General features: G+C 40.1%; 2 protein-coding genes and 1 long non-coding RNA gene across 3 annotated transcripts; 2 read left to right on the top strand and 1 right to left on the bottom strand.

Moving 5' to 3' along the window:
* Positions 1-11,597: 11,597 nt before the first annotated feature.
* Positions 11,598-69,898, top strand: sema3d (sema domain, immunoglobulin domain (Ig), short basic domain, secreted, (semaphorin) 3D). Its single transcript, XM_077515727.1, has 18 exons — positions 11,598-11,862; positions 29,538-29,782; positions 40,049-40,209; positions 43,271-43,333; positions 43,421-43,537; positions 44,011-44,104; positions 45,108-45,236; positions 46,964-47,100; positions 49,332-49,446; positions 50,224-50,293; positions 50,390-50,534; positions 52,644-52,866; positions 53,672-53,760; positions 53,961-54,002; positions 57,380-57,537; positions 62,652-62,716; positions 62,814-62,953; positions 66,536-69,898. Exons 2-18 carry the CDS (start codon positions 29,575-29,577, stop codon positions 66,953-66,955), a joined length of 2,376 nt encoding a protein of 791 aa, XP_077371853.1. The 5' UTR covers positions 11,598-11,862; positions 29,538-29,574; the 3' UTR covers positions 66,956-69,898.
* LOC144015597 (uncharacterized) lies at positions 33,620-35,368 on the bottom strand. The gene is made up of 3 exons (XR_013282762.1): positions 35,113-35,368; positions 34,547-34,600; positions 33,620-33,642 (listed from the first exon to the last, which is right to left on the bottom strand). It is a non-coding gene; the product is annotated as an uncharacterized LOC144015597 (long non-coding RNA).
* Positions 69,899-107,450: 37,552 nt separating the features above from the next.
* LOC144016666 (uncharacterized) lies at positions 107,451-108,854 on the top strand. The gene is made up of 5 exons (XM_077517996.1): positions 107,451-108,045; positions 108,176-108,222; positions 108,324-108,374; positions 108,443-108,476; positions 108,554-108,854. Exons 1-5 carry the CDS (start codon positions 107,919-107,921, stop codon positions 108,847-108,849), a joined length of 555 nt encoding a protein of 184 aa, XP_077374122.1. The 5' UTR covers positions 107,451-107,918; the 3' UTR covers positions 108,850-108,854.
* The last annotated feature ends 9,887 nt before the right edge of the window (positions 108,855-118,741 follow it).

The raw sequence follows: 118,741 nt of genomic DNA, 5'->3' as shown, positions 1-118,741 counted from the left end.
TTTTCCTCCTGGTTTGGGCATTAAGCATACCAAATCTCTACACCAGTACCTAGCGTGGTGGAGATCTCTGTCCATTGCTGCGCCCTCTTAACCACATCCTGGTATACTACTTCTTATGTCCCGAAGCTTGGCACAATGTGACTCCACGTTTATTACAAGTACTACTTCCACCATTTTCTCCATAATGTTTACGCTGCACATCCGGCAAAATTTGTTGCTGTTAGCGTTCTATAATCTCACTCCGCCAACCTCTCTCCTATTGGATTATGTCACAATAACGCCACTGTTGAACATTATTCGGTTTGAGGTGCATTGCCATAATGGCAACACTGACACTAACTCTAAAGGCCTTTTCTCACTGCACTTAGTGTTTCACTCTACAAAGTGTAGTGTGAAAAGGCCTTTAAGATAACGGTTAGTGTTTGTGGTTCGGGTGCAAAGGTGACAGTCGGAGCTTCTACAGGCCTGGCAATAGACGTGCCAAAGTCACACCAAGATGGATCACAAGGCCTGTTTGTCGTATCACGCACGATAAAGTCTGTTATCTAACTGAAAGTCTCAATAGCAGTTAAAGGAGATTGTTACTGTAGGATTGGAATATTTATTTTACACAGCGAGAACAGCTGGTGGAGGCGGGAGAGGTCGTTGTGATAAAACCACACAGCTGCCCTTCATCACCACACTAACAGACACACACTCATATCCAACTGGACATGGGAGGAGGCTGCTAACTGTGTTCAAAGTTGTCCTGTGGGTCCAATTAATACGTTGTCCTCCTTCAGAAGCGCTGCCGACGTTATCAAGATGGGATCCACGTCGTGTTTATTTCAGCAGAGAGGAATGTGAAGGCCCGTCAGAGTCCCAGACAGACGTCAGCGCAAGTATTTAGACTGCACGTCCTGCCAAAAGAAATGAATGCTGTGGACTGGAGCAGCAGGAAAGTACCTTTATGACAGTGGTGTGTTTTTGGCTGTGAAAATCAAATTCACTCGTTTGCTGAACTTCAAGGTGGATGAAGTGACTCTAGAGTTTTTTTTGGGCGAGGGGGAGGCGGGCCTTTTCCTTAAAATAACATTTATTTTTATAAGTGAGGACAAGATAAGAGAGCAGTCCATTTCCTCAGGCAGACCATGATTGGTTCTTTCCTCCTTGCTCCTGCATGCAGCAGATTAGGAAAAGTGGCCCGTCTTCACTGGTGGGATTACCTGAGCATTTAATAGCATTTTAATCACATTCTCAACTTTGGGGGCTCTTTTTTGGGATGGATGCCGTCGATTTCGGACACAAATATGAAGTTTGGAGGGGATGTCTATCATGTGGACAACTACAAAAGAGTCTCATAAGAAGCCATGCCTTTGAAGTGAAGTGCACATTTTAACCTTTTCAGGGGTCCGGAGATAAAATTTGTGCCTTAAGATACATGTTACCCGATTTACAAATATTTTGAGATACGAGCAGTCATTTGGCCATTCTTTTTGTTTTGACATGTTAACCAACATTTGATATCTAAGCGCTGTAATGGTGGCAACAAACAACTCACTAAGCACCATTTTGAAAGATATTGAACAATTCTTCTGAAAATAGTCTTCAAGCACTTGAAGCACTTCCAGTTGCAGGTTTCTGTCAGACTAAACATAAAACAAAGACAATTACATGTGTATTTAAAACCTCAACATAGCTTTGTATCTGTTTAGGTTAATGCTAACAAATGCTATTGACGGGCTAACAAATAGCATCAGTGCTAAAGTGTTGAAACCCTTTCAGAAACAGATATCTACACACAAATCGTAGAACAACACATGCAGATAATATAACAATACTCACAGGAATATATTTGTCCTCTGCAAAGAATGACTAATATTATTGCCACTTCTTGGGCAGTTGTGACTTGTCTTCTTTGGGCATACACATAAGGAGCCAACAATGTATTAAAGCATAAAAATAATGATACACCAACTGATTAATTCTTTACATTTCTGTTTACTTCCACAGGGAAAGATTGTTTTGAGTTACAGGAGTAGTCACGGAACAAATTAGATTTGTACCGTATTTGTATTTGGGAACCTTCCAACTTGGATTGTATGTGTATTGTGGCGTACATTAATATTAGAAAGCAGCAGTATGCGAGTGTGAGTCGAGCTGTAAATAAATAAATGATCACACGCGTGCGCCGACACTCGGCCATCGCTAACAAAGCCAAAGATGTGATAAATAAACAACGTGTTGAGCTTCTTCCTCGCGCTTGGATGTGTTTACTCCCAAAAGGCCCTTATGTGCATTTAATTGGACAGTGTAGCTTTTGCGGTGGCTGCAGTACCGATGTTTGAAGTTGTTGTCTTGCCAGTGTCAGATTGTTATGCCCGATATAGACAAATGTACTGAATCTTGTTTGTTTTACATCTAGTTAACACTTGGTTGGGAAATAATGATCAGATAATGGGCAGTTTGAGTGAATATGCAAGAGTGGACGCAGTTAAAGTACATGCATGGGGTGGAGTATTGTTATGACAATGCACTAGATGTGGTGATGATGGATGTGGGGATGTTGATAACTCATATATAAAAGTGTTCACCTCAACTGCTGTGTTGTGTCCTACAAGGGGCAAGGCCAAAACCCTGGAACACCACAAGTGAGGATTAAGTGGGTGTTTTCTTTTCTCTAAAGTGCTCTCATTAAAATTTTGGGGTGCCATTTGCATTTGAAACCACTAATGTAACAAATACAAAGACAAGTTCAACTTAAAAAATGGAAAAACAAGAGTAAAGTTGCCAAGTAAAACATCAAAGTAAATTACAAATGAAAATGAAGGACTGAAAATAGGGAAAACAAAAGAAAAGGATGGGAAATGTTATTAGTTAGTTCTGACGATTTGCATATGCCCCAGTAATCTTTGGAAATACATATTTTAAAAAGACATATTTCACTCTTATTGCTGTAACACAATACAATACAGTATTATGATTACCAGTATTATAATTTAAAAGAGAATATTCTTGTTATATTCATCATCCATTCTCTTAAGTTTTGCAATTTTTTTAACTTTCTCAGAATATTACTTGAATACTACCTTTATCTTTTTGCAGTACATTTTTTTCAAAAAATAAAACATACTAGTATCGTTATTGATTTCCTAAAAATATAAATATGTGTTTACTCTTTAATATCGTTTTTTTTTTCTTGGAAAGTTGAAACTTTATTCACCTGATATTCATATCAATTATTTTATATACATTACTTCAAGCAGAATTAAATAATAGAATAGAATTACTACTTTAGTCTTGAAAAACTATTACTTTATTCTTATATACTTTATTTTCAAAAATATATGAATTAATAAAACTTGACAAAAATTTTGGATTATATTTGAGTCAAGCATTTCCCCCCAGGAACTTCTTTTTAATTATAACTTTTAATTAGAATTTTCTTAATATAGTATTAGGATTTTTTTCCCCCTCCTAATACATCTGAACATTAATTATGCCATTATGACAATGGCATACTGTCATTCCTCCTAATATTTCTATTATAATTTCACTATTTCGGATGCCCTATTTGGACATTTTATATAAATGTGAGGTGATGCTGTCATTCCCATTTATGTACCGAACACATTTCTTTGCATTCTGGGCTTACCGGTGTTGTGAACTTGTAAATAGTAGCCACTTGCTTTCACTCCGTTAAGTCTACTTGAGATAAAGTCCATGATCGGACGCCTGACTTTGACAAATAGCAGCTCCAGCTTGTGCCTGATAGGTGGCATTGCATGTAATCAAGATCAACAAATGAGTGCTAAGCTACATTGTGCTTGTGTGGGAGCTGCCTGGGCGAGCAAGCGCGGTCTTTCGCTGGAGATCTTCCTGATTACAGCATGAAATGACTCACAGTTGTACAGCTTGCTCTCACACATGCACACACACGCTGACCTCCTGCTGTATGCAGGTTCGTATGAAAAAAATGTTCTGTAAACAACCAAAAGACAGCCAGGCTTCGAATAAAACATACGCATTTGTGCGCTCGCACCTCATTCTGCAAAGCCTCTCGGCCAAGGGGAGACTATAAATTAACCCTCTGCATTGTAACAACTGCCAACTACTTGGAAAAGAGTGAGCTACGAGCCACTTACACAATCCAAACACATTCATAAGAAGTGAAAGTTTTGCCAATATAATATGCATTAATCCCTCCAACAGGGAAAGAATTTGGCCGACCGCCTGCTCCTTTACCGAACAGATAGCGGAGCTGTTATCCTGAGGTGATAATTGTGATCTCCATGTAGCAATTGGAACACATTCCGCGAGGATAACTATCAAGTGGTACAGCATCCCTACTAATCCTCTACCAAATTAATCAATCATTATTTTTGATACTCAATAAATCTTTTAGACCTTGATTAACATAAAATTGCTCAAAATACTCTGAATTATAGCCTATTAGCAGTAATTATTCTGATTTCTGCTGTTTTTCATGAAAGCAGACTGATTAGCTTTGTGTTTCTTCAAAATAAGTCAATTGCAAACATACTTTACCTTGGAAATTATCACAATTTTTGCTCATATTCTCACATCTTACGGACCAAATAAAGGTATGGCAATTTAAGAGAAAAATTCAACCATCATCATCAACTAATAGAACAACATGGTAAAATCAATCAATCAATCAATAATATATTAGTTATTTTATCTGATTTTGTTAGTGTTTTTTATAGCTCTCTCTTAACAACTGTTTAAGGCGATAAGGCAAAGAGTTGAGGATTTTTCGTAAATCCGCTCCTGCCCTGAGCAGATCTCCACATTCAGAACCAAACCAAGAGTAATTGGTAATAAGCTGAATGTTTACTTGAGGATCTTAAATCATTAATGTGATGTTTTCACAAATCAGACCTTGACGCAGACAGCAGAAAGTGGGGGAAAACATTTTTTTTCTTTAGAAAGCCTCTAAAGCTGAATAATTTCAGCGAGGCTCGAGCAATAAGGTAAAAAATGGACAGTATTTTTTTTCCCAGTGTTTTGTGGAAAATACACACATGCTATTAGAAACACCTGGGAGCTTAAAAGAGAAGAGAAAAAAAGAAAGCATAATGTCTTCTTTATTGCATGCCGGAGCCGGACAAAAACAGACGATCAGCAGTTTTGCCCACGCTTTTTCGTTTTGGATGAAGCCCTCTGAGGCCTAATTGGATGAAAGAACCCCTTGCTGAGCTGTCACAGACCTTCACTCTAGATTTTTAAACAACTTGACAGCTTCTGTGAGAACAACTCTCCCCAAGATCCACAAACATCTCTCAATTAATTTGCAACAGCAACCACAACATTACAACACCTGAAGGATATACATAATGAGACCCGATTCAAGAGCCTCATTATCTTTTTACACAGAGATCCTGCCAAATTAAAAGTACCGTATTTTATACAGTATTTACATTATAAGGCGCACCGCATTATAAGGCGCACCTTCAATGAATGGCATATTTCAAAACTTTTTCCATATATAAGGCGCTACAGTAGAGGCTGGGGTTACGTTATGCAACCATTAGATGGTGCTGCGCTAAAGGGAATGTCAACAAAACAGACAGATAGGTCAGTCAAACTTTATTAATAGATTACAAACCAGCTTTCTGACAACTCCATTCACTCCCAAAATGAATAAACATCTGTTTTATTATTTTCTCTGTGGTAAAGTATTAGTATTAGCTAGCGATCCAAGATGCCGGGATCTTCTGCTCATGCGCGTCACCGATTGTGCAGGGTCACCGATAGCGTCTTGACAGTGAGACCTGTTGCGGCTCAATATTAATCCATATATAAGGTGCACTGGATTACAAGGCGCATGGTCAGCTTTTGAAAAAATTGAAGGCTTTTAGGTGCGCGGTCCGTGTACTTTTTGGCCATTCGTTTTTCCTTCTGAAGCAAGGACACGGAAAACGGGAAACAAACCGATTTCCGTTTTTTTGTTTTGATTTATATGAACAAATAACGGGAAACGAGTCGTCTCCCGTTTTTGTTAAAATAAAAATGAAAATGAAAAACGGGAAATGAGCCTCATCCGATGTTCTATTATGTGTTTATTTAGCACAAATCGGGAAATGAAATGTGGCCATAAATCGTTTTTCGCAAGCTGCTTTCTCCTTGACCGGAAGCCATAAATCTTTTGCGGCACGTCACAAGCTGCTGCTGCTGCAGTGGAAGCTTGCTGCCCACCTAGTGTCTATTTCGAGGCCTCTGACAGACAATGACCTGAGAGCCACCTTCGGACATTTCTCTCCGAAAGTCCTCATATAGTGCTAAATTGGCTATGCAGATGTGTAGCGATTTCACTCGACGTCATGCCGTTATTTTTAATTTCTACTATCAAGTTGTGATAGCCATCGAAAGCCATGTTTGAAAGTCCCGAAGAATAGGGACCTCGAAATAGACACTAGGGGGCAGCAAGCTGCTACTGCACCAGCAGCAGTGACGTGCCGCAAAAGATGAACGGCTTCCGGGTCAAGGAAAAACCAGCTTGCGAAAAACGGTTTACGGCCACATTTCATTTCCCGATTTGTGCTAAATAAACACATAATAGAACATCGGATAAGGCTCGTTTCCCGTTTTTCATTTTCATTTTTATTTCAACAAAAATGGGAGACGACTCGTTTCCCGTTCTTTGTTCATATACATAAAAACAAAAAACGGAAATCGGTTTGTTTCCTGTTTTCCGTGTCCTTGCTTCAGAAGGAAAAACGAATGGCCGAAAAGTACACGGACCGTGCGCCTTATAGTCGTGAAAATACGGTATCTGTGCTTGAACATCTAATTTTGCCTTTTACGCGCAACCCAGCGTACGAGAACAAACTATGTGCCCTTTCACACAATTGGAAGACGGGACAAGTGAGTGTCAGGTGTTACAAGTAACACCTTACACATTCCACTTTTCGTTTTCATGCAGGCGGAGAATGTTCTCAGAATGAACTCTTCTCCGTGACTTGCCAGACAGCAACTTGAAGAAAAAGGACAGGAAAAACAAAAAACAAAACAAAACAAAAAAACATAAAAAAACGGGGCTACTGTCACATACTTATTTTAATTTAACAATCTGTTTATTATTGTGGTTGTACTTTAAGTCTCTTGCCAGTTTTAAATCAGAGCATTATTTTCTTATCTCATACTCATTGTAGCTGTGGGTGTTTATTTGCTGCAGCGAGGATGAGGCATCTACCATTGGTTAAGACCACCACAAGTGATTTTGACGCTAATATTATTTTTGCTTTTGTGACAACTCACACTACAAAACAATAAAAACAAGACTGAAAAAGGGCTTTTGACAGCAAAATAATCACTTATTTAAAAATATACAACACAGCAAGAGCAAGGCTGACTTTTGGGTCGTGCTAAATCTCAGTGGTGTTTTTTCATGGCGTGTTCTCAATTCACACAATGAACTAACTGTGTTATCTTTTCCAGAGGTGGGCATTCTGTCAATATTGGCGGAAGGTTCGTCAAGCCGTCAATGATGGATGCCTGTTTTGGCGACAATTAACGAGAAACACTGACAATTGAGGGATTAAACATTGATGGAAGTGGGTTGTCATCCATCAATGTAATCGTTAATAACCGTGTCGCTACCGAGTCCCGACTAACGGCCTCCCGTTTTGTATTTATTGGTAAACCATATTCCACACACTTTGGCATTTTCACCGTAGAAACAGGAAATAGGGTGGAAAGTGGTCCAGGTTATTATATACGCCTGTAACTACACAAACGGTCTGCATGGAAACACATGGCAGACGAGCAAAAGCTGTTGTAAATAACATTGTTTTGTACTTCCTGATTCTTTGTTTTAATTTAAACATATGTAGACAGTTCGCCCCAAACTGTTCTTGTTGGTAGATTATTGAAAAAAATAAATCATAAAAATGTGTTCTACTTCTATGATGGTGACGTGTTGTTCATATGCTGTAGACCACAGGTCTCAAACTCCAGTCCTCGAGGGCCGCAGTCCTGCATGTTTTAGAGGTTTCTCTCCTCAAACACAGCTGAATCATATAATGAGGATCATTATCAGGTTCCTGCAGAGCTTGCTGATGAATCAGGTGTGTTTGAGGAGAGAAACCTCTAAAATATGCAGGACTGCGGACCTCGAGGACTTGGGTTTGAGACCTGTGCTGTAGACGCTCTTCACTGCGTCTTATAATCTGGGAGAATATTAACTACAACGGAGGCAAACCACGCTTAGATGAAAGACTGCAATCCGCCAGTTAACTCAGGCAATATTTTTGTATTTACAATGGATCAGTTAAATTATAAAGAAAAATTGCGTATCCTATCAGGCTCAGAGATGATAATAATGTACCAATGTCACCACTTGTGTGCTTAAGAGAATTATTTGTGCGCTGCGGTGAACTGTGGCACAAATCCAGGCAACACAGAATGCTGGTCAAAACGACATTTGTTTCCCCGCACATATATGTGTCATTCATGCTGTTCATCACGAGCAGATTTATTGTGTGTTTGCGTGAGTGTGTGTGTTATTCCAGGGGAAGTCCACACCCCGGCAAATCTCCCAGCGGGGAGGGAGGGCTCTGTTTTAACCCATAACCTCTTCCTCGAAGGTAGCACAACCTTAAAATGACCACAACCAACATGGCTTCTTCCCACTTCCAAATGCATTGTCAGGCATCCCAAAAGCAATGAACTCTGAACCTACTGCTCACTATTAACAGCACCCCCGTGTGTACTTTGCTCTTTGAAACTTCCACAACTTGTGCCAAGAGAGAGAGAGAGAGAGAGAGAGAGAGAGAGAGAGAGAGAGAGAGAGAGAGAGAGAGAGAGAGAGAGAGAGAGAGAGAGAGAGAGAGAGAGAACTGTCTATTCAGACGGTGGTTGTGCGCGGATGTGGGCCACAAAAAAAAATCTGAGTTTATTTAGAAATCAACCCGGAGACAAAGGCCGCACACTCCTGTCTGGTGGACGTGAGGCCAAGTCGTCCCACCCTGCAGAAGGCAAAGGACAGTTTCCGAGGGAGATAATGTGGCATCATTAGGATTGTCGGAGAATGTACATGAAAATCATGGGCGTAAACGGAAATGAAGAAGGAATTTATCAAATTGAAGCCCAGCACTTAATGTTGAACTTAAATACAATATAATAAAAAGTAAAGTTTAACATAATCCCTAATTTTCAAAGTGACCTATTTTCCAGGAACATGTCAGAAAAGTATATTCAGTCTCAATTCTCAGTAAGCATCAAAACTGCATGGATGAACAACAAAAAAAGGACAAGTACTTTATGCGCCATCACTAATGAAATGGAATGCAGTGGATCAACTAAGTTAGCTATTTTACATGAATGTTTAAGATAGAAAAAAAAACATATTAGGATAAATGGCATAGAAGATGGATGGATGGATGGCTGGTTGGATGGCTGACTGGCTGGCTGGCTGGCTGGCTGGTTGGATGGATGGATGGATGGATGGATGGATGGATGGATGGATGGATGGATGGATGGATGGATGGATGGATGCTGTGGTAGCCTACCTTTCCATTTAATAACCCTCAACTCATGTCAACTCCTATAAATTTGCCTAATTCCCATAGATAACTTCCTGTCTTATTTGCCTAATGGCGTAATTGCACAAGTCATTTATGAATGTTTTTTGTGGAAAAAGAATCTGTACAGGCTGACTGGTTAGCACGTCCCAGTTCTGAGGCTCCGGCCTTCCTGGGTGGAGTTTGCATGTTCTCCCCATGCCTGTGTGGGTCTTCTCCGGGTACTCTGGTCTCCTCCCACATTCCAAACACATGCATGGCAGGTTAATTGGGCGCTCTGAACTAGGTGTGCTAGGTGTGTGCTAGGTGCTAGCACTAGGTGCTTGGTGTGCTTGTGAGTGTGGATGGCTGTTTGTCTCTGTGTGCCCTGCGATTGGCTGGCAACCAGTCCAGGGTGTACCCCGCCTACTGCCCAGAGCCAGCTGAGATAGGCTCCAGCACCCCCTGCGAACCTTGAGAGAAAAAAGCGGTCAAGAAAATGGATGGATGGTTGGAATCTATACAACCATGTCAAAAAAAATAAGAAGATTCCAGTTCCCTTGATGTAACATTTCCAGATTACTCACTTGGATAATTGAGAACCTTCACAGATATACAAAAAGAGCTTTTAGCAAGCATTTTTATTAAATTTAACTTCCAATGGAAATTTACCAGATATTTTGTATCCCTTTGTAGCCATATCTAAGATGGAGCCGACTACACCAACGTGATTATTGTCAGTAAATCAAACTAACATTTCTAAAAAGGGCTTTAAAGCAAAACATACGTTACTTGCAGTCACCTCCATGGATACATCAGTTGGCCTGGACTGCCACAACTGCTTCATTCTCAAATGGGGCTGTGATCGTTCAGTGAGTAATTCGGAAAATACATTCCACAAGAATCATATCCATTATATTACCGTTTTCCAGTCCCCTTTGAAGTAGAGAACTGGAGATGGGAATAGCGTCATACCCGGCCGGCTTGTGTCTCTATTTGCAGTTTGGAAACGTGGAGACGGCCGCCTCGGGGAGTTTCTTTTTATTGCCATTAACTCACTCAGCTTTTCATGGCACACAAACACTTTGGAGCTGCTTTCACAATGTTGTACCATTTGAAGTTTTACAGAAAAAAATAGGACTAAAATAATAATGATAATAATAATAATAATAATAATAATAATAATAATAATAATAATAATAATAATAATAATAATAATAATAATAGGCTTTTAGGGATCATTAATTAATTATGATGATGCAAAAATCTTATGAGACTTCAGTAAATGTCTTCAAAGACATTTTTGACAATTCATAAAATCTTAAACTAATCTTAGAAAATCATTGATTGCAGCAAATCAGACTAACAAACCTCATGAGACATCAGAGGGTGTTTTTTTTTTTTTAAGAATCCAGCAAATCTTAGCTCATTCATTAGATATCAAAAGATTGCGCAAAATATGGATAATAACTTTTGCAAATACTGTGACTTCAGGGCATTTTTTTTTCAGACTTAATGAAAATCTTGTGTGTGACTTTAAAGAAAGTTGTGAGAATATTTTTTAAAAATCTTGTGAAACCAACAAATCTTGTGAGGCTTCAAAAGATCTTGCGAAATTGCATCAAATCATGTGACTTCAGAAAATCTCATGAGCTTTCAGATAATATTGTGACATTCAAATACATTTCGAGACTTGAACAAATCTCATGAAACTTCAGAAAATAGCAGAGGCTCCAGCAAATCTTGTGAGAATTAAGTAAAATTTGTGAGACTCCAGTATTTTGTGGTAACTTATAAAATCTTGTGAGATTCGAGAAAACTGGTTTGTCTGATTAAAATGTTCAATTTTGTTTTGTGGGGCAAGAACATATGAATGACATTTCCAGTCATTTCAATATGTTAGTCAAGGTACCGCTAAATATCTATCTATCCATCCATCCACAGATGCACAGTTGCCGAGGGGCCCTTCCCACTGAGCTAAGGGCCCCAATTAGAAGTGAGTGGTCTGTCCCTCTAGGGGCAAGCTTGCAGCCCAACACACACACGCAAACACGTGCACACACACCCCAACACACGCTCGGAGTGCAGTGGGAGTTCAAGAGCGCTGGATTCAAGGGGAGTGGACACATTTTGGAGAAAAGTGCTCACCGGATCAGACGGGATCGCTTTCGTGTGTTTAGAGTCGGGAGGAAGGAGCTGTTGCTGCTGCTCTTTCTCTTTCTTTCTTTTTCTTTTTTTTTTTTTTTTCCAATTTTGACTTTTGAGCGTGAGCGCGAAGGGGACGAGGCCAGCGGCGGTACATTCAGGTGCGGCACGGATGGGCATGTGTCGCCTGTGAGAGAGGCAAAGTTGAGCGCAGGTAAGATGCAAGATTGATGATGTAATTTTCCCGGCATTATTGCACAAGCTCACTATACAATCACAACACCAACCTGATTGTTTTAAAGAAACGTCTTCAAACTTTTCTACCAACTTTTAAAGGGTCAAACATGACTTCTTTGATGTCATTAACATTGTTGTAATGACAATGTTGTTTGTGTACACATTTTGTGGGTTGTGTGTCATCACAGCTCAATGAAAAACTACATATATAAGAATGTGTTTTGTGTCTTTCTGGATTTTTTTTAAATCCAGAATTCAAAGAAATATAGTTTGTGCTTGGAGGAAAATGTTAGAAATGTCTTTTATCTTTAAATCCCAAACTCAAAAACTTTTTTTTCTGTTGTTTTGGGATAAAAATGTGTTTTGTGTCAACGCCCCCTTACTCTCCCCCCAAAAACAAACAAAACAAAACAAAACAAAGAACAAAAAAACAAAAACAAAACACTTCTTTGTGTTTGGAACAATTATTTGAGATTTGTTTGCATCTGAACATCGTTAAAAACAGCTTTTGACATCACAAATTGCCCAATTAATCATTTTATAATCAAAAATGTGTTAGCCCAGGAGTCAGAAATCATTCAAATTAAGGAATGTATTTGACATTTCTAATCAACATATAATAATGTGCTTTACTAATGTACTTTTTAACATTTTATTTAGTAAACATTAAATTTGAAAATGTGTTGAAAAGTATTTCTAAATACAAGTCTATGAACCACAACTGAAATATACACAAATATTTTGATAGTTGCCAAAACTGTTTATTTAAGTTGCATAACCTACATATTGGGTGCTAAATTACGGCTCATCAAAATGCATGTTCACTTTGTGCAGGTTCATTAAGAATTCTGCAATTAATCTGTTAGAGATGCCATTTTGTAGCAAAAGTAATGAAAAAGGTGATTAGCATGTTTAACAACAAGCATGATGATGCTGGATCTAGTGTGAGCAACATTTCAAAGCGGTCATGTTCTCTAAAGCTGCTAACCGCCTCAAGGCATGGCAAGCATTTGTATTGATCTCAATGTCTTTACTTAACACTTAACGTCACAAATGATGCAATGTTTTCGAGGTATTGTGTGATGATAAAACACACACAGTGGCATAATGGGGTAGATGACACTGACTTCCGGGTTTCCACACATCAGCGCCGTTTCCGGCCACTGCTGGCCGAGTTCCAACACTTGCACCCCCACCCCTGCGCCCCCCAACCGCGTGCTCCTGCCGATGGTCTCAGTTCTCTGAAGTGCTTCGGACAACTTAGACAGACACACTACACACTCGCACCCGTCAAAGGGAACGCGTAACTGAGGAGCACGAATTCGGAAGCGCAAGTATTGGGACGCGGCCCACACGTCGCTGATGTGTAAAGACCTGGAAGTCAGAAGTCCCGCCTCCTCCGTGCTATATACCCCAATTGGGTTACTGACTGGGATCGGATCTCTTGTGACCGAAATCAGGCCTCTTCTAAATGGGAATGAAAACCCAAAACGTTTCAGACGTCTGCCAATGCGAGTTCAACATAAGCACAAGCTAACTAACAGAGGTGGGGTGGGGAAATCAACAAATATGATGTAAATACTGTAGTCTGCATTAGGGCGACATCGATTATAAAATAATTGCGACCCGTGGCGTAATATGGAGGTCACTCTCATTTAAATTAATAGAGGGAAATGGTGAGCGCAGGCCAACTGAACACTGCGAATGCAACCTTTCATATTTGTATTATTTATGATTGGATGTTATTTATGTATTATTGCATGCGGGTTGTTCCATCTGTGTGCCACATTAAAATCACAAGTCGGCACTTGGATATGCATTGTAAATCCAGTGTGCCGTTTCACATCCCTTTTTCATATAGGAGTTCTGTGAAGAACTACGCGAGTAGTCTGTTTTATTTACCTTTTCTATTTTCGTAAAGAATTTCATTATCTATTTTTTACTATGCACAGGACAATAAATACCTTGAATCTATAAATGACAAGTTACAGCACGTTTACATTTTTTTCTTTTACGAGTGCAGCGCTTCATGATTATTTAGCACGCACGTCCACCTCAAAATACTGCTCACAGTCAGCATGTGTCAAACATTCCACTTTGCGAGGAGCGAATGTTGAATATTCTCTTTTGCAGTGGCGCACAAAAGCAAACGAGAGACAGTTGTGTGGCTTTTGTCTAAAGGCACCACTCTCCACTCGGTTTGGGGCTTTTCTGAAACTCCCCGACAAGGAGCTTGAGGAAGGTGGGGCGGGGTTGAGGTCAGAGACTACACAATACAGAACATGAATTTCTTAAGATACGTTTAAGGTTTTTGACAAGTTGCCAAGAGAAAGGCGACTCCAAAAATGACATCATCGCTGGGGTCGTCTCCTGTATGGCGCCCGGGCAGTCTAAAATGAGGATGTGTTGACAGGTAACAACGTGCTCTGTCCTAATCCACTTTCTATTAGAGTTCTGGAATGGGGAAGAGGAGCTGGCTCTTGTCATAAGCCATTACATTTTCTCCTGTTTGGCCTATAGCAGTGGTAATTATTATTATTATTATTATTATTATTATTATTATTATTATTATTATTATTATTATTATTATTATATAGTCAGGCTGTACGCAAGAACAGTTTTCCAAAAAGTCCAGCCTCGTTGTACGAAAAGCACATGCAAGGCAATTGTGAAGTTTGCAGAGTCCACAGTGACGAGGTGCCAATTGCTCGCAGGCAGACTTTCTGTCTGGCTTTGACTGGCCTGTTGAAATAACAGTACAGGATGCACCTTTTTTCCTTTCAATCAACTAAGGTCAAAACAAGTCTGTCCCGGTGAAAACATGTTCACAGGATGTGCAGCAATGTAACTGTAAATGCTACGTTTCATGTCTCTATCATTACCAGTTCGCAATATTGCTAACTAATTCATGAGGTCATTGAAAATCAGATGTTCTAAAAAAACACACGATGGAAAACAATAGTCTGGAAAATGGTCCCTTTATTCCCAGGCAGTCCCCTTATTACCCCAGATTACAGTACCTTACTATATCTTTTCATAGCCTTCATTTTTGTTAATTTACATTGCCGTATTTTTCGGACCGTAACGCACTATGGAATATAAATCGCACCAGTCAAAATAGGCATCATGAAGAAATAGAAAACATATACCGGTACGTCTCTCTCGAGTACATATCATATTTTGGGGTGAAATGTACAGAACAAAATGCTCTGATCATTCGAAACTCAGTGGCCTATTCACTAAAGGTTTGTGTTGCCTTTGCATTGCACTAACCGGCAAAAATGGAGCAATCTGGGAGCGCCTAATTCACTAAACACGCGCAGATGGGGAAATCTGTCACTAAGTGCTCTGCCAAACTGATTGCGTCACAGTGCGCCAGTGTTATTTGCGCGTATGTAAATTAGGTAATTTTCATACATTTGACTCAAAATATGCCCACCCCAATGCAAAAGAGACTCATTGATATACAGCATCTAATTCACAATTTCTTTTGGCGGTGGGTGGGTACTTTTCGTGAATTACTACCACCTTCTGACCACCAGCAATGATGCACCAAAACCACAACTACAAGAAAATCAACATATTAGGGGAACGGAGGTTTTGAATGACAGTCTGAGCTCTAATTTTAACATACACAAGTTGCACCTGATTACAAGTAGCAGGACCAGGCAAATTATGAAAAAAAAAAAAACCTGTGGAAAAAACATGGCACTACGTTTTTAAACAAAGCGGACACGCTGAATGACCCTCTACATACAAAAAGTTAAAATTTCTGTTTCCAAATAGTCCCAATCCTAAACCCTTAAAATGCATTGTGCAAACCACATATAAAAATATCCATTGTGGGTATGGCCTTGGACCGAAAGAACAATAGAAGCAGACAGTGCTTGTGTAGCTTCCACTGGTGTTACTGTGCTTTCCTCTGGGCTGTGGACAGACAAGTGAGAGCACTTAGAGCTGTCACATTGCGCTTTCATGCCCTGCTGCTCCCATCTGCTCACCTCGGGATGGGATTAGGTTTCGCACATATGCTCGTACATGCGCGCTCATACAAATTCAGTGCGGCGCGGCTGAGGTCACGGCCTCTTCGACGTGTGTAGAGTTACTTGTTTTGTTGTCCCGTATCGACAAAGCCTTTTGGCATTTTCATCCGCGTCTCGATTACGCGGCCATGTCTGTGTTTTCAATACAACTTTGTTTCCACTTTGGGTTGTCCCGTCTCAAGTGGTAAACAGCAGATCCAGTAACATTCCATATTTGTATTCCAGCCTGCAGTCGTTGACCCGACACTGTATCACTTTCATATCGAGCCCGCCTTGCGTGGACAAAGAGTTATGGATTAAACTGCCACATGATACGCAATGAGATCGTTAACAGACATCAGATTTGCCTGAGGTATTCACTGTTTCTGATTTAAGCAGGGTACATACGTACTGACAAGTGACAATCGTGCCAAATTTCAGCATTTTGCCTTCCTTACTAACAAAGTCAACAAAGGCCTCGGATGTCTCTAAATGATCTTGAACAATTATCCTGTGGTGTGAGACTTGCCAAGAGTGATGTTTCCTCAGAGTGCTCGGCAAACTGTAAAGGTCGACAATCGTAATTATTATACCTGTTCAATAATCACGATTAACTGAGGTACACAAATGCCGAGAATCAGGCAGTTAAAGAAATTCCCTCGCTTGAAATCAAAGTTACCAAAGACCCAGCAATCGGACATCTCGGAATAATTATCCTATGTGATTATCCTGTGGTGGCTTCAGTGGTGTTCCACAATCTGCACACAAAACAGTTGGGGAAATGTTCATATTCATGATTGTTAATCATGAAACAGAGGTACGTACATACATCCCGACAACCAGGCCAAATTTCCCCTCTCCAAATGGCGATGAAAATCGACAAACACCCAATTGTTAGATGATTATTGCTGAGCGAATACAGTTTGGGGTGTGTGACATTACCTCCCTAATCTGCTCAGAAAACGGACGGAGACAGCCACCATGTGTTAAACCTGTTAAATCCTTATGTGTGTGGTCAGCCGAGGGTAGGCCAGAGTGCAGGTCTATTCCACTTTAAAACTCACTTTAGATGTTAAATACCTGTGAGAGAGAAACATAGACTGGCCGGAATTTGAAGGTTTGGAATTCTACCCATATTCCTTGCTGCTGCCTAGAGACGTCATTTTCCCTTCCAAAACCGAAGGAATTCTACTGGAACGTCCTCTCATAGGGGCATTCTTTGATTTTGGACACAGATTGTCCTGAGAGGTCTTTTTTTTTTTTTTTTTTTTTTTTTTTTTTTTCAATTCAAAGTGATGTAATGAAATAAGTGATGCAAAACATGCAAGACCGTGACTGCACTTCATAAATCCACTGCCCCCCCCCAAATCAGTCTGTGATCAAAAGTGCCTGCGGAATTATGATTTATAGTTTTTAATAGAATGTAAACAGCTGTGGGAAATTTAAACTTCCCTAATGGCAGTGAGCCCTTTTGCAGTTTCCATGGAAAACTCCTCGATGGCCTTATCTACTACAATGTGTTTCACTACATTACACTCAGTGCTGGTGACTTCAAAGGTTCTCTGACATTGAGATGTCCACACATTGTAATTTGGACGACGTAATTTTCAATCACGCTGATTAGCTGAAACAGATGGATGTCATGTAATCGTAAAGATATGCACGCACACAAGTCGTGTTTGAGGTTAACATCTTAAATAAATCACATCGTGCATGCTGCCTTGAAGTTGATGCCAGAGTGAAACATGAGCAAATGGAGCTGCAAATGCTGCCAAAATGTATTTTTGCATGATTGCGTTTGGTGAAGGTTTTAATTTGTTTTAATTTGTTTGTTTCACATCGCCTGTCAAAAGTGTAGCTATAGTATGATGTTAAATCCTTATCAACCTGCCTTGGCACATTATTTCTCACGTCGCTATCTTGCTGTATGTATGTCACGCCAACTCTGCGTGTTAGCAATAGATTTCATTCACAAAACATCGGCTACAGGACTGTGTAAAATCCTTATCGATCTGCCAAGGTGCCTTGTGTCATCTGGTTGCTATCTTGGCATTTTATCTGTTTTATACACAAATAGAACCTGACTATAAGGGAATGATGTAAAATCATTCTCAATGTGTTTGCACATTTTGTAGTCAAGCTATCTGCCGATACAAACTATTAGCATCTTGTCACATTCTTCCTTATAACCTTTTGCTTTCATGTTGCTATCTTGTAATATGTATTAGCATATCCACTGCTAGCACGTTGGAATGCATTTTAATATTTTTTATTAGGAATTGGGCCTGACTAAAATGCCATCTTGAATTAATCTACTTTAGCAAATTGGATTTTTAATCTTCTTTGTTGTCTCTTTAGCCTTTTGAAATGGGATATGATGTAAAATATTGACTGCTTTCTTCTCTTTCTTTCATATTAGCTTTACTAATCCACTATTTCTCAGGTAATACAAAAGCAGAGAGACCACCTTGAGACACTTTAAAAGTATCCGTTACTTATGGTCAGACTTCAAATTTACAGCAAGAATAAAAGCTAATAAAAAGCATAATGCTTCTCATCTGTAGTTTTATAATAAAAACACAAGTTGTGTGGCCTGGTCGCGGCCCTCTGTTTTCACTGAGACGTGAGCTCACACCAACTCACAGGGGAGTTGTATGCTTGCTTTAAACACAAGGTTACCAAAAAGAAAACAGAAAAAAACGGGTGATTGACCATTGCCAAGAAAAACAAAGAACGTCTCGAGAGTTAGCAACAATTATCCACGTTGTTACGTCTTCTCGGTGGCCGGGACTCGACAAATGGCCCGGCTAATGCACCTTGTCATGGCGAGATGGAGGGATTTGATAATGGTGTCCTCCACGGGGCACCTGGGTTGCTGCTAACTGCCTCATTAGGGGTGGTCTGTGTGTGAGAATTCCCATGGCCACACCACTTCACTGCCATCTGCCGTTTGACAACCTGCACAGGGAAACGTCCTTCAGAAAAGTTTGCCTACTCTTAATTGCCGGACTACATTTTGGGATGGATCTTGCTGATGTCACGTACGGTAACCCAGACTATGTGACACGTAGTAATGGGTGGGCAAATATTTTTGCATTTTCACATGAGAATCTGGAATGTTGTTGTGCAAACCTCACATTTGTTCTGTATTTAATGGCTCTAACAACATTTCATTAAAGCTACTATATGGAGGATTTCCCAAAAAAATATCTTAACAATAGCCTTTTTATTTGACCATTTATGACTGAAACATATTCTAATTAGTAGATCAACATCTTAGCTGTTCACAATGGGTACTCCTACAAGCCTCTGGCCAATATTATTTAGGAAGCGTCTGGTCCGAATCCTTTGAATTTCCCGCCCTCTGTCTGCGGGATGTGACGTCATGCACGTTCTCGTCAGTTGTTTCCTGTGGTTGCGAAGACGGAACTAGTACAGATTTTTGCTGCCCCAGACACTCGCTGTTACTCCGCGGAAGGCTGCTTAAAAAAAATGAAAACAATGTCAAGTGCCACGAAAAAATAAATAAATCTAAACTTGATAGTGACCGATGCCGGGCAAGAACGAGAGTGAACATTGGTTTGACATTTCAGCGGTGGAGAGAGTTGAGATCCGGCTTGGATTAGAAAAGTGATTCACAGCTGGCTTTCTTTCTACTCCAAAAGGTAAGAAGCGAGTATCTTGACATTTAGAAAAAAAAAAGTGTTGTTTTCAAATAGCAGTAACCTCAAGATCGATCACTTCTCGGTCGGAACTATTGGGGTGAAAGTGAGGTGGACGGCAACATTTAGCGTGAAAGGGGCGGCAAAGTTGAATGTAATAGAACAGAATGACTTTATGAAGAACAGACGTTCCATTCCGCGGCGTTTCAATCAGGCTAAATGTTGCCTTATTTTCCTCCGTGAAAACAGCCTATTGTAGCTACATTACGCTAACGGAATGTGAACGGTACTACTGAATGGCGATAACAGTCACGGCCGTATCACACTAAGTAGTGAATGGGTCTATATGTTTTTCACAATCGTCAATTTCCATAAATGACAGCCCACCTTTCGGCTCATGCACAATGACGCTAGCCTGCGACATACACTGACTAGAATCAGGTTGACGTCCGTCGAGCGGGGTGACTACAATACGTAACTGCATATTAACATCGGAATGAGGTCCAATTAATTGACGTAATTTGCACATCGTTTTGGAGTACAGCACAGGACTGAACTTCGACCGACTAAAGCAATATGATCTGCACGTCCCGTCGACATCGATTGTTCAGTGAGGATCGAGAGTCTCATCTCGTGAAGTGGCCAGCTTTGTATAACATTATAAAACTTCTTACCTCTGAAAACATAGTTTAATTGGATATGAAGAGCCCAGTCTTCAGTATTGAGGTCGTGCACGTACGAGTGCGCGCAGCGTGTACGAGCGTGCAGTTTGTTTTCCGCCACAGGTGGCTGTAGCGATTTGAAATTTTAAATCTTCCATATAGCTGCTTTAATTTAATTTATTCACTGCTAAGGATGCTCATATTTGTCAAGTGTATTTTTCAACATTCAGGCGTGGAGTCTCTCCCAGTTTGTCTGTGAAATTCTTGTTTGTAGATCACTGTAGTAACGAACAGCTCCCTGTAGATGGCTTCGTTGCATCACTTTGGATTTGCAGCACAGGTTTTATGTTGAAGATAAAAATTATGGGATGAATCTTGGCTTATTACACTCACACAAACACGCACACGAACTTACAGCGGGGCCGTGACTTCACTGAAGACAGCGCGGTGGCACACACCCATTTCCTTGTTTTAAGCGAGAAGAGTAAGAGGCGTCCGCCGGTCTTCGCCAAAGTCATAAAAAATACAGTATATACAATAATGTTTTGCAACAACACATTTACAATTTAAAAGGTACTTGTGGATGGATTTGTAATGTTTGTGGTTTTAAAAAACATTGCGTGTGCCAACGGTGGCTGTTCGTATGTTCCTATTCACTTGAATCAGAGCTCTCCATTCAGAAAAAGCTTCGCGAGCTGGTTGTGAATCGCAATATTTCATCCATGATGGTCCCTATTAAATTGTAAATAGGGTTCAGTGTTGGCGCGACTTGCCACTCGTGAAATGTTATCTCAAATCCGCACGCTATGCGGGAGTGGACTCTTGGCTCGGACGGTTTAAATGTTAACGCCCCCTTGCTGCCATGTGCCAGTTTTTTTTTTTTGTGTGTGTGTGTTTTTTTTTTTCCACTTTCTCCTCCTTTTTCTTTTTCCCTGGCGGAAAGCCAAAGTGATACCGATTCAGTCCTGAAAAGAATGTCCACCTCCATAGTGTGGAATTGGTTTGGCTTTTCCACAGAGGACAAGGCGCAGACAGTAAATTGCAAAGTTTGCGGAGAGTCCGTTCGGACTTCAGATGGCAACACAACAAACCTGTTTAATCACATGTGGAGACAGCGTCCGAAACTGTACGGCTACAGCCAAAACAAACGGAGTCCGAGACCAGCCACCTAGCAGCTCCAAGCTAACACAATCCACAGTAAAACAGTCATTTACCAAGGGCACTCCATATGCAAAGACAAGCAAGCAAGCGGTGGAAAGAAGTAACTGAGGCTGTTCATTACCATTGTTTACGTTGATTACACTATTTGATAAAAAAAAAAAAAATGCACTATTTCAATTCCAACCTGCTCAGAAAGCTTTGTTGGCTTAAGATGGCTGTTTTTTTTCTTTTCTGTTTTAGCGTTTTATATAAATTTTAAATATGTTTTAATCTTACAAAAATGTTCAGAAATGTGAAGATTAGTCTAAAAATATGTGTAAAAAAGAATCGTGATAAAATCAAGATCATGATTTTATTGGTAAAGAATCGTGATATGAAATGTTTACCATATCGCCCACCCCTAGTATAGAGGTATGTCGTGTTAGCCAGTAGAAAATCGCAATCAAACATGAAGGTCATGGGGTGAACGATGAACACCATCTAAAAAAAGCCACTGAGGTTCAACTCAAGCAATACGGCGAGTTACGTGTAGCTCACGGTGCGTTGGCTATTGTGAACATCATTTTGCAATCAAAAGCCCTCTCCCAATCTACCACAGACTGGAAAAAGCTAAAAACAAACTTGATTCTGGTGGAAGAATCAAATCTACTCTTTCTTGTGGTTGGGTCAGTGGGAATAGTGTCACAGAACACAATTTTCTTTGTGTCTTGATAGATCAGGCAAACCGCAAACGTCTCTAAATCAGTGGCAATATGGGGAACCTAGCTTTGAAATACGTTAACATACACAAAAAAAACAAATAAACATCCATTCCATCCATCCATCCATCCATTTTCTTGACAGCTTATTCCTCACAAGGGTCGCGGGGGGTGCTGGAGCCTATCTCAGCTGGCTTTTGGCAGTAGGCGGGGGACACCCTGGACCGGTTGCCAGCCAGTCGCAATAAACATCCCCCCTACCCCTATTTTAACGTACAGTAAGCTTACACTGACATTTTGAACAGCAACAGCTAAGCTCATATGTTATCCATTCCCAGTGGGGGCTCGCCCAAACGAGGACAGGCCGTACAGAAAACAGACAAATGGACAGTTGTGGCTCCTAAATCATTACAAACGAAACCCACTTTTCCCTCCGCTGTGCAGGAAACGAGAATGTTGCAAAAGCACTGTTGGCATTGGCGCTTTAAAGAAAAAAGAAAAAAAAACAGTAGCTAGAAGGGTTGGAAATGTTGCTAAATATACAGCAGCTCTGGAAAAAATTAAGAGACCAAAAAGACTTTTGTTTTAGTGTTTTGTTTTTCATTTTCTCCAAATAAATCTTCTCAAGAACAATGCATGTACCGGTAAAATGCTAAATTAGAGAGACCAATAACTTTGCAGTGGTCTTGAGTTGGTGTTTTTCCCCACAGCGCTGTAGTTGAAGACAAGCTGCTCGCTTGGTACAGTCACACTTATCAAACATAAAAGCTGCACATATTTATTTTGTTTGATTTTAGATTCATAAAGACTAAGGCCATTCAGAGCCTTTGGACAGATGTGGTTCGCGGGCCATACTTTACCCATGTCAACATTATAAGGTGGCACTATGCCGGCGTCTAGCTTCAAATCTGCCACGGATGTCATCAGGTTTGTTTACTGTCGCCCCCCTCCTCTCCAAAAGCCCATGTGCAAGCCGCTTTGCCAAAGACAACAGGGGGGACTCCAGGCTGGAGCTGCCAGGAAACACTTGAGTTTGTTTAACTCGCATGGCACAGAGCTGTGTGCTTCTCTACCCCTGCTGTCACTCTTCATCTATTTTATTGACTCTCAAACTGGATAGACTTTATCTTTTCCTGCCAAATTACATCAGAGGTTTTTTTTTATGCACCTTTATTTGAAGGCCGGAAACTGCAACAAGGCTGCAAACTTATTTTTCTAGTCCCACTGAAGCAACATGTGTAGACCTTCAAAACGTGATGTCACATAAGTCGGATGACAACAGCTCGCACGATGTATGATTATACCAATTGTAAACAAATCCTTCATGTCATTTAATATGAGTAAAAACGAGGGAAATGGCTTGATTGGTGAATATTAGACCTCCACAGTCCATCCATCCATCCATCCATCCATCCATCCATTTTCTTGACCGCTTATTCCTCACAAGGGTCGCGGGGGGTGTTGGAGCCTATCTCAGCTGGCTATGGGCAGTAGGCGGAGTACACACTGGACTGCCAACCAATCACAGGGCACACCTCCACAGTCTAGCATCATAAATCGGATTGAAGGAGATTTCAACAGATATGCGGAGTGAGAAATAGATGTGGTGGATTACTTTCACTGAGTGATTACCTGACTTTTCAGTCTCTTGGATTAATGGCACAGACATTTTTACACTGTAATGGATAGTGCAGGTATTAGAGAGCAGGCTCCCCATTTTGTTTTCATAAATTACGACAATAAACATTTTTTACATAACTGTGCGTGATAAAATCTTTGGTTCCTAGTCCATCTACTGCGCCTCTACTATAAGCAGTCTTTCGAATCATCTCTGTAAAACTATTTATGACATACTCTCAATTGATCCTCCTCTCCCAAAGGCTCAGGTGGAGTAATTTCTTTTGTTAAAGGAAGGCTCCTTTAATTTTACATGTATGGCTTGATCGGCAGTAAATAGTTAGTTTAGCTACGAAAAATGCATAAGAGCTGAAGAATACACCCTTATATTGATTTATTTAACTTTTCTTCAACATAGAAGTACTTCCGTGTTGCAACGCCCCCGAGTGGTGACGTCACTAGTGTGTATACTCGCTTGGCGAACAGTAGTTCACGCAGACATAACAACGGGGAGGACACAAACTGTCACTTATGCCTTTGTGTATTGCAAAATTTTGCAAGGCGTCGGCAAGGAAAAACCCGCGAGACCCCCTAAAAAAAAAAAAAAAAAAAAAAAAACGACATGAGTAGAAGGACAAGCAGGCGTGCGCGCAGCGAACATTTCAGGCATGAGGACTTACATACAAAATATGTTACAATTTGAGATGGGGTACGCCACACGCCTAATACTAAAGCCCAACGCAGTACCGAGTATCTTTAATAAAGAACCAGACGTGGGAAATAATCAAGCCGATGGAGGATCTCTGGCGGCTACTTCTGCTAGCAACACGGAGCTCACTCTCACAACAGCCGGCACAAATCGAGGTCTCCCTACGGCCACTGAAAGATCTCGGAGAAGCGAAGCAAATGTAAAGCGAAAGGTAGGCATGTTTCGGGGGTGGGGGGGCATTCGTTATTATACTGCACGGACTGTTTTATTTCATAATTCATTTGAAGGTGGCCAACGCAGGGGCACGTCGGCACGTTACCGTAATGCACAGTATTAACAATCGTTGGGGCGGCTGGCTTGACTTCGTCTTTTCGAGTGGCGGCTGGCCTGACCGCAGTGGGACGCTCCGCAAAAAAAGAAAAAAAAAAAACAGCTAGGGGAGGTTGGGTGCTGTAACGACGATACATTTAATTTTACTATTTTTTCTTTTTCCTGAAATATTTCGTCAGTTCCACACGTTTTGCATTGCTCGTACTGTGTGTCACATTACCTGTTGGATATTTGCTCCTCCAAGACTTTTCTTCTTCACATCTTTCATCGCAACCAAAGCTATCCTGAGAATGTCTATTTAGTATTGCCATGTTGAATGTCTGATGTTCCAGGATGCAGTTGAGATTGTCCGCAAGGAACCGATCCTCGAGTTTTTTCATTTCCAGACAGCACACATTCATTTGCGGATTGTCCATTCATGTGCAGCTCCCGCACGAACACCACTCACCCCCCGCCTGATTCACTCGTTCGTCAAAGTTTATTTTGTGCCCGAAAAGACCATCTGGCGCCACAACTTTCACATCCAAGGCAGACTTTCCTTCGGTAGTGTTATTTTGTCGTGTTGGCTCGAAGCGATAAGGTTTAATCCTTCCGGGTTTGACGCTAGATGCACGGCTGCGTTGCATAGTGCTTCCATAGTGTAGCGTTTACACACTAGTGACGTAAACATCCGGGTTATTTAGTCACGTGTAACAAACATGCCGGCGTTCGATTCATTTTAACATCGGTTTAAAAGTTATTAAATGTACATAAAAAAATAATCACGTCACCAAATTAATTATTGAAAAAGTAGCAACTTTTTGCTGCTAAAAATGGATCAATAAGTAAAGTGTTCCTTTAAGTTAAAAAAAATAAAACTGAAACCTGTGGGGAAGTAACCAAAACATAACACGTTTAGCCATTGCTTTCAATTTAGTTCAGCTCATCAGTAATCACTTGCGTTCTGCCACCTGAAATCATGGTGCCTATTTTCATGAACATTATGAAAAGTTCTAAAGAATTTGGGCCTAATGCTCAAATAATGTTCACAACTTTCTGGATATATTGCTCAGTTTCTAAGGAAGATAATCCATCCATCTTTTACCACGTTCCACAGTCATGGATGCATTGGTTGCTAGACAATCACAGGGCAGGCAAACATTGACCCACATTCACAGCCACGGACAATTTAACATGTTTTTTTAAATAAAGTTGAGTTGAGTTGAGTTTTGATTGGCTAAATAGCACTTGACAGCCTGCAGATGTGCTTTTGACAGAAATATTTACAAAACTGAGATTTGTTTTGGTTCTTGAGTGGAGACAAAAAAAAAGTATTTTTAAGTGCAAAGAGGTTCAATTGGATTCACGTTCTCGATCATACTTAGGCAACCACTACTGCGCCTCCATCCATCTTCCACAACTCTGTATCTAAATTTCTAACCCCCGTAGGTGTCTCAATTTGTCGTGACTGTCGACTTAACTAAACATCAGTGTGTTTATCGGGGTCTAATCCTCTCTGGTTTATTACTACAGTGCCTGAATTATAGCCCTCATTCAGTGTAACCAACTCAACTTTCAAACAGCACACGGCAAGGCAGGACATGGAAAATAAACAAAAAGTCAAGTGGGGGAATGGACACTTTTGCCAACATGCCATTGAACATTGTAATCTTTGTGTGTGGGTGTGAATGAATGAATGCACTCAGAATGTCAACTCCTTTGTAATTAGTTTGACACAAGAAGGCCGAGAAGAACATTTCCAATGACTCCAAGCGGAAACGATCTGCTTGCTTATAGCATTGAGACAAGGGCGCTACATCACCGCTATTAGTTTGGCTTGACTTTGTTCACGCGGTCATTGAGAGGCTAATTATGTTACAAGAGACGGAAGGCGGGAAGAAATCAGAGAGATGTAGCGACGAGAAGCTAAGGGGGAGGACAAGAGGGATGCTTAAGGTTCATGAAGCACTTCATTGTTTGTCGAGTTCATTAGTGGCTCAGATGGCTGTGAAATGAGCCGGAACTCAGGTTTGATCAGCCCGGCGGGTGTGTAATTAAACTGGGTAATTCAATACATTCAATATATGCAATCTGCTGCTGGAATATATCACTTCCTCCTTGAAGTGGAAACAATTGCTCTAATGGAGGTTGGCAGTTGAAGTGGTCGATACACAAATTCACAGAGGTAATGAGTGAGCAATAATTTTAAATGTATCGCTTGAAAAACATTTGTTGATCAAGTTTACTCTGGCAATAATAGTTGAGATGAAGGAGGCTGTGATTGTCAAGAGTAAATCGTCCACATTTTAACAATAACATGAGAAGTCAATCTGGATTCCTGCTGTTTATATATTGATCTACACTGCTTCAAACTTTGATTACTGCAGTATTACACTCATTTTTTAGTGCATTACTTGTTCCAAACAGAAAGGAAATAGGGAATGAATAATTGTGAATAACACTACCTACTTTTTTTTTTTTTTTAATGCTCACCATTAGTTGACAAGGCGGCACGGTGATGAGTGGTAAGCATGTCCGCCTCCCAATTCTGAGGATTTGGGTTCGAGTCCAGGCTCCGGCCTTCCTGGGTGGAGTTTGCATGTTCTCCCCGTGCCCGCGTGGGCCTTCTCCGGTTACTCCGGTCTCCTCCCACATTCCAAAGACATGCATGGCAGGTTAATTGGGTGCTCCGAATTGTCCCTAGGTGTGCTTGTGAGTGTGGATGGTTGTTCGTCACTGTGTGCCCTGCGATTGGCTGGCCAGTCCAGGGTGTCCCCCGCCTACTGCCCAAAGCCAGCTGAGATTAGCGCCAGCTCCCCCCCGCGACCCTTGTGAGGAATAAGCGGTCAAGAAGATGGATGGATGGTTGACACTTTCCCCTGAAATTATCAAATACCCATTTTGAAATAAATGGCATCTTTATTAGTCTTTTGGTAAATGTTACTTCATTTATATAGCGCGTTTCCACCTTACAAGGCCCTCTAAGCGCTTTACAGTTTGTCTACCCATTCGCCTACTGATGACACAGCATCAGGAGCAATCAGTATCAGTATCTTGCTCAAGGATACTTCGATGTGGTCACAATGGCAAGGGATCAAACCCACAACCTTTGGGTTGGGAGACGACGACCATACCACTGCGCCACGCCGCCACTTTGACATATCCATCACTTTTTGGACGCCTCAAAAATGCCCCCAGTTTATTGAAGATTGTATTCTGTCCCAAACACAAACCCCCAATTATTTTATCAGTTTACTAAATTTAACCCCAGTAGTTGTCTAGTCCTCTGGAGTTGTGTAAATAAACTCTGACCTGCGACTATATGACGAAAGATATATTTTTTCTTTTTCTCAAAACTTTCTTCAGACTCTGATGATCAATAAAATATTTTTGCTCAGTCTTCAGTGCAGCCCAACAACAAGTGTTCAGTCTTAATTGGGGGAACTTCGAGCAGTAAACAGTCACTTGAATGTGTTGAGTTGTTATGATGAGGCTTGTTTAATCAAGTGCTGATATACGATGCTATGTTGCGTTTTAAGATTTGCAAATAAAGATGGGTCAGTACATATCTCGTTGTACAGATAAACATGCCCAACCCACCTTCTGATATGAAGTGCAGTGATGGGTGGAGCTGAAAGAAAATAAGTGCTGAGTGAAAAACAGTCGATAATGTCACTGTAATCCAACCAATAGAATGACTGCTTCGACCACCCATTCATGCACGCTAGGGGGACATTTGTCTTGTTCTGGCATAATTCCAAAATTCCAATGTGGGTGTATATGAATTTAGAATGTGAGTTTTTGATCTATACCACAGGTGTCAAACTCAAGGCCCGGGGGCCAGATCTGGCCCGCCATATCATTTTATGCGGCCTGTGAAAGCAAATTATGCGTGTCAACTTCCATGATCCTTGCTAAAATCTGTATCAAAATTTCAAAAATGACATGGGGAATAAACAATAAAGTAGAAATTTACCACAAAAAAACCCTCAACAAAGTATTTTCCTTGACTTCTGATCTCAGAACTAGAAATCACATGTAAATACAATGAGTCGATTATACATTTATCTGGTTTCACTGTCATTAGGGCTCTCTGAGGAAAGCTGTGACTACAAAGTGGCCCAAGACAAAAATGAGTTTGACACCCCTAAGACTCTTTTCAGATGCCCAGATAATAGTATTCTGTGATTCATTTCTGTTACTATTAATCATGCCCGTTCTTCCCTCCGACTATCACAATAACAGTTTCTTCCACATCACCCCATGGTCACTCATTTGTCCTATCATGATACAAAAAACTTGTGAGGCTTTTCATGGCTTCCAATTCATGCATCTCGTTCATCCCAAGTGTGATCTAATGTCGGTGTACCCAAGGCCTCTTTCGGCCCAATACATGATGTGGGCCATTTTTTAACCGACCATAAAGGAGGAGCTGACAGCATCATTCGCAATGACTTGGAACTTTTGCCATGTATCATTTAGGCAAAGAATTAAAAGAGTTATCTGGGTGAAAAGAAGATGGAGGAGGGCGAGAGTGACTGATAGCGGAGTGTAACTTATTTTGTGGAGCTGACCTTTGTGTTGAGCAAACAGGTTTAAAGGCAACACAAAAGGCAAGAGCTGAGAGGTAGGATGGTTGAGGAGAAAGGGCGACATGCCTGCAGGGCTCCATGGTGAAGCTGCTCAGTGGTCACAAACACAAGTGTGTGCGTGTACATATCCTTCACTGGACTTAGAATAGACTCCCACACACCCACACACACTTATGATTGCTCCTCCCTGGCTTGATCCTATGCATTGGTCTCGCTCCAGGTCAGCACAGAGGGGAAATCAGACCCGTCCACGCGCCATGAAGCAAAGAGGCTCTCGCGATCCAAGTCCAAATGAAGATGGGGCTCAGCGCTGCATGTCTGGCAGCAATTATGGTAGCAAAGACAGCAGGATTAGGGCACTATCCCATCCAGGAGTCCCCTTAGTGGGATTGATGTTCCTGGCCATCCTCCCGCTTGGAGTGAGCATCAAACAAAGTGTCCCTCGAGTCAAACTGAGCCAGAGAGGTAAGAGATGACAGACTGTTGATTTGTATGATAGTTCCGGGTGTTTATATAAATTATCTTGTGTGGCCACCTTTTACAACCCTTCAATATTTACCTCAATGTATTATCAGCCTTTCCCTGTTATTAAATAATAGTTTAGCATATGGTCTTCCCATTTCTGCTTGTTTTAAGTTTTAAGTGACTACAGATGCTGCATGACAGAAAAACAAAAATACTCTTTTTTCCTTTGGATTGACAGAATGGTGTGCACACTGCATCCTTATCTGTGCAAGAAACCGGAATATAGGAGAAATTCTACGAAACAGAAACTGCTAAATGCATTTGTAAAACTGTAATGCATTTGTAAAACTGTTAGTTTTAAAGCATCATAGATTTAATCAGGAAAATTTCTTCTAAAAAGAGGCGTCAAGCTGTTTAATGCTGTTCCCAGTTTATAAAATATGAAATGCCTGCGATTTTCTAAGTAAACACATTACTGTGTATATATATATATATATATATATATATATATATATATATATATATATATATATATATATATATATATATATATATATATATATATATATGGAACGGATTAATGTAATTCTTTTCATTTAAATGGCGAAAACTGATTTCAGATATTATGTTTTTACTTTAGAGTTTACGTACAATTAATCAATGAAAAAAATAATAATAAACGAGGCACATGAATCAAAACACACAATTTAATTAATCAATACAGTATTAGAAAAAAACTAATATATAAACATGGTTGGGTAACCCAGGTCCAGAAAGTAAAAAAACTGCCACTGATTGGCTTTAACCACAGGTGCTTCTACTTAACTGGCAGGTAAATGAGCTCATAGAAGCACCTGCAGAAGCGTGCACCTGTGGCTAAAGTGAAACTGTTACAGGGTTTGTTCTCTCTGGACCTGGACCACCCAATCCTGTATACAAATAATGCACCAAATATTAGAAGACGCTGTATAATATAGGTGTTGGTTTAAAATAAATCAATAATTGATATTGAATCGATTTTCCTTTTTGAGCATGTAATGTATTGTTCACAGGAATTCAAAAAGTATTTTCTTACTTTATTAATGAAAGATCTGACTTATTGCACTTAAAACCATTCAGAATCTTTATTTACAATTATTGAATTATTTAACCTTCTACTGCCTCTGCAAAATTTAATTTGTAATTTGTTTTTGTAATTTGTTAATCATGCCCTTAACCTTTAAGAAGAACTGATGTTCCATAACTAATCAATATCAATTAAATTGAAACAGTTCAAATTGAATCGAACTGAACCCTAGTGAATTGAAATCGAATTGATTAAGGACATTAGAATCGATACCCAGCCCTAGCAAATGCATAGTGGGATTGACAGGTCATACTTTACCTATCCTTGGTAGACACTAACATAGCTCGTAATACTGACTATTATTAGACTTGATTGCACTTTTGAGAGAAATGGGACGAGTATATTTCCAAGCTGTAAAAGTTAGCGTCGCAACATCAAATAAGTAGTGGAATAATGGTGCTAACCACACCAACACAGCAATGCTTTGTCTAAAGTTTCTTCATGGCTTGTGTGCAAGATATTTGAGTCTGTTTTCCCGTAATTTGTCACCTGAAAAATACGGAAATCATATTCTGGAATGAAATGTGGAACAGTCCTATTTGTTACAGTTCAATTTCCTGGTCTAAGGCCGTTTGGTTATTTAAGTAAATATCACCCAGTTACCTCTACTGTGTGTGCCATGGGTATTAGCTTTGAGCCACCAGGGTAAAACCAAATGATGGCTTGCCTTATTCATTTCAGGCTTAAGCACAAACTCTACGTCAAAGTCTTTTTTAATCGCTCGCGCCATGTATCACCGACAGAAGCTACAGAAATGAACTTCAGTCATAAACCCAAATTCCCACAGCTACCAGAAAGTAAACCGAGGCTGACCCAATGCACAGAGCTCTCCCTTGGTCAAAGACATAGAAAAAAAGCCTACGTGGCTGAAAATAGATCCATATTTATATGCCCTGAGTGTCTCCCATAAATAAAATGCAAGTAGCTGTGGGAATTGCGCTCTCTAGTGTTTTTTCAGCAGTTTAGGTATGCTTTAAACCCGCAGTAGATCTTTCACGTTCCTCTTCTCGTGCCATTATGACGGAGTTAGAATCTGAAAGTACACTATTTTGTATTTTTGCCACGATTGTCTCTGTTTTCCATGAGGCGCTTTCACACCAAAAAGCCCAGGAACTTTGAGTTCATGGTAGAGTCAGTTCCGGGTCCGAAGAACTTGTGAGCGGCCCACGAGTTTGCGTTCACACGGCATGAAAGCAGGCAGGGTAGTTTATTCAAATGAGACTGATGACGTATGTCAGGGGAGGAAAAAAAACAGCACTACCCCGCCTGTCCAGCAAGTGGCGGTACCGGTAAAACTGAATGACAAACAACCAGTGTGACGTTGAAAAACGCGACCTTTGACCCTCCATCGCCATTTGTTATGATACAAGGCATATCTTTTCGTTTTCCTTGTCATGTTGTACAGAGTTGTGTTTGCAGCAATTAGAACTTCACGGGAAAGGTTGATGAGAACCATTGGGACCCGCCGTATTACCACATCAAGATGAGAAATGGGCAGGACTTGCTCACTTGGAAAGACAGTCAAACCTGCAAGCACGAAGACGTGCACTGGTAAGGTTTAAACACACAATTATACGAAATTTATTTCACATCGGAATTAAGCTGTAACATGTAACGGAGCTCCCCTTGCAAGGTGGAGAACACGAAAAAAAATAAAATGAAGTTACAGAGTGTATTAGTGCCTTAAACACAACGTATGACTGGCGCGTTCAGTTGCACGTTTACTTGCGTGTGTCCCCGCGCGTCGGTCGTTTGTGGATATTTTGTCGTACTTTCTGCCATGAAAAGGGCAATCGCTGGAAACTGGTGTTTCCTGCCTAGTTCTCGTGCAATTCACGGCAAAATAGGGCTTGATGGCGAGTTGCTGTTCAAGCTACATGTACGCTGCGTATTTCATAATACCGTTGGACCTGGATGTATTGTTAGTCTGTCCGCATGTTTTTTTTCTTTTGTTTTTTCTGTTAAACACATGATTGACCGATCCAAAGTGTTGAAATGGCTTGCTTTCTTTGACGATGCACGAATGTTAGAACAAAGGTGCCGGGATTTTGGGAAAAGTGCTGATTTTGGAAGTGTCAGATTGCCACCTCAAGCCAGTGGTTTATCATAGGGCCATAAATTGGTGCATATTCCGCTATTTTAAGGTATTCTGTCATGTAAATCACAAGGCTGTTGCACAAAAGTAATTAATGTAGATATTAACATTTATTAATTTGTTGTGTTTCTGTTTCAGATTTGCCACTTCTACCAATCTGGGTGTGTTCCGCGCAGGGAGTGGAAGAACATCAGAACCTCTGAATGGTGGGACGCTGTAATTATGTTTGCATTACTGTTTGTCAAAAATAAAAACATTAAAAAGAATTCATTGAGCATAAGTTTTTATTCGTGTGGAAAAAAACCCAGAACCACAAAAGTGATATGAAAACAAAAGCATTTATTACTTATGCATTTGGCTTATTTGTGTCCACAAGTCTGTTTTGGACTGCCAGGAAGCCCATTTGGAACTCTCCGTCGTGCCTTTGTTCAACCAGCTCATGTGCCACGTGTTGATCTTCCTTGCGCTCCTCGCTTCTGAGGTCAACTTCCTCCTTGTGCTGCTCGCGTCTGAGTTCAAGGTCCTCCTTGTGCAACTGCATTTCTTCTAAGAACATTGCACTCGTGGACTCCCCCTTCTTTTCATCAAATTGGTGCAGGTATTCCAAAAATAGGTGGTCTTGGTCCCGTGTCCGCTAACCTATAGGGATGTAAATGTATAATGAGTGACAGTAAATACTTTTGATGAGCTTCCAGTTACATGACTTTGAACTTATTGGAACTTGACAAAGGGGCAGGAAACTCTGTTCGAGTGGCGCAGTTTCTGCTTGTGGACGGACCATCCTCGCTTGTACCTTCCTAACGCATCGACTTAAACGGTTTCAACACATTCGTGCAATGAGTAAGAGTACAGTACAATGATTTAGGTAGGGGTAAAACACGGCACTCACGTTAATGTACTTTCATTTTTCATAGTTACAGAACAGAATATGCCACACTACATTGCCAAATATGGCAGCATGCACTTGAAGCTTTTTTAGGCAATACACACTAGTAAAATTGCAGGAATGTAACTTTTTTTTTTTTCCTTTCTCAATGCACCATTATGAGTGAAATGAAAATTGTATATGTGAGTATGAGGATTTATTATTGTGTATGCCTATGAATTTCATGTACATACGTTAATGACAAATGCACGCATGTGTTAAGGTGCAATTGTTTACACAAGCAGGATTACACATTTTCTTTTAGTACATTCCAGTAAAATAAAATGTGTAGTAAATTAATACATTCCAGTAATGCACTTTTTTTTTCTTTTTTTTTTTTTTTTTTAATGAAATGAGTCAGTAGATATAAAGAATGGGTAGGACTAGACAAGTTTTTAACTTCTTTCGACTCCTTTGAACATGTAAACTATTATGAATGATTGCAATAAGTTTCTTCTTTCTTTTAAAATGTTAACTGCTACTCATTTGTTTATAATGTCCAATAAACAAACAAACACACTGCCTTATTCAACGAAGCAAAATTAATTGTGAGTGGGGTGTTGCTTTAAAAGTTTTAAATGAAGCTTTTGAAGTTATATAAAATGAAATGAAACATACCAGGACTGTTCAGGGAGGCATCATAACGTAAAGGAGAGCACAGAGAAGGTCCAGCTGTAAGTCACAGTACATAACATTATTTTTCTTACGTTTCAGTTTCCCTAGAACTGTTTATGAGTTGTTGTTGTTTTTATTGTTTTTTTTATGAGTTGTTAGGTGATGAGGCTAACAAGTTAAAACGTTTTAGTTACGTTGAATGCAGAGCTTTGTATTAAGGAAAAAACAAACAAACAAAAAAACGAAGTGGTTGTTTTGCTTTTAACAGTGAATAGTATGCCTAGCTTCCACACGTCCTTTTCACGAAGCTTTTCAATTTCGTCACTGAAAGCAGGGCTATTTCGGCGTTAGCTGCCTACAATACTTTTCGTTTACTAGGTTAATTGATTTAGGAATGATTTCACATTACATGGGCTCGGAGTTGCCCTGGATGCGTGACTTTGCCAAGCTTAAGCTAACATGCTACGCTAACAGTTTAATGCTAGCGCGGTGTAAAAGCCACGTTGCGACCAAGCATCGACCTAAATAAATTTATATACAAAGATGTGCATGAGGCAATTCTGTCTTACCTTCGTGTGTTAGCAAGGCTGTTGGCAATGAATCCTCGCACACTGCCGTGTCCTTGCACATTGCTTCCAGCATGGTGATTGCAGAGTCCTCCTTTGTACTATTGGTGGTAGAACCCATCCGGTGGCCGAGAATGTCGTCCAGTCTTTCATACATTTATTAATTTTGCGGTCATTTCCACTGTGGTTGTTGTGGTCCTTGAGTTTCCTTTAGTCCTGTTGGAGTTTCTTTAGTTTTTCCCTCACCTGCTTTTGTGTGTGTAATGTTAACTCTGCTAGCTTCGTGGTTATTATCGTTTCTTGTTGGACTTTTGAAGTGCCGTTGGGTCTCCTCGTCCCATGTTTGCTCAGGAGAGCCTGTACTTCCTCGTCCGTCCACCTCTCGGTTTTTTAATCCTTCCATTGCCGAAATGTTTGAAGAAAAAGTCGTAGCGCCCGATAGAGTATAGTAAAGAAGAAATGGCGGCTTTACCGCGGGGAAAAAAAAAAATCATCTAACCAAAACGACACACCTCCTCATCCAGTCAACCAATCATAACACACTAGACAACACGCCCCCACCTTGTGTCGTTCAGGGTACACCCAAATACCCTCCTCATGCCTAGGAACTTAGGTAGTACCGTTTCGACCCCCCCAGACCCGGAACTGGTTTTGCGTGTGAACGCAAACTTTGGACAAACTCCCCCGGAACATATGGAAGTTCCATCATAAGTTCCTGCGGTGTGAAAGCGCCTCATGTGCTCAACTGTTTTTGTGCTCAGGGGAATAGCCTACCCTTTTAGACCTCAGTGTGTGCGACAGTAGACAAAAACTTCCATGTTTGGTTATCTTGGTCAGACAGTGGACACATCTTCGTTTCATCACTGCGCATTCTTCAAACTTCACATCGGAGCTAACCGCATGAGAACTCAGCTTGAGTGAGGGAACGTGATCAAAGCAGTAAATTCATCTATGCTTCATAGACAACCTCACATAAGGGCAGGGTCACGAGTGCCCTTTTCCAGTCAGTTAGCTTTAGAGATATCTTCACAGTTAATTGCAGATGCACCTTGCTCACGAAACTAGCTGTCTTCCCAGATTTAGAATGGTTGTGGGCCATACTTTCTTTGGAATGTCTCTGACATCAGTTTATGATATACGACATTTTCAAGGTTACGAGCGCTGTGCCGTTAACTTGTTTTCACAGCAGTGTATGACTATTTCTGGAAGAGCATCCATCTACTACTTCATCTACTGAAGTGACAACAGGAAGCGGAGCTTTACGTGGCAGAAATGCAGATGTTAGGGTTCTCTTTTGGAGTGGACAGGTTGGATGGGATTGCAAATGCGCTCATCAGAGGGACAGCCAAGGCTAGATATTTTGGAGACCAGACTTTGATGGTTTGGAAAAATACAGAGGAGACAGTGAGTAGGCAAGGCAATAGATCTCCAGGAAGACCTAACAGAAGTTGATAGAAAGGGATGACATGCCGTGGCGACCTCTAACAGGACAAACCGAAAGGCAAAGAAAAATAATCAGTAACAGCATCCACCCATAAAAGCTATGCCACAATTTATAAAGAACACCTTTATCAGGAACATTTGGAGAAGGAACATCAAAACATCAACCCTAACTAGGGAATAGATGGACTAAGATGAAGATTATGGCTTTCCTAGAGCAGCAAGGTGGCATTCTGATTAGCATCCTCAAAGTTCTGAGGTTCTGGGACCGACTTTTGGCTCCATCATTCCTGAGTGTAGAATGAATGTTCCGCCTCATGGGTTCAGTGACGACATGATTGACGTGGGAGTAGTCCAGGGTGAAACCCAAAGTCAACCGTGGTCGACATCAGCTCAACCTTAACCCTAATGAAGACAAGCACTGTTGATAAGAAATGGATGCATAACTTTACTGCCGCGTTTGTGTCGTTTCATGATAGACTATGGCATGTTTTCACTTATGTAAAAATGTCTCCTCATTTTAGTTCCCCTTAAACCAGAGCAAGGGTCAATGGGATGTAGTTACACACAGACAATGTTGATGGGTTTTAAATGAAATTCTTGGTGAAAATGCTTGTTTGGCTTACTTCAGTCGAAATGATGGGTGTACAAGGAGCGTTTGGTTTATCAGCACAACCTACACCAGTTTGCTGGTGTCTTAACTCAAGCCGGTGTGCGAATGCTTTGCGAGAGGATCCAAATTAAGATCTGCTGACTGCCAAGGCTCTCCACTTTAAGGAGAGGTGAGCGGCATGGTGCTAAGAAATATCGGCTAAGCAGGCTGATGTAAAAGGGCTCACTGTGCTGCATGTTTACAAAACAGATTAACGTTCGCCGATGGGGCGAGCGAACCTAATCTACCTCCTTTGCTGTGAGTCTGGTGTGTTGGGGGGGAAGATACGAACGTTTTTGTGTGTGTGTGTGTGTTTGGGGGGGGGGGGGGGGGGCGTGGTTGTGTGTGCAAGGGCTTATGACCTTGAGGAGGTATTAAATCGGATTGTGAGGAGTGGATGAGATGGAGAAGTTCAAATATTGAAGGTTGGTAACCTCTCCAATCCTTCACACTAAGAGGGTAATCACAGTGTCAATCCTTTCAGAATGACTCCCACAGGACTCCCCACACAGTGAGCCAGCATTTATCCCAGGCACAGTGCTGCACTGGAAGACAAGAGTTTTCCCTCAGACTGCCATCAAGGACACACAGCATTGACAGTATAGTCAGCCGTCATCTCCATGGTAACCTGAATGAATTCTGTCAGACATTCATTCCATCTGCTGTTCATCACAATCTTGCCCTTGATCCATTTTATTAGTAGTTTCTTGAACAGATTGTCGGTAAAACCCTTCAGGGATGCCTCAAGAAAAGAACATAACTGAGTCTGAAAGTTTTCTTTTCTCACAAGTCATTTTCACTTAGGCAAATGACTTGTGAGACAACTTATATAAGCTCTAAATGCAACCAGTTGCTCATCTGTCTCCAACAATACCATCTTCAGAGTCTCTGGCTTGGCCCACATTGGTGTTGACCACACGCAAGGATTTGCCATTGTAAATATTAAACACGTTTAACAATTACAGTCCCATTTCTGTTGCAAGCAGATTGGGGAGGGGAACATTCTAAACACACCCCAAACCTCAAAAAAATCACTCGGGATAATCTTTCAGAGACATCTGGGAATCGGTCCTTTGCTGACTTGGAAGTAAGGGAGGAAAACTGCTCATATATATATATATATATATATATATATATATATATATATATATATATATATATATATATATATATATATATATATGTATATATATATATATATATATATATATATATATACATATACATCATCCGCCTCCCTGTTCTGAGGACTCGGGTTCGAGTCCAGGCTCCGGCCTTCCTGGGTGGAGTTTGCATGCTCTCCCTGTGCCCGCGTGGGTCTTCTCCGGGTACTCCAGTCTCCTCCCACATTCCAAAGACGTGCATGGCAGGTTAATTGGACACTCCGTATTGTCCCAAGGTGTGCTTGTGAGTGTGGATGCGTGTTCGTCTCTGTGTGCCCTACGATTGGCTGGCAACCAGTCCCGGGTGTACCTCTCCTTGTGAGGAATAAGCGGTCAAGAAGATGGATATATATATATATATATATATATACACAGTGTATATATATATATATATATATATATATATATATATATAGTGTATATATATATATATATATATATATATATATATATATATATATACATATATATTCATCATAAGAAAAATCATGTTCTCAATTTTCAAAGCTTCGGAGGCTTACAACAACAGCAAGAACAGCTTTGTAAACGAAAAATAGCAGATAGCTGGACATGTGCATGAAGTTTTTAAATGTGCCAGCAAACTCGTCAGTCAAGGTACTGCTGTATAGAAAGCTTTGTTTCAGCCAAAATGTACAATGTTTGGTTTAATCGCAGTGGAGTGTTACCTACAGGATGGAGCTTAGACTGTTAATTGGTTTTAACAGAGAACTGTTACTTACTTTGATGCAACAAATGAATGGAATGGAATGCGGAACAACACAAATCTCGCCCTTTCTCAAAGGTACAATTGATGTTTTGTAATATGTTTTGTAATACAGGAAATGGCAACATTCCACAAAGGAAGAACAGAAAATCCTGGAGGTCATCCATTGTATTATTATTATTATTTTTTTATTTATTTCTTTTTTTAAACACGTAATATTCCTCTTTGCCAGTATCGTAGTAACAGTATTGACGTGCCTCCCAACACACACGGCAGAGGAGACACATTCCAGATCATGGTTTATTCTATACTGTCAACTAGACAGCTGTAAGATGAATTGAACTGTATTGCTTGCAGGACGTTGATAGATGTTCTTGGCAATGATCTAGAGGTCTAATTTGTCAATGTTCTTCCTTTCACGGCTCATCAAAACAAGATCTTGATGGATAATGAATGACATCTGACACGAGATGGCCAAGATAGCCTGAGCTGTTTTAGAAACTCATCAGTTTGCAGTACACACGGCTTGAGATGATGCATTTGCTTTTCTTAGTTCGATCTGCACAGTGGGAATGTAAATCCTTGACTTGAGAGATGTCTTCATGGTCAATGAACAGCCTGTGAAAATACCCTGATGCAGATATCCGTAAACACACCCATTGAGATATTTGACTCTTTTCTATTGTATCTATTTATTTATTTTTTTCGATCTGGTTTCTCGATGAAGGTGTTGAGCCACAAGGGATTAGACCGTTTCATTTCAAGCCAAGACACGTTTTTCTCAACAAGAGGAAATCCAGTGCTTGTTTTAAGGATTTTGCTCCACTGAGAAAGGGTCCAAGAAATATCCCGCTGAAATATTATTTGTGTAGAGACTTCACGTCCACATTTTTCATTTTTACAACACAATATTGAACAGATCTGTCATTTGTCTGTGTTTTTGCCATTCATCTCGAGCAGAGCTGCTGCAAGCAAACAGTGTTTCTCTGTTTTTGGGCCCCTCCGACGGCCTCCTGTCACACTCCCTGCTGCTGGATGAGGAGAGGGGTCGTCTTCTGCTGGGAGCCAGGGATCACATCTACCTGCTTGACCCTGACAACCTGGCCAAAGGTCCCAGAAAGGTACACAATGCCACAGGGATGTGAATATGTATGAGTGAACAGTTGGTCACAAAATTTGATTTTGTCAGCAGAATTTAGCATGAGAAGCTATGCAGGCCATTGGCAAGTGTTGACAGATTGCTTAAGCCGATGCACAAGTGTTTACAGCAGCTGTAAGAATGCCTCCACCCATTTAAACCATCCATCCATTTTCTATAACACTTCTCTTTAGTAGGGTTGGGGGTAAATGGCGGACATCCCAGCTGACTGTGTGAAAGTGGGGTGCACCCTGGTCTGGTCACCAGCGAATGGAAAACAGTTGTTCCATTAAGTTTGGGAGAAGCACTACATGCACAATTCATTTCTAAGAATAGGGTTTTAAATTTTCTCTAATATGATATATGTTATAATATGCTACTCAAAGATCCATCTGCATCATATTGTCAAAAGCATCAACAAACAAATGAAAGTAAAGTCCATTAGGAAAAAAAATGCTATGAAATGTAAACCTAACCTATGCGAGTCACGATACACAACAATGAGATGATATATGGTCTGAATGGTCACGGCAAACAGTGAAGTTCGTTCTTTGAGAGGCTCTTATTACTCCACACAGGAATCCTAGTGTAAAACATGCACTGACAACAGTGTTTTCAGTGAAAAAAACAAAACAAGTGGCAACGTAAGATGGCTGCCCTCTGGCTTCAGCTGCTGCGAGGGTCCTATTGATAGTCCATTCATGTAAGAAACATGCGGATACACACAGTAACCCCAAACCCTGCCTCTTTACACAATTCAGCAACCCAAGCCCCGCCTCTTTTTTTCTACATTAGCCAATTATATGCTCCGCTGTTTGCCCACATATTAGTCCACCTTTTTTGGCATTTATATGCTATAGGTCTTCTTTTTGAAGTTATTGTTGGTTGACGAACCAGCTCATTTATAAAGTAGAATTAAAGTGTGGAGCAGAAGAACAAAGCAAATTTACTGGCTTCACATGCACGAGTTTATGTATTGCGGATTCACGATATTGCAGATTTTTATTTGGATCCAAAATTCATATATTACGGGGTTTATCTTGTTGTATATCGCTATATGGCAGATTTTTCAAAGATTATAATCCCACCAAGCATCCCCTCACACCCCTGAACACCATTCTCTGTATTCTTATTTATGCTGCTATTTTCCTTATTATATTTACAAAGTGGGCGGCACGGTGGTGAGTGGCTAAGCACGTCCGCCTTCCATTTCTGAGGACTCGGGTTCGAGTCCGGGCTGCAGCCTTCCTGGGTGGAGTTTGCATGTTCTCCCCGTGCTTGCGTGGCTCTTCTCCGGGTACTCCGGTCTCCTCCCACATTCCAATGACATGCATGGCAGGTTAATTGGGTGCTCTGAATTGTCCCTCGGTGTGCTTGTGAGTGTGGATGGTTGTTCGTCTCTGTGTGCCCTGCGATTGGCTGGCAACCAGTCCAGGGTGTCCCCCGACTACTGCCCAAAGCCAGCTGAGATAGGCTCCAGCATCCCCCTGTGGTGGCTTCGTAATATATATATATATATATATATATATATATATATATATATATATATATATATATATATATATATATATATATATATATATATATATATATATATATATATATATATATATATATATATATATATATATATATGTATATATATATATATATATATATATATATATATATATATATATATATATATATATATATATGTTTTGTTTTGTTTTTTTCTGTTTTTACAACCGCTACTTCGGTGGGCGTGGAACGTAATACCCGCGAAAAGTGGGGGAACACTGTATTCTATACTCGTCTCAAAATATCACAATTTAGGAGCAGTCTCTAGTTGTGATACTGTAATCTTCCCAATCTTTTGGGGTCATTGTAGGTGTCTTACTAACATCTGCTTATGGCAAGAATGCACGGTTAAGCTCAGCCAGTTAACGGATTATGTCCTGACATTTAAACCCTAAAACGCAATTACACTGGATTGATTGATTGATTCCTGCTCTCTGTTCCAATGTATACAGTACGCGGCTACACTAAAATACGCTCAATATTGTTTAAAGAGCTGAGTGAAAGCGGCTGTCGGCCATGGGTTATTTATATGTGAAAATAAAAGTCACATCCATTCAATAAATATGCATTTGACACGCACGTCTACACAAACACACGCATGCATTCTCCATATGTTTGAGTGTTAATGCTGCCCAGGTTGACCTGCGAGTGGAGCGGACGTGTGTTTATTTGATCCTTATCGGGTTGTTTTAACTCTTCGCCCTGCTCTCCGAATGTTGCCTCTCTGTTCACTGATACTGATGCTGGGGAGATTAGCACCGCAAGGAATATATTCGGGGCCCTTTCGGGACCACTTTGAGACATGACCTTGGGCTTTTTCTGTAACTTGAGACTGACCAAATGATGTTCAAGCACATTGTGAACATTCCAGGTGTTTTCACCTTCTTTTTGAAAGGTGTGTGGTTCTAAAGTTATTATAAGATCCTCATGTGATGTAGTAAAACAAGGGCATTGATCTTCATTCCTCTAAGTCCTTTCATGGGCTTACGGCACTTTTCTGTATGAATTCCTCGCCGGCAATTTGACACATGAGATGTTTTAATATTGAAGGAGGTATGCTTGCATGTCTATACGAGCCCGATGAAACCGTTTGGCGATAGCTCCCCTTGGTAGGCTTTAGGGGGAGGCAACGCGCTAAGCACATAAGCCTGTTATAACACATGTGTGAATGCGGCGAGGTGCACCGAAGGGAAAGCATATGTTGTGCGACGTGTGATTTATTGCAACTGCACATGGAGGTGATAGGTAACACGCTACAGTAAAAATGCCAAATTCCACTAATGTTGTGCCACAACAGGAGGGAGAATGTCATCTTTTATTAAATGATGATTTATCCCGTCATAATACGGTTATGATCTACAAACATTGTTTTTCTTTTTGAAAGCCATAAAATAGGGTAGAAATATGAACTGAACGGCCATACTTGTAAATCGAGGGCTCGCTGTAAATGCTAAAATAACGTTGCTCCCTCTCTCTCTTACAAGATTCACTGGCCTGCACCTCGCGACCGCGTGGAAGCATGCAAACTGGCAGGCAAAAATTTGAACGTAAGTCACTAGCAGTATGTTTCTAAATAGAATATAATATTTGCAAACAATTGCCTCGTTCCATCTTTTTCTGCTGTGTCACGTCAGGAGTGTGCCAACTTTGTGAGGGTGCTCCACAACTACAACCTGACGCATGTCTACGCCTGCGGGACGGGAGCCTTCAATCCCAGCTGCGCTTTCATTGAAATCACAGGCTCAAGACAGGTATGAATAATGAAGGGAATCGCTAAAAAGTTCTGAAATGTTTGTTCGGAGATTACTTTTGTGTAACAATTGCCCTTGCCAATAAATTTGTTACACTTTTGTGCATTTGTGGCCAAGCAGTTCATTCCCCTGGCTCTGATCTGGTTGTTCTTTGATACACTGGCTGATTAAAAAGAACAAAAAAAAATCTATTTTCTATACCACTTATTCTCATTAGGGTTAGGATGAGCTGGAGCCTATTTTAGCTGACTTTGGATGCACATGGATGGTACATGCTGGACTGGTCAGGAAATCACAGGGTAGACATATGCAAATAGACTGTATGAGCAATTTAGTCTTTTTCTAACCTAAGAATGATGTTGTTGGAATGTTGGGACATATGTTCCTTTCAAGGAGATTACAACAAAGAAACCACCAAATACAATCATCCAACGTTTTTGATTAGTGCCGCGTCGTATCATTTTGTTTATCAGGACGGAGTGTTCCGGCTGCTGTCTGCTACAGTGGAGTCCGGTAGATTGAAATGTCCTTTTGATCCACTGCAGACGTTCACCTCAGTCCTCACAGGTATGATGAGCCATTCCATGATACAACAGCTGGAGTTAATGTTACATCATCAAAGAGGGCAAGCCATTTTCAATACTTAACATTGGTCAGTAATTTGTAAAAAATGACAATCTTGTGTGTATTGACTTTTTGGAAAAAAAATAAATAAATATGCCAAATTGTGACTGTTGAGGTTTCGGCCTCACGCCAGCGATATATATTAGGGGTGTCAAAATGAATGCGTTAATTTTGAGTTAATTTAAAGTTCCTTTAACACCACCAAATTTTTTTACGTGCGATTAATGAGCATCCCTTACTTGGAAAGCCTGTACTGGGGGAATTCCAGTCGCAATGCAGCAGACACATCCACGTCAAAATTTAGCAGGAATAAATGTAATAATAATGCATATATTTGTCGAGACTGGAAGTTGCATTTTACTATTTTAAAATTGTGCAGAATCTCACAGTTACTTCATGTTAAAGATTAGGTAGCTGAGCTGTCACCGTCTTACCATTGCAATTATGCCATCTAGTGGCAAAAAGTTACCTCAACACAAGCAATATCACACTTGTTTTTTTGTTTTTTTTACAGTAACAGTCAATCGTTTTATTTTTTACTCAATTTTAGTAATTACTATGAAATTGCTGCATCATTGACTAAAAGATGCAGCCATATTTACATTAGTGCAGTGCTATTTGAGAACCGGGGGGGCGCCCCACTATTTGAGAACCACCATATTTGAGAAGCAGTGCATTAGTGTAACATTTTTTTCGCCACTTTTATGTTAACAAGAGTATGAAAACCTATGGAAAAAATGTGTTGTACATTTTATTGTACATTTAGAACAGATAAAAATGTGTGATTAATTGTGAGTTAACTATTAAAGTAATGTGATTAATTACAATTTAAAAATGTAATCGTCTGACAACCCTAATGAATATATACATGTATAAAGCTGGGTAGCCTATTTCCCCAACTACAAATTATGTTCTCTGATTGAGCTTTCCCTGTATTTTGATCCAGACCAGTATCTGTATGCGGGCACTGCCTCGGATTTCCTGGGCAAAGACACAACATTCACACGCTCCCTCGGCCCGCCACCTGACCAAAACTACATACGCACCGACATCTCCGAGGACTACTGGATCAATGGTACACACATATTGCATTGAAAACGTATTGCATTTCCCTCCGCAAAACTTCTACCACAAAGAGCCTCTCTGTGCCTGCGAGATGGTTATTGGCATTCCAGCGCAGAGGACAGAGCTTGCTTATTCATTTAGTCTGACCTTCTTTTTTTTTTTTTTACATGAACGCCATAGCTGAGCGTGGCCGTCACACCTACTGAGGAATTTACAGTTTGCAACAAAGTTCACGCTGTTAACCGCATAAAAACAGTCACACGCTGACATGTTCTCACGATATCCATTCATTTTCTATACCTCATGAGGGTCCCGGGTGAGCTGCAGTCTATCCTAGCTGACTTTGGGGTACACCGCACCAGTAGCAAGCCAATCGTGCGACAAGAGAAACAACCATTCACACTCATGAACCTAACATGTATGTTTTTGATATGTTTTAGGATTTTTGTGGCAAATAGTACACATTTTAACACTTCAAAGAGTCTTTACAAGGTTTCCGACTTACCATGTTTCAAGGCTTTGAATGCCTCGCAGCATACCAGTTTGAGTAGAATATGACGGCACATCATCATACTTACTTTTTGATTTGATTGTTTTGAGGCAAATATTTGTTGTAATTATGATTTCATACTACTTCGTACAGTGTAGGTAGTAGTAATTAGTGTGCAAATCTTTGAGTTTTTCCTGCAGTGACTTTTATTAGACTATTATGTTGCTATGAGCTGAGGTTTTTTTTCCCCAAATTCCACACTGTGACCCCCTTAGTATCATAGTTTTGGTGCATTTTACGCTGTCTTCTCCTTTTTTTTTCATCTATAGGGAATCAGGGTGCCACCATTGGACGACCCATCAGTCCTCACATTCCTGTCCAAGGACCCCTAAACGCAATTAAATTACCATAGACAGCTTTCAATCTGCACTACCTCCATGCACACTCAGAAATTCCTGTGGAAAATTCTCGTGGAAAACGTCATCATTCACTTTTCGACAAAAGCAAGCTAAATTGTCATCATAGCCGTCAACACAGACTTGGCCTGAACACCAAGGTTTAAATTGTCGTCTGTGGCGCATACGTTTCCACTTTCAAGTGTGTTCCAACTTCCAGCCATTGATGGCTTGTTGTGCATCAGCATTTGTCAACCGTATCTAAATCCTTGCACATGGCCTCCACATTTCACAACTGCTGAATTGTATGGAGCAATGACACCTCTCTGGCTCTCACACTGTCTTACTAGTATAGACAGTATATATTGTACTGTGCATACAGACCGAGTGTGTGGTGACGGGGATGGAGAGAGCTGATTGTTTGGTGATGACTTTCTTTCCCCGCGTGCCAGTGGAACATCTTTTAATCACAGAACTAACAATAACCTTCTGTTGCTGCGCGCATTAGCGGCCATACGTTAAGCTGTTCCAGTTGGGTAGTCACTCCGACGTTGTAGGTTCAGCTTGCAGATGTTGAGCTAATGTTGACGTAACGTCACTGAGACACTTTGAACTTGCCTCCCCCAAGAATGCGAGACACGACATAGCGTCTTGATAGTTTTGTCCATCCTTTACATTGAATGGACTGTCTTGTGCACCCACAGAAGTCATTTTTAATAGTTCGACATTCGAAGTATAGTAACTCCTTACATATCCATTGGTCACTACTCAAGACTTAACCTAATCATGCTTTTTTCCTGTCGGAACCAATACAGTACCCCAAATAGCTTCTTGTTGTCTTTGTGTCTTTAGAGGCTAAGTTCATATCGGCACACCCCATCGCGGACACCTACAATCCGGATGACGACAAAATCTACTTTTTCTTCCGGGAGGTATCGTGGGAAGGCAACGACAAGAGTGTTCTGTCCCGCGTGGCTCGCGTTTGCAAGGTGAGTGTGACTGGATGAGAGGGGGGAGGGGGTCAGTCTCAGAGAAGTGCATAGATGGTGAAAGAAAAATCCTCTCACACACGGAGAGAAGGAACCATAACTCCTGGTGTCATCTGATAGGATAAGAATCTCTGTGTCATCCACTTTAGATGTGCTTTATCTCCCATACAAGGAGGCCTTTTCTCCAGACAGTCTTGTTTTGCAGTGCTATGAAAGAGAGACTTGGTGCTGCTGTCAGAGGCAGTAAATCATGTTTTTAACCCAGCTTGTGCTCTGCGGGCACTCACAAAAGCAAACTGGGTGCAGTTACTGAGATTCTTGCACTACACTTTTGTTAACTGTTGATTGAGACTTTTGTTGATGTTGTGGTACTGCAATGCCTTGAATTTTTTCAGCTACAAGCCATTGCTTGGTCCATTTCAATATATCAATTTTCCTTAAAATTGCATGAAATTAATTATATTATTCTATTATTTTTTTCTATTTCTATATATATACTTCGTCACTGATTCCCATGGTTCAGGCTCCTGGCGTTTGTCTCACTCTGCTTCATTCTTATAGCGTTTGATAGCTTCTCCCAGCAGCTGCTCCTGTTAGCCGCGTCAGCGCTATCTACTCTTGCTAGCTGCTCCAGCGAGTTCTTGCTAGCCACTCCCGCTGTTTCTGCTGCTTGCTTGCTCGCTCAATCCAAATAATAAGTTTTAGTAATTGGTGGTAGCCTTGCAAAGTAAAATCATTCCATTCGATTAGATCACAAAGATATGGCACGAAATAATACACACTGTCCCTTTAAAGTAAGGCTGTTATTGACACCGATACCAGTACCTCGTACAGGTCCCATCCCTAATAAGCATGTTTCACATATGCCAACTTTACAAACGTCGTGCTACCATCACTTGTGAAAATACAGATAATCGTTTTGTGCTTGCATTTTTCAGTCTGCGTTTTGCAAAATGTATTTAGTTTTTAGCCATGAGTACTAAGACATGCAGAGAATTAAATCAGATGAGTGTATATTGGTATAGTCAAGGTGTCACTGTACTGTATCAGATAAATCTATTTTTCATATGAAGGAACTGCAGCAGAGGCATAATATATTTCACTAGAGGGTGTTTTTAATGTGGTTCTATTTTGCCAGCTGAATGGAATGTGCTACAAATAAAAAGTAAAGAGGAAAGGAGTAGTATTTGTACAAAACAGATTGTCTTCAGAGCGGATCCGTCAGGTTTGGGCAAACTTTGACCTGGTGATGTCTGAAAATTTGCTGCCATTTTTAGCAATTTAGCATCATTTATTAGTTAGCAATTTGACCAAATCTCAACAGAAAAACTTCAAAATGGTAATAGCCTTTTCACACCACACTTTTTCAAAATTAAAAAAGAAAAAAAAAATGTCAATGGGCCCCTGACACGGAATTGAGTATTTGAGTATGGAAAATACTAGAACATTGGCTCAAGAATTTTAGACCGGTTGATGAGTGATGCTTAACCATACTGCAACTTTAATACAGCTTGTACAACTTGTTTCTTTTGTTTAGGTTTTTGGAACATTTCAACTCATGTCAACTCAATGCTAATTGTCCAAAATGTTCCCACATATGTCATTTTTTTTTATCCAGTGGGATTACATTTTGGCAGTTTAACTTTGCTTCCTGTTAAACTGAGTTTACAGCAACGTTGATGTAGGATGGGGAGTCCAGACAGGTTCACGGCTGATAACATTCATTTAAAATCTTGGGTGCGTGCTGGACCTGCGCCAAAAGGGAGCAGCCACCTTGCGCTTAGCTTTTTGCGCTTGAGATTCTATTGCTATATTCTTGTGGAGATAGCGTGCGGTGTATTTATGACTTAAGATAAAGCTGCGAGGCAGACGGAAAGGAGGACCGTCTGGGTAACAGTCAGTGTCTGGGCTGAAACTGAAAACCACAAAACAAATACAATTTATCTAGATTATGTTATCAATCAGCAACCACGCCTGTTTTTTTTTTTTGTTTTTTGTTTTTTTTAATCTAACAATACACAATACACAGCACTTCCTTCCTTGTGGTTGCCAGCCTCATCTCTAGGATGTTATTAAATGAACAAGGACGTAATGATAGTAGCAGCACAACAAACACAGCTAGCAAGTACATCGTGTTCGGGACGTTTAATTTGTGTGTAAAAAGCCTGCACCGGTGTTTGTCCAGCTGTCTTACTGCAATTTTGTTAGTGATGACAGCGGTTGTGTTTCAGAATGATGTGGGTGGCCTGAGGAGTCTGACCAACAAATGGACCACCTTCCTCAAGGCCAGACTTGTGTGCTCCATACCTGGACCCGATGGAGTAGACACGCACTTTGATGAGCTACGTATGTTCCTCATATTAATGTTTTTCGGCTAAAAAAATAAATCAAAAATGTGATTGTTATGATGCAGCACTGTCTCATGATCATGCCTCCAACTGGGGCACATTTGGGGAAATTCGCGAGCAGGAGTTTGTCAAAATCGCTGCTTCAAACCAAATTACCTATTAATGCAGAGCAGTGAAAGTGGCAACCTGGCAATAGCCAGATTGATAATTGTGATTCACTTCAGGGAGTATGTCACATTATCAATCTGGAACTTCGCTCGGCAGAACTTCATTTTCACCAGGATAGTTTTCGGGAATGTTGAACCTTACAAAAAGCCAAATCAAAGCAAAAAGTCCCTTCTTATTTTTCTAACTTGGGGTCCCATGGAAGAAGTCAATTTCTAATTCTTTCATGCTAAAAATGTTTGGGAAATCCTGATTTTTAATGTTCCACATCACCATTTTCACCCCTTTAGCAGCTCTTTGAAATGTTATGAAAACATTAAGATCATGTGCGAACCCTTCACAGCTCTTTCATCAGAATCCCATTTGCATTCCTCTGAGAGGAGTAAAAGCAGTGCAAATTGCATTGAGGCTGACTTTTTAATATAATCTAATATAGTGCCTCAGTGGGAAAAGGTGCGATAATGTCACACGGTTATGAAAGCAGTAAATTTCAGGGAGCTGCTTGTCTTAAATACAAATAACAATCTCAGTACTGAAAAGTAAATACTGTACCTATTAATCATTCATGGATGAATTTACAGTATATTAACATTGTGTGTCTTTCTTTTAGAGGACGTTTTTATGCTTCCTACCAGGGATCCAAAGAACCCGACCGTGTATGCGATCTTCACCACCTCCAGGTTTGTTTGTTTGTCATCCACACCACCTGCCATCTCCTTAATTGTTTTTTTTTTTTTTTTTGAAACGTTGGTCTTCTGTTGTGATCTGGCCCTCAGTGCCATTTTTCGGGGCTCGGCCGTGTGCGTGTATACCATGGCAGACATAAGAGCCGCGTTCAATGGGCCTTACGCTCACAAGGAGGGGCCAGATCACCGCTGGGTCGAGTACGAGGGGAGGATACCCTACCCGCGTCCTGGAACGGTGAGTAGGTCATCAAACACAAATTCATGAAAAGCTCTGGAAGAACTCAAGGACAGAAAAAAAAGGACTTTTTTTTTTTTTTTGTTATTTCGAACTGCAAATAAATGCTCTTGGAATTTGCTGTCATTTTTTCCCCAGACCTGTACGTCACCCTCTTAAAATAATTGCTAAAAGTAATTTTATTATATATATTAGTTCTGTCAAACAATTAAAATTTATTATTTATTTATTAATCTGATTAATCACACTTTTAAATTTTGATTAATCACGATTAATCAGATAAATTACTCGTGTATTTGCGTACTATAAAATAAATACAAAATACCGTAATATTTTGACATTAACGCATTTTATTATCTGAATGTCATTTGCAAACATTGATTAAATGCATGTACGCAATTGCATGCATGCGTGTATTGCTCAAAACATAACAGCATCATAACAATTGGGTGCAATTCAGCAATTAATTAAACGCAAATTGCTTTTGTTTTATCTAAAGTCCCGTCGGGGTGTTTTTGAAAGTGAAATTTACCACCGAGTACACCAACTGGAGTCACCCCGCTCATCTTTGAACAACAAGCGTAGGAAATACCGTGCATTTAAAAAAAAAAAAAAAAAAAAAAAGGAAATACCGTGCATTGACCTCATCACTGACCTGCGCAGCCTTCAATGTAACCATCCGCGGTTACGTTCAAGGCTCAAGTGCAGTCCAAAAAAAAATAGTGCGATTAATCTGCGTTAATATGTGATTAATTTAACTTTTTTCCTGTGATTAATTAATCTATTAACGCTTTAACTTTGACAGCCCTAATACATATATACACACACATATATATATATATATATATGTGTGTGTGTGTGGGGGGTGGGGGGTGGGGGGGGGGGGGGGGGGGTGTGTATATATATTTTTCTTTTTTTTCAAAAAATATGTTTTTGCCTAAATTTCTCCTCATGATGCAAATGGTACCATTTTTTGTGTTTCCTGAAATATCTGAAAAAATATTTTAAGAAGGTGTTGATATTGATATATTTGTGACCTGAATCAGAACAACACTGGCATGGAAATAAGAGTTCAGAACAGTTAGAAAGGTGAATTGTATAAAACAGTTCTGGAAAGTATTAAGAGACAAAAAAAAAAAATAATGGACCTTTTTTTTTTCATATTTTGAATGATTTTAAATGTTTGTACAAATAAATTGACTCAATAACAATACATGTAGAATGCAAAATCAGAGAAACCAATAACTTAATAGGTGATTGCCCCCGCCCTCTCCCCAGAAATGTATTTAATAATTAGACTTACCCAATTTGATATTATTTATTTCAAGTTTAATGTGTATATTTTAGAGCTACTTGAAAACTAATATATTGATGATTTTTATTTGATATATTTTATGTATTATATTTTTCAATAATTTTAATATTTTTTTACATATTTGCTGGCATTAAAAAAAAAACAATTAATTAAAAATGACATTTCATTTAAATTTTAATTCATTTTACTTAGATTTTTTTTCAATTTAATATATCTTTTTGATTGTTTGTTGTAATATCTATCAAATTATTATTTTTTTTACTAATACAGTTGCACATTGTTAATTTATCTAAAAATACACTTTAATTGTTGATTTTTCTTCCTCCTCGATTTTAAAATTTAATTTTAAAGTCCTAAATGACATATATATTAACTTAATGACATTTGAATTGTAGTTTATTTATAATTAGACACATTTCTTTAACATTGTTTTGCTTTATGACACTGCAAAGTGCATCAAAAACCATCAAAATGTTTATGCTATATTAATTACAATCACCATTTTACCCCTCACATAGTCTCTCTCTGCAGTAAATATTATTTTTCAATTACAACGTGAAAAAATACAAAACTAGTGTTTTCAGCTTGCCATGCTTCACACGACCACCAGAGAGAGACAAACGCAAAAAGTCGAATGCCTACTTTACTTACTTTACTTACTGCCTACTTGCTTTTTTTTTTTTTTTTTTTTTTTTTTTTTTTTTTGGTACAGCACTGTGCTTTATCCAGAGTGAGATTGCATCCAATTGCTGAAAACATTATTGTACTGTATTCTATTTTATATTGTTTTCTAGTGTCCCAGTAAAACATACGACCCTCGCATCAAGACCACCAAAGATTTCCCGGACGAGGTGGTCAGCTTCATCCGTTACCACCCGCTCATGTTCCGTTCCGTCTACCCACTGAGCGGCCGACCCGTGTTCACGCGCGTCCGCGTGGACTACACCCTCACCCACGTTGCGGTGGACAGAGTTTTAGCCGAGGACGGCCAATATGAGGTTCTCTTCTTGGGGACGGGTGAGTGTGTCACCCACTACCCGAACTGGCCACCAGGGGGGAGTGTTACATCAAGTGAACATCAGCAGGTTTTTTTTCTTTTTTTTTTTTTTTTAATTGTAGAGACATTTGAGAGGTTTTGATTGGATTCATGATAATATTGTACAATAATATTTATCAAACGTTTTAAACCAGATATCCCCAACCCCTAAAAAAGAAAACATTAATCAGTTAAATTCAAATTTAATGTATTTAAAAGTTAAATACTACTGAAGTAGTTAATTGTACTTAGAATTGATTGTTTCAAACAGCTGATTGTCTTTCACGGTAAGTAACATGACTTCAATTCTGGTTTAAAAGCTTTGAAGGGGTTCAAGTGTCCTTCACAACATATTTAATTGGTTAGTTTCTTGGAAAACAGTACAAACAAAAACAAAAAAACAGCTTGGCATTTCTTTTACAAGTTGTTCTTTAAAGTGTTTGGCATTTCTTTCACAGTAACTGCAATGGATTTGTAACTGAGTGCAGGGGTGTGACATTTCTTCATTACCAAACATGTATACTGTAAATGTACATTTTGAATGAAGTAGTATAAAGGGCTTGAAATGTCTTTCACAAACAAATAGATATTATTTTCAGTGCAAAAATGTATTTTTAACACTGCTGAACATTTTTTTTTCCACAAGGAAAAAAAACTTGAATTTTTTAAAACTTGATGACTATATTTGACTTTTTTTTTTTTTTTTTTTAAACACAATTCTTTCAAGTACTTGAAATTTCTTCCACAACAAAAGTGTATCAGTGTCTGTCTTTCTGTCTGTTACAGATGCTGGCACAGTTCTGAAAGTGGTGAGCATCACCAGAGACAAGTGGTCCACGGAGGAAGTCGTGCTCGAAGAGCTTCAAGTATTCCAGGTTGGATGTGAAGGAAACACACCACACACCCATTAACGCGCACGCACACACACACAAATTAAAGTGAGTTTGCGAACTACTTGATATTACAATGCCAGCTGTTGTGCAGATGTGCGGTAACAAATGATGAAAAATAACTATTTTCTTTTTAAAGTGGTCCAAAAATGAATGTTATGATCACGTAATTATTTTGTTTACAGGTTCCTGCTCCAATTCTCAGTCTGGAGATTTCTTCCAAGCAGGTTAGACTTCATTTTACATCTTCACTTACTTACTATAATTGGGGTCAAAGAGTGATGGAGGGCTCGTGGTTGGTGAAATTTCATGGAGGGGTACAGGTTGGATTTTAAGTGGAGTGCACAATTTATCAGCATGAAAACTTGTGCTTCCAAGCTGCAAATATTTTTGTCAAGGTCACCTGTGTTACTCTTGGACAAGATGACCGAGCCACGCAGAATGATGTTAAATTGTTGAGCATTTACAACAGTAATACTGTACATGAAGGCTTGTGTATACTTACATGTTTTGACAAATCCATTTTTTCCCCAATGTCAATACTATCCGAAAAGAATATAAAATAATGTAAGAAATATTTTGATTATTACACTGGAGAACCCAGTTTTAGTTGGGTTACGTCTGACAGCTGCTTTTAACACATTTTTGGGTGTGGAATCCAAAACTAATCTCAGTTTTTCTCTACCAATTTTTTGAGCAATAAGGATCCCTGTTTTCTTAAAGAAAAATCTGAAATAAATGTGCTTGTATGTAACTAAAACACTAAGATGGAATAGTTCAAGTTTTGAAGGATAAAAAAAAAAAAAAAAAAAAAACTGGCATAAAACAAAATATAACTTTTAGTTAAAACTGTATGCCATGTTTACAAGGTTAAGAGAAAATCCAGCACTAATCCTCTTAATTCCTACTTTGCTCGCTTTCTGTTTGCAGATATTGATAGTACTAATCTATTGGGAGGTGCACATACCTCTCACCATGCTGTCCAAATTCTGACTGCAGCAACAAGTAGCTGTAGATGAGTCCAATCGTAATCAGATATTCTTGCTACAGCTCATCAGTGGAATTTTGCTTATCTGGAGGGTAAGCTGTGGAGAAAATACTTGATGTGCTAGAAAAAAAACTGACTGCAATTTTGTAATCAGCAAGCCAATTTAATTTTTTATCAGCATAAAAATCAAATTCAGCAGAATTTTTTTTTTTTTAATAGAAATTGTTACCAGTGTTATTCCTGTGGAAGTTGGTGCAAGTTAATGCTGGGAGGGAAAAATCTTGCTGGAAAAAAACATGGTGTCAGGAGAAGTGAAACAAACCCCAAGGAGAAAAAACAAACGATATTTCTATGATTTGCTTTTAATATGAGCGAAGGGGAAAAAAATATTCTTATGAGAATTGATTTTTTTTTTTTTTAAAGCCAATTTGTGTGTTATGATTTATGTTTTCTGGTCATGTGTGGTGTATCTCACAAATAGAAAATTAGTTAAGATGTATGCTTTCTAGTGTTTACATAACGTGGGAAAACGGAATTTCTTTTTCTCTGATCATTAAAACAAACTGCTTGAATATGTCCTTTAAGGAATGATTTAAAATAGATTTCACATAAAAATGGGACCTTAATAACAGTTTAAAAAAACAAACAAACAAACAAACAAACAAACAAACAAACAAACACTTCTTCAAGATTCACTGCAAACGTTTTGGACTACAAAGCTAATACAGCTGAAATGTACTGAAGCAGTGATTCTTTCATGTCCCACACTGAGTATCACTGATGTAAAACGAAAGGTCAAGTGACAGTTTTTGTACGTTTTCAGTTAAAACCCAAAGCAAGAACCTAATCGGTAGCTGAGGGTCAAAGGCTGTTTAGGATCATGTTTCTTGTCAGCCTCCTTATGACGTTGCCATTTCTCATCACCGGTTGCTTTGCGGGTGCAAAACAATTTGCTTTATTTGTTTTTTCATGCCCCACCGAACTCACTCGGCCCTGTTTAATCTCCGACTGTAAAAGCGCCTTCAGCTCTTCATCATGCTCGTTCTACTTCCTCCCCACTCTCACCAGGAGTTTCGAGCTCTCTCGGCCGCCTCGCGCCTCATTATCTCAAAGGTCAGCGGTGTCACCAGACACTTCAACCCTAATCAAAGCCTCCATTAATCTCTGGCTGTGTTTTGACCTGCACGTGTCTGAGGGCGAGGGGGTTCAGGGGGTTGAAATTTTGTGGAGGAATCCCTTTACAAGTAATCCCTGGACAAGTTTGAGCACATATGTAGTATTCAACACAATCACTTTGAAGTGTCCAGTAGGAATGCACAATATCATTGTTATGTTGTTTGTTTTGTTGTGTTTCTGTAAAACGCGTTGTGACAGCTAAGGCTGTTTGAAAGCTCTATATAAACTAGACTAAGTGCAATTTCTGGAGAAATTGTGTGGGAATGCTGAATGCTAATAGGAGAATGCTAAAATTTGAACACATGTGGAATGCTTATGATGTAAATTGAGAGATAAATTATGAAATTATGACCTCCTGGTTACTGGACAATACACTTTACCAACTATGCCATGGAGCAGTATCCGACACCAGGCTGGTATTGATGATAAGTTATATGTTTGGAAGTGGGCGTGGAAAGTGGTATTTAAAAAAAGTTCAGTCTGTCCCATTGAAAATGAATGGGGAAAATTTGATATTTAACGTTAAATTGTGCGAATACTGTATGTAATGTGGAATCAGACAATATATACCCTGGGAGGTGTGAATTTTTGGAGCAAATTGAAATTTGAACAGGGTAAATTGGAAGTATTGTGTGGGAGTTGTTTCACTGAAAAAGAACGTGTGGAGAATAAAAATCACAATAACATGTGGGCATTCCCACAATAAAGATGACTTGACATGATGACTTGTCATGTTATGATTTTAAAAGCAGCACATCTCTTAAAAAGGCCATGTTTTACATTTGTGCAGTTCCAGCACCCTCTGGTGGTTAATTTATTAGTGCAGTAAAATTTTAATTAGGCATGTTTTGGCCACCAGACCTACTGTAATCACTAGATGAAACAGATTGTAACATGTTTTTGAAAACAAAATCGAGCTGTATTATTATTATTATTATTATTATTATTATTATTATTACAATATTGGGAGGGGTTTTTTTCAGTAAATTTTGTAGCCTACTTTTATTTTCTCTTCTTCCTCTGAATGTTAACGACTGGTTGTTGGTGCTTATGTGTTGTGTTGTCTTTCCTCATGTAAAGCACACTGAGTTGCCTTGTGTATGAAATGTGCTATACAAATAAACTTGCCTTTTTATATAGTATCATAAGCTTTTCTTTGTAGTCGCGAACCTCCCTACAATATTGTGATGATTATTGTATCGTGAGGTTCTTTTCGTGATAATATCGTATCGTGACGTTCAGTTCAGTCTTTGAAAGTGTATTACTAACTAGTACTAAACTCTAAAAAACGCCCTCCTCCCTATTGTTTACAAACATTCTGAAAAACAAAACAAAACAAAACAGTGTTTTGTACAAGTCCGAACTTTTGTGTGGAATTTTCCTGCCACCGCAATGTAGACGTGAAAGTGTGAAATGTGTGTGTTGTGTTTCACTGTGTAGCAACAGCTGTATGTCGGCTCCAGCGAGGGATTGGCCCAGCTCTCGCTCAGCAGATGTCACCTGTACGGCCAAGCCTGTGCCGAGTGCTGCCTGGCCCGAGACCCCCACTGCGCCTGGGATGGACATATGTGCTCCAGATATGTCCCTGCAGCCAAGAGGTGAGAAGCCCGTATACTCTACTGTAGTGATATTTGTCCAAATTATTGGTGCATAGTCACTGATTGGCATATGTGAATTTCTTATTGGATCCTCCGTTGGTCAATAAAATAGTCACCAAAACCATATAAATTATTGTTTTGGCGCCAATTTATGGCATCTATTGGAATTACAAACAAATTTGTGTAAGCGTTAATTACATATTTTTGCTATTTGCTTTTCTTGACCTGATTTTTTATTATTTTTTATTATCATCTTAAAGTTCAATTAGCGGGTCAGAGTGGCATGTTATTGGCCGGCGGGGATACAGTTATGTTTGTTTTGTGTCACGACGTGAAGAGGTAGGACCCAGACGCAGGATAAGGTAGGCCACAAAGGCAACAGGTTTATTTCCTAACAGGGAAGCAAAAAGGTGGAGAACAAAAAAGCGCTCCACTAGGGAGGAAAAAACAGGCACAAGGCAAAAGGGGTAACAAAAGGCGCTCCACTGGAGGAAAATGCACAAAAACAAGACAAGGCACAAAAGCAAGGCAAAACAACAAGGCAACAGGAACAAGGACTCGAGGACTGTGGGACGCTTCCATGCACTAACTGTGTGTGACACTTCGGCCACGGAGGGGAGAATGCAGGTGGCTTTTATTGTCTTGTTTGATTGGTGGCAGGTGGACATGATCATGGGCGGGGACCGGTAATTAGTGAACTGCAGGAAGGGCAAGTGACCTGGGGTGCGAAGGGAATCAGAAATTCAAAATAAAACAGGAAACATGACTATGACAATAAAGGCCTGTCACGCAGGTGGCGGTGTGACAGTACCCCCCCCTCAATGGCCGGCTCCTGACGGCCATCCGACCCAAAGAGTCCAAAAACAAGGGCGGGCGGAAGGGGGCACGGAGGTGGGAACACGGCCCACCCATCCGTACAGACAAAAAGCAGTTCGGGAGGGCGTCCTCGACGCCCGACAAGAGAGTCCCAGCGGGGCCAGTCAGGAGGGCGTCCTCGACGCCCGACAAGGAGCAGAGGTGGCGGCGGGGTGTTCGCCGCCAGATGAGGAGCAGGAGGCGGCCGCTGGCCGGGCGCCGCCGGAACTGGTGCAGGTGATGGCGGCCGCTGGCCGGGCGCTGCCGGAACTGGTGCAAGAGGAGGCGGCCGCTGGCTGGGCGCCGCCGATCGAGGAACCGGAGGTGGCGGCCGCAATCCATGCGCCGCCTGACGAGGAACCGGAGGTGGCGGCCGCAATCCATGCGCCGCCTGACGAGGAACAGGAGGTGGCGACCGCAATCCATGCGCCGCCTGACGAGGAACAGGAGGTGGCGGCCGCAATCCATGCGCCGCCTGACGAGGAACAGGAAGTAGCGGCCCAGGCGAAGCGGCCAGGGACTGCGGCGGCAGCGGCCCAGGCGAAGCGGCCAGGGACTGCGGCGGCAGCGGCCCAGGCGAAGCGGCCAGGGACTGCGGCGGCGGCGGCCCAGGCGAAGCGACCAGGGACTGCGGCGGCGGCGGCCCAGGCGAAGCGGCCAGGGACTGCGGCGGCGGCGGCACAGGCGAAGCGGCCAGGGGCTGCGGCGGCAGCGGCACAGGCGAAGCGGCCAGGGGCTGCGGCGGCAGCGGCACAGGCGAAGCGGCCAGGGGCTGCGGCGGCAGCGGCACAGGCGAAGCGGCCAGGGGCTGCGGCGGCAGCGGCACAGGCGAAGCGGCCAGGGGCTGCGGCGGCAGCGGCACAGGCGAAGCGGCCAGGGGCTGCGGCGGCAGCGGCACAGGCGAAGCGGCCAGGGGCTGCGGCGGCAGCGGCACAGGCGAAGCGGCCAGGGGCTGCGGCGGCAGCGGCACAGGCGAAGCGGCCAGGGGCTGCGGCGGCAGCGGCACAGGCGAAGCGGCCAGGGGCTGCGGCGGCAGCGGCACAGGCGAAGCGGCCAGGGGCTGCGGCGGCAGTAGACAAGGTTCCGGAGCGAGAGGCTTCAGCAAACGAGGTTCAGGGGCGAGAGGCTGCAGCAGACGAGGTTCAGGGGCGAGAGGCTGCAGCAGACGAGGTTCGGGGTTCTGAGGCCATTCCGACCCTTCACCCCAGTCGCCACGGTCCAAAGCCATCAACTCTTTTATCTCTGCAATGACTCGGGCGATGTCTTCAAGCCTCTGCCAGGTCTCCAATTTGGACACTCCCGCTGGGTCCATGCTGGCCGAAGTGTACTGTCACGACGTGAAGAGGTAGGACCCAGACGCAGGATAAGGTAGGCCACAAAGGCAACAGGTTTATTTCCTAACAGGGAAGCAAAAAGGTGGAGAACAAAAAAGCGCTCCACTAGGGAGGAAAAAACAGGCACAAGGCAAAAGGGGTAACAAAAGGCGCTCCACTGGAGGAAAATGCACAAAAACAAGACAAGGCACAAAAGCAAGGCAAAACAACAAGGCAACAGGAACAAGGACTCGAGGACTGTGGGACGCTTCCATGCACTAACTGTGTGTGACACTTCGGCCACGGAGGGGAGAATGCAGGTGGCTTTTATTGTCTTGGTTGATTGGTGGCAGGTGGACATGATCATGGGCGGGGACCGGTAATTAGTGAACTGCAGGAAGGGCAAGTGACCTGGGGTGCGAAGGGAATCAGAAATTCAAAATAAAACAGGAAACATGACTATGACAATAAAGGCCTGTCACGCAGGTGGCGGTGTGACAGTACCCCCCCCTCAATGGCCGGCTCCTGACGGCCATCCGACCCAAAGAGTCCAAAAACAAGGGCGGGCGGAAGGGGGCACGGAGGTGGGAACACGGCCCACCCATCCGTACAGACAAAAAGCAGTTCGGGAGGGCGTCCTCGACGCCCGACAAGAGAGTCCCAGCGGGGCCAGTCAGGAGGGCGTCCTCGACGCCCGACAAGGAGCAGAGGTGGCGGCGGGGTGTTCGCCGCCAGATGAGGAGCAGGAGGCGGCCGCTGGCCGGGCGCCGCCGGAACTGGTGCAGGTGATGGCGGCCGCTGGCCGGGCGCTGCCGGAACTGGTGCAAGAGGAGGCGGCCGCTGGCTGGGCGCCGCCGATCGAGGAACCGGAGGTGGCGGCCGCAATCCATGCGCCGCCTGACGAGGAACCGGAGGTGGCGGCCGCAATCCATGCGCCGCCTGACGAGGAACAGGAGGTGGCGACCGCAATCCATGCGCCGCCTGACGAGGAACAGGAGGTGGCGGCCGCAATCCATGCGCCGCCTGACGAGGAACAGGAAGTAGCGGCCCAGGCGAAGCGGCCAGGGACTGCGGCGGCAGCGGCCCAGGCGAAGCGGCCAGGGACTGCGGCGGCAGCGGCCCAGGCGAAGCGGCCAGGGACTGCGGCGGCGGCGGCCCAGGCGAAGCGACCAGGGACTGCGGCGGCGGCGGCCCAGGCGAAGCGGCCAGGGACTGCGGCGGCGGCGGCACAGGCGAAGCGGCCAGGGGCTGCGGCGGCAGCGGCACAGGCGAAGCGGCCAGGGGCTGCGGCGGCAGCGGCACAGGCGAAGCGGCCAGGGGCTGCGGCGGCAGCGGCACAGGCGAAGCGGCCAGGGGCTGCGGCGGCAGCGGCACAGGCGAAGCGGCCAGGGGCTGCGGCGGCAGCGGCACAGGCGAAGCGGCCAGGGGCTGCGGCGGCAGCGGCACAGGCGAAGCGGCCAGTGGCTGCGGCGGCAGCGGCACAGGCGAAGCGGCCAGGGGCTGCGGCGGCAGCGGCACAGGCGAAGCGGCCAGGGGCTGCGGCGGCAGCGGCACAGGCGAAGCGGCCAGGGGCTGCGGCGGCAGCGGCACAGGCGAAGCGGCCAGGGGCTGCGGCGGCAGTAGACAAGGTTCCGGAGCGAGAGGCTTCAGCAAACGAGGTTCAGGGGCGAGAGGCTGCAGCAGACGAGGTTCAGGGGCGAGAGGCTGCAGCAGACGAGGTTCGGGGTTCTGAGGCCATTCCGACCCTTCACCCCAGTCGCCACGGTCCAAAGCCATCAACTCTTTTATCTCTGCAATGACTCGGGCGATGTCTTCAAGCCTCTGCCAGGTCTCCAATTTGGACACTCCCGCTGGGTCCATGCTGGCCGAAGTGTACTGTCACGACGTGAAGAGGTAGGACCCAGACGCAGGATAAGGTAGGCCACAAAGGCAACAGGTTTATTTCCTAACAGGGAAGCAAAAAGGTGGAGAACAAAAAAGCGCTCCACTAGGGAAGAAAAAACAGGCACAAGGCAAAAGGGGTAACAAAAGGCGCTCCACTGGAGGAAAATGCACAAAAACAAGACAAGGCACAAAAGCAAGGCAAAACAACAAGGCAACAGGAACAAGGACTCGAGGACTGTGGGACGCTTCCATGCACTAACTGTGTGTGACACTTCGGCCACGGAGGGGAGAATGCAGGTGGCTTTTATTGTCTTGGTTGATTGGTGGCAGGTGGACATGATCATGGGCGGGGACCGGTAATTAGTGAACTGCAGGAAGGGCAAGTGACCTGGGGTGCGAAGGGAATCAGAAATTCAAAATAAAACAGGAAACATGACTATGACAATAAAGGCCTGTCACGCAGGTGGCGGCGTGACAGTTTTGTTTACTTTTGCGGGATCTTTGACAGCTGATCTTCACAGCATCAGCGATCATCAAGCTGATGAAGCAACGTACGTTGCCGCCATGAAAACAGTAAAGAATTGGTGCTCATTCACAGACATCGCTGATAAATTTTCAAGCTTAGTGGTAGCTTGATTTACGATTTAAATTCATTCTGTGACCAAACATCCTGACGACTTGGAAACCAATTTTTTTCCATTGAAATGAATTGAAACACCATTAATCCATTTCAGACACGAAAAAAAAAAAACATTTCCGACAAGGAAAAACAGGGTTTCATTGTAAAATATAACTATAAAAAGATAATAAAAGGATAATTTAAATTTCAGATCAGTTGGTTTGACTCTCGCTCCAATTGGCTATTTTTCACATCTGCTTCATGATCCTTGCAACTAAGTGCTTTCATTTTGTTTGCTTTGTTTCAACGAATGGCTGAAAGTGCTTCAACAACTCTGGTTACGACATCCACTCAATTTATCCTCTTCACTTAAAAGTTACACTTGAATTATATATATATATTTTTTTTTGGGGGTGAAAGATTTTTTTTTTCCTTTTCCCTAGGAGAGCCAGGAGACAGGACATCAAGCACGGAGACCCCGCCAGCCAATGCTGGGATACAGAGGACCGTATGTAGACTAGTCAAATTGTAATTTCTTCATTTTAATGTGATTTCATTGAGTTGTAATAGAACTCAGCATACCTTTGGATTGTGTTTTCTTTCAGGTCTTGGCATGGGGCAGGTGGAGGAGCGAGTTCTCTTCGGCGTGCAGAGCAACTCGACGTTCCTCGAGTGCGTCCCCAAGTCTCAGCAGACTCAGATCCGTTGGTTCCTTCGAAGGACTGGATCAGAACACAGAGAGCAGGTCAGTCTCAAGTTCAAACATTTTACTAGAGAGGTGTCCAATTACGTCGTAGAATTGATAAACGCTTCAAAGAGTCGACACACGCCATATCTCATTTTAGTTGAAGTCTTGTATCTGACTTATTGGAGGTCAGAGTCGTGAATGCCAACACAAATCACATTAGAGCAGATTCTACGGGAAGATTAAAGGAGCACTTAGACTCGGGACACCGATCACTTCTCATACAGACAAACGGAAAACTCCCAGTGGGTCGCTGTGTCGTAAAAAGTAATAAAGGGAGCAATCGGGAAGCTACGAGTTCCTTAAATTGAGTCGTCATTGATTTTCACGAGTATCTTGGGCTTTGGAAGTGTCGCGCCACAAGGACAGAAGAACATCTGCAATTTATCACACTAGGATAAGAACTTATTTGTACAAATTGCTTTGTCATTCGGTGGCCATTATCCTCTCAGTATCAAACTAAATGGTCATCCATCCAATCGAAACTTTGGAGGAGATTGGAGAGCGGGTGTGGAGGGAGTTCCGGGTTACAGGGAAAATGTGATGCTTTAAAAAAGAACAGAAAAAAATCCTGTTAAAGCTTATACTGTATTAAAGTTCATATTGACAAAGATTATTTAAATATGCAAAATGTGTCAACAAAGACTGCTCAGTAAATTCTTAGCTTGACGCTCCAATCCAATGTGTTGATGAAAATGAAACTATAGATGCTGACCTTGGTTTTATTCACTTTACTTACAAATTAAATCAATGGCACACAAAAAAAAAAAAATGTTTAAAAAAATATGCAAACTTCAATGATGCCGTCTTTTCAAGTATCCACACACATTTAAAATGTAATCAAACTAAACTATTAACTTAATTTACCAAATGTAGGAACTGCAGAAATGATAACCAAAACCAAATTTTGGGGTGGGGGTTGTTGCAGATATTTAAAAAAGGTCACAATATTGTAAAAAAAAAAAAAAAAAAAGCTCATACCAAAAAAAGCACAATATTGTACTTTTGTACATAACAGCAATGCATATAAACCACTTGTAACAATATTGAGGAGCTTACTTGTTAATGCATGCACACATCGAGTTCCTCCACATATTAGCTCGCTTCACAAGCATATTGAGTTCCCCTTCATCTAACAATTAGCACAGATTTTAAACATAGAAGGCCAAAACATCCCTAATGAAAATTAAATTGCACTAATAAACTAGCCACCAGAGGGTGCTAGAACTGCACAAATGGAAATCAACCTGAGATTTTAAACAGATATGTTCCCTTTAAATACTGTGAACATGACGATGACCATATTGTGGCAGTTCATATCAAACTCTATCAGAAGAGTTCAGATATCACGATATCACAATATTGCCCTTATCGTTACATCTCTAGTAGCTTATGGAATATGGAATTGCCCATAAGATTGGCTTCAGTGTTTACTAACGTGAAGAATTTCAGATGCCATTTAGTCTTTCAATTTTCCCTGTATTTTGGAAGAAGTAGTTTGGACACACCATGTATCCATTTAGATGCCAATTCCAATTTAGATGTTCTGTCTATGTTGCTTCCTCCTCCACATGTTACACAACCTCTCACCATTTCTTCCCTCGTCATTGTTTTCCTCCTGATGCCTTGCGGCAAAACCACAACTGTCCAATCTAGGCCCTCCCGTCGTAAAAAGTCCGTCACTAACGACGTGAGCGGAAGTTATTTGTCTGTGCTAACGGCTTTATTCATGTGAGTGTTCACCTCAAGAGATTGGAATGTTGGCCCGTTAAAATAATTAGCAACAAGGAAAACACGACGGATGCTGCCAGGTATTTCCGTTTAGATGAAACAAAGTCATTAGAGACATATTGCGGATCTTAATTTCTGTTTAGAGTATTCTTCTTCTCATCATTTTGAAGCTAACATTTATAGGTTTTTTGTTGCACACCTTCAGTGTAGTACCATGTCGTGCTACAGCATGCTGGGCAGCACTTTCTAAGGTCATGTCTGTAGCATAATTAAGAGCAAGAATCAGACGTTTAGTTGATCGCCAATCTCCAGTCGTGGTTGTTCCCACTGAGCAGTGCACAGTGAATAAAAGTGCCTGTTAGTAAGGTTGGATGCTCTTGGAAGTTGTTTGAAGGTTTATAACAACGGGGGCATCTATGCTAATTCCTGTTGGCTCATCTGCAGCATTACATCTATAGCATTAGGTTAGCGGGAATTCCTTAGAGGAAATTAAATAGTTTAGTTGAATTTTTTTTTTTACTTTAAATACCCAATGTTTAATTCTCTTTTGTTTTATGGGTCAGCTGTGCACTAAACTTCAAAAGCGCTAAGGAATACTGAATAAATACTTAATAAACATTTTAATATTTAAATATGTTTAAATCATGAGCAAACTGACCACCCGTCGAGTGTGAATTGAGCAACCAAGTAAACGTTTAAATTATTCAGTGGTAGCGTCACCAAAGCCCCATTCATTCGCAGTGTGGATGCGGAGTCTCAAGACGTCTCCAGAAATTGCCAACAAAAAGTTGTGTTGTTGCTCAATCTTAAAATTGTAAAGTGGCAAAACTGAGAAGTATGTCCTCTCCTGCTCCTTTATTCATATGGGATGCTTTGATAACATTCTGAGTGTTGATGAAATACCGTATGCTGCTTTTACCTTGCTGCAGGTTGTCAAAAGCCTCCAGGAACACGAACGGGTGATTTGTGGCTTTCTTGATGATACTTTGATGATGAGAAGCCACACACATGCAGAATGTCCTGACTCAGGACATTCCATGCAATCTGGCTGACTTGCAACATACAGCGTGTGATGTGACAAAAATGCACATTTCTTGTAGTAAAGCTGTTTATTAACAGCCGTTCGAGCAGAGCTTTTATGAAAGACCTTGCTCTAATTTTTTTTTTAAATTATTGCTCCAGAAAAACACAATTATGACATAAATGGTTGTCACCAGAAATAAATATATACATATATACTGTTATGAAGACATCTCTACAGGCTTGTTGACATTATGGAAAATAATGTGGGATGGGAAAAAAAAAACAAAGAAAGAATTCCATGTATCCACTACTGGATGGATATTACTGCAACTGTGCACTTCTAATGAAATAATTAAGATAGTGTTTGACACAAAATAGTCAGCCATGTTTACTTTCAGCACACCAAAGTTGGAGAAGTTACTCTGAGGTATGAAACTGTTTTAAAAGACTAGAAAACCATTTTAAATTAAAAAAAGAAAATGCTGAAATATCGAACCGGCATTGCCATATCTTTATGCTCAAAAATCACTTCTCAAATCAAAGTATTGATACTTCAGTCATTCAAGGTAATTTATATCATGAACAGGAACGCAGTGGTCGCCACTCATTTTCATTCGCTATCAGAGACTTTGGCTTTTAAATCAGTAATTCACAAAATAAGCCACTAAAGGGAGCCCATGTACCACGCCCTCTAGTGGTACACCAACCATTACGGAATGGAATTCAGTGGTGTTTAATACTGGATTGAATTAATCTGAAAATCATCTTGTAAAATTTCCATACCAATTCATCGCTAAGCTTAATTATGACGTCGTCCTTTCCTCACAGGTCAGGCCGGATGACCGCGTCATCCAAATGGAACGAGGCCTCTTGATTCGCTCCCTGCACACCTCAGACGTCGGCGTGTACGAGTGTGAAGCTCAGGAGCACACTCACTTCGCGCATACGCTCCGACGGCTCACGCTGCAGTTGGTCCCGCATGGCCAACTGGACCGAAAGCCCAAGACCGGTGAGGACCCGATGACGGAGCTACGGCATAGCCACCGTTACAAAGACTACTTGAGGCTCATGAGCTCCCCCGTGGGCTCTCTGGAGGAGTACTGCGACTCCCTCTGGCTCGAGAAGAGGCCGCCAAAAAGCCGCGGCCGAGCCTTGGGAGTCGGCAAGTGGAAACACATGCAGGAAATGAAAAAAAGTAGGAACAGGAGGCACCACGAAGAGAAGGAAAGAGGGACTGACAAACTGTAGTGGACTATAGACGATGGAGAGGGCTGTAGAAATGGCAGGGACAGATCAGTGTACAGGCAAGGCAGTTTTTTTTGTATTCTTTTTAAAGCGCTGGTGTAAAATGTTCCAAAAATACAGACCAATTTAAACAAATGTTGGGAGTCTCAGAATTGGTACGCAAGTTGGACAAACCAGTAATGATAGTCCTCAGAATTCCATTCAGACGGCATAACCCAAATTTGCACACACGCTGGAATAGTTACCATTTTAATAGAGAGGTAGGCATCTTTGTAGAAAACAGCATCAATTTTGCTTCATCCTTCAAATGTGGTAAAAAAAAAAAAAAAAAAATGTAGCATTGTGGTGGGTTTCCTTGGTTTATGACAAAATTCCTTTCCTGTGGCGGTGACTAAACCCAAAATCAAACTGTTGTCTTAAAGGTGTATTCAAGGATCTTCTCAAAAAATAGAAGCCAAACGTCCTTTTGTCACTTTTTAAAAAAAATGCGCACGACAGACATCCTATCAGCGCTCCTGCTCGTCCGCGGGGGTGGGGCCGGGGGCGGGTGCGCATGCTCAGGTAAGAACGAGCACGCACGACGTCGTTACAGCAGCTTGATTGACGGGTTCGAGAACCAATTGTTAAGATGATCCACCCGGAAGACGGAGAGACAAAAGATCCTTGAATACACCTTTAATGTTGCAGTCTATCACTAGCTTATGCCAATGCAGTGGTGATGTCATAAAAAATAAATATTTGTCTTAAAGACAATTCCATGAAAACCAGTTAATTACCAGAAAATTACCACAAATTCTTACGCAAAAATATTCTATGTATGATATCTTTGGAGATATATATATTTTATTATATTCCAGAAAATACAAAGCACACAATTACAACAGCTGACGTCAGGTTGTTCTCACTAAATCACCACCACTCCGCTGGTTGCAGGAGAGAAGTGCAACTCAATTTTATTTCAAGTAATTTCCATGCCAAATCCCCCAGTGGGTTTAACCAAGCATATTTTGATTTTAATGAAACTTGGTGTACTTGTTGATACTGATGGCACAACAGTAAATCTCGAATTCCCGGTCAATTGGAGATGGGGTTTGGAAGCTACGGCCTGAAAAGGCTGAGGACGCCTTGCTTTGAAACCCTTACAGCTCAGGAACTACTTGGTCAATCTTCACAAAACAGGTAGGGCCTATTGTTGTTAAGGGGAATTCAACAGTTCTAAATTTGCAATCATTTAGAACATGGGTGTCAAACTGCAGTCCTCGAGGGCAGCAGTCCTGCAGGTTTTGGAGGTTTCCCACTTTTAACACAGCTGATTCATGTTTAAGCTCGTCATCAAGCTCTGCGGGAGCCTGATAATTATCTTGATCATTGAATCAGGTGCGTTGGAGTAGAGAAACCTCGAAAACATGCAAGACTCTGGCCCTCGAGGACCAAATCTTGACACGTGATTTAGAAAATCGGTGCATATTTTGGTAAGCTTTTAGTTGACCTTGTGGATCATGTGACCTTAACAAAATTGTCCATAAATACAATCTCTCATGTGTTCCCTAAAACATATAAAGGTTTTGGAGATGTTCAGTGTTTTGTTTAGCAGCAAAAATGAGTCAAAGTATCCATACACTCATTAATAACATTAAATTTAATGTTCATTGAAAGTTGAATATTCATTGAAGGTCTGAGGCAATGGGTACTTTGACTCATTGCTGCTAAAAAAAATTTTTTTTTAAATCTCTGATATTTAATCCTTGTTGCATTCCAACAATCTGTTTTGTGAAGATTTATCCAGTTGTTCCTGAGATGGGATTCAATGGAAGTCTACGCCCCTTTTTTGATGAAAATGTCAAAGTTCAGCGGGCCTTGGCACCCAAACCACTACTCTGTTGGACCTAAAATTTCAGATTTAGAGCTGTGCCGTCACTATCAACAAGTACACCAAGTTTCACAAAAATCAAACCCTGCTTGGTTAAAATGTTCAGATTTGTGGGGTGATTTGACATGGAACAACCCTTCACAGGTGACAAAAAAAAAAAAAATCAACATAGCAGCCGGCAATTTGTTCATTGATTGTTACGCCCATCCCTTTTTTGATCATTGAGAGACTTTAAACTATTGTCAAATTTATGATCATGAGAAAACGGTTTCCTCTTGGAGATAACAATGCATTCATGTTGAATGATTGTAAATATTGTATAACGTGTACAGGATATACAGGCGCATCTCAATACATGCAAACTTCCACGCTGCCGCGAATAGAGAGTCAATGAGTACAGTATTGTGATTGAAACCCCCTCAAGAAGGTGTATAAATGCCAAAAGATGCCACAACATTGTGGCAAGACACTTTTTACAAGATGTCAACAGACTGCAAAATTTTTATACGAGACATGGCTTGGTCCCGACGACAATAATGGTAAAATAGGCGAGCCAATGAATAGAGGTGGCTAGGTAAATATTTGCAAATAGCTGAATTTGTGAATGGAGAATCACATATGGCGGTTCACTGTCAATTAGAATAATGAAAACAGTTCATTTATTTCTGCAATTTAGTTTAAAAAGTGAAATTCATGCAGATTCATTAAACATACGTTCAGAAGACCAATTCCTTACTAATTTCTATGTGACAAACAATGTTCTTTTTTAGATGGTTAATTTGGGTTTTAGTTGTCAGCTTTAATTATCAAAACAAACAAAAAAAATCATCACCATCATCAAATAATTGTGTGAATATACAGTAGGATTTCCACTTTTTGAATTGAATTGTCATACATCGTGTTTCTGCAGTATTCCAATTCATTGAGATGCACCTGTACATATCCAGTGTAGTCTAATTAGTGCTTTGATGATAAACATATAGGCTGTGATGTCAAGGGCAGCCAATATTATATTTTTGTACTGTCAGATCTTTTTTGTTTCTTGCTGAAGCTATTTAAATAAATGTCTCGCGTGCCAAAAACCTGAACGTCTTTGTGTCTGTAAATAAATGTAAGACGTGTGCAGTTTCTAGAACACGGAGGCTTGAGAATTGGTGGGTTGGCCTTTATCCAGGTGTCCCGATATAGCAACACGGGTCCCCGGACGCTGTACGTCGGGGATGATTCAGGACCAGCTGCTCTCTTGTTTACTTGAATTGAAAAAGAAGAAAACATAAAAACCATGAGAAAAGTTGCTGTGTATGTAAAAGCATGTGATCATACCGAGGCTTTCTGGAATAAACTGATAAGCATCTTCACGTGTTATAGTGTTACGCAAACCTAAATAGTGTCACATTGTTCAGTTATTAGTGACAGTTATTTGGATGATTAATACCTCAAGGCCTTTTAGTGTCTAAAAGGAGTCTTAAAATGGGGCTTGAGGAAGAGCATTACATGATACTCCACAGTGATTCTTCGTGTTTCCTTATGAATATTTTACACACTTCCTCCGTGGTCATTGTTTATTTATTGTTGGGCTGCAAAGAACAAACATATCCAGCAAAAACCGAAACCACTCCATGAAGACAATGTCCTCATTCTTCAGTAATTATTTTAGAGTTTCCTTGAAGAAAGCTGGTGCTCAGACAGAAGCAGCGGGAAAGGAACGTTTGGATAAGAAGCAGTAATTTGATGTGATAGCACTAATGAGCACATTGGGCTAGCTCCAGACCCCCACAGCGGGTTTACAAGACACTTACATGGAGATGGAGGCAGGTTACAAGCAGTTGTATTCCACTCGATTAGCTTTGAGCTAGTACGGTAGATGGATGGAATGGAAATCCAATTAATCCATTTTAACGTCACAACATTATCCATTCATTCATTCATAACATTTAGCTTATTTTAAACATGGTTTAAAAAAAACTAAATTCTGTGCCGTATAGAAATAGATGAAAACACAACTGATAATGAAAAAACAGTGAGCTCGCTCACAAACGACTGTGCAGTGTTTCAGCATTTTGGAGTACAGTAATGTTTATGTTTGCTGTGGTTACTACTGGCCTGAAATGGCCACCACTTCCCACAATACAGCACAGCTTTTTATGTTGCATTGTGGTACATTGCGGCCATTTTAGGCAAAGAACAAATATACAGTACCTGAAGCATGGAACGAATGATGTTTATGTGGAGCGGTGGGGAAAAGTACAATGTTCTGAACCTTCCGGCACCACACCAAGACTGCTAAAGATAGTGTAGATCATTAACACATTCATTGCCAGACCAGCCATAAAATGTATCATTTGACGTCTTTTTCCGTCAATGGCAGTGAATGAGTTAAAAAATAAATAAATAAATAAATAAATCATATCATAACCACATTGTTCAGAAGTCAGGTTGTTCATAAAACAAGGTTTGGTTGTAATCATAATCTTCTTACAAAAGAATTATAGGCGGCAATAGCCAATTGGACTGTCTTCTACTTCAATGTATCAACCACCATCAAATGTTATTTTTGAACATCTATTACTGTTACAGGTTACATTTAAAGGCAATAATACAAATGGTTGTTGAAGTGGTTAAATTAATGGCCCTGTATCCCACCAGGGTAGATCAGCCCCTGCGCTGAACAGATTTGCACATTTAAAACCAAATCAAGGGCAATCTGTTCTAAGATGACCATTATAAAAGCAATTAGCGGAGGCTCATTAATGTAATTTTGTTCACATATCAGACCATCACAAAGAGCGGAAAGTAGAGCAAAAAAATTTTGATTCTGAAATTGATTTATTTTCATTCATTGGGATGTCTACCAAGAGAAATTGTTACTATTTTAGATGTGAGACAAAAGTGAAAAATTTTCACCAACCCATACATAACCTGGTAAAAATGGTTGTATTCAATGGTCTCAATACTAATTACAAGCGTGATGTTAACGCATCAATGAAGAGTCACAATTTAGTTGTGACAAAACTGAGTTGAAAAATTCAGTTGTCAGTGTGTGACCTCAGGTTTAAAGAACATTTTACAGGAGAAGCCCTGAGAGGTGAAACACGTATGTGAAATAAATGAGCTCACCTTTAATTAAACTGTGTATGGTGGATCCCTCTTTATTGAAGCACTCATGAGCAGGTTGCAGTGAATGAGTCAGACTACAAGAGTTGATTTCGAAATTGCTTATTGGGTTTGCACCAGTTTCTTTGTCTTCACATCTGTCCGAATGAAGCACTACAACTACAGTTTGAATATCTATACATTTCATGCCAGGAACCAGATGCTCAAACGGAATTGAGATGTCACCACAGGGTATTTATTTACAGCTGTGCCAATGTATGTGTTTGTCAATCTGTGACTGTGAGCCTCTTGCTCGGGCTTGGAGGGAGTCAAAATTGCATTGTAGCTGTCAAGTATGGCCGACATTGATGGTAGCCCGAGGGTAGCGGTAGACAAGAGGTATGTGTGTATGGGCTCCAAACAGGTCTGACAAGTAATGAAAACCTATTCCTGATTTACTGACATATGTGACCACCCCTCTTGTCAGCATTTGTGACAGATAGAATATCCTATACTAGGTATGTCCAAGGTTCGACCGTGGGCTTTATCGCTTATGACTGTGGGTGGCATAGGAACAAGCATATACAGTAAGCGGCGTCTGTTCAAGACACGCTGATTAAAAGAAAATCACTCACGTCAAGATGAGGCATGACCATTTTAAATGCTTTTATTGTTGTAATTAAAAGTCATAATGTTAGTAAATTTTGAGTCCATGAAGAGGACACAGCAGAAGGCTAACCAGATAACCTTTATCCTGCTAGCGCAACTCCATTTTGCCCTGCAAACAAAATATTCCGTAACAAAGCCAAGTCATCTTATTGTCCAAGTGTGGGGAAACCTTCCGCTGACTTCATAATGGTCCTTTTACGCTGCGGGGCAGCACAGTGTGGCGCAATGATGAAAGACATTGAACCCAATTGGAGAGGTGACAGTGGAGTGAAATCAGATTGAAAGCAGCAAGAGAATTTGGCAACATTGTACAGTAAATGGCATGGAGAAAATGGGAGTTCTAGTATCCTAAGCTCTGGGGCACAAGAAAAATTACATGTTTATCAGCACAATGCTGGGATTCATTATGGGTAAATAAACAACAGCAATGGGTGGAGAGCTTCACTACCTTGAATGCACCATGTTAGTTGAAAGTACAAGAAACGTGGGATTTTATTTAATAAAACTGTTAACCTAAAACATAGTAGGCTATAATGAGACATGCTTGACTTGCATCACGTCTTCACTTGTTATTATGAGCAAAAGTCAGGGTGTTCCAATATAACTACTATATCTCTCAAATGGCAGGAAAAAACAAAACACCAAGCTACTACTTTCTTTGGTAGCTTAGCAACGGCTGCCAAATAGACACACTTGTGATTGTCCCTGCACTGTCCTGAGTCTCACCTTACTGTTGACTGCCACCAAAACCAAGTGCAATATGAAGCCATTGCTCATATGAGAGTCTTTTGAAATATGGAAGTGTTTGAACTAAAACAACCAGCAGGTGAATTTTGTGACTCATCTTATGGATGCATATGTAAATTAGCTAAAAAAAAAAAATGTAATCAATCAGATTTGAAATAAATAAACAGACTATATGTTTTTTTGTTGCCCATACCAATATGCATGAACTAATTGTAAAAAATGCTCTGTATGGGTCCCCATGGGGGGTTAAAAAAAATAAAATAAAAAATCAGTCATCTAGAATTGTCTTCGTATGTTCATTTGGAAACTGACTTAACCAAAGGGTTGTTTCCATACACTGACCTCACATACAGTAATCCAATCATACGGTCAGTTTGCACTTGTGTTTGAAAACAGCCTGTGGTTACATTTTGCCGAGCCAAACAAGTACACATTCTTGGCATTTCACTGGATATGCACGTTGATATTTCATTCCATCATGTTACGGTACGCATGGAAGAAGTGTGGGTCTGACTTAAACTTGAGACAATTCTTATGAGCCGGTGAAAAAAAAGTAAAGAAAAGTTATTTGACATTCTACTCTTTCAATAATCGTAGTAGTCTTTTTGTTGATGGATGGGCTTAAGAAGAGCTTGGAATGAGCCTCAAACCTTACCACTTCGTCTGTTTATGAAGTGTCGACTTCCCGTTTTCCCCCCAACATTTTTGACATCAAGAGAAGACTAAGATTTTCTGTTCCACTTTAAACAGTGAAAGTTTTACAAAATTTGACAGAATTGCTCAGATTGATCACTTATCCATAACAAATTAATTGATTTTACAATGCAAGTTTTGTTGAAAATATTTCAACAATGTAATAATAGAAACATAAGAATAGAAAGACAAGTAAATGCTTAATAATCTAAAAGGGTACTCTGAAGTGGATATTGATGTATGATATATTTGGGTCTCATAACTCAATAGGGTAACTAAACTTTAATCTCTCCAATGATTCAGTGCAGTTCAGCACCTCAAGAACAAGATAAACATCATAAAACACTACCTATCAATCATATTTCTTCTGGCGGAGTTTTTTTTATATAGGTCCTGGACCTCATTAGATAAACTTTTAGAAAGCATTCAGCCTTTCCAAACAGTGTTGACATGAGACTGAATATATGCTGGAGTCAGTGGGAGTCCTAATCCATCGCAGACTACAATGTTGCCTGCGTCCGATGCCAGAAGAGATCATATTGCACAGCGTTTGTTATGTATAAGCGTGTGAATATGCGTTCCTCATGTTTCTGAGGCTTTCGCGAACACGAATGACTGTTTTGACTTTGTTCTTTGGTCACAGTTATTTTATTCATTTTTTTGCACTATAGTGGTACCTTGACTTATGGGTTTATTTGATCCTGTAGCATGCTCATAACTAAAATCAATCGGGTCTTACATCAACTTTCACCACTGAATTGAAGAAGAAAAACAACATAGTACTCTATTGTACTATATAAAAACATACAATAATAACTTCAAATATTATGTAAAGAATTAAACAGGGGAAAGGAAATATGGTTCTTTCTTGGGACACATTTTTATTTAAAGAAAATGTGAGGTAACCACATGAACTGATGGTGTTGTGACATGACTCTCATTGCTGCCATCTAGCAAAGAGAAATTTGGAAACATGACCAAGGAATAAAAAAAATACAAAAAGTAAAATGCAAGCAAAAAACTTGTAATTGTGGCAGAACTTTGTGAGGTAACCACATGAACTGATAGTCGGGTATTATGAAGTTCAGTGCCGCCAACCCGCTGTGATCGCTCGCACGTATGCGTGCTGCTTTACGTCAAGTCATTTCAACAAGTGCCTGGAGATAAAATGCTTACGCTGAATATGTGACACCGAAACAGCTGCACTGCTGCAGCACTCCACATGCCCTTTTGAGTGTGTTAAGCACACGCCTGCGCTAACCCAACGAGCCATCGCAGCCGCTCTGTTTGATTGTTATGCAGGTATGTCACTTCATTGTTCTCTAAATGGCGGTTTCTCAAACAACTGTTTTGTCTTTTGCCATAAAACATGTGCCAAGGCCTCAAGCCAAACATGTTGCACAAAACAGTCTGTCCAAATTTTAATATGAGAACAGGCAATAAACGAGAATATTGCAACAACAACAACAACATGCCAAGAAGCATAAGCTGGACTGTAAAAATGAGCCGGCGGCGCATCCATGCTGTGTTAGCAATGCAACATACATTTTTCGATGCAGCACCAATGCCAACAAGTATCTGTACTTTATTTTTATGATGACGTTTTACTTTTACTACCAAAATTTGCAAACACATCTGTACTCTCTACGCATTACATGATCAAAATAAGACCTGAAAAACAAAAAAAACCGAAAAAAAAAACCAGCAGTGACATAGAGGAATGTGATCGAAAACAATGACAACCGAAACAATGTAGCAAAGCAAAATGTTTCCATCCAAGGCCTTATTTAAGAAAATTGTTTGATGTTGTCAACAACAAGAATCTCATTGGAAAGACCCTGCCCTATTGTCGCTCTCTGCTCACCATGCATGCCACCACCCACACTTTTGGTTTAATTATCCTTTTTGTTCTCAAAGTGTCCATTACTTTTGGCCAATCATCATTTCAATTTTCTGCCCTGATTGACTGTAAAAAAAAAAAAAATGCAAGACTCACCTTTTTCATTCCAATATCTTTATTTAAAAAGTTGAAAAATGGGATCCTGTACATAATTACTACACCTGATTTTAGCCTGTTTTGAACCTTTTATTCACCATGTGCTATAGGTTAATGAATTGTAAAATTACACAGCATAGATCGTTGTCTTTGAATTTGCTTTTATTGGGCTTTGTTTGGCTGTCTGCTGCCAGATCAGCATTGAAAACGAGAATATGTTCCCAACATAAATATAGGGATGTAACGATATCCAAATGTCACGATACGATATTATCGCGATATGAAGCTCACGATACGATAATTATCACGATATTGTGGGTAGGTTGGCATATTTAAAAAATGTCATAATATTGTAAAAAAAAAAAGGGAAAAAAAAGAAAAAGGGTCATACTAAAAAAAAGCACAATATTGTGCTTTTGTACATAACAGCAATATTATTATTATTATTATTATTATTATTATTATTGTTATATTGTTAATGCATGCACACATTGAGCTCCTCCACATATTGACTTGCTTCACAGGCATATATCCTCTTCATCTGACAATTAGTGTAGATTTTAAACATAAGGGCCAAAATATCCCTAATGAAAATTAAATTGCCCTGAAAAATTAGCCACCAGAGGGTGCTCGAACTGCACAAATGCAAATCAACCTGACTTTTTTAACATGTGTTGCATTTAAATATTGTGAACGTGACGACGACAATATTGTGGCAATTTTAATATCACGATATTGCCCTTATCGTAACATCCCTACTGTTTATAAGTTCTGATTAAATTAATGAAACTGAACAATTATTTGGGGTAGATTTGGTGTTGTGCCAGCAAGTTTGAGCGAAAACTGAAAAAACAACAACCTTTTTTTTTTTATGTATTCTCATATACAACCGTTAAAAAACAAAACAAAAAAAATCTTGTTACATTTATTTTCAAGTACATTTCTGAGTCTGTACTTTTTTACTTAACTAATTTACAGCCAGATGTTTTCCGTAGCCCAATAGTGCCAGCTGTTTTACAGGATTTTGAGTGATCTTTCAAGGCATGCATCATTTTCTGCTCTTTGACTATATAAACACCAAACCTACCTATTAACATGGGTTGATTTCATACAGAACACCACTATCTGACCCAAAAGCACAAAACCAAACTTTTTCTGAAAAGCAACCCGTCAAGAAGAGTACTGACTTTGACACTTATATTTTATCTTTTACTTTTGTGGCCCCTCAAATCGAAAAGCAACAACAAGAACAAGACAGGAATAGGCATTTTGATGGCAAAATATGCTTGCCACCTCTGCCCGTAATGAATCCCGGGCAGCTGCTGAAAAACAGTCAGTCTTCTGCAGTTTTTGTGAAACAGCTGGAAATGAAAAATGTATTTAGTGCAGCCAGAAAGCGGCCTGCTGAACATAGTGTGTCGGTACATTTAAGTCAATTGTCGGATTGATGGATGATTCTGGGTTGTCGCAAATAGGTACAACGTCTGCCAGTAGAGTTGAAACAGCTGGATTTGCAAGAATACGCATTGGCTATGTCATTTCACCAATCCATCTTAACCGGATTCAAGCTGTTCGGAACCGGGCACAAAATAAGCGTTGCCTTGCCTGGTCTCCATATGAATTTACGGCAGACTTTTTAAACAATGGTTGGCCCTGATAATGCCAGAAGGTGCAATTTTATCAGACTTGGACAACTCTGCATAAATTTGGAATAGTACTACCAAAGCAGTACCAAAAAGTATCTGTCGCTTTTCCAAACAGTTTCTATTGAATATGTTACAGAGGTATTTGTGACTCTTTTGTTAAACAACCATCTGACTTGCCAGGTCAACACATCTGGGTTTTTCTGGTAAAGGAATTATCTTAATGACCTCATCGTGTGTTAATGATTTAGCGTTATCTCCCCTAACCAGATGGTAGATGACTGTGGATTTAATTTAACCAAAATTGAAGGTTTGAATGTTTAATGAGTACATTATTCAGGGGGTTAAAAAAAAAAAAAAAGTGACGCCATTTGAAAGATGAGCCTTAATAACTACTTGCCTGAGGCAAAGCAATACGAAAAAAAAGCTTCTTGTTGAAAAATGGTAAATAAACACAAAACAAAGACAAAACAATCTAAATAATAATATTCAATTGAATCTAGCTTTTTATGAGTTAGAAGAAATAAACAATTTCACAAAAATATGTGCATTGCCCGACACACCATGTTTTCATTTCTGCCTTTCTCTTTGAATTTCTTGTGCAAATGTCCAAATTTGCTTTCAGTCATGGTATTTTTATTATTATTTTTTTTTAAATTGGATTTCATCAAAAATGCACACTTCACATTCCTGTTTGATTGTGTTGGAGTATATTCTAATGCACAAAAAGTTTTTCCGTGCTTCTGTATGCCATTCTTCAACTTGGAATAAAGTAAAACATTAAACTAATATACTCAATTTATGTTTAACCGTTTTTCGACATCTTGAGAAAATTCAAGATCATTTTAGCAAGAAATTATAAGTTGTCAGAGTATGAGATGTTTCACAATACCCTCTACAGTGGTATCTTGACTCAAGTTGCACCTATATCAAACCAATATTTCCCACTCAAATGCCATCAATCCATTACAGAGAAACACATTTATTGTGTTTAAAATGATAAAAAATAAATATCACTGTATTATATAAAATTACCTTGTGAGGAATAAGCGGTCAAGAAAATGGATGGATGGATGGATGGATGGATGGATGGATATATAAAATTACAAGAGGCAATCTAAAGAAATAAATTGGTTTTGTGTAATGGCTTGAACGCTCGTAACTCAAAAACTACAGTACAGTTGAGTTGGATTTAACTTCTACCTTTAAAGTATGTGTTATGAAATATTTATGTTCACTTTTGAACAACTTTTGATCTCCGAATTGTCCCTAGGTGTGCGTGTGAGTGTGGATGGTTGTTCGTCTCTGTGTGCCCTGCGATTGGTTGGCAACCAGTCCAGGGTGTCTCCCGCCTACTGCCCAGAGCCAGCTGAGATAGGCGCCAGCAGCCCCCGCGACCCTTGTGAGGAATAAGTGGTCAAGAAAATGGATTGATGGATGGATATTTAAGTATGTTTTCCCCCCACTATATTTAAGATAATTTAATGTTCATGTTCAAATGTTGCAAAGTGCAAAATGCTACAGTGGTTTTGTCATGACTGTATTTTGTTTGTGGCAAATGTTTTGTTTGTGGCAAATGTCTGATAATTGACTTTATTTGAACTGATGCTTTGTTTGTGGCAAATGTCTAAAGCAGGGGTCTCCAAGTTTGGTCCTCGAGAGCCCCTATCCAACCTGTTTTCCATATTTTTCTCCACGAACACACCTGATTCATGATCGGGATCGTTATCAGGCTTCTGCAAAGCTTCCTGATTAGCTGATCATTAGATTCAGCTGTGCTGAATGACGGAGACATGGAAAACAGGCTGGATAGGGGCTCTCGAGGACCGAATTTGGTCGGACCATGTTCAACCAAGAGGACCCCTGGTCTAATGTTTGGTTTTATTTGACTTTATTTGAACTGTGTTTTGTCTGTGTTTTGTTTGAGGCAAATGTCTAATGTTTGGTTTTGTTTTATTTGAACTGATGCAATCGGCTTGTAACATTGTGATGTCAAGAATCTTTAATCTGTCTATATGGTTAGAAGCCAGTCAGCAGTGAATCAGATAAATCCATGTCAGTTCTGTTTCAGCTCCTTATATGGTCGGGAGCCAGTCAACAGCGAATCAGATGCATCCATGTCAGTCCTGTTTCAACGACCTATCAGAATTACCCACATGTCTGGCCACAGCCAATCAGATCGATTCACTGCCTATGTAAGCCCACCTGAGAAGTGTGTTTTTTGTCGGATTATTCCTCTGTCCAGCCGGCCACCTGCTTCTCTCTTCCTCGATGCCTTCTCGTTGTTTCTGGTCAAGGCAAGTTAGTTCTACGCCTTTTGATGTTATGCGAAAAAAGTGTCTCCGATTTTGGAATCCAACCCCAGAACATAACAGGTTTACAATAATATTACATACAATTTTTATAGATGATACCTCCGTCTCGTTTTTGATGACCACTACCACGCTATATTTTAATGTCGATCATCATGATGTCGCTTGGAGAGCCAAATAATTTTTTTAGGTGGTACAAAATTTGCGAACCACTGCAGTAAACCATATGGCTTCTTCCTTTGAAGGATTTCCCTAATCCGTGTGCATGTTCATCATGTTGCTTGATGGCAAATGCTTTCCTGCCTTCTGATGTGAACTCAAATTACTGCACCAGTAATTTCCCATGTGAATGCTTAAACCTATAGGTGGTAGGTTTAACCAACCTACCAATTTACCTCTCACTAATTTGACCCCAACCTATCTATGATAGCTGATTTAGAACTTTTTGAAAGGAAAAAATGCATTGATATGTTGGAGTGGCAGCACCGCAAGTGGCACTAAGTCTTTATTTTTGGCAAGCGTGAAGGACGTGGCGCTCATCAGGCTCAACCACTCTCCCCAGGTGAGGGACGACCTCGCTCGCAGACATTTTATGGCTCCATCCGCAATGCTTAATGCTGAATTATTGCTGAGAATAAGCAGGGAGTATATTTCACAGCGGACGTGGAGGTCACGTATGAGCAGTTGTGAATTTTATGGTGGTTCATATTGCCAGACAGGTTGGGGGGGGGGGAGAAAAACCGGGCGAGAGAGACGAAATGAAAGTGGCAATCTTCCTGATAAATGGCACAACAGTGTCAGGGAAACGCGTCATTCCCAGAGATTCATTGGTCTCCGGCGAGTCTTCCTGTTTAGACCTCACTGGATTCTAGGCTGTTTTTTTTTTTTTCTTGATAAGGGTGTCAAATGTTCTTAAAGACTTAGTTCAGTCAAAAACACACAACTGTTGTCTTTATTAATATTAAAAATAAGGGATTTTCCATAACCACTTTAATCAACTCTTGAGTAGTCACCGATGCCCTTCTAAAGCCACGAGTACCTTGAGCGCCCTCTTGTGACCTGGGGAATCTGTGAAGAGTGAAAATAAATGGCCCGAGCACATTGCCACAGAGCCGTCTCAGTCGTGTGTATTAACATAGCTCGCACATACAGTTACCAACATAGTTGGTGTGCTCGGTGGTAAATTTCGCTTTAAAAAAACACCCCGTCGGGACTTTAGATAAAACAAAAGTAATTTGCGTTTAATTAATTAATAATTTGTCCCCTGCCTACTGCCCAGAGCCAGCTGAGATAGGCGCCAGCACCCCCCTTGTGAGGAATTAATTAATAATTTCTGAGTTGCACCCAATTGATATGATGCTTTTACGTTTTGAGCAATACAAGCATGCATGCAATTACATACATGCATTTAATCAATGTTTGCAAATGACATTCAGATAATAAAATGCGTCAAAATATTATGGTATTTTGTATTTATTTTATATTACGCGAATACGCAAGTAATTTAGCTGATTAATCGTGATTAATCAAAATTAAAAAGTGTGCTTAATCAGATTAAAAATTTTAATCGTTTGACAGCACTAATATATACACACTTTTGATTAAAATTAATTTGCATGAAATTAATGGCAATTTTCTATTCTTCTCATTTCTAGCTCCTGATCATAAAGTGGCCACAAAAGGATTTGCTTATCCATTTGCAGTGTGTAACTGTGGAATTAAAGAGTCAGCAATTAAAGCATGCCCAAACATAAACCCGTTTAAAAGAATGTACAGTTTGACAATATTCTTCACAAATGGTATTGGTTAATGGGGACAGATGTACAGTAATTGTAGGGAAGAACAATTGGTTACGTTTGGAGAAGAGGCAGAGCATTCTTCTCGACTGCCGTAATTAAACATACCCACAAACCCATAAATGTTTTACAAGCAGTGTAACCTAGTGAAAATGCTCATATTTTTTAGATTGCAGTTTGATTCACTCCCATCGAGAATTCGCCTAAACTAAGTAAGCCTGAATCTAAGTGGATAGGCGACACTAAATTGCCAAGGTTTTGTGCTTATGCCATCAAAAACAGATGGAGCATGGTGTCGAATTTTGGTTTTGGTTGAGCAATAAAAAGTGGAGTGTCATAGGGTGAGCCCATTTTTTTTCTCCCTGTTTTTCAGACTGACAGTTAAGAATGTTAAAATGTTGCTCAAAACATTTCCTGCACATGTAATATTAAGTAAAAAAAAAATGATTGAGAAAATTTGACACTGGGATTGTATTGCCGAAATCCGAGCATATAATTGGAGCCTGAGCATCCATCCATCCATCCATTTTCTTGACCGCTTATTCCTCACAAGGGTCGCGGGGGCTGCTGGCGCCTATCTCAGCTGGCTCTGGGCATTAGGCGGGGCACACCCTGGACTGGTTGCCAACCAATCGCAGGGCGGAGCCTGAGCAGTGTTCCAGAATGGACTTTGTAAGATGGGGTGTCTAATTCATTTTTGTGGCGGGCCACATTGTAGTTTGGCTTCCCTCAGAAGGAAGTTATGTGTTGTTGATTGTTATGTGAACCCAAATAAATGTTTAATCATTGAATCGTATTCGTACCACATATACATAATATATTGATGGTTACTAGGTTTGAAATCAGAAGGCAAGGATAATAGTTTTTCTGGTTACTGTAAAGAGGGTAACAAAAACAAAAATCATGCAAAATATCAATGTTATTATGTACTACACGTTTTGGTACATGGGTACATTGGTACATTGAAGTTAACACACATGACTTGATTTCATGGGCTACATAAAAGGATGTGGCGGGCCTGATCTGGTGTCACACCTTCAAGCGTCCACTATAGTAGATAAACTTATTTTTGGATCTGCTTTGAAATTATTATGGTGAAATATTTACTCTGAGGGCATGCCGGTCGTGTTTGCTGCATTCTTTCAACCAGGACTTCTTTTTTTTTTTCTTTTTTCTTTTTTCCCCCACTTTGCTTTTGCATCACAGTGCCATCTGGTCATTTACAACAAATGGTGAGATCACATTTCACATGCTTCTATTTATGCATAAGTGCCCCACTGATACTAATTCATTCCTGTTTGTCTGCATTATAGCGTCTGCTCATGTGAGATAAAGGTGAGGGAGATGGATCACAGAGAGAGAGAGAGGCCATCACTTGGTTGCAAGTATTGTATCTAAGGTTGACGCTATTATGCAGATGAGCGTGTTAAGAGCAAATGCGCACCAGCCGGCATGTCATTAAAGCTGTAATGGCAGCGGAGTTCAACCCTAGCAAAGCCAGACATCAGCCATTTATTGGCTTTAATATGTTAAGCTTCCCCATCTGTGTGTTATTGACAGGATTTTTGCTACACTTACCTCATTATTACAAAAACACCCCATATGTTATTTTATTCTCTACTTTAGTTAATGTAGGCAAAGATGTTTTCACATTGAGGAGAGAAGCTCTATAAAGGGTTTATATCTTTCTTTTAGCTCCTGCTCCCGATTGGCAGCCTGGTGTTTCGTTTTTGTATCTTTTGGAACAAGTCTGCACAAAGATTTAATTCAGTGGAACTTTTCACTGTGATGACACACTAAATCATACTTCTAAATAGTAATAGCACAGGTGAAACCACCATTAAAACTTGACCAGGGAGTCGCGATGGTGGAAACAGAGGAAATGCCTTCAATCATGATTTTTAACTTTTTCTCGACTGAACCACCACTGTTTAAATGTATGAATGGTCAGTCGAAAAGAAGATGCAGAATATAGGTTTAATTTACATTTCAAAGTTTTAAAAATAGATGTGGTCAACGCTTGTTTATAAACATTATGACAAAGCTCGATAGCATGTGAAGTAAAGATGGTCGTGTGTGGAACTGACTGATGGCAAATTGAGGCAAAATATGGTGGAATGCTTGGCTAGTTGACGCATTTTCCCTCTCAAGATTTAAAATTTTGTGTTCAACTGTCCAGTTACATTCGCACAACAGTCCATCACTTGGACACTCCACCAGGCATAGTTACTGTGTTACGGTTTGTGAGGTATCGTGGACCCAAGTGGAGGGAGGCAAAGAAAGGTGTGGCAGGGGTGCTCTTAAACATGTTTTTTTAAATTTTAACTTAAAGTGCAACACAAAATACAAAACGAGGCTGGGAATAACCTTACGAGTTGCAAACTAAACGGGCAGGACTCAGAGGCGCAGGGAAACAAGGTGTGGCGACAGCAAAGACTCGACAAGGACTGAACGAAAGAAGGGAACTAAATACAGATAGTAACGAGAGACACCTGGACAAGACACAAGGGGACAGAAAACGAGCACAGGTGGAAATAAGAATAAAGTCCCAAATAAGACTTGACGAGACATTGACAGAACAAGAGACACAAGGAAAACATAACCAAAAATCCAAATCATAACATACTGTATACCAACAAGAAGATCCAGAACATTACAATGTCTGAAATTGATCTGTCTGAATGGGTATTGATTTAGTATTGTACTTCAGGAAACAAAAACTACAATATAACTAGTGTTGTTCCGATACCGATACTGGTAGCGGCAGAGGCACCGATACTGCATTAAAACAGTGGTATCGGTATCGGTGACTACTAACAAGTAACATGCCGATACCATGAATTCCACCGCTAATATAATATTTTGAATGCAGCATCTTGTGTCTTGCTCGTGTACGACAGTCACTAATATGTGACATGTTCACTGCATGCCGATCTAAGATATCCTATTGGCCCTTGAATGCTCTGAACCAATGGAAGGACAGCTTTTTCATGTTAAGGAAAAAAAAAAAAAGCGTAGGTATCGGTATGGTATCGGTATCGGCCGATACTGCTAAGCTGGGTATCGGGATCAATATCGGGGGCCAAAAAACGGTATCTGAACAACACTAAATATAACACCACTGTAAAGTACAACAACAATAAGAACCATTTTTAAAGGAATCATTTTTCATACAGCTTTTGTTTTGCATCATTGGAGTTTGCGATTTCATGCTTACTTGCTTGCTTTTCTATTCTCTGTTTAGTGTCGATCCAACAATGCACTCTCTCCAACCCAAATATTATCTGAGTTGAAGTGAAAATATAGCAAATTATCAGAGGCTCATCATTGGACAGAGTGAATGTGTGACAAAAGGTAGCAATCCACTAATGCCGCTTTGTTATGATGAGATCAGAGGACCACAGTGGGAATCCATTACCCCACTTACACAATTATATCAAATGATGGATGATTATCAGACATCACCCACACCATTGCTGCATAGACTTGTTTAATGAACCTCTTCACATCTGTGTTTTTTTTCATCCTAAACACATTGAGTCCAATGCTGCTTTTGACAGGGTTGCTTTTGACTGGTGCTTGATGTCTGAGGAACAGTAATACAGTAAAATAAGCATAGTTTAGAGGGCAAACTCGGTCCTCGTGGGCCGGAGTCCTGCAGGTTTTGGATGTTTCTCTTCTCCAACACAGCTGATATGTGATCAGCTCATCAGCAAGCTCTGCACAAGCCTAATAATAATCATGTTGATTGCAATCAGCTGGTGTTGGAAGAGGGAAACCTCCAAAACCTGCAGGACTCTGGCCCTCGAGGACCAAGTTTGCCCACCCCTAGTTTACAGTAAATGCCTCGTTATACTTCTACGATGGCAGAGACCATACGGTGGAGTGTTGCTCGTGCGTTTGCCTTGTTACTTGTGCGCAATACACATCACAATACACATCAGATTGCTTTGACAATGTGCTGCAGTTTCATTTCAAGTCGGGGTGTCGCGACGGCTGCTATTGGCTAGGACTCCACAGAGTGGAGATTCCTCTGCATTTTATGGCCAATTTTCGTTTCCGGAACAGTGAACAAAGCCGGGGGGAGAGTTGGCACATCACCATGGCAATTATATAATTCCAATTTGCCAGGGTTCCTGTCGGCCGTAACTCGCCAAAACACAACAGTCCCGTGCTTCACGAGCAGTCGCCCCACCTCCCCTCACACACATCCACACCATCAAACACAAAAATGGTCTCCCGGGAGGGAAGTGGGTTCGCGCCGCCTGCGCTTACAAACACACACGTAAACTAACCAGGGGCAGAAAAAAAAAAAAAGACGAGTAGCCATCAAACAGCCCAATCACAAGCGACGTTACGATAAACCAGGCTTTACAAGTAATATAGTGTGCATATTTATAAATGATATACATTATAAATGTTGAGTTTTGTCATTACAACACTAATAGTTAAATGTTGAGTAAATAATTTCTAGTGCTGTCAAAGTTAAAGCGTTAACTAATTAATTAATCAGAAAAAAATATTGCATTAATCATTGTATTACCACAGATTAATCACACTATTAATTTTGACCGCAGATGATCCTTTTTAGCCAACAGTGGATGGTTACATTAAAGGTAGCTGTTGGAGTTTGAGCAATAAACATAACTACATGCATTAAAGTAAAGCATTTATAAATGTGTACACATGCCGTAGGTCATTTTTTCCCATTTTAAATTACGCAAATAATTTATTGATTAGAAAAAGCAGGATGAGCGTGTGCAGCGGGCAAAAATGTTGGGGAAAAAAAGCTTTTAATCATGATAAATAAAAATTCTATGATTTGATTAATCTGATTAAAAAATGTAATCGTTTGACAGCTCTATTTCTAAAGGAAAGACAGTCTTATTATGTATTATTTTTTTAAAAGGAAGTCGTTTTTTTGCAAACTATATTAAAATAAAAAACTAGCAGCAAATTTGTTCAGTGAAATCCTGAAAAGACTTGTTTTAAATAAAAAAATAATTGTAGGTCAAAAAGGTTCCTTTATAAGTTACTTTTTTAAGCAAGTAATCAGTAAAGTAACTAAGTTACTTTTTCAAGATAACCGGAAAACATTGCTTTTAGTGACTCGTCACAAAACTCGCAGCTGATGCCCATTGATCCTAAGTGAAGCACTTCAGCAGACCTTACTGTCTCCATCTGTCATCTATCCTGTCCGCCTCCGTCCCCTCATCACCGCACACCACCTAAGACGCCAGCGATAATGCAGCTTGTATTAAACGGATATTCACTGTACAGTAGTCTAGTTTACAACTATTTCTTGCATTCTCATTTAGCAGGCACGGGGAGAACATGCAAACTCCACCCAGGAATGCCGAAGCCCGGACCCGATCTCATGCCCACAGCACTGGGAGGCGGATGTGCTATCCATTTAGCCAATGTTAGCTGTAATGGTGCCTGTTTATTAGAGAAATGCGATGTGAAGACGATGCAGACTGCCCTGGCGCTAAAATATTACTCACCAATTAACTGAATTATTTTCCTTGCTCCGGTGTCAATACAGGGTAGGCCATTTGCTTCTTCTCCCATAGAGAATTCTATATACCCACCAAAATGTGACAATCTTTACAGTATTTACATGTAATCCACGTGTACATGCCCAAAACATAGCTGCTGTAAAATGTACAGTATTTAACTGGTGATTATACAGTAAATTACTGTACTTTTTATCAATACTGCACAGTCTTACCCATAATGCATTGCGGTATACAGCTAAATATGATCAAATTAAAGAACAAGATAATGCTGTAATTTATTTACAGTAAATTTTACAGAAATTTGTTACAGTGTAGGTGAGGGCTTATGCCATGGGTCAGGACTATGAGCCTAGATTTTACTTGAGGTGCACCGATCACAAATTTCCTGCCGATCAACGATCCCCGATCTTTTAAAAAGTCTGACCTGCCGATCTCGATTATTGCCGATCCTGATTTTTTTTTTTTTTTTTTTTTTCACATTAAGCTGCCACCTTCAGTGTTCCAATTTGTTTTATTGAAAAACATTTAACAATATCTGTGAAATAATGCAGTTTGTTTTAACGGCACATAAAGTATTTTGGTCAAATAAAAATAAAAGCCTATTAATCATCTCAGCAGAAAATACTTTTTCAGACATCTGACGGATTGGGATGAGATGAAGTCGATCACTGATCCCCCAAAATTAAGGAAATCGGGGCCGATAAATCGGTTGGCCGATCGATCTGTGCACCCCTAATATTTACTAAAAGGTTTGCACAAGCATAGACAGACAGAATAGATTTAAAAATTGCCAAATAATTCATTTTTATAATTCTGGGAGGTGTATATGGAAAAGTATTAATTGATAATATCAGTTGTCAAACCTGAGAGGACTTGGAGTGGCAAATGACTGGGGTTTTGGAGTATGTTTGGTAAAATGATGTGACAGTGAGTATGGCTCTTTTACGCTTGTGTAAACATTGTTGAAATACCAGAAACAAAATTTAGCATGGCATATTGTCTATTCAGCAATGCAATGATCTAAGGGCTTACTAAGATTCAGTCACAAGAAGGAATCATGCCATATCATTATGGCGAAACTCCTTTCAACTCAGTATTTTCTTGCATCTGGGTCATTTCAGCGCACTGTGGCAAATGTCTGGTGCTTGTCACTCCCAGAGCCACTTTTCACATATTTTGTCCCAAATTCTAAACTCGACATTACACTGGATGTGCACATACAATTTGTATTTACTTGGGGTGCGTTAACTCAAAACACCTTTTGCAAAGATAGATTTGTTTTCTATTACTCAGTAATATGTTTTTTTTGGCTCTTTCACTAACACTTCCAATTACATCTTATCGAACTTCAAACTTCACTTTGCGGTTTGCAATGTGCTCCAAAAACATCAGAGCTAACATCAGAGCAACCAAAAGTGCAAACCCCCCTTTTAAGTATCTCCAACACTTACACCTGTTGCCAACAGCACACACTATTTGTTGGAGTGAGTGAACTTGCAGTTTAAGGTCTATAATGTACTTATGTCAGGTAAAAAAAAATGTCCTCTGAAGAACAATGACTAGTCCCGAGGGTCCCCACTCTCCCGCTGACTGTTGGTACATACAGGGGCGGGGCTATTCTTAGATTCTGTGTCAAGCCTGTCTCCAGGGAGCCGTGAAGGGGTCTCCATTACATTCTCACACATCCACGCAGGTGTCCTCACACATCTCCATTTGATCTTTATGAAGCACTGAAAGCCAATTGGAAAGCGCGGCGCTCCGACTACGAGATCGTGTTCCGCCACATGTGATAACTCAATTAATTGAGCGGTGTGCAGATTGAGTTGCCGCCAGCCCGCAGTTGTTGTGCGTTAATATAGAGCGGCCTACCAGAACCCCTGGTGGAAAACAAAGAGTATGAGGCGTTTATGTGCTGCTGAGATCAGCCATTCCCAAACACTGACTACGGAAACGGAGCATTTTATTTGGGTCGCCAAACACATTTGCAAACTTTAACGATGACATGATGAACGTGGTTATATTTATACAGCATACATGATCATGAGGTCAGTCTCAATATTGGATTGTGATGTCATGCTTTGAAAGTCTCAAGAACTATACATGGGTACATCATTACATCATGTATGCCAGGGCTGTCGAAGGGCTCATCAACTCAGGCCACATTGTAGTTATCATTTACATCAGAGGCCAGTTACATCTGTGAAAATCAAATAGATGCATAATCACCTCATCAGATGTACTGTAGGCTTATACACAATTTACCCTGCACTTCACTAAGAAAACATAAAGAAAATGTGGAAGTTTCTGACAGATTTACTGCAAAAACGAAAACAACAATTTACAAAGAAACGTGAAGTAGACACTTGATTTACGCATGTTTGTCTTTGTATCAATGTGGGGACTTCTCATTGACACAATACCTTTCCCTAACCTCAACAATAACATGACATAATTCCGCCTCCTTTGCCAATCATAGCCGATATACACAATTTTTAATGTTGTATTAATTAAAAAAATAAAGTAAAAAATACAATACATGAAAATAAAGCCGGGTGGGCGAGTGGTTAGCACGTCTGCCTCCCAGTTCTGAGGACTCCGGTTCGAGTCCAGGCTCCGGCCTTCCTGGGTGGAGTTTGCATGTTCTCCCCGTGCCTGTGTGGGTCTTCTCGGGGGACTCCGGTCTCCTCCCACATTCCAAAGACATGCATGGCAGGTTAATTGGGCACTCCGAATTGTCCCTAGGTGTGTTTGTGAGTGTGGATGGTCGTTCGTCTCTGTGTGCCCTGTGATTGGCTGGCAACCAGTCCAGGGTGTCCCCCGCCTACTGCCCAGAGCCAGCTGAGATAGGCGCCAGCACCCCCCGCGACCCTTGTGAGGAATAAGCGGTCAAGAAAATGGATGGATGGATGGCAAAATAAAGCCAAGGATAAATCAAAATAACTAATGTGACAATGATTTGAAGGTTTTGTGCAGCTATTCCCTAACATTTTGCTGTTTAAAGGGAGTTCAAAAACACAGGTTGCACTGTTTACTGTAACATAACAACAACATGCTTGTGACTCACAGCCCGAGCTTTAAAGAATCCTATTGTTCAGTGAAGGTCATACTGCTTGGGTTAGAGTTGAGGAAATTGAGGGAAAGGTTGTCCTGAGGGCACAATTACACGGACTTAAGAATGGAAAAATGCTCGTCCAATGCAAGACAATGATGCAATTTACCCTCTTTTCCACCCGTGTAACCTTAGCATCTTGATAGCTTGATGGCCGTAACACAACACTCTTTTTTAGACGCGATGCCTGAGACTTTAATCATTGCGCTTTTTCCGATCTCACTGTGCGAGAATAAGCATGTCCCCATTTGTTGCAGAGGCTGTAGCACCTGGCAGTTGGGGCTGTTGTGACCCCCACTGCTCCACCGCGCCCCATCACATGTAAATCCAGAGGTAGGCGTCTCAAGCACATAGCACCTCATAACGAGGGCATTGACTTACAGACCACACGCAACATCGACGACTCGCAAGAGGGTAGAAATCCTGAACACGTGTGTGGCATGCTGGGGAGAAGGTCCTGGGTTAGACTCCATGCAGCTGTCCTTAAAGGATTCGAACGTTCATCTAGGCAAAAAGAAATTGTCTTATCGACTGCATTTCTAGTTGTATTTTAGGAATTGTAGCGGCACTTTTGGCTTCCTTTTATCGCTACGTAAGCAGGGCCTGAGTCTCTAACGCGCACCAACCGTAATCTGTCATGTTGCTGGGCTCTCAGTGTGTTTTCCTTGTCTCACAGTGCCTGATTAATGAGAGGGGCGTGTCCCCTGCACCACACCTGCAGTGCATCACCTATTAGGCCTTCATAAGGACTGGGACTCCTTGCAGCCACTGTCGGGTCGTTGCTCCGTCTGCTCACAGCCATCGTCAAGTGTTTCTACTGTTTTTCGCCTTCGCTAATTATTATAGTCCAAGATTCTCGATTTTCATCTACGTAAGTTTTGCTACATCTCTTTTTGTTCCCACTTTTATGTGGCGTGTTTCATAGCTATAGTAAGTTGTTGCTTTCTTGTGTTTGCGGTTTGTAGCCTTCGGGTCTTTTTGTGTTGTGTTAATTTCCCTCCTTGCAATTTGCAAGCACTTTTTGTTAACCTTTTTCCTGGCTGTGTCCAGCGCTTTATGTTCATATTCACGTGTTTTGGTGAATAAAACCTCTCGCTTACTCCTCTGTGTTCTGTGATTCTGGGATCCACTCTCCGGTCGCACCGGAATCTTAACATAATCGCTCTTTCCTCTTCAGCAATGACCACAAATGCAAAAACGCCGTTGCTGGTGAACAAAAATTGTTTCCACTTTATTTACAAAAAAGAAATCAATAATGACTACAAAACATAAAACCTATCACTATTAAATCGATTGACAAGATTGGCACGGTTAGATAAAGTTGTTGCTCCTAGCCCTACTTGCCTTTCCTGTTCTCTTTACGTCTTCAACACACTTTACAACTCCTTTCTTTACGACAGCCTAACAAGCAGGACATAAAATGAAGCACAACTACTCAAATATTCTAAGTAAATCTACATTAAACAAAATAACAAAAATAAAATGCCAAATACAGTTTTCTGACTAATAAAAACTATTCAAATGGAACACAAACATATATTCACATTTGAACGAACCTATTCATATTTTTCTATGGCTCTAACAGGAATGTAAACCTAACTTCTACTTAATATCCTATCCTAGGCCTGATTAACACTGCAGGTCCAATTGTACAATTCAGATTCAATTGTTTACATCCTATACGTTTGTATATTTTCATGTGACACACATCTCACTGCCTGCCCAAGGCTAAAATAAAAGTTGAAACCATTTGGCTTCTTCTATTTATTTATTTATTTGTTCATTTTAATTTCAGAAAGACTACACTACGTATAGGTTTGAAAGTGGCATTTGGTGATTTTCAATTAAAAATGACTCATTAACTCATCTGGTTTGCAGGCCAAAAAAGCTGCAAAATTATCCTCCTGAAGGCACACCGCTGCTGTGCTTTCACCAGCCATGTCCGCGTCGCGATGTGTGTTCGCGCATGCATAGTCAGTTACCCAGTAGAAAAGTCCTTTACGCAAATAGGCAGATCACTATGCAGCCTTTTTACGTCACTGTATTAAACCTATGCGAACATACGTCCGCACAGTGCATTCGTGAATTCAAATCACACTACACAGTATGGCGGTCAGATGAAGCCACTCTGGAGAATATAAAACTACTTTCACGCCTTTCTTTTGAGGTAAAACATCAGCTTTTGAAGGATGGGAGACCAACGCCTTCGTTACCGGATCTTCAGCAAAGTAAGGGACAGAAAATTAGTTGTACTTTTCACAAAGAATTGTACAAAAGGAAAGATAGACTTTGTGGATGTGCTTCGATTTGTTTGTTTGTGGGACTGGAAAATTGGACCATTCTTTTTGTGTGTATGGTGCTCATCGCGAACGCAGCAGCTGCTTGTTTATGAGCTAGCTTATAAGCACACTTAGCTTGTAGCAAACGTGTGTGACATCATACATGTTGAGATCGTGTCTCTGATCAACTGTTGAAAGGAGACTGATTGTGTCCTCTTTCATCTAAAAACTGCTTCAAACATCAAAGTGTATGTAGGGATGGAAAAATGTTGATTTGTTGTGATTGTATTGTATTGGTGTTAATGTTTTATGTTTGTTTTTTGTTTTTCTGAAAAGCGCTTTGTGACAGCTCAGGCTGTTTGAAAGCGCTATATAAATAAAGTTGAGTTGAGTTGAGTTCATGTTTGGCATTGCTATTGCTAGCTTGATTTTGTGAGGAATTAGGCTGGTTTACAGGTAGATATCCATTATTATTATTATTATTATTAATATTTTACATGTTTTTTTGGGGGCATCCGGGCGAGTTTTATAAATTGTAATTGTCAGTGTTTTGTTGGGCAGCATATGAGAGGCGGTGTGCAATTCAACATGAAAAAAAAAAAAGATTGCAGAGCAAAAAAGCTAAAACTTCAAAAGAGAGTTGTTTTTTTTTTCCCTTTCTTTCTTCCATAGGAGGCGGCACATGTTAAAATAGTTTGAATGCACGTTGTGTGTGTCTCAATTTCGGACTGCCTGCATACCCAAACCTAGAGCTCACTGCACGTCACTAGTAAACATAAATTTTCATATGTAAAACCCCGTGTTCATTTTTCATTAGCTGTTACATCAGTGATATTGCGATGCCGTGTACTAGTGGCCACTTGTAAATTAGTTGTCGGAGCCCCTACGCTGCACAACAGTTCAGTTGTGGGAGAAAGAAGAGTGTTGCACCGGGTCACGCACCGTTTTGTAGAAAACAGGTTCATTTATTTGCAGGTTCCTGTTCAGATCACAGATCTTTTTTTTTTTTTTTTTTTGCGCAACTAATGGGTCAGGAGTGCGATTTGAGAGCTAGATGCAATATCAAATACCAAGACCCATGAAATAGTTCCATTGTCGGTTGTTAACGGAGATAAAAACCTGAAAGTTGTGATGATTAATTTGCTAACGCTGTACTGGCAAATGATTTAATGTGTTTTAACACATTTCTGATAAATTTTGTCAGTTCTTTAGAAAAAGATCCATTAAAAGTAGCATGTTCCAAGAGTCATTTAACGTTAATGCTTTTACACCTGGCAAATATGTGCTTATTCCTCACAATGAAGTGTTCCCCTGAAAATGTCAGGCTAATCACAGATGAGGTTTTAAAACAGGAACAGTCCTCTCGTGAAAGCAAATTCGTACAAGTTAAAGGCTGGGTGACAGCATGCCTGGCTAATATTGGTTCAGAAGCTGGTGACTCCCACAAGCTGCCTGTCATGTTTTCACACGGGGTTAATCATGGATTTAATTGAAGCACTAGTTATCGATGGAAAATACAAACTAAGGTCTCCCCAAAGCAGTGATTTAATTTAAAATTCAGTTGTAAAGATTTTCTCACAGAAAAGCTCTGAACTTCAAAATGTCGATTTGCATCGCCTAACAAAATCAAAATGGCTCATTTCCTTTTGCAACTATGTTTTCTATGAAAAGCTAATACTTGTCTGTACCATAACTGAAATTTAAAACTTTATCCTAATTAAGAACCTGATCTGACCATGGGTTCACACGACACCTTGACTTGATCCATACCCAGACCGTAGTCGGCCATTTGAAGATACCGTTTTTATTTGCAGAATTCAGACAAAATAGTGTTCCCTCATTTATCCTGGGTGTTACGTTCCAAAAACTACCCACAATAATGGAAACCTGCGTTTGTTATGGGGTTTTTTGTTTTGGTATTATTTTGACTTCATTATATATGCCTTTTCATTAATCATATGTTTTTTTTCATTTTTTCCCATTAGAAGCGTTTTTTTTTTTTTTTTTACATTTTTTATTTACTACCTTTTTTATTTATTATGTTTTTTTTTGGGTATGATTTTTAGTTTATTATAAATTATTTTTCATTCATCACATTCAACATTTATTTTTTAAATTTACTTATTATACAGCACAGTATGTATTTTTTTTGTTTTTTCTAAATGTTTATTTTATTTATACTATATCTTTTCATGTATTATGTATGCTTTAAGGCCGTAAAAGACCTCACCACAAACTTCATTCATGCACTTTTCTCAAAGGTTTTAACGTTTTCTCACATACTGTAACTCTTATTTAAATACAGTAGCCACTCCCAGTATTCAAACATTTCTAATAGTAATAATAATAATAAAATAGAATTAAACTAATATCCAAAACATTTATTTGAGAAACAAAAATATAACGGTGATCCATTTGTTTCCCGGCCTGTGTGTTTACTAAAAAAAAATTAATAATAATAATAATAATAATAACACACGCAACATTAACACACACGCAACATTCTCAACAACAATAAAACAGCTGTTAGAAATGACACTATGATGAAGATATGAGGCTGAAATCCATTTTGACCACGGGAGTTCGGATTGCAGCTCGTGGCCTGCGCCAGCCCTGCTGGATCGAGTCGTCTGGCGGACACACGGCGCTGAGCATTGAACAGCACGTCTGATTGGGGGCGGACAGTCTTAATTTTAATTATGAGGATACGAGGCAGGACAAGTAAACCTATTTTGACTGAGTCCACATTGCCGCGGTGGAGGGACGTCACTAGGTGTCATGGTAAGAGTGGGGGTGGGGCTTAGCCCCCTAGGAGATGTACAGATATAAAAGGAATACAATACTGTGTAAAAGTCATCATTAGACTTGAAGTGTTATTTCTGTCAGTATTTTAATATGGTACACAAACACATGAAGCATTTTTATAAAATTAGCCTATATATATATATATATATATATATATATATATATATATATATATATATATATATATATATATATATATATAATAATGTATGTACACATTGTCTACAGTGTACGGAAAACTGTATGCAAAAAAAGGTATCTGTGTTGTCATAAAGTGAGTCAATTAAGATAGATTGAATTAATTATTAAGTGATCAACAGAGAGGCAAATGACATGAATTTGGCTCAAAGCACAGTAACTGTTTGCTCCCAAATACTTCTGAAGTCACGTATTACATTTCGGTGCATGTGACTAGATTGGCTGAAAGAAAATGTTATTTAGTGACTTCTAAATTTAATATCAAAGTAATATTAAAATGTGAATATTTTCTATTTCAGATTAAAAACTTATGATTTAAGTTTTCACCATGCCTATGATTGATTATCTAGTCCTCCTACCCCCTAATACTTATATCATAATAACATACTAAAGTTGTTCTTACAAACGTAAAAATTAAACAATAAAAAATAAACAAAGCATGTTTATCTTAAGTGCACAGATATATTGGTATGAGTTATGTCCTTATCCATTACATAAACGCAAAGAAGAGAGAGCGAAAGTAAAGCCCTACATACACAATAAACTCCCAAACATGAAGTATTAGAGCATATGTGGGCACATATGCATATGCCCATTTATTTCATTGTTGATGATTCTGATAACTGGTTCTGATGATGCCCCCCAAGTTATTCATTATATTCGTGCTGTATCAGCTTGCGAATCCACTCAGAGTCTGACCGTGGTCTTTTTTGAAGCTTTGACCCAGGACAACGCGTTAGCATTTTCATTCCATTTTCCTAACTCGAGAGCTATGGTTGTACACACATTCTGGTCAGCTAGCATCAGGCTAGCATTACAGCCGGCGACTTGAATGACGTATATGCACTTCTCTCGCAGAGCATAGATCTGTATGATGACTGGTTTAAGTGTGTGTATGATGATGTGATGAGCCCGGGGCCTCCATACCGCAGGTATATGCAAGTCTCTGAATGAGCGCCGCTTGCCGGAACAACTTTTTGGGAAACATGCATTGTCAAGCGTACTTTTTAGAAAAAAAACCCAAACATTTTAGGTAGGCTTTAACCCCGTAAAATAGGTCTAACGACGGCAATGCAACCGTGGGGAATCGTGTGATCGGGTATCAACTAGTCAGGCTGGACAGATTACAGGCGGGACTTTTTTTTTTTTCTTTCTTTTTTTTTTTCTTTTCAAAAACCACTGCAGACACCACACTGTCAACACACATTCGTAAGAACAAATGTTCCGCCCAAGGCCATTGCTATGGGCGGGCCATTTGTTTTTCCGAGACACGAGGCATTCAAGTCCATGCAATAACAAAACGGAATAAGCATAAGCCAAATGGGGAAAGCATTTGTTAATGTTCTCTTTTATTGAATGCCTTTGTATGTCTGGATTTGTAAATGGTCTCTTTTATTGATGCCTTCATATGACTACATTAGTAAATGTTCTCTTTTATTCATTGTCTTTGTATTTCCTATTAATTTTGTCACCCTGTGAGAGTAACAGGAGTGCCAAAATTAATAGGAATACATGTCTTTTATTGAATGCCTTTATGTCTGTATTTGTAAATGTTCTTTTATTGAATGCTGTTGTGTGTCTGCATTAGTAAATATTCTCTTTTATTGATTGATGTTCTCTTGTATTGAGTTTGTATTTACTTTGAATTTTGGCACTCCTGTGACTCCATAGACTTGTTCTTAGGTGTCCGCATGCTGACGGTGGTTAGTTTAGGCCCAGCTGCTTTAGAACCATCAGATAATTGGGACTACCCTGGCTTTAGTTGGAGCTTCGGAGGTGGGGTAAATAATAATCGTCCAAATTATCTTTACGCTTCAGATAGAATCCAAAGGATAGAACAGCGGTGTACTTGGATATCTTCTAATACTGTATGTACTCCATGCTTGTGTTGTAGGAAGGTTAGAGTTGGCTTTTGTTGCTCAGCGATGGATTGTGCCTGCGGTCGTTTGCTCAGCAAGCAGAGCTTTAAAGCTACGCTTCTGGTGTTTAATGGTCTCCCATGAGCCTGCTCCCATTTTAACTGACCAGCTCGTGTGAGGGCGGAAGAGACAAGAGTGATGGTGCCTGAAGGGGAAAGAAGTGGAGAAGGGGAAAAAAAGATGAGATGCGGAGAATGAGTTTGCGGATTGTAGGAAGTATTGGACGCATCGATTGGAAAAAGGGGTAAGAAGCATGTTGACAAGGGGTATAAAAAAACAGAGACACAGGGCTTGCGGTGTAAGGTAACCCACTGCCCCGGAGTCGGTCTGACTCGCGCTGATGGATGGGGCTGTTCCGCAGGAGATGTCTGACGACTGGATGAAAAGGCTCGACATTAACCACATGACATCCTCTTGAACCCAGTATGCATTCCAACTCAGCGCCCGTCCACAAATGTAGGAGCACAGAATAACGCATCCTTCATAAATCTTTCACTTTTCAAGCACTTTCTCTATCATTTTTTTTAGCTTTTTCAGCACCTTACACCTGCGAGGAATTACACTTTTGAATGTTACTAATACTAAAAATGTGTTAAATACAAATTATGTTGGTATTTTGTCTGATTTTGTTAAATTACAGAGTTTTTAAGTCAGTGATATACCACATTAATTTTCACAAGTCAAATGATTTGAATGCTGTTTACACATTCTAACCTCACAACAGTTTTTAATAAGAGAGGGGCACACGTTTTGCCCAAAGTAGGCTGGGATTGACACCTGTGACCGGAATGTGGATAAGCGGTATACAAAATTGATGAAATTGTTTTTTTACAAAGTGTCATAAACTCATGTAATTTTGAGAGAAGTTAAAGTTTTCCCTCATCAACCTGATTTATTTTGGGAGGAATCTATTTCAAATTGCGACTGCCCAGAAAAATAAGACACAGCATATAAATTGCAACTGCTAATTCAGGACACTATGATATGTTGTACTGGACCTTTGCATTTGTAGGCATTTCTGACCCTTTCTTGACAATTCAAGGACCTTTTGAAGAAAAGAAAAAAAATAAACTATTTCCAAGACTAACATGAAGCGATGAAAAGTCATAGTGCAGTTTTAATTAAAATGGGGTGAGAGGAAAACCTCAAATTCAAGGCTAACGACACAAGATAACTAAGCCTGTACATTCACACCACTGGAGCAAGAGCTATTTATTTCACCTGTGTACGTGCGTGCGTGTGTATTTGTGTGTTTCACTGGTTTCAGCAGACTGCCTCGCAATGTACAGAGAGGTCCACCATCAAGTTCAGGGTCACCCTCTCAGCCATTAATCACAAAGCAGACTCCAGCATTGAAGTGCCTGCTTGGTTGCCACTTCCCTTTCCCAATTGAGGGCAGCTGAGGATGCAATTCACACTATGTCTATGTAAACACTGATTGAAGTACAATTACATATTAAACACATATCTGAAAAATCTACTTGAGTATTCATTATTCTGAAGACTCCCTCCATTTGGCAACGCATCTGCGCTTTCTACTCTTTTGTCAAAATGTTATCATATCTGTACTTCTCCTGACGCACATGGCGTGAGTGCTTTTGCCATCTCTGAGTAATTTCCATCTGATGTGGAGGCAGGAAGTTGGTGACAGAAAATTTGGCAGCGGGTGTTTCTGGGTCTCACTAAAAGCTTCATTTGAGGCTCGCTGAAAACCAGCGGGAAGTCGCGGTCGTGCTTTACGACCCGGGTCGTCTGAAGGGATGGAGTCAGTTACAGGGCAGAGAGATGGGAACCTGCACGCAACCACCATCACTGAAGATATATATAAAGGCTGTCCTCCACCTCCCCCACCACCCTTCCTCAGAGGTGAACGGGTCGTATACAAAACACATTATACAGCTTACATGACCTGTTTTCACACAGACTTCCCAGCTTTTATATAGGATGTGGTTGAGGTCAGGCTCATATGGTTGCCATTACAACCTAAATATAATACATACATTTTTACAGTATGTCAAAATTGTCAGGTAATCACACAATACTAATGTGGTGCATGGGGCATTTTATTTCGGACTTTCTTCACCATGAGAATTTTTGCTGACTTTCAGAATGCACTGGTTATGTTCTCAATTTTATTTACAGAATGGAAACAATTTGCAAAAAAAATAGCATTAAAAATCTGAAATCTTACTTTTTATCATCAATGAGAATAAGACATTTTCAGCACTTTATATTGATCAATATTTTTACAAAAATGAAAGCCACACATGTGGACTGGCCAAAAGTATAGATTTATGAAAAATTATGAAATTTGCCAAATTCTGACTTACGAGATTTTGACCCGATGCCTGGGATATGTAAATTCTACCATCTGTTGAGTTTTTTAACAAAGACAAAGTCACTGGGGATCGGCAAAGTCTCCTGATCTGCTCAGAACAACGGAATGAAAACCTTGAAAAATGTTCACGTGGTGGTTTATCTTATCGGTCTTTATCAAAGAAGGATTCCACGTCAAACAGGTCATCATGTCACTGCCCCATTGACACACAGAGAGGCTGAGTGTCTGATGGGCGGGATAAAGCTCTGTAAATGTGCTGTGGCGCTGTGGGATGAATAAGAAGGAAGTCGTGTCAGTTATGTGATATTGAGCAGGTCCCCAACAAAAGATGAACACATATTTAGTACACACAGCAGTAAATATTCACCGCTTTTTTTTGTTTTGTTTCATGAACCTGAGCTTCCCTTGCAGTCTTACAGCAATCATCACTGGTTATGAAGGAATTGAATGCTGGCTATGTAAACAAAACATGTAGCATAAATCCAAAGCAAAAGTCAAACTCCATTAAAAAATATTTTTCATTGAACCACAGAAGACACAAAGGTCTTATTTGACCTTTGATCTCAGCTATCACATCCATCCAGGGCCGGATATCATTCAATAAATCAATAACATGCTCTTATGTTGACATTGTGATCATCCCTGAAAGTTGAAACAACGCTGCTAAGACACTTTTGTGGATACAAGCCAAGATCGACTCCCATGTTGCTGAAAGTTTTGTATTTTTTCTGTTGAGGCTTTTCTGTTCATTATGTTTTTAGCTATCCTGTAGCAAAACGTTCTGTTTTAAAACATGTTTTCTCTCAATTTTAAAATTGTCAGACGATCACAACCACTGCATTTATGACGTTCACATTACCCAGGAATCACAGCATCCTGTATGGCGCAGGTGTCAAACCCTGCTGTAGTGGAAAGTGTAAGAAATTTGTGGGTGTGGGGGTTGAAAGAAAGCAAAATGGGAGGGTGGAGTGCTGACAGGAACAGGATGCATGGACAATGTCACAGGGGCCCCACTGTTGGTTTGGGGGCCTCCCATGGTGTCGCACACTGTGACCATTGTCCCGAGATAAAATGCTGACCGCTCATTTGCTCTCATTGACCAGGTGTAGAGGCCAGACCAATGACCTGTGTTGGAGTCTGCAGAAGCAGCAATGGCTGGTGTGAGGTGGAGGTTTCACACATGAAGCTTTGACTAGTTCTAGACCAGGTGGGCTCAGCCTGGGAGCCATATTTTCCCATGGTCACCCAGTCCAGACACTCTTCAGCGGAAACTTTAGTAGAATTAGGGGCTTCAATTGATTCATTTCAATAATATACACAATCAGCAAACCAGACGACAGCACAACATAGTCGGCCAAGTACACTCCATTTTGCCCTAATTTCTTCAAGACACAATTAATCAATAATAAAGGACAGTGACCAGATGTAATAATGAAAGAAAGAATTGCAATACAGTTCAAATTGCTATTTCTCACCATCGGCTTCCAAAAATAAACTGCAACTACCGTAGAAGTAAAGTCAAGCAAATGACCATGGCTGACTTGGATTAATACGTTTTCATTCATTTTTGACCACCCAGAAAATTCACATCTATGAACCACTTGAGAATGTATGCACTAGATTCTTGTATGTTCTACATGTGCCGCCGAATAACGAAACCTTTGTCTAGCTTTTACCAGGAACATTTTTGCCATTGACATTGCTAAATGCAAGTGCCATATGTGCTCTGTTGTGTGTCGAAGAGGCCGCGCGATGTGCCAATCACCTCGGTGTGCTGAGAAAATATTTATTCACGTCTAGCACTTTCTTTTGTTACTCTGTTTCGTCTCTGATCCATGCAGGCATTATTTTTGTCTGTTTGGTACCATGTGGAGTTCCTGGTGTGCAAATTAACACCTCGCCTGACACTTCACAGCACCTGGCGAAATGACCATTGATTGGACACCAGATAGATGGTAAACGCAAGTTTTCCCCTCATGATATACTGAATCGTGGCGATACCAGGAGCACAAGTCTGAGGTGCTCTGATAAACGCGTATGTGTGATGCCACAAGCAACTGCTGGCCCACTATTCTTGAAACAATAAAAGCAAGAGGAGTTGAGAGGAGCTCGAGTGTGGGAGTGATGAGACGTGTTCAAGAACACACTAACTTTAGCTCAATGGGGAAAACAAGAAAAATATGGCTAAAAAGGTGGGATTCTCAGAAAGACTGGTGGCTAGTCACACAGTCCCTAAAACATGAATCCAAAATATTTCCACGACCTTAAAATAATCCCTTAAGTCATTTCACTCACCACGGTGTTGGTTATATTAATTAAGGTGTGTGTGCACATCAACCTTTGTCAGTCCTGAATATTTCCCCTTTAATTTTATACCTACACAGTGGTATTAAATAATAATTAAATCATATTTAATTTTAAAATTAACAATAAAAATACCCCCAAATTTTTCTCGCATTTTTCTCAGTCCAGCATGCCCACTCGAAAAGGTCACTGCTTTGCATCATTTGTTAGGATTACGGTAAGCTAAATAGGCTGCTGTAAGGAAAGCTACTGTATGTAGTTGTTTTAAATACACATGTAAATCACTTGATCTTGAATCATTTTGTTTAATACTTTAATTGTTACCATGATACTGCTCACTGTCATTTATTTTGTGTTATTATTATTATTATTATGATTATTATTATTATTATCATTATTATTATCTTCTTTGATCACAAGTTTCACTTCTTTCTGTCCCCTTTCATTTCTTGATGTATATTTAGTCTGACAGTAAACTTCAACTGGTACTGGAAATAAATAGCTTAAAGACTCTTTTTTTGGGGGGGGGGGGAGAATTTGGAAGAATTTCACAACACATTTACAATCATTGTATCTCAATTTTTCTCTCGCAATTCAGAAAACTGGCTAAGATAAAAGCCGTTGTGGCTTGTATCTTAAAAAATAAATAATTTTTTTTTTAAAAATCACATCACTTTTATCTCAAGGCACCGCTGTTTTATTTTATTGAGTCACTTGAAGCAATAAAAGAGCTTTTTCTCAAACAATGATAGCTGTGTGTATCTGTAAACAGAATTTGCAAGATCATATGATACAATAGCATTGATGATTGGTCGTTAAATCTGCAATTTCGCAACACTATTCACCAGAAATTCAAAGTACAAATTGCAGCAAAGCTGGCAATTATTGTGATTATTATGTTTTTTTACATCACGCCAGGCACATGATGCTAATGTTGTCATGCATCTGCGTCATCATGCGTCTGATTGCGGGATTTCATGTTGCTGTGTGTTTCATGTGTTCTGCACAAATTATACAGTATGTTAGAGGAAGTTTGATGTTAAAAAAAAAAAATCAGTATGTGTCCCTCTATTAAATTAGGAATGCGTACGTGAATTCTGGTCAGTCCAGCTGCCTAGCAATCTTAGCGCACCCCAACAAGGTCATACAGTAAAGCTGTCAATACCAAGGGAGTAGTCGATCAATAGAGAACACTGGAAACATCAGTTCTCCACTGACCAATCAGATCTATTTCCGTTCCATCATTCAAAAGTGGAATTGAGGTCATCTTTTTCACATTTACTTTTCATAGTCACATCTCACCACAATGAAATCTAGATCAAATACTCAATTATGTCATTGGGCATCAGATCACTGAGCCACACCAGTACCATTTAATTCTGTGTGGCCCATAAAAGGCACCGTTGGAAAACAGGACATTACTGATTGCACAACCCATCATGACTTGGTATGAAATACGCTCGTGGCACTTCTCTATTGTTCGTCCTTATTTATATTCATTCTCAGAGCTGCTCGGTCCAATATGCGGTTGAGATGACCGAGTGAAAAATGGCAAACATCTGCAATCTTCATCTGTTCTGGTGAATGTGATTTGTGTGGGAATTGAAGCTAAAGTTAGCGTGTGTCCTGGTCGCCGGCCTAAGGCTGTAAAGCTGTCATCATGGGACTTATAGGCCCACCGTTGGCATGCAGAATTAAATTCCACAAGCATCCTAGTGAGATGGTCGGCTTTGGTCTCATTTAATGGCACTACATAAAATTTTCGCAATGAATTGTCTTATGAAAGCGTGACTTTACCTTCCATCCGAAAAAGCAGTTAATGTAATAATTGAAATGAAATATGGCATGTAGTCATGCTGGCAAAACCTTATTTATTTTGTTTTACTCTTACCACAGAGACAGAAAATTAAAATATAGCTGCTAAGATGTCTCTTGATGTTCATATGTGTGAATGTTAGTAAACAACAAAGGTTTGGCCTGTGTGTGAATCACAGTAGGAAGCATAGCAAACCTACAATTCTTACGGGCTTCAAATCAAACCTAATAGCTGAAACTGGACACACTTGAAGAGTAGTTTGTCAATAACTCATTCACTCACAGCTGCTTTCAAAGCATAGCTCTTCATATTGCCAGCACCATTTACAGCATTTTGACTTAACTTTCAAAACCCACAGAAAAACAAAAGAAAGTGCTCTTGTTTTTAACAAAAACAAAAAAAAAGTTCGTAGCTTGTTCTGTTCTTTAGTCATCTTACAACATGGGTTGGTTTCACAAGAAACAATGCTTTGTAAACTAAAAAGCGGAGAAAACCAGCTTTTGTGAAATGTTAAGATTTGATTATATTCATTATTAATTAGGGATGGGCGAGTACCGATACCAGGTATCGGTATCGGGCCGATACCAGCCTTTTTTCAAGTACTCGAGTACTCGTGACGCAGACGAGTACAAGCAACCGATGGCAGAGAGGGAAGACGTTAAGTGAGTCCTCCTTGCCTGTAACTGGCACTAGCTTGCAGCAGTTTTTCACCAAAACTTCACCGGTTTGGAAATACTTCAAAATTGTGAATCTTAAACTAAAAGACCATTTTTGTGTTTTATTTTGAGCGTTAAGACTATTGAAGAGTGACTGTGCTGTTTTCTTTTTGTTTTGTTTTTTTGTCAAAATGAAAGGAAATATATTTGTTTAAAAATATCCTTTAGTGATTTTTTTTATTTGTCAAAATGTACTACTGGTATCGGCAGTTGATATCGGTATCGGTGAGTACTGAGGGTCTAAGTATCGGTATTGGTATCGGTCTGAAAAAAAAGTGGTATCGAACATCCCTATTATTAATATTATTATATAACATCATATATTATTATATTTATTAATGTTTATTTTGCTTTAGATGGCAAAATAATGACGAAAATAATGATTTACAGATGTACAACTAAGAAACATACCATGAGCGACACTAACTCATCACATATGGTTTCGAGTGAGTAAAACCAAAAACTGTAAAAGGGAAGACGGTAGTGGAACATCATTAATTTCCTGTTGTTTGCCCTCCGGGAGGCGCCGCGGGAGCTAAGCAGTGACATCAGCTGGAAAGGTCTATTCGCTAGTAGGCTACACTCTAGTTCGTGTCGTGTCTTTTTTTTTGAGTTGCCTCTAAGTTGTGGTGGCGCAGTGCTGCCACCTATCGGCTTGGGAGATTAACATATGGCAGGCTCCTTGTAAGCATCCAGCGGTGCAGGCGCTGCATGGCAATGTAATAAGGTATCTAAAGGTATCAATTCACTTAACGTATCGATAATGTGGATCGGGAGACACTATCGTGATATAGTGTGAAACGATATTTTGTTCCAGCCGTACTATCATGTAATTTCTCGGAAATTATATAACTGCTTTCATAACACTGCATAGAAATCGGAAACACTGCCACAAGGTGTAGTAACACTTGTTGACAAGGTATCTGTAATTTTTGATACACAAAAGCGTCTTTCCCTCCGTGTCTTTTTCATGCATCAAACCACAACAAGCAAATCATCATCTCGCATGACAAATTCCTGCCCTATATGTAGTATCTTTGCCCTTTTCCACAGTCATATCAGACTGTCTGGTCAGGCGTCAGCATATCAAATAGCCAGGATGGAGAGTGTGCGCGTCCTGTTAACACACTTGAGTGAGTGGAACCATCTGCAGGGCATTAGAGCTTCAGTGTGTAACGTTTTTCTGTCGATGCATGAAAACACACACCCGCCGGCCGGCCAGCCACTCTAATTTGACTCAGCCTGCCTTTGCTGTTTATTATTTCAAGCAGAGATGGAAACGTGCAGTAACTGGACCTAAGAAGTCCACAGAGTGTTGAAGATGAGGTGTGTCCGGCAGCAGTGCAAACAATTACCGAAGGCTTATATCCATCAATCCATTTTCTGAACCGCTGAGCCTATCCTGGCTGGCTATGGGCAGGAGGCGGGGTACACCCTGGACTGGTTGCAAGCCAATCGCAGGGCACACAGAGACGAACAACCATCCAAACACACAAGCACACCAAGGGACAATTCGGAGCGCCCAATCAACCTGCCATGCATGTCTTTGGAATGCCATCCCCGTAGGCTTATATTAAAAATAATAATAATAATAATAATAATAATAATAATAATAATAATAATAATAATAATAATAATAATAAAAATTAAAAAAAAATTCTAAGGATGTGAGCTACCTCAGCTACTGGTGCCTCTGGAGAAAACCACCGGGAGATGTAAATGTGAACGTCATCATAACAATGTCTTTGTTTATTGATTTTATCCTACCTCCTGCCGAAATTGTTTACCTCAAAGGACTACTGACTCAGGGACAGTGGAAAACCAGTAGCAACTCGAGTTCATAATATATTTGGAATGAAGTTATCTTCATATTAGGGGTAGGCGATATGACGATCGTTAAGAACTTTAATGTGTTGACGATCTCATAAAGCTGACAGATCGGCTGTGGCACATTCTATACAGTTCAACTTTATGCAGGCTCAAGCTTGGTTTATGCTTGGTGCATCTGTGTGGTCCCCCCCACTTACTCACTCACACAAACATGAGGAAACCTGTTCAGAAAGCTTAGTTGGCTTAAGATGTCTGTTTTTTTTGTTTTGTTTTTCCTTTTAGTGTTTTATATACATTGTAAATATGTTTTAAAATTTACAAAAATGTTCAGAAATGTGAATCAAGATCGGGAATTTATTTTTAAAGAATTGTGATATGACATTTTTACCATATCGCCCACCCTTATTTCACATCATTTTTCAAGTATCGGTAGGAGTTTGTTTATGTTTCATATTGTGATTTTTAAGGTTGCAGTTAATTGGATTAAAGCAGCTATATGGAAGATTTCAAATTTCAAATCGCTACTGCCACCTGTGGCCGAAAACAAACTGCACGCTCGTACACGCTGCGCGCACTCGTACGTGCACGACCTCAATACCGAAGACTGGGCTCTTCATATCCAATTAAACTATGTTTTCAGAGGTAAGAAGTTTTATAATGTTATACAAAGCTGGCCACTTCACGGGATGAGACTCTCGATCCTCACTAAACAATCGATGTCGACGGGACGTGCAGATCATATTGCTTTCGTCGGTTGAAGTCCAGTCCTGTGCTGTACTCCAAAACGATGTGCAAATTACGTCCATTAATTGGACCTCATTCCGATGTTAACTCTTTGACCGCCATAAACGTTTAATGACGTTCAGTATAAACCTAGAATTGGCCGCCATAGACGTTAATTGACGTCTACTATGTTTTTTTATGGAAACGGGTGGAGGAAAGCCTTGGGCAGCTGTGCTCCAAGTATCAAGCCGATCGGGTTACTATAATGAGTATTCCTGGCCACTAGATGGCTGTGATGAGTCTTTTGGACAAGATCGGGTAGGAGACAACAGTAGAAGAAGAGAGGCGGAGCTAGAGTGTTGAGGGGGAGAGAATGGCTAACTTGGCTAAGGGAGTCAAAAAGGCTACAGATGGCAATCAGCTCACGCTTGATCCTTATTTTCAAAGCTCAAAAGCATCGACCAGTGCTCAAGAGCACAGTGATGACGGAGTTAAGTCATAGTTGAAGCGGTGACGCGGCCGTTTCGACCACGTCCGAAGGCCCCACCGGCTAGCGATGCTAATAACGTCCTAAGGCCGCACCGGCTAGCGATGCTAACACCGGAGAAAAGTGGTGCACAACTGAGCACGTCTGTACAGATGACGTTTCATCGGACGATGACGAGTACTATGGGTCCGATGCAAGACAGTCTTGGACAGTCTTCCAAAGAACGTGAAGGTAAGCGCTAACATGCTAAGAGATTGCTAGTAAGATTACTTTTCGGGCGATCTGCTAGCAGCGTGTGTAAATGTGCTGATATACACTAAAACATCTATTACCTATACAAACGTGAATGTATATTTTATAGATCGTGCTCACAGTAATGTCCGACCGCTGGTTCTACGACAAAGAAAGGTAAAAACAAAACAAAACAAAACAAAAAAACGTTTTCAATACACCGCAACAATAAAAGGAAAGTCTTTCGATAGTATTGTAATTGTATATGTTTCTTTCAGCTCCCCCTCATAGGGCCCAAAGTGACCCTTCTCACAGTGAGCAGAACAAAGGTAAAAAGAAAAGATTCTCCACAGCACTAATAAAATATTTGATGGTAAACGTCTTCTATAATTTACAGAATGTGCATCAACCAATACACCCAAGAAAAAAAGGTAAACATATGCACACACACACACATTGCATCACACTGCTCTAAAATAATATATGATATTGAAATGTATATTTGCAGATCCCAAAGATTCTGGCTGGCTTGAAGTTGATGAATTCGGCTGGCAGCCAACCATCTTCCCCTTTGCTGCAAAACCAGGACCAAGGGATGCTGCAGCAGAGCTGAATTCCCACCTGCCAGCTGACATCCTGGAGCTCTTCATCACGGATGAACTTCTCCAGCACATCGTTCATCATACCAACCTCTACGCAAATCAGTCCATGCAGAAGCAGACTGACAAAAACTGTTGCGCACGTGTAAATAGTTTGCAAAGAGTTTTCAAAATTGTTTGTTCGGATTGCTACTGTTGCATGTAAATAAACTGTTATTTTGCAATCAAAAAACACTTTTTTTTATTGTTGGGCTAGTGTTTTATAGAAGTTTAGGTGTTTGTAGAATCCCTCATGCAAAAAAAAAAGTGCCAAATTCACTAGAGTGCATGAAATAACATCGTTTCACAAAAAGCTTGATTTCTCCGTATTTTGGAAGAAAATAGAGGATTTGGGTGAAACGAAGCTGTATTCTATTGTTGATTACTGAAGATCCGAATAAGGTAGAAACAAACTTTTTTTTTTAGATGAAAGATGAGAATTCAATCTTTCATTTGGTAGTGTCCGCGTTTCCATAGTCCTAACACAACATTTTCTGTGGAGCTTGAAAGATCGGTAAAATTCTGTAAATCAGCTGGCAGTATAGGGGTTACCTTTTCCGAAAATGGCTGGCAGTCAAAGAGTTAATATGCAGTTACATATTGTAGTCACCCCGCTCGACGGACGTCAACCTGATTCTAGTCAGTGTATGTCGCCCCCAGGCTAGCGTCATTGTGCATGAGCCGAAAGGTGGGCTGTCATTTATGGAAATTGACGATTGTGAAAAACATATAGACCCATTCACTACTTAGTGTGATATGGCCGTGAATGTTATCGCCATTCAGTAGTACCGTTCACATTCCGTTAGCATAATGTAGCTACAATAGGCTGTTTTCACGGAGGAAAATAAGGCAACATTTAGCCTGATTGAAACGCCGCGGAATGGAACGTCTGTTCTTCATAAAGTCATTCTGTTCTATTACATTCAACTTTGCCGCCCCTTTCACGCTAAATGTTGCCGTCCACCTCACTTTCACCTCAATAGTTACGACCGAGAAGTGATCGATCTTGAGGTTACTGCTATTTGAAAACAACACATTTTTTTCTAAATGTCAAGATACTCGCTTCTTACCTTTTGGAGTAGAAAGAAAGCCAGCTGTGAATCACTTTTCTAATCCAAGTCCGATCTCAACTCTCTCCACCGCTGAAATGTCAAACCAATGTTCACTCTCGTTCTTGCCCGGCGTCGGTCACTATCAAGTTTAGATTTTTTTTTTTTTTTTTCGTGGCACTTGACATTGTTTTCATTTTTTTTTTTTAACCGGCCTTCCGCGGAGTAACAGCGGGTGACTGGGGCAGCGAAAATCTGTACTAGTTCCGTCTTCGCGCGACAGGAAACAACTGACGAGAACGTGCATGACGTCACATCCCGCAGACAGAGGGCGGGAAATTCGAAGGATTCGGACCGGACGCTTCCTAAATAATATTGGCCAGAGGCTTGTAGGAGTACCCATTGTGAACAGCAAAGATGTTGATCTACTAATTAGAATATGTTTCAGTCATAAATGGTCAAATAAAAAGGCTATTGTTAAGATATTTTTGGGGGAAATCCTCCATATAGTAGCTTTAAGCGGTACAATTTAACAGGATCCAATAACTAGTATGAACATCAATTCAAGTAAAGCAGTGACAAATGGGCCCTCATTTCATGGCGATTCCTCAAAAAGACCAAACTTTGGAGGCCATGGTCCTCCCACATTAGACTAATTCATCTAAGTACAGTGATACCTCGGCTGACGAACGCTTAAGCTCACGAACTTTTCGCCTCACGAATATTAAATTCGCGAGTATGTATATATATATATATATATATATATATATATATATATATATATATATATATATATACATATATATATATATATATATATATATATATATACACACATATATATATATATATACATATATATATACATATACACATATATATACATATTCATATATATACATATATATATACATATACACATATATATACATATTCATATATATACATATATATATACATATACATATATATATATACATATACATATATATATATATATATATATATATATATATATATATATATATATATATATATATATATATATATATATACACACACACACACACACACACACACACACACACACAGGGCGGCACGGTGGAATAGTGGTTAGCACGTCCGCCTCCCAGTTCTGAGGACTCCGGTTCGAGTCCAGGCTCCGGCCTTCCTGGGTGGAGTTTGCACGTTCTCCCCGTGCCCGCGTGAGTCTTCTCCGGGTACTCCGGTCTCCTCCCACATTCCAAAGACATGCATGGCAGGTTAATTGGGCGCTCCAAATTGTCCCTCGGTGTGCTTGTGCGTATGGATGGTTGTTTGTCTCTGTGTGCCCTGCGATTGGCTGGCAACCAGTCCAGGGTGTCCCCTGCCTACTGCCCAGAGCCAGCTGAGACAGGCGCCAGCAACCCCCGCGACCCTTGTGAGGAATAAGCGGTCAAGAAAATGGATGGATATATATATATATATATATATATATATATATATATATATATACATATATTGACAGGGATTTTTGTACATTTGATACACGAAAGTATCATTTACCCCGACGTGGTTTCCATGCGTATTATTATCCACTGAGAGGCTGTTTTGTTACGTCGGATCTCATGTTGCCAAGGTGGCAAGTTCACACCTTTGTCATGGTAGTAAAATAAGTTATTGTATTGCTGTTGCAGTTGGTAACACAAACTATGACAGTAGGAGAGAATTCACCTCAGGGTGAGAAAACATGACGTGATCTCATAGCGAGATGTAAATGTGTGGTAAATATGGGGGTGGTAACTAGGAGCAAGAGTGCCGGCATGCACTTTATTATGGCATGCAGCCCACTTAATGGAATGATGGAGTGCTCAATGTTTGCTCATAAACTTGTGGCTTTTATGGAGTCTGTAGAGGCTCGTAATACGAGAGAAAGTGTTCGTCTGGGAATTCAAAGACTCACAACTCTTGGTGCAAGTAGTAGTATCTCCTTTAAAGCAAGAATAACTCAATAATAATAATTCTGGAATTTGACCAAAGTTTTCTGGGGGAAAAAAAACAACAACAACAACTAATGTTTCAAATCTGAACGAAGTGTCACTTTCACACTGACATTTAGTGATATTTCCCCAAGTGACTTATTAAAATACACAAAAAGAAAATAATTTTTAGAGTGCTCTTCTTTTGTAAATGTGGAACCAAACATCCCAGACTGAAAAATCTGAATTACCATTATATTCATATTATTTTATTCTTTTTTAATATACATGTTATGTACATGTTACCTACAGAGCATTAGTACTATATTTTATTTTATACTAAACTGTCACCATAAATGGTAAATGAACTCAAACTTTTAAACAAATGTATTTTTGAACGATTAAGTGCGTATACTGCACAAAATCAAATTCTACTTTTTTCCCCTATAATATAAATAAACAGAAACTTGACATTCAAATGTTTGGCATTTTCCCTCCACTATATGCTTTAGCTTAAAACCAAATAAAAGAAAAATGGAAATATTTTTTTTTCTTTCAACAATGTGTAAATAAAATAAGGAAATTACCATGTAAGCATCCTCTAAATGCATTTAATAATGTTACAATGTGTGTTAAAAACAACTTTAAGAATATTTGCACTCTTGTGAAAAAATATTCCAAAGAATTCCATTTAGCCATTAAATTCACTTTGAGGTTCCACAGTCAAGTTGGTGAGCACCCACCACACACATAAACACAGAAAGGCACACAGTAAGCTACGAAGCGCAGACCAGTGCGAAGGACTTGCATACCGAGGTAACATGATGATACAAACAAACACTCCTTCCATGCCTGGATTTAAATCATTTCAGAGGTGTCCAACATCAACAAATAAAGTGCATGCGTAAAATGGCTAGTCTTCTAGAAAATCATACTGCATCATCATCAATCTTTTCACTTTGACTGTCGCAACAAAAGACTAGTGTGTCTGGCACAGTGAGAATATGTAAACTGAAGCCAACATGCAAGCGTGCGTGAGCATGAGAATCTTTTAAGTTTAATCAAAAACTGATCGTGCTGCGCCGATGTGCTGAGAGGACCGATTGTTTAGATCACAATGGGCTAATAAATACTTTCACACCGCATAATGCAAACACCTTCGGGGGACTGAAGGCACGACTTGAGAGAGAGGAGTGGATGTAGGCCTACTTTCCAAGACAGTAAAGGTACTGTATGTAGTATAGGCCGTTATGAACACTGTATGGTGGCAGTGAACTCATCTCACTTCACAACATGCAGCAGTTTGGCAATAGTTAACACATCTTAAGAAAAAAAAAAATATTCAAGCTGATGTCACTCCAAATTGAAGTTTACTGTCAAACTAAACATCAAACAAAGAGAATGACATCTTGTGTTTATAAAACAACCACATAGTGTAACTTTACTTGAAAATGCTAGCTTAATGCTAACAATTAATGGGAAACATCATTGATAGGCTATCTAATAGCATCATCTACATGTGTTATATTGTTTTAGGCAACCAATATTTGAACTCATGCAGCGCAGTAACACATGTAGACAGAAAAAAATAGCAATTCTTCATGCATATTTGCTTTATCCTCTGTGAAGAACAATTAATAATACTGCAGCTACCTGAATCGCAGTGGTTGTGAAATTGTTCCTTTGTGTCTGTATGACTGCATTAAACTGTGGTAGCCAACATGTGCACATCAGAAGGAGCTGTGATGAATTAACCATATTGATGTCATTTAAACTTATTAAAAGCACATTCTAAACAATGTTGTTAGGTTTTTGTTTGTTTGTTTGTTTGTTTGTTTGTTTGTTTGTTTGTTTGTTTGTTTGTTTGTTTGTTTGTTTTTCAATTGCGGGGGGTAAAAGATTAATGTCATGTCCATTCATTATCATGGGGAGGATAAGATTGTTTTGAATTCCGAGTGTGTTCATCAAGTTGTTGGTGGTTATCTCATAGTACCATGCTATTAAAAATACACAAGTTAGTCATTTTGGGGATCTTGGTTGCATGCACACTAAATTGAGCAAAAACACAAAGAATATGTTGCATAAATGTGGACTCCAGCTTTAAAAAATAAAATAAAATTGGCACTGCCTTCAATAGTTATGTAATTATGTCGAGAAGCACTGTGTCACTTATTTCCCGTCTTTTGCCGTGTTATGATCAGCAAGCGTTGGAGCTAATTGGGCCTTAAGATGGCTAAGTAGAAACGTGCTGTCGGCCGACTTCCAGTGCAGTCTGTCACCAGCATGCACAGCAAATGCGAATTAAGTGGTTGTTGTGGCTGCCAGCAAACAATCCTTCTCGTTCAATGTCTGCACATATTTCTCTCACTGGAGCTTCTTTGTTGGAGAAGCAGACACTATCTGGTCTCTGTCAATGTGGTACGACTTAGCTGGAAGAAATTGCGTAAAATGCAGCGGTTGAGGTTTGTGCACTGTAGCGCTTATCAGAAGATGTCATATTACGGTAAATTCATGGCAGGGGATACAATCTAGACACACACACACACACACACACCCACACACATGCACACACACATATATATATTGTAACAACTATGGCCCAGGCCACCCTCTAATTTTTTTTTAAAGTTTGCTTCTTCTAAAGCAAATTCTCTGCAGTTGCATAAATATTCCACTGCCCAGACAGGATCTAAGCTTGGTTAGCTCTGCAGGTGGTCACCCGATTCGATACCGATTAATTCCGATATGAATTTACAAGTCGATTGTTGCGATTTTTTTACTTAAATTTAGAAAATACCATTCAGTAAACTTGTACATGTACACTGTAAGATTTGTATGAAAATGTATTATTTATTGATCTGAAACTTCAGTCTTATAACTGTAAGCTACTGTATTTAACAAACAGGTTGTAACATTTTTCATGTTTGAACAGTGTTGAAATAAAATATTAAGGCTTAATGTTCCATTAATATAACATTCTTCCATGCTTAAGGTGTGAAATTTAGACGTTTTGTTGAATATTTTTCCATCAAAAATGGATGTTAAAAAATCGATTCGGCTGCCTATTCAATCGATTCGAGAATTGCCTGCTCTAGTATTGCGATATATTGCCAAATCGATTTTTTTAACACCCCTAATATATATATATATATATATATATATATATATATATATATATATATATATATATATATATATATATATATATGGCATTTAAATTTTTACTTGTAATTATTAATTAATCGCATGACTTCAATAGTTAACTCATGATTAATCGCAAATTTTTTGTCTGTACGTTTTTTTCCCCTAACTTTCCTACTCTTGTGGACATAAAAGTGGAAAAAAAATGTTAAACTAGTAGAAATATGGCTGCATCGTTTAGTCATTGATACAGTAATTTCATAATTCCTAAAATTGAGTTAAAATTTAAAACATGTACTGTACTGTAAAAAAAAGGAGTGGGATATTTGATTTGTGTTGAGGCAATTCACTAGATGGCATAATTGCATTTGTAAGACATTGGTGACATCTCAGTGCATGTTTCTTTTAATATTAAGCTATATAGTAACTTGTGAAATTCAGCACATTTTTAAAATTTCAAAATACAACTTGACCCCAGCCTCCAAAACTAATATTCACATATATATATATATATACATAAACGCACATGCACGGATGCACACACAAAGTTATGATAATTGTATGAAAAGCACGTCAAAGCCATAAATATAAAACAGAAAAATAAATAAAAACCAGTACGTATTCTTAGACCACCCAGCACACTACAAATATATAAACAATTGAAGGATAGGTGGTTGTGATACATTGCAGTGATCATCCATACAGGATCTAATTAGTTATTGTTCTATAGAAGACAGTCATTCTGGATATCATTTTGACATCTGGATATCGTTTTGACATCACCCTAATGCTGTTGATGTTTAGTCAAACAATGTGACTGTTGCCAGTTAGTATAATAAGAATAATACTCCACACAAGCATCGGATTAACATTTTATACAGAAATGGGAATATTAATGCCATCATTCATTAAGCAATGCTATGATGTCTGTTAATATTGTCTATTGTATTACCGCTTCTGTTAAGTTGCTGATGAGCACAATTGCAATCTCCTGGGAGCCTTTATTGGCTTGAAAAGTACCCTAGCTTTTTTTCCAAGTGTGTTTGTTTCTTACTTGTTACATTTGAGGGGTTTTGAACAACTGTCCTCATATTGTTCTTGAACATGTGGTTGTTCTTAATCCCCCACTTCTCTGGAACATCCTTCATCTTTGTGCCCCATGCCTTATGTCTGGATGCTATTACTCCATCTTCCTCCTTTAGCTTCCATCGTATTTTTTCCTCATTTTGACACTTTACCAAGAGGCATGTGTAGGGTCAGTTGACAGAGCCATTATTGGTGAACCGAAACGTCTCAACGGATGCTGGTGTTTGCAAACGTGTCACATTTACACTTCTTTATATGTGCAGGTAGCGTGAAAGAACAGGCAACTCTGGTTTCTTTGCATTATCCATCACGTTCAACCCCACTGACTCACACACGCGCGCACACGCACGCCGTCACACCGACCAAACGTACATTCCAGGGTACCACTTGAATGCATGTGAATCTTTGTCCATCTGTACAAAACTGAAGGACAAACTAAGAGCCAACATTTGGCATTTGCTTAAGAGTCCTCACTTAAGAAATCCTAATTAGCCAAATGAGTCATTAATTTTTAGCAGAGTGTTATTAAGATAAAGCTAATGAAGGTAAGGCTGATTAAGTCACGATGAATTGATGTGCCTGTGGGAACCATTAGCACGTTAGCCACTGCTGTTATCGCACACTTGTCTGCTTTAACTGCAAATATACTGGCAGCCTATTACTCTATGCTTAAGTGTCTCTGACTTTGAGGGAAGTTCATTTTATCCATCTTCGAAGCACTTTGTCAGATAATGGCTGTTCTTCATTAGTTTGTAAAAGTTCTGTGCTATGAAGATTCTTATGCAAAGAAACTAAAATGCATGAAGTTTCTGTGATGTTGAGAGAAAGAGAGAGAGAGAGAGAGAGAGAGAGAGAGAGAGAGAGAGAGAGAGAGAGAGAGAGAGAGAGAGAGAGAGAGAGAAAGAGAGAGAGAGCGAGAGAGAGAGAGAGAGAGAGAGAGAGAGACTACAACCACTAGAACCCAAAAGGATTTATGTAAACTCACATCATGAAAAGTTATGCTAAGAGCAGTATGGAACAAATCAAACCCTGATTTGTCATCTAATTGGAGGCCATCAAACTGTCTCCAGAAGAGTCAACAATTAACGTTTGTCTCTGCCCAATGAAAACGTCACATGGAACAACAAAACAGAAAGTGTTTTACAGCAACGTAATTAAAAAAAATCACACCACATACAACTGCTATTAAAGAGGTTTACCAGTAAAACTGTAAATCTGTCCAATATGACATGATAAAATGTGTTCATTGGCTGTTTGACCATAGGCAACACAAGGCATGCAGTACAAGTCAATACTCACAGCGTGGACATGAATAGTTACCATAAATGGTTTAGAAATTTGTAAAATGTTATGCGACCGTTAGATGACAGTAAGCAAGAATATTACGGTTCCAAAATTACAGATTTCAAATGTATTATTTTGAAATTGTTGGGTAAATATTTTTGATGGATAGATAGAGTAGGTACATAGGCAGGTAGATAGATAAGATAGATACAGTACACAGTGAAACCATGTTTGTTTGTTTTTTCATTTATGATAAAAAAAAAAGGACAGTTACCTTGTGTCACGTTTCAGGCTTAAGCCTTAAGAGTTAAGCGACAAAAGCATGGTAGCCATAACACACACGTCAACTCGCAGTGAGCATGGCTGCCATGGCTCTGTCCCTAGGAGCGACATCATCTGGTGTTTCTTTTTAATTGGCTGATGACGTCATTTCTAGGCGACACAGTAACTTAACCATAACTCCCAGATAATCTTCATTATTCCAGACGACTATGCAGTCATACAAAAAAAAAAAAAATAAACTAACAAAAATAATAGTTTTGTAAATGTAAAATGAAGTTTCAGCTTTTTTTTTTTTTTACATTTAAAAATAGGACATTTCATTTGATAGCTATTCCATTCTAATGAAGATACTGCATGTGTCTACGATAAAAAAATTAAAAAAAAAAAATGTTTTAGGATCCAATTAAATTCCTTGTTGGGCCTCGTCATCACACATAATAATAATAATAATAATAATAATAATAATAATAATAATAATAATAATAATAATAATAATAATAATAATAATAATAATTGTTGGGTTTTGGGTTTGTTTGAGAACTTGGTCAGCCGGGGTGTGATAAACGATCGGATGGCCTGTATCGAGTTTCAGTCTGTTTGTGGAAGACTCTTTCAAGTATGCCATTATTATTTGTCACTCAACCAAACCCCTTATTAAGCTAACCACCTTCCCAAGGGAGAGCAGGAATGGAATGGAGTGATGATAATAGAATTGGCTATGTGTGTGTTAGAGACAAAATAATTATTTGTGCTGAACAGATTCCAGACTTTAAGTTAACCAGAAAAGTTGAGGGGAAAAAAATTATAATATTGCAAAACTCACACAATTGGGATTTTATTGAGAAAACAATTGTTGTTCTTTGAGCTTGAGCTTTCACAACAACTTAGCCGATGAGTCAAGGTACTGTTTTCATTTAGCGCTAGCCCAACATAATGCAATATATTATTCAGTTGTTTGCACACCGCATACCACAGAGAGCCAGACAGGGCTTAAGATGATAATACAATGCTGCAGGTTTGGCTAATTACTCAATTTAGCAACGTAGAATACACTATGTTCTCAATTATGTCTTGTTATATATTCACATCGAATCAGTTCACAGTGTCCTTATCAGCCAATGTTAAAGCAAAAAGGCAAAAACATTCATCTGTGATGTGTAAACTAGAAACAACATGCTTTGTAGGAGTGGAAAAACTGTTGCAGATGGGTGGCTTGGAATAGAACTGATTGGGATATGTACCAATGTGAACTTTGGTC

Source organism: Festucalex cinctus, chromosome 3 (assembly GCF_051991245.1).
Source record: "Festucalex cinctus isolate MCC-2025b chromosome 3, RoL_Fcin_1.0, whole genome shotgun sequence".
Lineage (NCBI taxonomy): Eukaryota > Metazoa > Chordata > Actinopteri > Syngnathiformes > Syngnathidae > Festucalex > Festucalex cinctus.
Note: the sequence above shows the minus strand (reverse complement) of the source record. Positions and strands in the feature narration are given on the sequence as shown.

What these genes read in the sequence shown, in the direction of transcription:
- LOC144016666 (XM_077517996.1), top strand. Translation starts at nt 107,919, where the DNA reads ATGCTAACACCGGAGAAAAGTGGTGCACAACTGAGCACGTCTGTACAG. An exon ending in TGGTTCTACGACAAAGAAAG is followed by an intron (nt 108,223 to 108,323) that starts GTAAAAACAAAA and finishes TGTTTCTTTCAG; the next exon opens with CTCCCCCTCATAGGGCCCAA. An exon ending in AATACACCCAAGAAAAAAAG is followed by an intron (nt 108,477 to 108,553) that starts GTAAACATATGC and finishes GTATATTTGCAG; the next exon opens with ATCCCAAAGATTCTGGCTGG.
- sema3d (XM_077515727.1), top strand. Translation starts at nt 29,575, where the DNA reads ATGAAGCAAAGAGGCTCTCGCGATCCAAGTCCAAATGAAGATGGGGCT. An exon ending in TGGAGATTTCTTCCAAGCAG is followed by an intron (nt 54,003 to 57,379) that starts GTTAGACTTCAT and finishes TTCACTGTGTAG; the next exon opens with CAACAGCTGTATGTCGGCTC. An exon ending in ATGCTGGGATACAGAGGACC is followed by an intron (nt 62,717 to 62,813) that starts GTATGTAGACTA and finishes GTTTTCTTTCAG; the next exon opens with GTCTTGGCATGGGGCAGGTG.